This window comes from Chenopodium quinoa, unplaced genomic scaffold (assembly GCF_001683475.1).
Source record: "Chenopodium quinoa cultivar QQ74 unplaced genomic scaffold, ASM168347v1, whole genome shotgun sequence".
Taxonomy (NCBI): Eukaryota; Viridiplantae; Streptophyta; class Magnoliopsida; order Caryophyllales; family Amaranthaceae; genus Chenopodium; species Chenopodium quinoa.
Window position 1 is genome coordinate 5,420,210 of NW_018745286.1, and position 144,179 is coordinate 5,564,388.

Sequence of the window (144,179 nt, forward strand, 5' to 3'; positions counted from 1 at the left end):
ATAATCAATTAAAGCCATCATCTAAGATTGAATGAGATATGAAAATCAACTAAGGGGTTTCAGATAAATGGAACTCAAAAAGGTCCTTTCAACAAAGGCTTGCTTATCTGAGATTGTAGACAAGAATACTTTGATAATTTGGATTGCATTTGTAGTCCCAATTTAAACAATGAACCGAGACTTTTAACCTACATACACGTAACTTGATCAAATCCAAAAGTGATCACACTTAGTACATGACTATTAATAGTGATGACACACCCTACATATGCATAATACATGATTGTGAAATCCAAAAGTGATAACACAACCTATACACATAATACACGACTATCAAATCCTAAAGTGATAACACAACCTATACACATAATACACGACTATCAAATCCAATAATGATCACACAGCCTACATCCATAATTCTGAAACTGTCCAAATAGGTGGCGTACTATGTATACATTACAGTAAGCATGTCCACACAGGTACTAAACCCTTTTCTCATTGGGGACAACAATCAAAAACTCTAATGATGGGGAGGAAGGGCACATGAAATTGTCCTCGTCTATGAAGGGGTCTGAGCCTTGAACCTTGTTCATATCACCCGCTGCATTTTCTCGTCCTTTGCCACGCTTAGCACGCTTCCTTTTTCCCTAAGACACACATAACAAAGGAAATTAGAATGCATCTTAAAAAAAAATTAAGAAAATTGGGAAATAACTAACCGGGATTTTAGTTGGAACGGTTGTAACACGTTACTGCTTAGATTTAGGCACCTTGAATCTTTTCTTAGCCAAGCTCTTGTTCCTACTTTCCTTTGGCCGACCTCATGGCCTCTTCTGCGAGACGGGGACCTTTACGATGTTGGCACGGTCAGGTTCTTCTTTGTGGATAGGAAAGACTGATGGGAGGTGGACATTTGGTGGGTCATAATCTAACCCGAGATCAATCATTGTTCCATTATTTGCTCCAGAATATGGCGTGTTCCTAGGTGGTTGTTCGTGGTTGTTGGATCCAATTTCAAAAGGGGGTTATTTCATTACTTGTCAGTATTTGGCTTTCAAGGAACTTTTGTCTGCTTGCCTTTACATTAATTTCAGCAGTATTAAATTGTTCATTACAATGTCAACCGCGGCCTCATCAGCTTTTGTTGCTTCACCAAACACGCACTCATACTCTGACAACATATTATTAAACCTCTTAACTTGGACAGTATGGTCAGGGTCATGATACAGAACTACGACCCGCTCATGTTTCCTAGGGATGTCTTTCCTCCACTGGTCAAGTATGTATTTCTTTGGCAGATCAACAACATTTTTAAAATCAAACACACGTATCATGTGTTTACAAAGAATGCCAAAAGTCTCAAACTTGCAACAATCACACGTAACTTCTTTTGTGACAGAGTTGTAGTTGAGGGAATAGAACCTGCGCATGTCGGTTATTTTGTCGTGGCTCGAACCTTCGGGGACAATCCAAACCCAATCCTACATCACATACTCCCAATTGATGTCATCTACTTGGCGATGAAATCGGGGGACACAGTACAACATTCTGGAGCACTCTTGTTGGACCTCCTGAAATTTTGCATCGGTGTATGTTTTCTGGAATAACTTTTCTATTTTGAAATCACTTACTAGTTGCGTAATATATTGTCCCTCTAGCATCAGCATTGGTTTCATCTCTAACATGCTTCTCCATGGCTTTGCAATACTTTTGTGAAAACTCAAAAATCTTGGTTTTCCTAGTCAAAAAGCCATCGAAGAAACTATTTATGCTTTCCACCCTTTAGGTTGTCTTCATGCCTGCCCAAAAGTACTCTTTCATCCAAGCAGGCACCCAGATGTACCTCTCTTCATATAGCCCCTGCAACCATTCGTTATCCTGAAGCTCATACGCCTTAATCAAAGAGCACCAACGAGTCTCAAACTCTTCCGTAGAAAAACACTCGTATACCACGACCTTCAAAGGGTTTTTGAATTCTGATACCTATAAATAATTACAGCAATTTATTGATAGCAAAGAAAAAAAAAACTATAAACAAGATTAAGGTGTATCACAATAGGTTCCAATATATAACTTCTAATTTCAGAAGAAAAAAAAATATTCCAAAGTACAACTTCCAGTGTCAAAACTTCCAGGTTCAAAAGAACATCAAACAGTATGTATCTCACATACCAACCTAATAATATCTACCAATTCATCAAACAGGAGTAACATTTTCCAGATATTGATGGTTCAACAGGAGTACCTAATGTAATGAAAAGATCAACACATAAAATTTTCAAAGTAGGACTAATGATGGTTCAACAAATGACTAACATCTTTTGTGCCTATCAATACAGGTTCATCACAGATTATGGCCAGGTCAAGTAGCTAGAATTTCAAATAAGTTGACAAAGCAACCAAGATCTAATCTATAATAATACTTAAAAGTAACCTAACATAACAACATACAGTTGCAATTAATTGACAAATCAACCAAAAACAATTACAAGTAGTAATAAACAGATGTAATACTTTCATAATACCAAAGCAACATTTTTCAGTTATACTGTTTTCAAAGAACCAACAATTTAAATAATTTCAGAACACCAAAATTAAATGTGGCAAATCAACAATCAGTTTAAATTAAATCAAACATTCGTCCCCTGACTTCACATCATAAAAAAAAAAACTAAGCGAAGAAGATTGAAAATATTCCCTGACTTACAGTTCACACTTGCCAAGTTTTTCTGGCAACTTCTTCAGAATATGCCAGATACACAATCTGTGCCTGGAACTAAGCATAACTTCAGCCAATGCCTTGCGTATTACGGGTGCTTGATCTGTGAGGATTGCCTTGGGTGCTTTGTTGCGCATTGCCTACAACCATTGTTAAAAAACCCATGTATATGTCTCTGTAGTTTCATGAGAAACAAGAGCACAACCAAGGAAGATGGATTGGCCATGATGGTTGACACCGACAAAATTCGCAAAAGGAAGCTCGTACTCATTCGTCAAGTACGTAGCATTGAAGCAAACCACATCACCAAATTCATAGAAATGAACAATTATTATCAGTTCATTAAATTGTACAAATATGAACATATACTTACAACCAAACATATTAATGATTAACAAACCATTGGTTATTCCCACTACGTTTATTTATCCTCACATCATAGGTGAGGATTTTATTCCTCCTCCTCCTCTTCAAGATGATTTTTAATGTAGTTTGGGAGTGATGCATGACATTTTGTTCTTGGGACGTTAGGGTTTTCACTGTAGCTTTGGTCCAACGTCTAGTCTTGCGATTCTGGCACTTACGAGCACCAGTTAGAGTATTCCCTTATGGTCATGATTATGTGTTTTGTTGTGGGACTGTAGAAGATGTTGATGAACTTGATACTACAGGGTGGGTTCATCTCAGAGGAAGTTTATTTGTGCTTCAGCGCCTTAGAGGTCATCAAGTTCCTCTCAACCTTAATCTACACCTCGCTAAACTCTGGGTCAGAGTAGAAGGCCTTCCAATTCGCTATTCTACTCCGAAGATCGCTTCTACGGTTCTTTCGCATGTCGGAGATGTCACCGTGGTGGATAACGATTATGGTCAGTTTCCTATTCCATACCCTCATGTTAAAATTCTAGTTGACATATCATTGCCTTTGATTCCGGGTTGTTACTTTCCTACTATTAATAATCAAGTCACGTGGTTTGTTTTAAACACGAGGGTATATTTAGATTCTGCAAAAAGTGTGGTTTTGTCGGGCATGGCAGGAAAATTTGTGATACGCCGCAAGAATCTATCAATTCCATCTAGAAGACCGCTTTCGTCAGCTACACGAAGGCGGCGCTCGTGTGTTATCTGGTCCTACCGATACTAATTTATATTCGGATTCTCTTTGAGGCATTCGTCCTCCTCGTTCGGTTTGGACCACTGAATCGTACTTTGGGTTTCATGATGATGAAGACCCCTTAGAATTTATGGCGGACTCACACCCATCTGATTATGACAGTTTCGGTATGGGATTACCTCGTTCATCGTAGGATACGAGGTCTGGTTCTACTAATCGTGCTCTTCAAAACCATTCCGGGTTTATTTCCACCACCGAAACCGGGTGTTTTTCGTAGTAGCAAGCACGAAGTTAATCGCTCGAATTTAGGGACTAATCGCGCGATTGAGGAACAATTAGAGACACAAGATCAGGTTGCAATTAGCTCGCCTCATGTCCAATGTCCATCATGCATTAAGAAACGTTGAATTAATGATGGCTGGCAGTACATGGGGGGTTGGCATGATGATAATACAGGTGTTGATCCTTATCTTGCAAACCCACGTGATGGATGCTGGCGATATTCGGCCTCTTTTAATAGAACATATAATCACAACTCTCTTTTTGTTAGTTCAGGTTTGACTGAATCTCAAGGTCAAGAAGATTTGGGCTGCACTAATTTAGGGTGGGCCTTGAGCTCGAGGATCGTATCCACAGAAGTAAATTCACCAGCATCGTTTCATTTGAATCATTACGGATCTTCTCAACTTAATGGTGTGGGTCGGCCCACTTTTCAGCCTCATGCTCACTCGAATGCTCTTGTTTGTATTTCAACTACAAACCAACAGGTTCCGTCTGGCCCACCTGTACTCCCCACTTCTTTTTTTCCCCTTTGGACCCAACTGTACCTATCTATGAGGATCCATTGACCGAGTAACTGGCACAATGAAAGTGGTGTTGCAGATTCTCCTTTACCGCCCTTTCTTCCTTCTTCCCAGTTGGGTGCTCTGAACAATCGGGCTATATTGGCGATTCTTCCTCAGGCGCATTCAAATTCCCCTCAACCCTTGATGCTGAAACAGATTTGGAGTCTAGCGACCACTTTTCTGTTGAATCCGACTCGGTAGTGCCTATGGATTGCTCACCGCCACTTTCTTCGCCTACTTGGGCATTATCGTCATTTCGCCACCTAAGAATCAAACTTGTTCTCCTCTCAAAGGGTGGGCGATAAAATAAAAGCTTGTTCTGGTCTCAAATTTCGCAAAAGTGGGGGAAAACATGGGAATGGGTTAAGCAACATGGTCCGAGGAAGCGCTCTGGAGGTGCGATTGAGCCTTCTATTCCTCCTTTATTGGATGAACATCAGCAGCAAGCTAATGAATCTAGTTGTCTGCCTTGCTTTTTACCATATAAGAAACGTAAGGGTGATTCGGGTTCTCCTTCCATGGTTTCTTCTGAAGGATTGGTGACCTCCTGAATTGGATCACCAAAATCTGGATGAAGGCTATGGTTTGGAAATGTAGGGGCTTGGGACAAGTGGACTCCCCTAAAATTCCTCATATCTCGTCTTTAGTCCACTCTCATAGTTTAGATATAATTTGTCTTTTGGAAACTATGCTTTCTGTTGATAATGTTGTACAAAAACTAGCATCTTTGTCCTTTTTGGGTTGTAGTGGTGATTTGGATAAAAAATGTCCATGCTACGTGGCCCACTCAGAAAGGGACACATATCACCCCAAGACAGGTCCAATAAAGGCCACTCACCAACTAACACGTGGCATCCCCAATCAACTAAGGAAAAAGACGGCCTTCAGGGCCCAATTCCCAAGAAAGCTGCAAAGCGGCACAGCCCACCAAGTCTAGGTCAAAATGACCTAGATAGGGCACATTTTCCAGTGACCCTATAAATAGGGAGATTTACCTCATTTTGGGGACACGTTCATTTATTGCAAACACTGAATTCTCTTACATCGGAGAAAACACATGATCTCAGAATCCGAGAAGATCTCATTTTACCTTTTCCGCACCTTTTTACATTCTTCGACCAGTTCTAACTTGATCATCGGAGGCGGAGCTCCAACCACCCGGAGTCTTAGTTGTTTTGCAGGTACAGGCGCCCAAAATCCAGACTTCGTGAAGTAACTCTCCCGAGGGACACAGAAAATCCCGAAAATTTTGTCGCCGTCTGTGGGGAGAGTACCTCTACAATGGTTTCACAACAGTCTGTACCGCCTCCTAATTAGAAATGGCCTACGGCCGAAGTTGAGATCTATTCGAACCATGACAATGATGACGACTTTGAAGTCGAAAAGTATGTGGCCGCTGATAGGTCACTCAGAACCAGATGCACCCATCCCAAAGAAGGAAGGGAACGAGGCGATGATCAAGATGGTCCAAGTAAATCATCCGGACAGCCGTCTGGACAACACCAGGCGGCGGAAGGCACAACCCAATCACTCGAGACGCACCCTACAAATTCCTTTCCTTTAAAATACCTATTTTGCCCTTTTAAAATACGAAATAAGAAAATCTAAGACATAACCGCCACCGTGAAAATGGCTAAGGCTTAAATCAAAGACACACACAGCGGAAGACTATATTTAAAACCATTTAAAACAAGTCAACTTAAAAAGTCAAACCCAACGAAAGTAAAGTCAAACAAAATCAAACAAAGTCAACCTACAATTTGGAACCATTGTAGGCCCTTAAAACCAAACAATACTGAAAACCTTTACGTTAGTCTCATGAGCATAATAAAATAAATAATAGTTAAAGCAAATAAAACACATCATATTCCTATGAGAACTAGGCATGAATAGCTCTTCACTCAAGCCCATCATGAAAATGCTTCATCACCTGAAAAACTTCTCTCTACTTGTCCCCACTACTCGCCATTAAAAATGGGTCGTTGTAGGGCCAAGGTAAAGACAAGGACAAACAAACATACAACACACAATCAGCAATGCTGAGTACATAAGCGTAATAAAAACACACTAACATGCTTTCATCCTATCATCACACAACTCACCTTGTTGCACCTGTTTACATGCATACCACATACCAAACGACCAACCAGTAAATAAATGAATTGCTTATTTAATTTGATTACACATCGAACGGGTTTCCCACCAAAAATCCATGCCCCAAATAAATAGAGGTAAACTACACCTGAGCTAACTGGGTAGGCAAATGTCACATGAAATGACTGGACGTCTTGCGCATAAAATAAATAAAAAGGAAAATACAGCGTCTTGTACTCCCAGTAGAAGTCATGGTTAAATATTAAACCTCATAACTCCCCCCATATGTTCATACTCGAGGTATATACGTTCCAAGAGTTTTGGTGCGTAATCTCTTTCACTTTACGTTGTTAACATATTATTGTACTTGGTGATGAATCTCAAACCATAACACAACAAACATTATACTTCATTCAAGCAATTAAACATACCAATTTAATTCTTGAATAATTAGTGACCACATAAATTTAATTGTTGAACCCGTTTTATTCTACCTAGGTGTCAAAGACACCTTAAACGCATAGTGCGCCGCAAAACCTATCCCTCGGTGTTAGAAGCACCTTAAGTTCATAGGCACCACAATATAATTTATTCCCGTGTACTAAGACAATTGATAGCTCAATTCCCATGCTTAAAGCATCAATAAAAATTATATGAACCATAATAAAATTCCCTTTCCATATTCTAAACCAAATTAAACATTTAGTTTAATTAAACATGCTCTCAATCATGTCAATAATAGAAGTGTGGTTCATAATCAACATGCCAACATAATTAATTCCAATCACCAATCCATCATAAATAATTCATACATCACAAACCATTTACCAACATCAATCCAATCACAAATTCCAACCAACACCTATCATAATACTACTTGGAATTAATTAAACAAAGCCTAGCATGCTTCTACTTATTCAAATAATTACCAAGTACGCGAATACCTACGCTTGTTGAAGGTGAAGTTTAGAAATAGAACGATTCCTTATACCTTGAATATGATCTCTAAATCGCCACGACTAAATAAAAATCACTCACTTGGAAGTCTCCTACAAACCAAAATTACAAAGAGGCATTAATACCTACTCTACACAAATTTCCAGCAATATGTACACTCTTTAAATCACTAATAACCCTCTAAAAAAGGCTGAAATTTAATTAAATACCCTTAATTTTATTCTCAATTAATGGGTAATTAAAAATCCGTTCAAAAAACATAATTATAGCTTTTTTTTAAAATTTAAAGCTTTATTAAACCATCTAAAATTGCTGTAATTGTGTTTTAAAACACTTATTTCAATAATTCAAATCATCCATAAACAATTTCCATCAATATACATAAACTTAGAAACCTAGGGTTTATAATTTGGGGCTTTTTAATTCCAAACCAAATATGAAAATTTATATACAAAATACTTATCATCAAACATCATAAAATCGTCACAAAACCCAAAAACAATAACTAAATTAAGGGTAGATTTAATTAAATATCAAAAAGAATAATTTTTTTTTGTTCAAACACCGGCGAACAGCACCACCACGGTTTCCGGCGAGTGGTGGTGGTGGTGGCTGATAACTTGTTATTTTGTACAATTTTAGAGTGATTTTGAGAATTATAATTGTGAGAAATCAATGCTTTTTATGCATTTTTTGTGTATCATATGCTTCACGGGTTTGCTAGTGTTTTGGTGCATATTTAGGTACATATGGAAGAATGAAAGAAGCAAGGAAAAGTGTCCAAGAGTGAAATAAGAGCATTTGGAAGGATTTTTTCCTTAAGGTCAAGTTAAAATGACCATAACTTTTTTCTACTCAAGTTTTTGAAGTAATTCAAATTGGAGATTAAAATTCATCTCAAGAGCTTTCCAACGACTACTTACATGCCTTATTCCAATGAGTAATGAAGAAGTTATGACCTTCCGAAACGAAGCTGTTTCGCCAGAAAAAGTTGCACGTCCGTGCCGATTGATGCACGTCCGTGCAAGATCAGGCAGTAGCTACTGTTCTCATTTTAACAGGTGTGCACGTTCGTGCAACCTTTGGCACGTCAGTGCCGACCTGTAGACGGACCGATTCTTGGTTTCTCCGTCCTTTTACTTGGGGGTTATATAATATCCCTTCAGCTTCATTTGTAGGGGGGGATCTTCTTAGTTTAGTTTTAGCTTAGGTTAGGGTTTTTAGAGAGAGAAACTCTCATTTTCTAGAGAGAGAAAGTGAGAAAAGCTTGTTGAAAGCTTGGAATATGAAGAATTGAAGGAAGGAAACTTGAAGATTTGGATACTCCTTGCAATATCAATGAGAATTTCTTACTCTCTCTCTCCTATTTTGTTATTCTATTTACTTATTTTTGTACCTTTTCATCCTTAATTACTTGTTTATGTTAGATTAGTGTTTGATTTTATGTTCTTAGTTATTAATTCCTTTAGTTTTGCAATTTATTATGATTTGTGAGTAGTTCTTTTACTTGGGATGGTTGAAACCATTGATGAATTCACAAATACTTGGTTGTATGTGTTGATTTAGCTAATGTGGGATGTTCATTAGTTGAGCTTAAGTGGTTTCATTGTTAGTTCTTGTAAGTGGCCATTGCTAGAACTATTTATCTAAGCTTTCTCAACGAAGGATCGAGAGATGAACTTGAGTTGGCTCCCTTATGCTTAATTGACTTAAAATGCCATGAGAATAGGAATTTCTAGTCAAGGGAATGTTTATGTCATCGTGATTATGCTTTACCACTTGTTTTATGCTTTGTAACCACGAGAGTAGGTTATATTCATGACTCAAGTAATCCCTCTAGCTTGAGAGAGTAGTTGGGTGCCTTAGATGACTTCCCCTAATTTATCCCCAAATTGCTATGTCTTGTATGCTAAATTGTAGTTTGTGAATGACTTAATTGGTGGATACCTTCCCAAGATCCTTGTTATTATTGTTTGTAGTTTTTCTTCATAACTCATAACCCAAAAATACTTGACTTAGCTTATCACAAATCTATATTTGTTAGTGCTCCCCTTAGTCCTTGTGGGATCGACCCTTACTTTCCCTTTCTACCCATTAGAGAGACCAAATTAGGTTTTTATCTTTGGTAGGCTCAACGACGGCCTATAAGTGGCCGCCGGTCGATGGGCAGCAGTGTTGGTGGCAGGCATGTGTGGTGGTGTGTGTGGGTGGTGATTGAAACAAAAATAAAATAAAGGGGAAGGGGAAAAATTAAGAGAAAAAGAGAGAAAATAAGAGGAGAGAGAAAGAGAGTTACTTTTGGGTATTCTCCACCTTGGGCAAAGTTTTATTTGCCCATGTGATGGGTATTTATACTCTCTTTTCTAAAACCCTCCGGGACTTAAATTTCTTTTTTACCCTTAATGATCTATTTCCTAGTCAAACTAATATTTCGACTTTCTTTAAAAACTCATTGACTTTAACATTTCCTTTTATAAAAAAATATGCCCCTATATTTACAAATTATGAAATAAAATATTTTCAATATTTTTAAATAATTAAAATTAAATCTTCAATCAAAATAATTCTTTTTAAATTAATGAAACACCATAAATAATTCATTTTGAATTATTTAAATACTTTAAGAAATACTTATTTAAATTAACATACGTATAAAAATACGGGGTATTACAGTCTACCCCCCTTAAAAGAAGTTTCGTCCCGAGACTTGGTTAACAAAATTCAAACTTTTCCTCACTTTGTATAATATTGTTGTACTCTTTTGTCATACTTTTGCCATTGATGTATCTTTGAAATCAAAATTACTCAAAATAACCGTTTAAAATGTGCAAAAAACACAAAAATAACTAAAAATACAGGGAAAAAGCATGAAATTCTACTGCATTCTACCCCCCTTAAAGAAAACGAGTTACGTCCCCGTAACTCACCATACCTTAAACAACTCGGGATATTTATTTTTCATCTCATCCTCAGCTTCCCAAGTTGCTTCTTCATACTCTTGGTTAGACCATAGCACTTTAACAATCTTAACTTCCTTATTGCGTGTACTACGCACTTTACTGTCAAGGATCTTGACAGGTCTTTCCTCATAAGTTAAACTTTGATCTAACTTCTTGGTTTCAGGTTGTAGCACATGTGACTTATCAAGGATATACCTTCTTAACTAAGATACATGAAATACATCATGCACTTTACTTAGCTCCATAGGTAAGGCCAACCTATAAGCCACTTTGTCTATCCTTTGCAATACTTCATATGGACTAATATACTTTGGGCTAAGCTTTCCTTTCTTTCCAAATCTCATTACACCTTTCATTGGTGACACCTTTAACAATACTTTGTCACCGACCGCAAATTCCTCCTCCCTACGCTTTAAGTCCGCGTAGCATTTTTGGAGATCTTGCGCCGCTTGAATCTCCCTTACCTTCTTAACTGTATTCTCGATCATTTGAGGCCCTAAAATCATTGTTTCACTTATGTCGTTCCAACAAATTGGACTACGACACTTCCTTCCATATAATGCCTCAAATGGAGTCATGCCAATGCTTGCATGGTAGCTATTATTATAGGAAAATTCAATTAAGTCTCAGCTATCTTCCCATCCTCCTTGGAAATCTATAACACAAGCCCTCAACATGTCTTCTAAGGTTTGAATGGTTCTCTCAATTTGCCCATCTGCGGCAAGGTGAAATGTTGTACTCATTTTGAGTGTTGTACCAAAGTTTTCCTACACACTCTTCCAGAACCTTGAAAGAAACCTAGAATCTCTGTCAGACACAATATCTTTTGGAAATCCATGTAATCTCACCACATTTTTTATGTAAGCTTTTTCAAGTTGTTCCATCTCCCAGGTCTCCTTCATTTGTATAAACACTGCAGATTTTGTAAGTTTATCCACTACTACCCAAATGGTGTCATTTCCACTCTTTGACTTTGGGAGGCAAGTCACAAAGTCCATTGAAATACAATCCCATTTCCATCCAGGGCTGTCCAATGATTGCATAGTTCCTTATCTCTTCAAATATTATTGGAAACTCCTTAAGTGCACATAGGCACCGCACTATAATTTATTCTTGTGTACTAAGACACTTGATAGCTCAATTTCCATGCTTAAAGCATCAATAAAAATTATATGAACCATAATAAAATTCCCTTTTCATATTTCAAACCAAATTAAACATTTAGTTTAATTAAACATGCTCTCAATCATGTCAATAATAGAAGTGTGGTTCATAATCAACATGCCAACATAATTAATTCCAATCACCAATTCATTATAAATAATCCATACATCACAAACCATTTACTAACATTAATCCAATCACAAATTCCAACCAACACATATCGTGATACTACTTGTAATTAATTAAACAAAGCCTAGCATGCTTCTACATATTCAAATAATTACCAAGTACGCGAACGTACCTTAAATATGATCTCAAAGTCGCCACAACTAAATAAAATCACTCACTTGGAAGTCTCCTACAAACCAAAATTACAAATTAAAGAGGCATTAACACCTACTCCACACAAATTTCCAGCAATATATACACTCTTTAAATCACTCATAACCCTCTAAAACAAGCTGAACATTAATTTAAAACCCTTACTTTTATTCCCAATTAATGGGTAATTAAAAATCCTTTCAAGAAACATAATTATAGCTTATATATAAAAATTCCAGCTTTATTAAACCATCTAAAATTGTTGTAATTGTGTTTTAAACCACTTATTTCAATAATTCAAATCATCCATAAACAATTTCCATCAATATACATAAACTTAGAAACCTAGGGTTTATAATTTAGGGCTTTTTTAATTCAAAACCAAATCTGAAAATTTATATACAAAATACTTATCATCAAACATCATAAAATCATCACAAAACCTAAAAACAATAATTAGATTAAGGGTAGATTTAACTAAAAATAAAAAAGAATAATTTTTTTTTTCGAACACCGGTGCACAGCACCACCACGGCAGGCTTCTGCCGCGCCTGCCTGGTGGCTGCTGCTGCCGGCGAGTGGTGGTGGTGGCCGCCAGCCGGTGGGCAGCAGTGGTGGTGGTCTAGTGTGTGGTGGTGTGTGTGGGTGGTGATTGAAATAAAAATAAAATAAAGGGGAAGGGGAAAAATTAAGAGAGAGAGAGAGAGAGAGAGAGAGAGAGAGAGAGAGAGAGAGAGAGAGAGAGAGAATGTTACCTTTGGGTATTCTCCACCTTGGACAAATTTTAATTTTCCCATGTGATAATAATACTCTCTTTTCTAAAACCCTCCTGGACTTAAATTCTCTTTTTACTCTTAATGATCCCTTTCCTAGTCAAACTAGTATTTAGACTTTCTTTAAAAACTCATTGACTTTAAAATTTCCTTTTATAAATTGCCCCAATATTTCCAAATCATGAAATAAAATATTTTCAAGATTGTTAGATAATTAAAAATAATTTTTTAATTAAAATAATTCTTTTTAAATAAATGAAACACCATAAATAATTCATTTCGAATTATTTAAATACTTTAAGAAATACTTATTTAAATTATAATACGTATAAAAATATGGGGTATTACAGTACTTATAATTGTACCACCAACCCTGAAGACCACCTCATGGCCTACACCAATCTCATGTACTTGCAGGGGTTGGATGACGCCACCTGGTGCCAATGCTTCCCGGCTACATTGAAGGGCATCGCCCAACAATGATTGGGCAATTTTCCAGGCGACTGCGTCAATAGCTTCAAGACGCTTGTGTTCTTGTTTGCTTCTAACTTCTCTATAAATATCTCTGCCAAGAAAACAAGTCTTGACTTGGGTGCAGTGCAGCAGGGGGATTAAACAAGGCTTCGGTCATACGTCAGGCGGTTCAATCTGGTGAGAATCCAGATTCAAGTTATGTCTGACGATGTGGCTTATACAGACTTGTTTAAGGGTTTGAAGGAAGGATCGACTTTTAAGTTTGACCTCGTAAGAAAGAAGGTTGCCATCCTCCAGGAAGCGTTGATGGAGGCGAAAACTTGTATACAGGCAACCGAGCTCTACTCCATCAGCAAGCAGTCGGATTCCAAGAAGTATGACAAAAAAAAGAGTCGACAAGCTCTGCCGGCTAAGAAAGCTGAAGAGAGTAAGAAGAGAAAAGAGATTTGGGCGGTTGACGACTCTGATCAGCCGTCCCAGAAGAAAAAGAAAGAGTTTAAACCGTACGTCCCAAAGTACGAGTTTAACAAAGACTGCTACTCCTTCCTCATGGAGATAAAGGACCAGGTGACCATGAGAAGCCCGCTGCTATGAAAGGTTCCGCCAAAAATCAGAACAAAAACAAATACTGTCACTTCCATGGGGATATTGGCCACGACACCAACGACTGCTATAGTCTCAAGCGGCTATTGGACCGTCTGGCTGATAAGGGGGTGTTGAATCCTTACATCCTAAAGTCTAAGGTGACCCTGAAGATAAACCCCGGGTAATCGTCCAAAAAGGATGCCCAACCTGCTAATAGTTCGGACACTAACAAAGAGCCGATCTACACAATAGCAGGCGGCTTTGCAGGAGGGGGCCCAACCATCAGGGGCACCAAGGACCATGTTAGACGGCTAAATGTCAGTTGATTTGATGAGGGTCAGGCGTCTACTGATACCTTCCCTGAGGTCATCATCACTGAAAAGGACAGGGGCAAGGTCCGCTGACCACATGATGACCCCATTGTCATTGAGTGCAAAGTGGCCAACCAGAAGGTCGGCCGGATCCTCATTGACACCAGAAGCTTGTCTGACATCATTAGCTACAAGTGCTTGTCAAAGCTGAAGTACAAGCCCAGCAGCATGCACATAGTGTCTCACCCCTTGGTTGGTTTTGGGGGGTGGGGTTGTGCACCCAGTCGGACGGATTGATCTACCCATCCGGCTGGGGGAGAAAGGAGAGGGACGCCTTATGGTTGTCCGGTTCTTGGTCGTAGAGGAGATGACCGCCTATAATACTGATATTGGGTCGTCCAACTCTGAACGAATCTAAGGCTATCATTATTCCATCCCTCATGCTGCTGAAATTTAAGAAGGATGATGGGTCTGTTGGCTCCCTGAATGGGGACCAGAAGACGGCTAGAGAATGCTACCTCTGAGACATCAAGCCCATAGTGGCCGCAGCCGGCCGATGTGAGGAGCCAATAGACCTTGACGATGTCAAGGAAGTCGAGCCTGCTCTAGCAGCAGCCGGCAAGAAGAGAAAGGTCGACCAGTTGGTGGCCGTGAAAAAAGAGAAGCAATAACAATCACTGACCGGGGAACGGTCAGATGAACTCCGTCCCCAGGCGGCTGGTGAACATGTTGATATTGCTTTGGACGACAGCCGTTCGGAGCGTACTATTAAGGTTAGGGCGGCTGCTCTTGCCAAGCTGGGTGCAGACTTGCACAATTTGTTGAAGGAATTCAAAGACATCTTTGCCTTTAAAGTGGAAGAGATTTCAGGCATCAGCCCGGATCTAGCTGTCCACAAGCTCGTCGTGGATCCCTAAAAGAAGCCGGTTACCAAAATAAAATAAACCACGGTGAGGAATGAAGTCAGGCGGTGGCCGCTGAAGTGAAAAAGCTGTTAGATGCCAGGTTCATTCGGCAATGTCCCTTCCCAGATTGGGTTGCGAATGTTGTGCTTGTAAAGAAGCCGAATAGTACCTGGCGCATGTGTGTTGATTACACTGACTTGAACAAGGCATGTCCAAAGGATAGTTATCCACTTCCAAAGATCGACAGTCTGGTCGACTCTAAAGCCGGACATGCTTTGATGAGCTTTATGGACGCCTATTAAGGCTTTCATCAAATACCCTTGTGGAAAAAAGATCAAGAGAAGACGACATTCGTCACTGATCAGGGGTTATTCTATTATATTGTGAAGTCGTTTGGCTTGAAAAATGCGCCTGCTACTTTCCAAAGAATGATTAATACAGTCTTCATTAATCAAATCGGGAGGAATGTAGAGGCGTACATTGATGACATGATAGTCAAATCCAAGCAACAGGCGGATCATCTTGCTGACCTCCGAGAAACCTTCACCACACTCAGGCGGCACAAGGTCATGCTCAATCCCAAGAAGTGTGTCTTTGGTGTTGAGTCTGGGAAGTTCTCGGAATAGGCCAACCCAGAGAAGATGCAGGTGGTCATTGACATGAAGTCACCCCGCACTGTCAAAGAAGTTCAGAAGTTAACAGGTTGTCTAGCGGCATTGGGGAGATTCCTCAGCAGCCAATCAGGTGACAAGTGCCTCTATTTTTTCCAAGCTATCAGAAAGAAGACTATGTTTGAATGGGGGGATCATGTAGAGGCAACCTTTCAGAAATTGCAGGAACATTTACACTCTTTGTCGAGGCTTGTTAGCCTTATGCCAAAGGAGACGCTTTACATGTACTTAGCCGTCTCAGACCATGCTCTTAGTGTTGTTCTCCTTGCTAAGAGAGATGGCATCCAGCTCTCGATCTATTTCATTAGCCATGTTCTTCGAAATGCTGAACTACGTTACCCAATGGTTGAAAACTTTGGCCTTACTCTTTTCATGGCAACCAAGAAGTTGAAGCCTTACTTCTTGGCACATCCGGTTGTGGTCATCTGGTAGGATGCTCAAATGGGCTATTGAAATGTAAGGTCTTGAAATCTATTTCGAACCAAGGAAGGCAGTGAAGGGTCAAGCGTTTGCCGACTTCGTTGTTGAAATGACAAGGCCGGTTGAGCCGGAGAATCTTGACCAGGTTTGGAAAGTTTATGTAGACGGGAGCTCTACTATGAACGCCTATGGTGCAGGGGTTATATGTCAGTCCCCTAAAGGGGACAAGTATGAATATGCACTACGGTTCAAGTTTCAAGCCTCAACTAACGAGGCGAAATATGAAGCCCTGCTAGCCGGTATCCGCATGAGCAAGGCGGCAGGGGTAAGAAAAATTGACGCCTGCTCTAATTCACAATTGGTCATTAGCCAGTACCATGGTGACTATGAGGCCACTCATCCGGCCATGATAAAATATTTGCAGGCAGTCAAAACTGAAGCTAGGACACTTGATGAATTTCACTTAAGTCAGGTGCCCAGATTCAAGAACAACCAGGCGGATGCTCTGTCCAAATTGGCTTCATCCGCCTCATGTGATACGCCTCGGTCAGTCTTCTGGGAAGTAATGGAAAAGTGAAGTATTGAAGAAGACCCCATTGGAGTACTAGACCAAAGATCAACCTGGATGGACGACATCCGGGCCTATTTGCTAGATGGCACACTGTCGGATTCAAAACTAGAAATGGTCGCAATGAAAAACCGGGCGGCCAACTTTGAGATCAGAGACGGAGTACTTTTCAAGAAGGGCTTCTTGATGCCTCTATTGAAGTGTATCACCTCTGGAAAAAGGGCAAGAGATTTTGGAGGACTTACATTCGGGCTTTTGTGCCTTACATTAGGCGGCAGGTCTCTAGCAGAAAGGGCCAGGGCGGTAAGGCTACTTCTTGCCCACTCTTGAGGCAGACGCCATGGAAATGGTGAAGAAGTGTGACAAGTGTCAAAGATTTGACAGACTCATACACCGTCCGGCCACTGATATGACGGCTATTCATAGTCTAATACCATTCGCCAAATGGGGCATGGACATTCTGGGTCCGTATATGCCTACGCCAGGCAGACGACGGTATATTCTAGTTGCCGTTAACTACTTCACCAAATGGGTAGAAGCAGAGGCGGTCAAAGGCATTAAGACAAAGGATGTCATCTCCTTCATCTAGAAGAATATCATCACCTGGTTTGGGGTACCTATGTCTATGGTCTTTGACAATGGCCCTCAGTTTGAGACGCTTACCCTCAAGAATTGGTTGGGAGACCAAGGGGTCTCTCACTATTTTGCATCAGTCCGCCGTCCCCAATCAAACGGCCAGGTTAAAGCCTTCAATGAGCTTATCTCAAACGGCATAAAAAAGAAAATTGAAAGGGCTGGCGGTCTATGGGCAGAAGAGTTAACTCATGTCCTGGGCCATCAGAACAACAGAAAAAGGGGCAAGCGGTGAAATCCTATTCCTTATGGTATACGGTGCTGAAGCCATCTTACCCATTGAGCTTTATGAGCCAACTCTTCGAATCATGTTGTATGATGAAGAGGCAAACTGGGAGGACATCCGGCTAGCATTGGACTCACTCCCGAAGCGCAGAGGAAATGCTGCCTTGCGTCATGAGATTTACCGTCTCAGAATGACAAGAGCCTACAACAAAAGAGTACACAAGCGGCCCTTGAAAGTAGGGAACTTTGTGTTACGGAAAATGGAGACAACCGGTAGGGCCAATGAGCAAGAAAAGTTGACTCCCAATTGGGATGAAGGCCCCTACCGGATCTATGAAGAAGTAAGAGGCAGCACCTACCGTCTGGAAACTCCAGACGGCAGACAGCTAGCCAGAACTTCAAATGTAGATAACTTTAAAAAGTACTACTTCTAACACTTGAAAATTTTATGTAAATAAAAAGCCTATCAATGAAAAAGTTGCTTTTTATTCAATTCTGTTGCTTTAATTATGTACATCCCCTAATGGGAATACCGTCTGTGCAATGTGCAGACGGCCTTATTAAACCCAATCGTTTGCTCCAACATGAGTATGACATCCGGCGACGCCCATCTAGGTGAATTCGTCGCAGAGAGCATCTTCCATCCGGGTGGTACATTGCTCTATAAACTTATCATAAACGGCAAAGATTAATTATCCCAATGAGGCGCACTCATAACCGTTTCACACAAGCAATCTAAAGGAAACCTAGACGGAGTACTAAACCCGTGTGTCCGCAAACACCAGCCGGTAACCTACCGTTATTCTAACTTAGCTTTCATTAAGAATTATATACTTTAAGAAGTCCTCCCAATGGGGCAAAACGACGCTTGAGTATAAGAATGGATTGCAAATACCCCAAATGGTTAAAACGATCTCTTTAGTCCAGTAGACTGAGCAATCTCCGAAGACCGCCTAGGTTCCAGGCTCAAACCGCCAGAATTTTGGACGGCTGTAAACTTGGTTTGGGGCAATCACGGTTGTGATTGATTGACTTGGGAACTCATCATACTCCTAAAAGTATTAAAAGTCCCCAAGTCAATCAATCAAGTTTTTGAAACCAACCACACAGCCGCCCTGGGGCAAAAAAACCAGCTGGTTTGTTAGTTAACGCATGAAATTAAAAAGTTAGGCAAAATTCAAGCATACATATATAACAAATGAAAGAAAATCAAAAATCGCAAAAATTGAAGCAAATTTAACAAAACCGACTCAGTCGACAATTTCATAAAATAAAGCCTGACCAAAAGGCTAGGTGAGTGATTTTCAAACCGGATCCACATCCAGAAAATAAAGATGGTTGAAATTACATTCAAATACTCGGCTCACAGGCCGGAAATACAAACGGCTCTTGGCCGAGAGAGAAATCTAATCCTTCTAAGTCTGCTGCTGCGGGGGCACCGGCTGGTCTTGGCCGGAGGGGAGCTCGCCTTCAGTTTGACCTGGTTGAACTTGGTTAGAGTCAACCAGGGCCTTTTCATCCTGCTGCTCCTCAAGCTCCTCTTCCACTTCATCAGAGATGATTCCAGCCCACTCCTTGAACGGAGCCGGCGCCGCCAGGCCTAGGGTCTAGGCATCGTACACCTCAGTGGCATACTGATATCTCAAGTTAAAGAACTCCAGTCGGTGTTCAGATTAATGAGCTGCCATGCCATTTTCATGCATGCGCTCCTCGCAGTCTCTCCGTTCTCCGCAACCAGCCGGTCTTGCTCCTTTGCAAGCTCAGCCTTGTGGTCTGTCTGCATCTACGCCATCTCAACTTGGAGCCGACTGACGTCTTCCCTAAGCTTGGTATTCTCTTGGTCAGCCCCCTCCAATGCCTTGAGGTCTGACTTGGCATTATTGAGTTCAAGCTCAAGATCAAACGCCTTGTTATCAGTCGTCTCAACAGCAGCCGTGAGCTCCTTAATTAGTTCCTCTTATTTCATCTCTCGGGCTTTAGACTTTATATCATTCAAATTGTTTCTATATTGAGATGAGTTTATGGTATGGGTCGCCCTGGCACAAGCGTCTCTTACCTCCTCTTGCTTCTTTCTAAACGGGACTTTGAGCCCGTCCACCCTCAACATCGCCTACAAAACACAGCTGGAGGGGTAGATAATATACTGTTAAAATCAGGCATTTGAAAGAAAGCTAAGTTACCTCAGCTAGCAAGGCGAGGATGCAGTCAAAGTTGACCTGCTACAGCCCGGGAACTCGATCTTTTTCTGACTGGGTGAGGGTCCTCAGCATCCGTTTGGAGTACTGCTGGAGGTTTGTGCACCTTTGAGAGAGATATACACCAGAAGAAGGATGTGGTGAGAAAGCAGCAAAAGCGGCACCTATATTGTGCTGGCTGCCAGACGAATCTCCCATTTGGGTAGCTTGAGATTTGACTCGCATATGCCCAAGCGGCCATGGGAGTTTGAAACAGTCGTTCATACCTTGGTTTTTAGACTGAGGGGTCTCTCCACCCATAGGCGCTACAGAATCGATTGTAGCACCGAGTGGCTTGCCAATCTTCGACGTCCTGGGAACGTCCGACTCGTTGTCAACCAGCTCAGTGCTAAGACTGAGCGCTTTCAGACCTTCCGTACCTTTGCCTCCAGTTGTTGGTCTGTTTTGTACAGGCGGCAGGAATTACCTTCCTCACTTTGTAAGGGGTTTTTGCCAAGTTCATCAGCATTCCGCTTGAGCATTTTGGAGATGGATCGTGGAACGTGTTTGCTCCCCTCCTGAAATTGGAACAAATGGGTTACAACCGGGTAACAACTGTCTGATGTCTATAAAAGTTCACACAAGGGATGCAGGTGGAGGCATTCTAGGCCGCCAGTTGGGCCCTCTTCTTCTCAAGCTGATCTTTCCGTATCTGGACCGCAGACTAGGTAGGCGTCTTTTTAGCATCCACCATTTCTAGACCTTTTTCTGCAAAAAGAAACAGGTTGATTAGACAAAGCAGAAATCACAATAATAGAAACGGCAACAGAACGCCGGCTAAATGATTAACGTACGTCTCTAAAACATGGTACTAAGACCACAGGTGGAGAGGAACGCCTCATCCTTGAGCCAGTTCGGATGGGGTACCCAATTCTTGGGCACTATTATTTCCGAGTCATCGTCTAGGGGTGTAGTTGTGGTTTTGAAAAACTCCAGCTCCCTTGTTTTAGCCCAAGCCTTCTCAGGAACGTGTGGAAGGGCACACTTCTTCCCTAAGAGAGCCGACTTCTTGTTGTACCGGCGGAGGAAGCGGTTGTGTCGCAAAGATGGGGAAAAGACTAAATAAAACTTGCTCTTCCAGTTGGTCCACTTGGACGGCTTGTCTAGAGTCATCATGTATTCCGGGAGTGTGGTCAGAGTATACCATGCCCCCCAGCCGCCTGGGGCCTGGCTCATGTAATGCATATGAGCGAACGCCTCAAAGCTGGGCATAAGATTTTGCATCTCGCAGGCGGCGATATAGCTCAGAATGTTCACCAATGAGTTGGGTGTGAGTCGCCATCTCCTAACTCATAACCCCTCAAGATGGCCCTAATTCCTTTGTGGAGGGGGAAGCAGAGGTCGACTTTGAAAGCCGCCTCATAGCAGCCAAAATAGTTGTCGTCATGGTCAATATCGTCCTCCCAGACAACTGTCGCCTTTACAGGCGGCACAATTATTTCCCAACCTTCCCCATTGGGCACTTGTCCCTAAAAGCTTCGAAGCTAGCTTCCAGGGTAATTCTATCCCTGGCGGACATGCGTGTCTCCGTTGGGTTGGTCATAGACGGCCCCTTTGATGACTCACCCTCCTGGAAGTCGGCATCCGCTTGTAAGGAGCTTGATGCCTCAGAATCAGATCGTTGGACGACCTCTTCTCAGTCTTCCTGTTCAGATTCGTTTTGCGCACTAGGGGCAGAGACAGATCCCTAATCGTCTGTCTCATTTAAAATTCCATCACTAGGAGTAATGGGGGCACCCGGAGGAGTCTGCCTTTTGCTCATCCAGCCTATCATATTCCTCAGATGGCTTAACCTCATCAGCCGGCACTTCCAAAGTGTGCCTTCTATGTCTCGCCTTTGTAGCCATCTATTTGACCATCGCAGAGACGGTCGGATTTGGGGATGAGCAAGACAGATCCAAACACCCAGAGATGGCACCCCCAGTCCTAGACTCAGCCGTACCAGAAGACCAGCTGGTTATTGACCTAGGTTGTGCCGTGTGTGCTGATGGTGAATCCATTTATTGAAAGCTATATAGATATACAAACGGTAAAAGCTTAAAAGAGTTGAGAAGGGGAGAGACGGTTACCTTAATGTAGCTTGCTAAAATGAGTCTCAAGTGTTGACCGGCTGTGTCGACGAAAATAGCAGACGGAAGTTTTTGTGGAAGTTACGGTAGGTGGCAACCAGAGTCTCTCTCTCTAGAATTATCTCTTTCTCTCTCTAGACTTTTTCAAATGTCAAAGATGAGGGAGGAAGGGGGGGGGGGGGGGTAAATGCTTATTTATAGAGGAGTAAAACGGGGGCATCCCGTAATTTCCTTAGAAGGTGAACAGTTAAAAACTATTCACCACTTCCAGAGTGACACATGTCACAGGCGCCACGCTACGTCACCCTGTGAGGGGCAAATGATTTGGGTAAAAATATCTATGCTACGTGGCCCACTCAGAAAGGGACACGTGTCACCCCAAGATAGGTCCAATAAGGGCCACTCACCAGCTAACACGTGGCACCCCAAATCAGCAAAGGAAAAAGGCGGCCTTCAGAGCTCAATTCCCGAGAAAGCCGCAAAGCGGCACAGCCCATTAAATCTAGGTCAAAATGACCTAGATAGGGGCACATTTTCCAATGACCCTATAAATAGGGAGATTTACCCTAGGGGACACGTTCATTTATTGCAAACACTAAATTCTCTCACATTGGAGAAAACACCTGATCTCGGAATCCGAGAAGATCACACTTTACCTTTTTCGCACCTTTTTACATTCTTCAACCGGTTCTAACTTGATCGTTGTAGGCGGAGCTTCTACCACCCGGAGTCTCCGTTGTTTTGCAGGTACAAGTGCCCAGAATCCAGACTTAGTGACGTAACTCTCCCGAGGGACACAGAAAACCCTGAAACAAGTGGCATAGATGATGTAGGTCTTAGTGGTGGTATGTTTATATGTTGGTTTTCTCTGTTGGGGTTAGTTCCTGTATATAGGTCTCATAATGTTTTTCTCTGTAAATTGGTGTAAGGAGATGAAATAAAACATGTAATGTTTGTGTATGGTTCGCCTTATATTTCTTTATCGTGCCGAGGCATGGAACTTGATAAGCAATTTTCTTAAGGATATTCCAAACGTAATACTTATTGTGATTTTAATCAAGTCAAATACCTCTCAGATAGGAAGTAATTTTTCAATCCCGGGACAGATGGATTTTATTAGGTGGCGTACAGGGTTTGATTTAGTGGATATTCCGTTTTCTGGTCCTAAATACACTTGGACGAATAATAGGACTGATCTTGATCCTATTTTTGAAAGCTGGACAGAGCTTACGCCTCCTCTTCTTGGTTTATCAACTACCCTAACACCAAAGTTCTACATGAACCAATATTGTTTTTAGACCTTGCTGATATTATCCTTTCGGATATATTGAATTCAAGACCCGTGAAACGGCCTTATAGGGTTGAGAACTGGTGTTAGTCTGCTTCAGAGATTCGAGATCTAATACACTCTGCTTTCTCCTTATTTTTCCCGGGTTCGCCAATGTTTTCTTTGTCTCGAAAGCTGGTAGTGACTAGAGCACGACTGCTTACCTGGTGTATTTCTCATAAGAAGGCTTAGGGGATAAATTGGAAATCCTTGGTTTTTGAAGTCCATCAAGCTTCTCTTTCTTTGTCTTCTCGCATGGATCGTTGTTTTTTTTATCACTACTAAGGATGAGAAAGTTGCATAAGCACAAGCTGCCTTTCTTTTCTGGCGACAATGTGAAATGGTTAAATGGGATTCTTTGGGTGATTTCGACTCTCACCTCCTTTTTTCCTTAGTTCAGGCATGATCGCGGAAGAATAAAATATATGGTCTGCGAGATTCAAATGGTGTTTGGCATTGTGACTTTGACCGTATTGCGTCTTTATCTTTGGATTTTTATAAGGATCTCTATTCGGTCTCAGCCTACTTTTCCTCACAAAGCTCTGAATGGTGGGACAACCTACAATTGTCATCTCTCTCTTTGGAACATCAATAGTCGCTCATGGCTCCTTTTAGTGATTCAGATATTCAGACAACAATTTTTGTCATTAATGACAATAAATCTCGTGGTCCTAATGGATTTTCTTCTGCTTTTTTCAAGACTCACTAGTCTACTATTGGCCCGTCGGTGGTTTTGGTTGTTCAGCATTTCTTTGCTCATGGTTACATGTTAAAAGAATGGAATCATACTTTTCTTGCCTTACTTCCAAAAGTGGATAATCCCGAACTAATTTCTCAATTTCGGGCAATCGATCTTTGCAACGTGATTTATAAATGTAATGCAAATTATCTCGCTCACTGGTTAGCTTCGCTTAGTTTTGCCGAGTTTGGTGGCTGATATTCAGAATGCGTTTGTTCCAGGTTGTCTTTTATCGGATAACGTACTAATTGCCCATGAAGTTATTTCTTTTATGAATAACTCCAAGGCGAAAAAGAGATTTTATGCAGCCATCAAATTAGACATGAACAAGGCATATGATAGGGTTCTTTAGGATTTTTTGTTTCGGATATTACAGGTTTACGGGTTTCCACCATATTGGATACACATCATTCGTCAGTGTGTTTTGACAGTCTCTTATCAGGTGCTGGTCAACGGAAATCCTTCATCGGCTTTTCAACCTCAGTGTGGTCTCTGCCAGGGAGATCCTCTCTGTTCTTATTTATTTGTTCTTTGTATAGAGGCCCTCTCAGCCATGCTTTGAAAAGCCGAAAGGGAGTCTCTCATTACATTTGCCTCGGCGGCTGAACAGCTTCAACTCTGCCCTTCTTACTCGTTAGTGCTGGTGCATTCACCATCATCCTCACCTTTTAGTCTAAAAGCTTCATACTACTAAGTACCCTTCCCTTTGCTCTTTTCAAACTCGAATGATTCCTCGTTCCTCTTGGGGTTGCCGCAGTCTTCTGACGAGTCTGTCTGCTCTAGCGGGGGTATTGCTTAAAAGGTTGGTTCCGACTCTCATGTTCGGATTCTTGAGGACCAGTGGGTTCCTGAGGAGCCTGTTGTTTTTCGCAATGATTCTGGTGTGTCGGATTATCCGACACATGTTTCTTCTATCATTAATCCGCGTTCTTACGCGTGGGACTCGACTTCTATTCATCTGCTTTTTTTTTACATTTCTACGGCGCTCCGTATTTTGGCTTTGGAGCGGCCTCATCGGCCGATGGACGATTTTGTCTACTAGAAATTTTCTAGAGATGAATCTTTTTCCACCAAATCGGCTTACGCAATGTTTCTTAGCCAATCGGACATTTCCAGTGTCATAGGTGTAGTCCCTGCTTCTTAATGGAAGCACTTCTGGGGTTTGCCTCCTCTGCCAAAGTTGCAGTGTTTTTGTTGGAAATTAATCAATAATGCTTTACCTCTTTCTGGGACTTTGCAGCTTAGGGGAATTCTGGTGGATCCAACCTGTGTCTTTTTCCATTAAGATCGGGAAACGTCGGACCATTTATTTCGGGATTGTCCAGTCACTTCTCATCTTTGGGCTTCTACTCCGACAACTTTTTTTCCTTCCCTTCTACATAACAAACCTTTTGTTGATTGGTTAGTCGATACGATTTTCTAAGTATAGGTCTTCTAGAAATTGGGCTGGCTTGGTTTCTTTTGTTTCCTTCTGTGGGCTGTCTGGCTTTCGCGTAATAAAAAAAAAATTCAAGCAGGCCATGTTTTCTATGGGTCCTTCTCGTGGAAATCGCATAGCCTCCAGGTCTTGTTGCTTAAAGGGTTTCCCTTCGTCTTCCTTTGATGTTTGCATTCTCTTTGATGGAGCTTGATCTGCTCAGGACTGTAGTGCAGGGGAAGGTTGGATTTTTAGAGAGGTTTTTTCATATTCTGTGTTAGGATGTTGCTCAAAGGCTTGTCACTCCTCTTCTGCTCTCCAGTCAGAATTACAAGCTTGTTTATGAGCATTACGAGCTACTGATCGTTGAGGCATTCAGCGATTTCTTATCTACACTGATTGTTCGACTTTACTTTCTCTACTTCAAGATGAGCGTGACAGGTATATTTCATGTTTGTGGCTGATTCAAGACATTCGGACAATTCTTTTGCCGTTTTTAGTTTGTGAGCTTCATAAGGTTCCTCGTCAATGGGTTGCTCCGGCTCACTGGCTAGCGGTTGAGGCTCGTCGGCGGCGTTTGCTCTTTTGGTCTCTTTAGTCTTTTTTTTGTTGTTGTGTGTTTTCTTTTTAAGGGCTTCTTGTCAAAAAAAAAAAAAAATACATACTCCCTCCGTTTTTAAATACTTGCTCCATTTCTCCATGCGCGTAGTTTTAGGAGAAATTAGAGAAAGTAAGGAAATATGGAAGTAGTGGGGTAGATGGAATATAAAAAGCAAAAGTAGTTGAGAGAATTGGAGGAGAGAAAACATGAAATTAATAAAATATAATTTATGTTGGATCCACTAGTTGAGAGAAATGAATTAAATATTATAAAAGCTTTCCAAGTAAGGAAATGGAGCAAGTATTTAAAAATAGTATTTAAAAATGGCCGGAAATAGAAAGTGACCCAAGTGTTTAAAAACGGAGGGAGTATTAATGAACACACTATCCAAATGAACATATATAATTTTGTAAACACTTATGTATTGTCAGACTCGTTGTTTTTTGTCTCCGTAATACCTTCTTCATTCTAGAAAAATACTTCCTCCGTTTTTTATTAGATGCATCACTTTCGATAAATAGAAGTTTCAATTTAACATGCATCACTTTCTTTTTTAGTTAATAAGTTATCTTTATCTCTCTCCTATCACATATTCACATGGGCCCTCTTTATTTTTAATTTCTATCTCTCTCTACTCCAAAAATTGTTTAGGAGTCAAAAGTGATCGATGCATCGAAATAAAAACGGAGGAAGTATCACAAATGATAGCAGAGATTTTAATTATTTTTTAGCAACCATAAGTATAATCAGAGTAGCATGATTACATTTCAGAACATATAATTGCAAAAAAAAAGAAAAAAAAAGAACAAAAAAAAAACTAGAAAAAACTAGGGTTTATACATAAAATTGTTCCAAAATAAACAAACTACTTACAGTTTTGTAGATTGTTGTTGCAATTGAAGAATTTTTTTTTTTTTTTTGCTAATGTAAGACATTTGGAGTATTTGTAGTAATTTTCTACTAATTTAGTGTGACAATTTTGAGATTGATGGTTTTAATGAGAGAGAAAATGCAGAGAAATTGATGAAGATCGAGGAAGGTTGAAGAGAGAGAAATATATTCGAAATGACAACTTTTGTTTTTCTTTTCTTTTTTTTTAAATGTATTTATATGTGTGATTGGGGCGGTTAATTTGGAGTATTGCGGTTAATGGTGTAAATGGGTACTTACTGTAGTTAGTGGTGGGATGAGGTTAAACACATCGTTTTGAAAGGGGTGTAGGACTAGTGCTATTCAATTTCGAATATCGGGTCGGAGGAATTGCGATCCGTCTTCGATCCGAATTTTTCGGATTGAATAATCGGGTTTTCGGATTGGGTCCCCGGATTTTCGAGTCGAGTAGTTGAAATTTTCGTAAAAATTCTGATCCGTATCCTAACTAAGAACTCGAAGTTTTTTTCGAATATCAATCCGAAATATTCGAAACCTTAAAATCAGATTGGATACCCAAAATTTTGGGTCAGGTCATCGGAATTTTGAATCGGATATTTTTTAACACCCGTAATGTAGGTAGTTCTACTTACTCCGTAGGGTATAGGCGTTAAGAATTAAGGTTTAGCATAACTCAAATCTAAATCAAATCCAACTTAACTCGATTAGACCCAACTAAACTTAACACAATCACCCGAATTGACACCTCAATTCAAAGCGGTGAATGCTAATCCCTTGTTTTAAGCTTAACTAGCAATCCAACTTTTATGCATCTATATAAAGTTGAAGCTAAAGAAAACCCTTCTTCTCTCTTTCATTTCTCATCTCGACTATTCATTCTCTTCTGCCGTTCTCTCTCTCTTTCTCTCTCCTCCCACAACACTCTCAAACACAGTATAACAATGGCGTCAGTAGATCCCGAGCATAGAGACGAAGAGCACGCTCCCGCCGAAGAAGAAGACACCGGTGCCCAAATTGCCCCCATCGTTAAGCTTGAAGAGGTCGCCATCACCACTGGTGAAGAAGACGAAGACGCCCTCCTCGATCTGTAATATTTGCTCTCTCTTTTTCTCACTTCTTTATCATTTTTATTGATTTATTGTTTGAATTTTGCCACAATCATAGGTTTATTTTGCCCTGATTTAGGGTTTTGTGTTGTTTTTAATTGGGTGCGCTTGAATTGTTGTTTTCAATTCTTAATTTCTGTGCATTTATTGATCTAATCTTTGAATTTTGCCACTAATTTAGGGATATTTTCGGCTTTCTAGGGTTTTTTGGTGTTTTATTATTTCTAATTGTTTGTGTTTTGGAATTGTTATTAGAAAAGCGAAGCTTTACAGATTTGATAAAGAAGGAAATCAATGGAAAGAGAGGGGTACTGGTACAGTTAAGTTTCTAAAGCATAAGGTTTCTGGGAAAGTTCGATTGGTTATGCGGCAATCCAAGACTCTTAAGATCTGTGCTAATCATCTGAGTATGTTACTTTATTTTTATCATTTGTTAATTGTTCTGGGTTTTTGTTTTTCTTGTATAATTATTGTGTGAAGTTGCTTGAATTTATGAGTTTTTTCTATGAATGATCAATTTTTATTTGTAGTTATTGCGGGTATGACGGTTCAGGAGCATGCCGGGAATGAGAAATCTTGTGTGTGGGTTGCTAGTGATTATGCTGATGGAGAGTTGAAGGAGGAGATGTTCTGTATCCGATTCGCATCGATTGAGAGTGAGTAAATTTGGTTTAATTGTTTTTTACTCCGTATTTACATGCCTGTTTACTACTCTGTGCCAATGGTCCAATATTATTCTTGTGATTCTTCATCTGTATTAATTGATACTGTGAGTGTTCTTGATTGGGAGTATTTCCGGGTATTAGTTGATTAGTGAATTTGTTATTTGTTGTTATATCTCTTATCATGTCTAATGTCTTGCATCTATTGAGAGAAGCTGCTTTTTCTTGCTGTTTTGTGGGTATCTTGAATTTTTTTCTTTGTATATGTTTATGGCATTTATTGCAAGTTGGATATTATGAGGGTAATCTGAACTCTGAGCTTGTATTTCTCAAAAAAAAACCTTTGAACTTATATCCTAAAGTATAGGAATATAGAATGATGAATCAGGGGCTTTATTCATTTGACCAAGCTCAAGGATTTTGAGTTTTCTATTGTCTAGTTCTTATGTTAAAATTACATAATCATTGTTTGCCTGTTTGGGTAATTTAATGAACCTATATAAAAAAAAATAGCATAAATTGTGAGTACTTGTGTTTTGGGTTTAACTTAGTGAGTTACAAATTAGAAATAACTTAGTGAGATACAAATTAATTGGACTCCATAACAGAAGAATTGATGCTTGTTTTATTATCTTGTTGGTGAAATTCCTTTTTGCTGTTGGATCACATATCTAACTGATGGAAAGTGTTTATCAGTTGGAATTTTTTTAGAGATATCTTGATCATGATGTATTTACATTGGTTGGCAACGAATAGGCTACAGTGCTACACTTTAACATGCTTAAATATTAGCTGTAAAGTTGATTTGTGCTCGCAACATTATTATGTGATACTTTATCTATTTTGTTTTAGTTGCAACCTTTGCTTTGTGAGGGACTTAACTTAACTACCTTTGATTGCACTAAATCTCTGATTTATAATTAAAAGTTATCAATTGAAATTTGTTAGATTTGTCTCAATGTGTCTTCAAATCATCAACTTTTTACAGTTTTTATTAATACGTAATTAGAGATATCAAAGGTCCTTTTGCATTGATGTCCATAAATTATCAAACATTGCGATTAATCTAGAAACAGATATAGTATGAATTCGTCATATCTTATCTCTATTATCTTTCATATGTTTTAGCCTCATTGGTTCTGATTTGTTGTTGATAGGCTGCATCATTTTTAGATTTTCTTAAGCCCATGTATATGGTTCTTCATCGATCAATATTTATCAGCAGTATATATTTTTTTTTGAAGGATATCAGCAGTATATAGAGAACAAGTGAAAGTGCTTCTTTTCTGGGTTTCCTACTATTTTGTACTTGTATATAGAATAATTATGACCTCTATAGCATACTTTGGACATATACATCCTTCTCTTGGATGTGGTGTTTTTCATTGTATAGTAATGTTTTGAGGGGCCAACTTTGTCTAACCCTAACATAGTTAAGCAGAAAGTTTTCATTTGTTTTATTTCATATTGGTGATTACTGTTTCTTGGCTGCTTGTTCTAGCTTGAGCTTTTGGATATATACATATTTGTGGACTGTGTAATTTGATTTTATTTTGAGCAACAATCACAGTTTGCCAAGTCTAAATTTGTTTTCCTTTCCATTTCTCTATATTTCTTGTGATGATTATGTTATTGGGTAAAAATTTGGGTTGTTTTATAGTTGTCATAGACTATGCATTTGATTATCATTAATTATATTGTATTCTGTGCAATTTTTCTTGTTTTGGCTGGTTATAAGATGAAATACTGATTGTTTTAAAGTAGTCCGGACTTTGTATATTTAGGATTTTCCTTGTACATAATTATTAATCATGTTACTGTTTTATGATCAGATAACAAATCCTTCATGGAGATGTTCCAAGAGGTTGCTGAATCACAAAAGAAGCAGGAAGAGAACACAGACGCTTCTGAGACTGCTCAAGCTCTTGAGAAGCTGAGTGTTGGAGAAGAGAAAAGCAATGACAAAGCCTCAGAGGAAGAAGCTGCTCCTGCCAAGGAAGAGGCTGCTCCTGCCAAAGAAGAAGCTTCTCCAGCTAAAGAAGCAGCTGCACCAGCAGAGGTGACAGAAACCGAGGCTAAGAAGGATGATGTGGAGAAGAAGGGTGAGGATTCCAGCGCTTGATTTTAGTGTATACCAATTTTCATCGGTACCACCACATCAATCATTGCATAGTATTTCAAGCTCCTTGGCTGTGCTTTATTGGGCGCAAATATTTTGGTAGTAATTATTTTGGTCAGCATCTATTCTTGGGACCAAATGGGTCGTCTTTCAGTAGAGTCTGTTGGTGTTTGGTCTTTGTCTATTTGGGTGTCGAGGAATCTTTATTGATTTTAATCTGGGTATTTTATGTTGAGGCGCTTAGAAAGTGTTTTTTTTTCTTATTTACTTAAATTTGTACTAGGTGTGTTGGCGTGTTTTTGGCTGTCCGTGTATGAAAATGCTCTACAAAAAAAGTTTTTTGTTCAAGGTCTCACAATCTGCTTATGCAAGGTTTAGCTTATATCTATATCTACGTCTTTATATTGATATACTTCAAATGAAACCCTCCACAGCAATAAACATGTATTGTATAAAAGTGTGAAACATTAATCTAAATATTGTACTGCAAGTCCTCTATATATTATCCTGAACTGGGGTTTAAATTTTTTTGTGTTATGGCTGATAATCTCCGCCGTTTAATCTCAAAGTACAGTCGAGGCCAACTGGTAATTTTTTTTTTTTAAAAAAAAAAAAAAAAAAAAAAAAAAGGGGTTAAGTGTATGTGTTGCTTATTTGAGGAATTGAGGGCAAGCTGAATACCTGCGGTCAACCTAGCTCTGGTCATTTTAATGAATACACACAAAAACGGGGGTCTAAGTGTATCTATGCTGCTTATTTGATAAATTGAGGGCAATTTGAATACTTCTGGTCCACCCAGCTTAGTGGTCATTAGTATGGATTACACAGATTCATGGATACTTGTCACGATTTTTTTTTTTCCTTTTTTTTTTTTTTGACGAGCTTGTCATGATTTTCGAACTTATACTATTTTATCATTATCATTAAAACATAGCAAAATAGATCTCTATTTGTATATCTCAAAATTTTGTAATTGTTGGTGATTCTTTTTTTTTTGGTTGAAAATGTCAGGGAAAAAAAAAAATAAAGCGATTTTTTTTCTAGATTAGTTGATAGGGACATACGGCATCTTCCCATTCGCCCACATGACGTGTCTTGTTGGCATATATCTTTTTTTTTGCAAGCAAGCAAATGATATGGTATTGTATTTATGCAAGCAAGCAAAATGACTCATTTTATAGAATGAAAATGCTTTAACAACCCGAAAATAAGTCGTTTTGGTTTATAGACAACTAAAAAAAATTATGTTTTCTAACCCTCTGTAGGGGCCTTTTCAGACCATATCCTTATGCTTTGGGCATTTTCTCCTTTGCCTATGGGGAAATCTTGGTTTGCCCACTATTGTGAGTTTTGTGACCCATTTTCTTAATTTTCCCACCAAATTGACATTTGGGCATTTTTTTGCCCATGATTGTTAATTTGCCATTGATCTTATAAGGTGATTTCCTAACTGTTAAGTGATGTGGTTGATTAGACAATTGTGCTACCATTTAAGTCTTTTTCGATTCTCTTAGTTTGAATGAGATGCCTAGTGTAAGGCTTTATTGCTAAATTTTTGCACTTTAAACTATACTATTTGAGTTCCTAAACTATCCTTAATTGCTATGAAAACCTAAAAAGTCTAAAGAGAAGCAAAAAAAAAAAAAAAAAAAAAAAAAAGGTTGTATCAAGGCAAAAAGAGGACAATAACATTGTTTAATAAGTAAATTAGAAAAGTAAATTGGCATAAAAATAAAGAAGTTTAGTGTAATGAAGGTAAAATAAATGGTTAGGTGATGTTATGGTGCTTTGAATGGAGATGAGGGCGGATTTGTAATGCTATTGATTGGTGAAATTGTAATGATAGAGAAGATAATAATTCACGGGGGAAGATGAGCCATCTGTAGAGGTGGCTGCTATTGTGGTTTCGATCATTGTAGAGTTGATCATGGGCTAGGGCAGACCGAACTTAAACTAAAAAATGTGGTCCATTCAGGTTGAAGCTTCAGGCCATAATGAGCCCAAGTTTGGGCCGAAAAAGTTTGTGCCCAAACCTGCTATTTTGGGCCATAAATAGTGGGCATTTTTGGTTATTTTCAGGTTAGCTGAAATGCTAATTTAAAAAGTAATTCTTAGGCTCACCAAATCCTAAAAAAATTTGAAATAATCGGGCTGCGCTAGCTCAAGCTTGAACTCAACCATTTTTTGGGTTAAGCCATGGTGGCCAACAGTCCAAGATAACTTTGATCACCTATTAGTCATTTCAACTTTTCATTGTGGGGTCTTTCAATGTTTTGGAGACTACTTGAGCCGAGGTGTTTCTTATTGTATTCTACATGAGCCCCATTAGATTTGATCCTTAAACCACAAAGATTTGAGTGAGGTAGGGAGCGATGTCACTACTCCATTACCTCAACCTCATGTATTTTAACAGCTAATTCAAATTACGATGGACTCTAAATCAATTATATCAAAGGTATTGCAATATGGAGCATTGTCAGTTACTGTTGAGAGCTTATTTTGCAAATTAAGAGAAAGAGAATGATAGTTCTTTTTTATTTAATAATTATTATAACTTGTCAATTTTCTTAGGAAAAATTGTCATCAATATTATGACTGTTGCTTGGTTTTCCAATAATAAACTAAAATAAAATGACTTTTTTATTACTCCCCAAAACAACCTTTGACACTTGATTAGGGGATTTTTCCCTGCCAATCATCACCTGACAAGTGGACCATTCAGGCTCTGCCAAGTGTCCGCCACATGGACCAATTGGAGCTTGCCACGTGTCAAGTGTTGATCAGTCCACCTTGGACCTCTTATGCTACGACACGTGGCCTCCCCCATGCCAAATGGGAAAACCGGCCACCTAGGCCCAAAGTCTTGTGGAAGCCCAATCAGCCCTAGGTTGACCTAAACCTAGTACTGGCACGCATCCCAAGGCATATAAATACCTTCATTAATCCTCATTAAAGGGGGTGAAGAACATTAATTACACTCACCTAAACACTTAGATCACTCCTCGCCTAGAGGAACCAGATCTCCCAATCTTTACTTTTCCGCACTATTCACTCCTCATACACGTTCTAACTTGATCGTCGGAGGCGGAACTCCCCCCACAAGGAGTTTCCGTTGTTTTGCAGGTACAGGCGCAAGGATACCAGTTCCGGAATTGTAACTCTCCCGTAGGACATCAAAAAACCCCGAAACATTTTGGCGCCGTCTGTGGGGAGAGTACTTTCGAGATGGAATCACAGTCTGTACCGAATCAAAGCGATAAGCGTCCCATGGACGACCCCCTGGTTCAGACGGACCAGGATACTGAAGATGAGGTTGAGGTTGAGACTCACACGGCCCCCGACGGGACCTTAAGAGCCCGACGAACTCGTTCCGCCGAAAGGAAAGAGCGCCAGAATTGCCTGGCTGGTTCTTGTAAACCAGTCGGTCAGCCGTTTGATCATCAATAGGCGGCCGATGGATCTTCCCCCCATCACTAGAGGTGAACTCATGACCTTAATGAATAGCTTCAAAGGGGAGATCCAGGCTCTCATCAACAAGAAGACGCCTGCTCCATCCAAGGAGCAGTCGGCTAGAAGACCCTCTCAGTCTGGGAGGAAGAAGCCTGTACAGGGTCGGGAGGCGAATCCTCACCCTAAATCTAGGAAGTGGGAGCCGCCTGTGATTGACTTAACAAAGTATCTTTTTCCCTCTCCAGGAAAAAGGAAGTCTATTTGTCATGTTCAAGCGGATGGGTCAAAGAAAATGTTCTCAGATGCTCGATTGTTGCTAGAGTAGAAGAAGAATGACCGACTGTCAGAGTCGGCCTCTACTTCCGATTTTCAAGACAGTCTTCATAATACCTCCATGAGGTATTCCCAATCAAATTATGAGAGTCAGATAGGCGGCACCTCCCGTCGGTCCGGATCCCATAAAGACCAATCGGCTCCGCATGTGCCACACCAGTCATACGTGCCGCAACAACAATACTTCTTGCAGCCTCCTCTGTTTGGAGGGCAGGCGGCAAGAAACGTCCAACCTTTGGACTGGCAACGACGGTTGCTAAGACTTGGAGAAGAGTCGTCCGCCTTCTCCAAGGAAATTATAGAGGTCGTCCAGCCGGCCAAAGTGAAGAATGTCTTAGTAGGCGCCTATGATGGCACTACTAACCCAGAGGACCATCTGATGGCGTTCACCAACCTTATGTACCTACAAGGGTTGGATGATCCCACATGGTGCAAGTGCTTCCCAGCTACTTTGAAGGGCATTGCACAACAGTGGTTCGGCAACCTGCCAACTGGTTGTGTGAATAATTTCAAGACCCTCGCCTATTTGTTCACCTCCAACTTCGCCATAAATATTCCTGCAAAGAAGACGACCTTTGATCTAGGGACTATACAGCAGGGAGAAAATGAGGGACTTCGTTCCTACATCAGGCGGTTTAACCTGATGAGAATCCGGATAGAAGGGTTGCCGGATGAGGTAGCCTACACTGAATTCTTCAAAGGTCTAAAGGATGGGTCTACCTTCAAGTTTGACCTGGTCAGAAAGAGAGTCGCTACTCTCCAAGAAGCATTAATTGAGGCGGAAGCCTACATACAGGCGACAGACCTGTGTAATACTGGGAAGCAATCAGATGGAAGAAGGTTCGATAAAAAAGAGAGCCGACCAAAGTAGTCGGCCAATAAATATGAGAAGAATAGAAAAGAAGTCTGGGCGGCTGATTCTTATGATCAGCCGTCCCAGAAAAGGAAAAAAGAGTTTAAACCATACTCCTCGAAGTATGAGTTCAATAAGGATAGCCAAGCTATCCTCAAAGAAATCCAAGGCCGGATGACCATTGAGAAGCCGGCCCCCATGAAAGGTTTTGCGAGTAATCGGAACCAAAAGAAATTCTGTGATTTCCATGAAGACATTGGTCATGATACCAATGAGTGTATTAGCCTCATGCGCTACCTGGACCACCTGGCTGAAAAAGGTGATCTTGAATCCTATGACAGGAAGTCCAAGGGGAAGGCTCCCCCCAAGCAAAAGGAATCGGCCAAGAAGAATCATCGACAGGCCGACAGTTCAGATACTGACGACCCCATCGTCTACACTATAGCAGGCGGCTTCTCAGGAGGCGGGCCCACTATCAGGGGAAACAAAGACAACATCAGCCGGTTAGATGTTAATTCCGTTCACCAAGGACGGATCGCCAATAGTTCATTCCCAGAAATTGTCATCACAGAAGAGGATCTGGGAGGTGTTAGGGGGTCGCATGATGACCCCATTGTCATTGAATGTAAGGTGGCCAAACAAAGAGTTGGCCGGATCCTCATAGATATCGGCAGTTCCTCTGATCTCATCAGCAACAAGTGCTTGGCAAAGCTCAAGTACAAAGCGGACTGCATACACCCGGTATCTCACCCTTTAGTAGGGTTTGGAGGAAGTGTTGTACACCCAGTGGGACGAGTGGATTTACCCATCCGACAGGGTGAGAAAGGGGAGGGCCGTCACATGGTGGTTCGGTTCTTAGTGGTTGAAGAACTGTCGGCCTACAACATGATCTTGGGACGACCCACCCTGAACAACTCTAAAGCTGTCATTATTCCCTCTCTTATGCTGCTCAAATTTGAAAGGGATGATGGAACAGTCGGCTGCCTAAGGGGAGATCAGAAGATGGCACGAGAGTGCTATCTCTCTGATATTAAACCCACTGTAGCAGCTGCTGGCCCAAGTGGAGAGAACAATGACCTTGCACAAGAGGATGCGCCTGCCCACGCAGCAGGCGCCAAGAAAAGAAAGGCCACCCAACTGGGGGCCGAGAAAAAAGAAAAAAGATAGCAATCATTGGCAGAGGACCGGTCAGACGAATTCCGCCCTCAGCCGGCTGGTGAGCATATGGATGTCGTCCTGAACGACTCACGTCCTGACCGAACAGTCAAAGTTGGGACGACTGCTCTTGCGGTACTAGGTGAAGATTTTCACCAACTCTTGAAGGAATTCAAGGATATCTTTTCATTTAAGGTACATGAGATGACAGGCATCAGTCCAGACTTGGAAGTGCATACGCTGGCCGTGGATCCGAAAAAGAAGCCGGTCCGGCAAAAGAAACGGAACCATGGAGAAGAAAGAAGTCAGGCGGCTGCCGCTGAGGTTAAAAAGTTACTTGATGCAGGGTTCATTCGGCAATGTTATTTCCCAGACTGGGTTACGAACGTTGTGTTAGTAAAGAAGTCGAATGGTACCTGGCGAATGTGTGTAGACTACACTGATTTGAACAAGGCGTGCCCTAAGGATAGCTATCCATTACCTAAGATCGACAGCCTGGTCGACTCAACAGCCGACCACGCTTTAATGAGCTTCATGGACGCCTACTCTGGCTTCCATCAAATTCCTTTGTGGAAGAAAGATCAGGAGAAGACGGCCTTCGTCACTGATCAAGGGTTGTATTGCTACACGGTCATGCCGTTTAGTTTGAAGAACACCCCGCCCACCTTCCAAATAATGATAAACACGGTCTTCTTCGACTAAATTGGAAGGAATGTCGAGGCATACATAGATGATATGATTGTAAAGTCCAAACTTCAGACGGATCACCTGGCCGACCTCCAAGAAACATTCACCACACTTAGGCGGCACCATGTCATGCTCAATCCTAAGAAATGTGTGTTTGGAGTTGAGTCTGGGAAGTTCCTCGGATTTCTCATCAATCAGAGAGGTATAGAGGCGAACCCCCGAGAAAGTGCAGGCTGTTATAGATATGCAGTCGCCTCGCACTGTCCGAAAGGTTCAGAAGTTAACAAGTTTTTTGGCGGCCCTGGGAAGATTTCTCAGCCGGTCAGGCGACAAGTGCCTTTACTTTTTTCAAGCGATAAAGAAGAAAGCTATGTTTGAATGGGGGCCGGATGCTGAGGCGACCTTCCAAAAACTGAAAGTCCATCTGTACTCCTTACCAAGGCTAGTCAGTCCGTTGCCCAAAGAAGTGCTCTACATGTATCTCGTAGTGTCTGACCATGCTTTAGGTGCCGTCCTCCTTGCTGAAAAAGACGGCTGCCAGCTCCCGGTCTACTTTGTCAGTCATGTGTTGAAGAATTCCGAGTTGAGGTACCCCTTAGTGGAAAAATTCGGTCTTGCTCTCTTCATGGAAGTTAGAAAATTGAAGCCTTATTTCTTGGCACATTCAGTCGTCGTATACACAGATCAGCCAATCAAGCGGCCACTCACAACCATGGAGTCGTCAGGCCGAATGATCCAATGGGCGATAGAGATTCAGAGCCTTGAAATCACATTTGAGCCAAGAAAAGCGGTAAAGGGGCAAGCATTTGCTGATTTTATTGTAGAGATGACTCAGCCCTATGATTTTCAAATTCCAGACCAAGTCTGGAAGGTTTACGTCGACGGGAGCTCCACTTCGAATGGGTGTGGGGCAGGTGTCATATGTTAGTCGCCAGAAGGCGACAGGTACGAGTATGCTCTACGTTTTAATTTCCAAGCCTCGAACAACGAGATACGTTGGGGATCCGACTAGGTAAATGGCCGACTGATCGCCTAACCTGGAATCAAGACAACCAGTCGTCCAGGGGCATAGGCAGTCGGTACCTAGTACCTGTTCGCAATCTTTGGCCTACGATAAGTTAAAAATTTTAAAACATTTTAAGCGGATAGTAGGATCCTCTACACTTAGCAAAAACAAAGCATGAACAATATTCAGTGAGCAAAGACGACCGAAATATGGTCGCCAAATTCATATAAACAGCCGGCCATAAAGACCAGCAAAATATTCAATAACCCCGACCCCTTAGCCGGGTAAAGGGATACAAGAGCAAACGACACGCAGGCCGGAGAAAAGTTTGGAAAAATGAAAGCTTGAAACATTGGGAGGAGCTTGGGTTTCAACTGCCGCCTGATCGAGCTTAGCGTCGGGTGCTTGATTCTTCAAAGCCCCCTCTTTTGACGACTCGCCTTAAAGGGCAGGAGCTTTATGCGCATCCACCTCAATTGGTTGTAGGGCCACCACCTCCTCTTCCTCTTCAGAGCTGGAGTCGGCCGCCTCATCCTCCTCATTCGCCTGCTCCATAATTCTTCGGTTGTACTCTTCAGTACAAGCGGTGAACTTCTTACCCCAAGCGGTATAGTGAGCTTTTGGGAAGAGGGCTGTCCAAGTCATTTTCATGATCTGAGCCGAGTCGTCCATCATGGCTTGGACTAATTCCATCTTTTCTTTCTCGGCCTTGGCCGAAAGCTCGTCAGTAAGGCTCTTCTCCTGCTTTTGCAGGCAGTCTTTGACAGTCGCCAAAGATTTTTCCATGACCTCAAATTGGGTCATCTTCTGCCTAAGCGGCTTCAGCTCATCTCGGAGACCTTTGACCGTCGCCTCCAGCTCATTATTTTTCTTTTTGGCCGCCTCCAACTCGGTGCGGATAGAGGAAGTGGCCTGCGCCTGATAATAAAGAATATCAGTTGTCAAAATTTCATTTTGGGCAATTTGAAACATTGCCTTATCAACGTTAGAGGTGGCCATAGCTTTAGCAGCCTTTACCTCTTTGTTCTTGGTGCTGATCGGCCTTCGGAGGCCGTGTACTCGCAGCATGGTCTGGAAAAAGGAAAAACAGGCGTCAGATTTGAGAATAACAGGCGGCACGCAAAGTCAACGCTTTAAAAATATTTTAAGTCTACCTCGGAAAGGAGACCCATGATGCCGTCTAGGTCAAGGGTGCCGACTCCCTTAACTACATCCCTCTCCTCTTGAGGGACGACCTTAATCATAGACTTGGCCATTTGGACCAAGTCTGGTTCTTGAGGGCCGCCTGCATCCAAAAAAGAGAAACATCAAAAACATGAAGAAAGCGATGAAGAAATAAGTCTAGCAGAGCAGTTCATACTTCTTGGCGGCCGACTGTCCCTAAGGACTTGTGATGGTTTCCCCACACTTTGTGGGGTGATCGGCTGCTTGTCAACCGACTGCTTCTTGGCAAAGCCAGGAGAGCTCCCAATCGCCAGTTTGCGAGCCTTCGTATCCGCCTGCGAAAAATATGAAATGGTCAATACTAACAATAGAAAGATCAGAAACTCACTATGGGCGTCTCCTTGGCAGGAGAATCAGAATAGGTCCGCTTCTGATGCATGATGGAGGCCCGCAGCAAGGCGGCCGCCTTCTTAGATGCAGAAATCTGGTTCATAGCTTCAGCTACAAATAAGAACCACAAAGAGTTAGAAAAAATTCGAAAACAAAGCAAAAGATGTATACATGCTCAAGTGGCCGGCTACCTCTGGAGGTCTGACTGCTAAGGCCGCAGGCGGCCAGAAAGTACTCGTCATAGAGCCATTGAAACTCTGGGACGTAGTTTAGGGGCACTTGCTCTCGTACCCTAGTAGTAGAGTTTGCCCTAATCACTACTTTGAAAAGCCCTCGGTCCAGGATCTCTTCCCTGGCCTTGAGGGGAACAAGCGGCATGCTGCGACCGCCTGCTAGAAGAGGCGGATCTTTGTTCCACCTATTGTAGCGCTTGTTCAGCAGCTTGTCAGGGCTGACATTGATGAGGAAGGTGTTTCTCCGATCCTTCCATTTATTTTCTTTGCCCTTCGTCATCAGATAGCCTTTGTGGCTAGTTATTTGGTACTAGCCGGTACCGCTTTCTTTGGGAGTCCGGCTAAGATAGTTTGTTTATATGGGTGAACGCCTCAAAATTCGGCTCCACCCTATGCATTTCACATCCGACTACATAACCAAGGATGTTGAACCAGGAATTCGGGGCTAACTGCCATAGCCCCACCTCGTATCCATCGAGGATTTGTTGAATGACCGGATGCAAGAGAAATCGCAGACCAGCCTTAATGGCCGCCTCATAGCAGCCAAAACAAGCGTCCCCGTAGCTATTTCTCGCGTTCCAGACGACTGTGTCCTCAGCATCCGGCACAAATACTTGAAAATCAAGACCCATCACATGGTCCGATAGAAAGGAGTCTATTCGTTCCTTCATGGCCTTGATTCGGCCCTTTGGAACATGACAATAGTAAGGAGTATTCAACTCCCTATGAGAGGCGGATGGTTCCGACCAGCCGTCCCCCTTTTCAGCCGCATGAGAAAGTCTCGCCTCATGCAAACGAGAATGCCTTTCCTCTGAGTTTATAGAGAGGCGGCTTGAAGAGCTAGAGTCAGACTCACTATTAGAAGAGTCCGACTCCTCCCCTCTCCCTAAGGGAGCCGACCCCTCTTCTTCTTCAGGGGTCGTCTGCTGACTGGCCAGGTCAACAGTGAAGTGGGAAGGGGCTACTTTAGCTCCCTCCTCAGAGCTCTCGGCGGAAGGGCCACCTTAGGTCCCTGCGGTATTAGGCGGCTGGTCCGACAACTCACTAATTTGAACCCAGAAAGAGGAGCCATCAGAGTTTTCAATCCTCTTGGTCTTTTTTATTCTTGCCATACTGTCCTACATAGATACAAAGACAATTGGATTCCGGGGCTTGCGCAAAATTTGAAGTACCGCAGGGCAGTCGGAACCCGTAGTCTTATACTCAGCCGTCCCCGGTGACCGACTGATTACCAACCTAGGTCGTGCCGGATGCTTTTGAGGTCTCATTTTCAAAAAATAAATAAAAAGTGCAAAAGCAAAAAGAATAAAGGAACAGACGGTTACCTGAAACTTAAGTTCTGAAGGAGAGCTTGATCGAACAGACGCTTAACAAAAGCAGTTGGCCTGTTAGAAATAATCGGCAGGTCAAAAGTTGCAAAGTGTTAGAGCTCAAGTTCAGGGGTCCGAGAGTTCTCTTGAAAAGTTCGCAAATGTGAACAAAGGACTTGGTCAACATGCCCTTATATAGGGCAAAAGGAGAATGCGAAGGGTCGCCTCCAAATTCAAAAAACGAGCGGGAAAAATGCTCGGCCCGACATAGGGCGACACCTGTAGCAGGCCGTCGCATGTTACAGGCCGACACCTGTCACAGGTGACATGTGAACAGTCACGTGCCACCTGTGAGGGGCAAATGATTAGGAGATTTTTCCCTACCAATCATCACCTGACAAGTGGACCATTTAGGCTCTGCCAAGTGTCTGCCACATGGACCAATTGGAGCCTACCACGTGTCAATTGTTGATCAGTCCACCTTGGACCTCTTATGCTACGACACGTGGCCTCCCCCATGCCAAATGGGAAAACCGGCCACCTAGGCCCAAAGTCTTGTGGAAGCCCAATCAGCCCTAGGTTGACCAAAACCTAGGATTGACACGCATCCCAAGGCATATAAATACCTTCATTAATCCTCATTAAGGGGGGTGAAGAACATTAATTACACTCACCTAAACACTTAGACCACTCCTCACCTAGAAGAACCAGATCTCCCAATCTTTACTTTTCCGCACTATTCACTCCTCATACACATTCTAACTTGATCGTCGAAGGCAAAACTCCCCCCACAAGGAGTTTCCATTGTTTTGCAGGTACAGGCGCAAGGATACCAGTCCCGGAATTGTAACTCTCCCGCAGGACATCAAAAAACCCTGAAACAACACTGATCTTCCATAAATAGGATAAATGACCGGCTACCTATTTCATAGGTAAAGGAAGGACATTTGTTGCATTGTGATTGGTTAAAATTTTTATTATTATTTTTACATTTATTCTTTTTTAAAAACTGATTTTAAAAAACCTTAATTAACAAAAAATAAAATAAAATTCCCTCCCTAGGGATGGCAATGGGTCGGATTCGGATCGGATTATGCAAAATTTGACTCCGACCCTACAAGATGTCAGATATTTAATCTGCCTCCGACTCCGACTCCGACATCCGACTCTGATCCGACTTAAATTTCTAACCTCCGACTCCGACCCATGCGACTCCAACTCCGACTTTAAATATAATTTTGACCCAGTTATCAATAGCAAACCATATATTATCAACTTCAAAGACCTACAAATTCATGAATTGAATAATAAAATATATATAAGTTCATAGAAAAGTCGGAGTCGGATCGGATAAGTCGGATCTAAGTAGACTCCGACTCCGACCCTCCTCCGACTTGGAGTCGGATTTTTTCAACGAAATTGGATTCGGATTATTATTTCTCGGATTCGGTTCGGATTTTTTTTCTTCAGATCGGATTGGACTAGGGGCGGATTCGGACTAGATTGCCATCCCTACTCCCCCACCCTTCCCCACCTCTGTCATCTCGTGAACCCCCTCTCCTTCCCCTGTCAGCCACCTCAACGCCACCAACCCCCTTGCCCTTCTTCTTCTCACAACGCCACCCAACCCCCTTTGCCCCTCCCTCTCTCCCGCAACACCACCTAGCCCCTCCCCCCTTTCCTGTAGTGCCACCTAGCTCCTTCCCTCTTCCCGGATCTCCACCTGCTCCCTACTTAAACTCCTATCGTTCTGAAACATCGACCGTTTGAGGCTCGTGGAGGGGAAGGGTGGAGGTTCTCGGCGACGGTAGGGCTAGGGCGAGGGTTTTTGGTGACAGTAGGGGTGTTGGTGTGGGGGGTTTTTGGCGATAGTGGAGGTATTTCAGGGGTTTCGGCGACGGTGAGGGTGTTGGTTGGGGTTTTTGGCGATAGTGGGAGTTAGGGCGAGGGTTTCCAGCGACGGTGAGGGTGTTTTATGGGGGTTTCGTCATTGGTGGGGGTGAGGGTAGGGGCCGCTCCGGTTGTGGTGGTGATAGTTTACGGGTGGGGGGCTATTGGGTGTTTTTATTTTTTTGTTTAAATTAAAATCAATTTAATTAATTAGAAAATTGTTAAAAGAAAAATTCTACCAATCACTATGTGACACGTTTCACACTCAACTTGTTACACCGGTAAGCAACCAGTTACATCCTATTTATGGAAGATGCATATCAAAGGTCGTTTTATTGGGGAATAATCAAAACGTCGTTTTTATTTTTGAAAGACCGGGCAAAACTGATTATATTCTGACAAATTTTCCTTGTTTTCTTAAGCTGGCTAAGTTGTTAAATTATGTAGTTTTGCACACTTCTTATAAGGAGTCTAATCAACTAGCTCATGACATTTCTCACCTTAATTCTTTAGGATACTCTTCACTGATGTGAGTGAGGAATGACCTCTTGACAGTATATAATGAAGATATGGTATCTGTCGATTTTTTTTAAGATCCAAATATTTATTAAAATTCGACCAAAGTTATGGCAGTATATTATTGGGCACCCACTTTAGTTAGTGCCGCTCGCATGTTCCCTACATTTTACTTATAGACTTATAGTCGAGGTATCATATATTTCAAATTTATATCGTATTATTTTCATTTAATTTTGATATTTAATACTGTCTTCGTCTTTAAGCCAAAAGTTCATTCTATCTTGATGGCGATTGTCTCACAAATTTGTTAGAAAGAAGGATGTAACTTTTTTTTTTACTTACATAGGCGCAATCAGCATAAATTAAACAACATTAATTTTTTCATGAAATGCCCTTGAGTTTTCAGTCATGGAATACCCTCAATGCTTTTAAAACTCACCAAATACCCCTCATTTTTGCATAAATTCACTATGTAACACCCTAGAAATTCCTTTCCTTTAAAATACCTGTTTTGCCTTTTTTTAAAACACGAAACAAGAAAATTTAAGATATTACCACTACCGTGAAAACGGCTAAGGCAAATATCAAAGACACACAGCGGAAGACTTTCTTTGAAACCATTCAAAACAAGTCAACTTAAAAGTCAAACCAAACGAAAGTAAAGTCAAACAAAGTCAGCCTACAACTTGGAACCATTGTAGGCCCTTAAAACCAAACAATACTAAAAACCTTTACGTTAGTCTCATGAGCATAATAAAATAAATAATATTCAAAGCAAATAAAACACATCATATACTTATAGAAACTAAGCATGATTCGCTCTTCACTCATGCCCATCATGAAAATGCTTCATCACTTGAAAAACTTCTCTCTACTTGTCCCCACTACTCGCCATTAGAAATGGGTCGTCGTAGGGCCAAGGTAAAGACAAGGCCAAACAAACATACAACACATAATTAGCAATGTTGAATACATAGGCATAATAAAACACACTATCATGCTTTCATCCTATCATCACACAACTTACCTTCACTAGTAGAAAAACTTAAATGAGCACCGCCAAATGCGCACCAGTTTTTAAAAACCAGTGTGAAAAAAAATAGGCGGGATTGAGGGAAAGAGTTTTCGCCACCGGTTCTAACCAAACCGGTGCGAAAAATGAGTTAATCGCACTGGTTCGGTTCGAACCGGTGCGAAAGCTATTGTTAAATAAAATAAAAAACCCGGTCATACTCTTTTTTTCTCTTTCATCCTCGATTTTTCCTCCTCTCTCATCTGCCTCTCTCTCTCCTCCATTGAAGCGTACTCGAAATTCTCCGTCAATTTTTCCTTCTTTCTATTTCCCCTCTTCGTTCTTTCTGTTTCCCCTCTTCCTTTTTATCTCTCTCTTCTCTCAAACAAACCCTAATCTACTGAAGAAATCGGCCTTAAACGACCTGCTGCCCTCCTTCGAAAACCGGCGTCAATTCGAACCAAGGACAACCATCATCGCCGCCGCCGTCTATTTCTTAATTCTACAATATTGGAGGTTAGGGTTTCTGGGTACGTCTATTTTGAATCAATTTGATGTGCGTGCGTCTTCAACAACAACAAATTCAAATCAATTTCGAACCAAAAATCAGAAATTCGAGGTTAGGGTTTTTGGGTTATTTAGCTTTGCGTTATATTTAGGTCTTTTGGTCCAATTATTCATGTTAAATGCTTTGAAATTTTGGATTTAATTGATGTAACAATGTTCGAAATGCCGTTGCGCGATGTTGGTTGCTCGTAGCAGAATTCGTGGTGTCAAGATCTCTGGTGATGAGTCCCGTGTTGCACCTGATGTGGGGGGGTTAATCCTCCACAAGGTGCTAGTGTTGAGGTCCAGCATGTGGTTGGAGGTGCTGCCCTGCCTATGGTTGGTCTTGAGGCTCAAGGTGGAGAATTTGCAGACGTATATTGAGGAGGCCCTGTTGAGGACTCAGAAGATGAGTTGGGAGTTGTTCTTTCCCCAACTAAATGAAAGCTTCAGTAACGATCTCTAGCCCTACCTTTTTTTTCATTTAATCTATGGGTTTTGTTTGAGTCCCTGTTTATTGTTGAAAGTGTTGATTTCAATCCCCCTGGCCTTGTGTGATTTGAGTCCCCTTGTTGTGAAAATGAGTCCCTTTTTTTTATGGGTTTTCATGTGTGGTTTTGATTTCCATGTGATGAAGGGATTCATTTGATCCATTGTTGTTAAGTGTGTTTAGCTCCAACATATTATTGTCAAAGATGTGTTGTTGAGGAAATCACTTGAACATTATGTGTTGATAAAAAATAAACCTTCAAAAAGAATGGTTTGAGTGATATGTTTAGCTTGGGTAATGGAACAAATTAATGACACAATAACATGAGTCTCATTGCTTGATCGGAAGCATGAATTTCATTACTTTAGTTCCATTACAAAAAGTGATTCCTTTCATTGTAGCAATACATTTTATCTTTAAACATGACTGCCCTAGACTACTTTCTCTTCCTAATAAGCAAAATACACATACCAACATTTATTAAAAAAACATAACTTACATCGTATTATGCTCAAACGTTTGTGGTTATGTGTGGCAGTCCATGTGTTGCTCTTCAATTGTTCTTCCTGGTCAATCTAATCTGCATCTACCTCAATTTGTGTGTCTTCCTCTTATTGCTGGTCCACATGCCTGAATATTGTGTTGAGGTAGTCCACTACCTGATTAACAATATCCTTGCTGACCTCTAGTAGTTGTAGAAACATTCCTCTATTTTTTTGTCACTTGTGAGCAGCTTTTGATGCAACTTCAGAATATATTTTTGAGTTTCCCATGCTGATTTAGGTGAGTATATTTGTAAAAACACTTGTATAGATTTTTGGAGCTCGTGTTTCTTTGCATCATATAGATTGTCTTCAGTGATTTCACGAGCACCTATTTGCTAATGAATTTTGTGTGATTGTGCCTCTTAAACCTCTTTGCACAATTCTTTATCCAAACCTGACAGAATTTTCTGGTCATACTCAGATTTTTGCATCATATGGACTATCTGTAGTGATTTCACGAGCACCTAGTTGCACTTGTTTGATTATTACGAACCTGGAGCTTCATTTAAGGAGTCGCATTCATTCACTGATGGAGACACACCTACAATTGTGGGCATAGGTATTGCAGTGTTGATCAGCTACGTTACTTGAATGAAGGCTTAGATATAACTCCTGACATTGAACATAATTTCCGGTATATATCCAAAATTTACAGTAACATTGTAGTAGTATTATCTGTTTTGTATGTTAATTGTTTACCATCTCAGACAACAAATGCTTATTCTTGTAGGAATCCATGTGTTGCTACTGATATATTCTGTATACATTTCACTTCGTTCTTTAGGGGGTGATTAATTTACGCTATTTGTCATCAATGTTGTCTGAGCTAGCCCAGCAAGTAACTTATGTTTAATGATTAGTTGTATCCATGAAATTCCTTTAACACATACTGCTAAAAATTCAGATTGTGTCAAAGAAAAGCACATATACTTCTTCAAGACTCATGATTCTGGTGCATTTTAAGCTGAACAGCATGTATTGTATATATGTTTGCAGATGTAGGCCGCATTGGGATCGGTATCTGTCATGACATACGCTTCCCAGAGCTTGCTATGTTGTACAGAGCAAAACGTTCTTATATTATATCCGTTTTGAATGTGGCACTACTGAGCTTGAAATATACATAATCCCGAAATGAGCTACTATGTATGCAATGCCAGGTGCTGACTTGATTATTTATCCTGGTGCATTCAACATGAGCACTGGAAAAATGCTCTGGGAACTAGAAACAAAAGCCAGGCAAGTACTTAGCTAACAGATCAAATTTCCGCCTTAGAAAATGTGTTTGATATTTGACCTTGAAAAAGCTTTTCTATATGGCATTTAATTTAGGGCAAGGAGACTAATTTATACTAAAATCTAGCCATTTGTGTTGGAAGATGTTTGCACTTTATACTTGTCTAAATGTCTAATGATTGAAATATTTAGACATGTCAATCTATCTCCTAAATATGTGATTTTGGGTTCTTTGACATGTACACCTTTTCAGGGCTATTGATAATCAGGTAGCACTACTATCTCTTCAACCCCCGCCTAGTCTTGTGTAATCAATATAAAAGGACGATAATGAGAATTAATGTTTTGAATTTATCTTGTAGGTGTTTGTTGCTGTTTGTTCACCATGCCGAGATTCAGCTAGATCTTACAAAATTTGGGGTCATTCCATGATTTGTTATGCCTACGTTTCATTGCATATGCAGTTGTTGTGAGTTTTTTATTTTATTTTTTTGGACGAAAATTGTAATATTACAGCTTTTTTTAATGAAAATATGTAACTTTATATTTATGTTAGTGTTTCTATATCAATTTAAGTGAAAAATAAATAAATTAATTTTTTTGGGGCATTTTTGGCATCGATTTTGAATCAGAACCAGTGCTAAATGTTTTTATTTTTATTTTTTTTGGGCCATTTTTCGCACCGGTTCACAGCAAGAACCGGTGCTAAAAGTTATTTTTTTAATTTTTTTTGGGCAATTTTTCGCACTGGTTCTTGTTGTGAACTGATGCGAAATCTAAGTTTTCGCACCTGTTTTGAACCGGTGCGAAATCTTTTGGTTTTTGGCATCCCTCAAATGAGGATCGATTCAAAACCAGTGCGAAATGGGGGTTTTGAACCGGTGCCCATTTGTATTTTTCGCCTAGTGCTTGTTACTTCTGTAAACAAGCATACAAGACATTTAGCACTTAATTAGACAAATACCAATGTCCATTTAATTTGATTACGCATCGAATGGGTTTTTCCCTAACCTACCCCAATAAAGGGGTACTAACACGGGAGCTAATCGTGCCAGTATAAAAGAACCACTCGTAAGTGGCGGAATTCCTGCGCATAATAAAAAGGAATATACAGCGTCCTATACTCCCAGTAGAAGTTATGGTCAAATATAAAGTCGCATAACTCCCCCCATATGTTTTACTCAAGGAATATACGTTCCAAGAGTTTTGATGCGTAATCTCTTTCACTTTAATTACTTTATATTTTATTATACTTGGTGATGACTCTCAAACCATAACACAATCAAACATTATAATTTATTCAAGCAAACAAACATACCAAATTAATTCTTGAATATTTAGTGACCACATAAATTTAATGTTGAATCCTTTTTAAACTACCTCGGTGTTAAACAACACCTTAAACGCATAATGCGCCACAAGTTCTATCCCTCGGTGTTTAGATCACCTTAAGTGCACTTAGGCACCAAAATATAATTTAATCCTCGTGTACATAGACACTTAAATAGCTCCTTCCTCATGCTTATAGCATCAATAAAAATTATATGAACCATAATAAAATTTCCTTTTCATATTTTAAACCAAATTAAACATTTAGTTTAATTAAACATGCCTTCCATTATGATAATAATAAGAGTGTGGTTCATATCCAACATGCCAACATATTTAATTCCAATCACCAATTCATCATAAATAATTCATACCTCACAAATCATTTACCAACATCAATCCAATCAACAAATTCCAACCAACACCTATCATGATACTACTTGGAATTAATTTATCAAAGCTTAGCATGCTTCTACATATTCAAATAATTACCAAGTACGCGAATGTACCTTGAATCTGATCTCAAAATCATCACGACTAAATAAAATCACTCACTTGGAAAACTCCTACAAACCAAAAATACAAAGAGGCATTAATACCTATTCAACACAAATTTCCAGCAATATATACACTCCTTAAATCACTTATAAATTCTTTAAAACAAGCTGAAATTTAATTTAAAACCCTTACTTTTATTCCCAATTAATGGGTAATTCAAAATCCTTTCAAAAAACCATAATTATAGCTTATATATAAAAATTTCAGCTTTATTAAATCACCCATAAACAATTTTCATCAATATACATAAACTTAGAAACCTAGGGTTTATAATTTGGGGGTTTTTAAATTTAAATTCAAATCTGAAAATTTATATACATGATACTTAAAATAAAACATCATAAAAATCATCATAAAACCCAAAAACAATAATTAGATTAAGGGTGGATTGAATTAAAAATCAAAAGAAGATTTTTTTTTAAAGGGGCGCACGACCACCAAGGCCGGGCTGCTGCCGGCGAGTGTTGGTGGTGGTGGCAGTCAGCCGGTGGTGGCCTGCCGGTGGTGGTGTGTGTGGGTGGTGATGAAACAAAATAAAAATAAAGGGGAAGGGGAAAATAAGAGAGAGAAAGAGAGTGTTACCTTGGGTATTCTCCACCTTGGACAAAGTTTAATTTGTCCATGTGATGGGTATTTATACTCCCTTTCTAAAACCCTCCTAGAATTAAATTCCCCTTATTACCCTTAATGATCCCTTTCTTATTCAAACTAACATTTTGACTTTCCTTAAATACCATTAACTTTAAAAATTACCTTTTTATAAAATAATATGTCCTAATAACTCCAAATCATGAAATAAAATATTTTCAAGATTGTTAAATAATTAAAAATAAACTTTTAATTAAAATAATACTTTTTAAATTAATGAAACACCGTAAATAATTCATTTCGAATTATTTAAATACTTTAAGAAATACTTATTTAAGTTAAAATACGTATAAAAATACGGGATAATACATACTAAATGTCCATAATGACTAAAAGAGTTCGCTATGTTAGACATTAATTCTAACCAACTCATTAAACCATAATTTAACCATAGTTAACTCACTAAGCATCTTATTTGAGTGGGTAAGGAGGGTTTTTATGGGTCGGGAAGGTTTTTTGTACCCACCAAAAAACCTAGCCACACACTCGAAAATCCAAGCACCAACCCGAAAACAATTCTTAATGGGTTAACTATGCATATGGTTTTGTTAGTTTAATTAAGGTTTAACGATTAGTTTGACATTAACGACTAACGGAGCTAGCAACCATTTGTTAATTTTATGCACAACTAAAGAATCTTTGATGTATTTCAAAATTATTTAGTGTAGTTCATGAATAAATTGAAAATTCATGGGCTGATGGGCATTTCATGGAAAAAATTAAAACAAGATATACTATTACAATAATCACACATTAAGCCAAACTAAATCACTAAAAGCATTAAGGAGCCGTTTGGTTGGGGGTAATTAACAAAGGGAAAGGGAATCAACTGTCATGATTCCCTTTGTTGATGTTTGATAGGCAAATTCAATCATTCCCTTTACCCCTCCCATTACCCCATTTCCCTCTATTTTCATTCCCCAACCCCCCCCCCCCCAAGGGAATCACCCTAACCCCTAAACTCCTCTTCACCCAACTACCTTGACCAACCTTTTAACTACCTTGACCACCCTCGAAACACCAACTGCCCACCGACACCACCGCCCAACCACCACTAGAACCATCGCCTAGCCACCAACAAATCGTCGACACACTGACGCCACCATCCAGCCACCACTGAAACTACCCAAAACCACCCAGCCACCACCGAAACTACCCAAAACCACCTAGCCACCACCGAAACTACCTAAAACCACCCAGCCACCACCGCACCACACTCCCCACCACCGAAACAACTAGCCACCCTACTGAAACCCCTCGCCCACCATCGAAACCCCTCGCCTCACCCTCGCCCACCACCCAAAACCCTCGTCCATCACCGAATTGGATGGTGGAGTTAGGCAGGGAATATGGCTGATGCGCATGGGAGTTGTGAGAGTGGGTTGTATTGGTTGATTTGTGATGGGTGGGGGCTGATCTGATTTTGTGGGGTTTCACGGTTGTTGCTTAATCGGCGTAGGGAGGGGGCCGATCTGATTTCATGGGGTTTCGCGGCAGTTTGTGTAGGGGCATCGCGGCGATTGCGGTAAGGGGAAGGGAAAAGGCTTGATCAGCAGTAGGTTAGGGTACTGGTAGGTGGTCGCCGGCATTCAGGGGTGGTGGTAGGTGAATGGTAGATTTAAGGGGTAGTGGTGGTTGACTGGTTGTAGAAGAAGGAGAGTAGTGGTGGTTGCAAATGTGATTCCCTTTGGTTATGTAAAACAAACAACAATACAAAGATGAGGGATTAGCTTTCCTTTCTCCTCCTTTCCCTTTGTTGATTCCATTCCGCTTACCTTGTGAGAACCAAACGGCCCCTAAATGTATTAGAAATTTCTTTCGTCAGCCCTTCATTGTTGGAATAGATTTGTTGAAAACACTAAAGAAGTGTTTGCATAATTTCTTTATTGGAGATTAAGACAAAGTTATCACAATAAAATTTGAGATGCATGTTCCCTTGTAAATCCACAATAGATAGTGGAAATACCCTCTCAACTCCAAGACACCAATAAAAGAGTGGAATCGGGAATATATATGAGTTAATTTGGACCATACTTTTGCATAGACAAAATGAATGTTTTTATTTCTCAAAGAAGTATTGCTCATCAACTTCTATAACATCTTCTTCCCTTGTTTTTGTTGCTTTCTTTGGTAAGTTTCTAGAGGAAGACATAAATGTACATTGGAATCTCATCAAAATAACCTTTATTTTACCGTATGAGCCAAAAAATAGATGTGGTAATAAGACACATATGTCAAAAGTTGCTTTAAATGCATCTTTTCAATTGCGATAATGCCTAAATTAAAAGTTACTAAACGAACAACTGTTTTCCAGATAATTAAGTAACCATTATCCATTTTGTGATCCTTCACTCTTAAATTTGAAAAACAAGATCCTTCGTTATCATTTTTGCTAGACTCCGTGGAAAACAGTTCATTTAGAAGAGATGTAAGTATCATCTAACTTCAGTTATGAGTCTTATGACTGATGACCAAGTCAGGCAAACTTTAGTCGGGTTATTATTACCTTATCTACGAATGTCCCTATCCATCTCGATAAGAAATAATCAAAGTAAAAAATTATTAAAAAGTGTTAGATAATATAAACTCCTCAGATTGGAGTGTATTCCATTGATTCATATATATAGGGTTACAACGATGAGACCTAATCACGTTAGGAAATCTCAAAAGATACTTACAGAATATTCACCAAAACTATATCCTTCTATACAGAATAATATTTGGAATATTTATCATATTCTATCACACCCCCGCAGTCATAGCGGGAGGAGGACGAACGGGGCTGAGACTGGATCTGAACTCCAAAAATAGTTGTTGAGGGAGGCCTTTCGTGAAGATGTCTGCAACTGATAACGAGATGGAACGTGCAAGACCCGTACATGCCCCAATGCCACCTTTTCTCGAACGAAATGAATGTCCATTTCGATGTTCTTGGTGCGTTTGTGCTGTACGGGATTATGAGATAAATAAATTGCACTAACATTAAACAACAGTGGCCTGCCGGATAGGACAATGTAACTCCAAAAGAAGATTACGAAGCCAACATGCCTCGGCAACAACGTTAGCGACGCCTCGATATTCTGCCTCTGCACTGGATTTAGAAAGAGTAGGTTGACGCTTAGACGACTAGGAAATGAGATTGTCCCCTAGAAAGCAACAATAACCTAAGGTCGAGTGACAGGTGTTTGGACACCTGCCCCAATCTGCATCAGTATAAGTAATCAAGTGCATGGATGAAGAAGGATATAAATGTAACCCGTGATCAATGGAGCCTTGAATGTAACGCAAAATGCCTTTCAATGCATCATAATGAGCTTGTCTGAGATCATGCATGAATAAACACACCTGCTGAACTGCATAAGCTATATCAGGGCGAGTGAAAGTGAGGTATTGTAATGCACCTGCAAGACTACGATAGAGTGTTGGATCATAAAACTTAGGGCCTGTCTCTGCACTAAGCTTGGATTGAGTATCCATTGGAGTCGCCGCAGGTTTACAACTAGCCATGCCTGCGCGCTCTATAATTTCCTGTGCATACTTCTGCTGAGACAAAAACATATATGAGGGAGTACGAGTAACAGCAATGCCCAGAAACTAATTGAGAGGACCTAAGTCAGTCATTGGAAATCCAGTACGTAAGTGAGAAATGATGCGGTCACGCAACAAATTTGAAGAAGTAACCAACACAATATCATCAACATATAATAACAAATATGCCATGTCTTTCCCATGTCGGAAAATAAATAAAGAATTGTCACTCTTAGCAATGACAAACCTCATCTGCAAGAGATAGTTAGCAAACCGCTGATACCAAGCCCTAGGAGCTTGTTTTAAACCATATAGAGCCTTGCGGAGCCTGCAAACATGGCCTGGAAACCTCTTGTCAACAAACCCGGGGGGGTTGATGCATGTACACACACTCATTCAGATCACCATGTAAAAAGGCATTTTTCACATCAAGTTGGCAAATAGACCACTGACGAGCCATAGCCAAACTAAAAAATGTGCGTATAGTGGCCAGTTTAACAACCGGACTGAAGGTTTCATCACAATCAACACCTTCTACCTGAGACCTGCCATCACAAACTAATCGAGCTTTGTGTCTTTCAAGATCACCATTAACATCCAATTTATGACGAAACAACCACATACAGTTAACAATGCTCACCCCCGTAGGCCTAGGAACCAAATCCCATGTCCCCATTTCAATTAAAGCACTATAGTCATCACGCATCGCAGCATTCCAATTTGGGTCGGAAAGGGCTTCTTTGTGATTTTTGGGAAGCGGGGAACGGATGATGACGGATAGACTGAACTTTGGGTTTGGTTTAACTATTACGTGCTTAGACAAAGTTTGCATTTGAGGTGATAATGGCGGTGGTCTAGTCGGAATAATTGGCGTGAGGCCGCGAAGTGAGGGTGGTGTGTATGTGGATGAGGTGCCTGGAGAAAGGATTGGGTTGGTTGGCATAATGGGGCTGTTGGGCTGATTTGAGAGATGTGGACTAGGTGGCGAGGTGGGTTGGTGAGTGTGTTGTTGGGCCGTAGGTGATGGGTTTGTGGGATGAGCCTGTTGGGCCGTAGTTTGGGCTGCTGTAATTCCAGCACCAACTCTGCCTTGGGTTGGCAGTGAGGGCCGCAACCCACATGTGGCTGGTTGAGCTACGCCACAGCCCCCTTGTGGAGTGGGTTGGTTGGTTGGGCGAGGAGTGGGTTGCATAAGGATGTGATGTTGCAAGATTGGTGATGGGTCATCCGAAGCTAGAAAATCATAATCAGTCGATTGAAACTTAGTGATATGATTAAATGGAAGAGTATGTTCATCAAAAGTGACATGGCGAGAGATTATGATTTTGTTAGTGGTGATATCCAGACACCTATAGCCTCTATGGTCGGAAGGATAACCAAGAAAACACACGGGGTGGAGCGAGGTGCAATCTTATGAGGCATTGTGGCTGATAAGTGCGGGAAACAAAGACACCCAAAAACATGAAGATGACTATAGAACGAGATAACCCGAAATAAAGCTTGAGCTGGAGTGATTTGATTGAGAGTTTTGGTAGGAAGAATATTTAGGAGATAAGTGGCGGTTTCTAAGGCATGGTGCCAAAAAGACGGTGGAAGAGAAGCATGGAACAATAGAGTATGCTTAACATTATTAAGAGTGCGAATCATGCGTTCGGCTTTTCCATTTTGAGAAGATGTGTGAGGACAAGAGAAGCGAAAAACCAATCCATTTTTGACACAGAATAATTTGAACGGGTCATTGTCAAATTCACGACCATGATCACTTTGAAAAGATTTAATAGGACGTTCAAATTGAGTTAGAATATATTGTCGAAAATTAAGAAAGGTTTGAAAAGCTTGAGACTTATACACAAGGGGAATAGTCCACACGTAATGAGTATAATCATCCAATAGAACTAGATAATATTTTTGACCTTTATCACTACGAATAGGAGAAGTCCACAAATCGGCATGAATAATGTCAAAAGCAGAAACAGTAGTGCTATTGGAATTATGAAAAGGCAAGCGAGTATGTTTTCCTAATTGACAACCTACGCAAACGGTGGAGACGTGCTCCTTATTACAATCATCAAGTTTTTACTTCTAAGAAAATTAAAAGTGGGTGCCCCGGGATGTCCTAAGCGGTTGTGCCACAGAGATGGAGACAAGGGTGTGAGAGAAGTGGCTAGACAAGTTGTCGGTGCTGTGGTCACAGGATAAAGGTCCCCGGTACTATTGCATCTGGTTATTAGATTCCCTGTTCGTAGATCCTTCACTGAAAAGCCATTAGGATCAAACTCAATTGACACGGAATTATCAGAAGTAAACTTTCTAACAGAAATTAAATTTTTGATTTGAGGAGCTAAATAAACATCATGCAAGAAAAGAGAATTATTTGCAATAGTGGAATGACCATAACCCGTAATTGGAATGCGTTGACCGTTACCCACTTGAATGTAATTAGATGTGCTTAAATTAAAAAGGGGTAAGAGTGTACCAACATTATTTTTCATGTGGGAAGTTGCTCCGGAATCCATGTTTCAAGACAAATCATAATTAGGGAAACTCATTGTTGCAAACGCATTACCAAGCTCGGTTGGATTCATTGTCGAACCATACTCCGATCCATGAGAAGAGTAAGCTGCTTGGGACTATTGTGAGGGCCCAAAGAAATAGGCCTGCTGTGGCCTTTGTTGTTGAGGCGAGTAGGGGGGTCGTGGGCCAGCCCACTGTTGAGGATGAGGGAATGGCGCCTGAGCCCATTGTGGGGAGGCTTGCTGGGCTTGATATGTTGGGCCATTCCACCGTGGAGCTTGTTGAGGTGCAACCCATTGTGGAGCTTGTTATTGAGATTGCTGTTGCTGCTGTGGCGAACCTCGGCCTCGACCTCGGCCGCGACCACGACCTCGGCCACTGGAGCCGCCACCCTGACCAGCTGGTGCCGCCTGTTGCTGTTGAGGGGCCGTCGAACTTGTAGCGTTGCCATATTGAGCCACAAATGATGATGCTTGTGATGATGAGTCATTGGCTCGCCTGGACTCCTCAAGTAGCAAGCGTGATCTCGTTGTTTCAAATGAAGGCAACGGGGTAGTTTGTTGTATCATTGCAGCAACAGTATTAAAGTCTATATTCACTAGCCCCGAAACTAGTCGAATTACGAGTTTTTGCTCCGACACGGGTTGATCAACATTAGCAAGTTGATCCTTCAAGTTCTTTAATTCTCGACAATAAGAAGAGATGTTAGAGAATTTTGACAGGTGCAATTGATTAAATTGGTTTTCCAGATAAACCGCCCTAGTAGTTTTATTATCTTGAAAAATTTCCTGAAGTTTATTCCAAACTTGTTGTGTCGTATCCCCGTTGCACAAAATTGTTTCTAGCAAATCAGTAGTAATAGTACCATAAATCCAATTTTTGACAACAATATCAAGCCTTTTCCACATAGCGTCGGATAGGTCTGCAAAAACGTGGTGCTTCTGGGTTGATATGATCAAGAACATCAAAGGCATGAGCATGACACTCAAATAATTCAACCCAATTAGAATATTGAACTTTTTCACGATCAAGAATTAGAGGAATAACATTCTTAATGCTATTAACACCAAGAGCCGGATGAAACACCAATGATTCACCTTCCTTGACCATGGTGATTGGCGGCAAAAGTGTTGGGGACGGCTAGGGCAAATAAAAAAAAAATCGGTAAAGGAAAAAAAATGCAAAAGCTAGGATTGGATCTTAAACCTAAGCTATGATACTATGTTAGATAATATAAACTCCTCAGATTGGAGAGTATTCCATTGATTCATACATATAGGGTTACAACGATGAGATCTAATCACGTTAAGAAATCTCAAAAGATATTTTCAAAATATTCACCAAAACTATATCCTTCTATACATAATAATAATATTATTTAGAATATTTATCATATTCTATAAAAAAGGAAGGAAATGACAAAGAAAGAAAGAACAAACAATGAATACGATGCCCAAGTCCACAGGGGACACATCATTTGCAACCCTTGGTTTTGTACTCCCTTCCTTTCATACACTCCACATTCCCTCCTTTCTTTCTATCATCTCTCTTCTCTCATCCCACCATCCTTTTTATTGTCCTTGTATAATTATACTACTATATTAATCAACTATTTTTTCTATTAAAAAAACTGTCTTTTTTAATTATTTGATTAATTACAGCCTCATATCTGTCAATTAAAGCTGATGAATGTTTATGGTTGAAAAATTAGAGGGAATGAATGCTGTAATTGATCATGATGATGATTCTGAAGATTCCTCTGATTATGTTGAGCGTGATCCCACTGGAAGATATGGAAGAGTATGTCCCCCTAATCTGATCAATTTTTTCATTATTTTTTATTAATTAATGCCATTTTGATTAATTAATTAATTGATCTTTTCTGGATTTTTTTTCCTGCAGTATAATGATATTCTGGGCAAAGGGTCTTCGAAGATAGTGTAAGCAATCACCTTTTTTTTTTTTTTTTTTTTTTTTTTTCTGGGTTTGTTTTATTTTAATCTTAATTATTCAAAAAACAATTTTTTTTTTCAAGAATTTGAGCTTGATTTGCATATGTTCTAATCTGGGTCTTTTTCAATTGTCAAGAATTGATGCTTAATTTGCCAATTTTTGTAAAAAAATCTCAATTTTGGAATTTGGGTAATTTTAATTGTCCAGATATTGAGCTTAATTTGCATTTTATTTTATTGGGCATATCTCATTTGTTAAGAATTGAGCTTAATCAGCAAAAAAAATCATTCTGGAAATTGGGTATTTTTTTTTTGCCATTACTTGAGCTTATCTATAATTTTAATTAATTGGGCAAGTTTTTTTGACTTTGTATTTAATTTGCAAAACAATTAAAATAAATCCAATTCAAGATATTTAATAATTATTCTCTGCATTTTCCTTAAAATAATGTTTCCTTTTGCGTTGATTTATTGCAGGTACAGAGCGTTTGATGAATTTAATGGAATTGAAGTGGCATGGAATCAAGTTAAGCTTACAGATTTTCTGCAAAGACCTGAAGATCTTGAAAGGCTTTACAGTGAAATCCATTTACTCAAAACCTTAAAACATAAAAATATTATGAAGTTTTATACTTCTTGGGTTGACATTACCAGCAGGAACATCAACTTTGTCACTGAAATGTTCACCTCTGGTACTCTCAGACAGTAAGTTTCATACTTTTACGGATTCGATTTTATTTAGTCAATTATATCAAATCATATCATATTCCAATGCTTATCTACTACTCTTTTCATTTGGATGGATGTCGTCATGACTTCAAATTACACTATCAGCGTGACTATTAATTTCACTCTTTCGAGTTTTTGTTTCATATGTGCTGTTTTTACCTATGTGGTAAATTTTTAATTATTGTTGTTTATTTGGTGGTTATGTTTGATGATAGGTATAGGATGAAGCATAAAAAGGTTAACATTAGAGCAGTAAAACATTGGTGTAGGCAGATCCTAGAAGGGTTATTGTATCTTCATAGTCATAACCCTCCGGTGATACATAGAGATCTCAAATGCGATAACATTTTCATTAATGGGAATCAGGGTGAAGTCAAGATTGGAGATCTTGGCCTAGCTGCCATACTCAGGAAATCTCATGCGGCCCGTTGTGTTGGTAAGTTTGAGCTGTACTCTTAATTATTGAAATGGTCTTGGGTGGTAATTATATTTTTTATATATGGTATATAGTATTGTCAAAGCAATGATTGCCCTTTTGTCTAATAATAGTTTCATTATTTCTCAAATAATAGCGACTCCTATTATTCATACATTTGTTTATCACATACTACCTTATTCAAATAGTGTTGATTATTGTTCTTGCTATTGGGTGATTCCGGAGTCTCAATTAATAATTCACATGATATTTGATGGATGGCAATTACTTGTCTCTATACTAATGCTACCAAATTATGCAAATGCTACATCTATGATTTCAGGTACGCCAGAATTCATGGCCCCAGAGGTTTATGCCGAGGAATACAATGAATTAGTTGACATCTACTCCTTTGGGATGTGTGTACTCGAAATGGTTACCTTTGATTATCCTTATAGTGAATGCACACACCCTGCTCAAATCTACAAGAAAGTAGTTTCTGTAAGAACCCAGGAATGCCCTCTTATGCTTACTTTCAGACTAGTTTGTATCTTAAATCAACTTAATTAATTAGTGAAATTTTTTGTAATAGGGTAAAAAGCCAGATGCTCTTTACAAAGTGAAGAATCCAGAAGTGCGGCTCTTTGTTGATAAATGTTTAGCAACTGTTTCGACTAGATTATCTGCAAAGGAGCTACTAGAAGACCCATTTTTGCGAAGTGATGATGACGGATATGATTTTAGGCCAATTGATTTTGACAAAGTAAGTCAAGTTGTTCAATTACCTCACCTAAATGACAGGAATAGTAGTAGTGGCTGTGACTATGCTGGCTATGAACCTGACCACGAACATGAGTACCAAACACTAGAGTTGGCAGCCAACGAAATTGAGCTTTTTACTTTTCTCGAAGATGATGATCTGAAAGATATGGACATCAGCATCAAGGGGAAGAAAAGAGCAAATGGTGATATTTTCTTAAGACTCAGAATCACTGATAAAGAAGGTATAAGTTTTGACTTTTATTCTCTGTTTTTGTCAAATAGCTACTTTAGGAAGCTTATATGATTACTTATTTTCTTACAGGGCGAGTGCGAAATATCTACTTCCCTTTCGACGTTGAGACGGATACTGCTATGAGTGTTACGACGGAAATGGTTTCTGAACTGAGTATAAAGGAAGATGACATGAAGAGAATAGCAGATATGATAGATTGCGAGATTGCTTCCTTAGTCCCGGACTGGAAGAAGAGTTCATATGTAGAAGAAGCTGCTGTGTGTGAAAGCTTAAACGAGGCCGCTGTGTGTGAAAGCATAAACGAGTCCGTCAAGTGTGAAAGCGTAAACGAGGACAACGATCGTGTGACTGAGCACTTTTCTTTAGCAGATTATCTTTCCTTTGGCAGCCCCAGACCCCGCAATCTCCAACTCCTTCGTTGTGCTAGTCATGGATCAACATCTATGCGTGGACGTTTTGAGGAGATAACTTATCCATCCGAAGCTGATGGAACAGATTCTGGTGTGAAACTGAAATCAGATACAGTGGCTCATCATCATCGACGACCCAGCTTAAACTTCCATTTTGGTGAAACCTTTGAATCACAAGATCAAGCAAGTTTAGAGAATGATAAGAGGGCCACAATTACTTATATTCAAACTCAAACGCCTTATAACTCCCCTACAAGCTCCATTTTAGATGAGAGGGAGTATGAGTACGAGGCAATGAAGGAGCTTAGATGGCTGAAAACCAAGTATGAGATACAGCTGAGAGAACTGAGTGATGAAAATTCAGGTGCAGATATGAAGACACGTTACTTAGCTGCAGAAAAGGACTACAATTTGAAAAGGAGCATGAAGATATCCTTTCATCCATTGGAAAGAGGATTAGATGTGAAAGATCTGAAAAAAGCATTGGAACAGCATTTTACGCCTCAATTTCCTTCAAGCTATGGTAAGAGGAAGATCCCCAATTTGCGCACTCGAATGCTTCAGAGTGAGTGTTGCAGCCCAGATAATATGGGGACTGCTAACAGCTATTACACGGGAGCAGCCATGCTTCCACATTCTCTTCAAAGAACAACTTCACTTCCCGTTGATGCTTTAGACTTTTAAACCACCCATTATAAGTTCCCTCTTTTTCCTTGTGATTTTACTGTTAGTCTTGTACAATATTGCCTTCAGTAAACTTTACAAAGTACATGCATTTTTTCCTCCCATGGATGGAGAGATTCAATGATATATTCGAATTGTGAATATGTGATAATCTGATATGGACCTTCTCTTTGGAACTCTGTAACTTTTAAATGTTTGGATAGATGAACAAAAAAAGTGTAATGTTGTCAATTACAGTAATATAACCTATTCTTTTATACTTCGTAGTAAGCAAGCTTATTACAAGAAAATTCTGTCTGTTGTTATTCAAGTACCTTCACATTTAGTACCACATCTGTATAGTTTGAGGATTTTTATTCCAACCCTACATTTCCCATATCTGTGATCTACTCTGTATGTTAGAATAACTGAAATACTCCGTAGTAAATAGCCTCAATGGCCTTATAGAGTTATAGGTCTCGAACATTGAATTTGTCTTTGCAAGCTTGAAGTTAATCCATATCTTCCATAAAATGGTGCTGATTTCATAACTACACGGAAACACAAGTGTTGGTAATTATTGAGGAACAAAGGGTTTGCTTTGTTTATATCCTAACTATTACTAGAGGTATGGCATAAACAAAGGGCTTAGCCCGGTCTGTTATCATCCCTAATTATGAGTTATTATATTCATAAAGAGATGAGTCTCTTTTGATTAGTTTAGTTCCATTTTCATTAGATATTTCTCTGGTTGAGATTAACATATCTAGGATTTCATTATATAAGTGAAGTGCAATAGTCATTGAAAAACTAGTATCCTTGATCTTTGGTTATATGTGAGGGTGATAGTCCAACCAACTCCAATCTTAGTTATTAGCCCAACATATGGCCCCTTGGTCATTACTGGAATGGAAAAGAAGCAATGCCAGACAATTTGGTCACTGTTTTTGATGTGATTTGATCAACTTAAAATTACATGGTGCTAGGAAAAATTAACCTGATTTGATATCGAACACACTAAATTCCGAATTGTATTTAAAGCTTAATAATTCAAAACTAATTCGATTTGAAATTATGCTACTAAAATAGACCATTATCTAATAATTAATCCAACTTGAACCAAAACGATTTGATAAAATTAAAAATTAATGTGATTATTTAAACGATTCGTTTTATGTTAATATAACGTCTGTTAGCTACGGCATACGTGACTGGAAGGATTTGATCAGTGAGATATTTGCACAGCCGCCATTTCATAGTAGCCATTGCATAGTAACATGTAAGAAAAAGAGTTGATGAACTTGATTGGTTGTACTTTAAAACATCACAGCTGTGTACTTGGACTCGTTAAAAAGGTGCACACGAACAACTGGCGGTGAATTGACAGCTTCAACTTCCTATGTCAATTTACTACTGCGTTGAATGTCAAGCACTGATCACTAAATAATTCAAAACTTATTATGATGTTTATCCGTACTAACTAATACTGTGAAAGTGTGAAGTGATATACTCCATACGACCATAGTTGAAGTATTTATTCAGACGTGATTGATTTTTTTTTTTTTTTGGTGGCACGGAATATGGCCACTATGCTATACAAGGGATCAAGTAATGTTTAATCTAGTGGTAAAGTTTGCAACTCACAATTTCAAGGTAGTGGGATCACAACTCACTAAGGGCGTTTTAGGGTTTTCTTACCCTTCTCTACCCACTCTTAAAGGAACTTTGTTTGCTAACTAAGGCCGGATTGATTTGTGAGAGGTTCTATCCCAGTATTTTCCTTACCTTAAAAAAAAACTATAATACTTTATAGTTGCAATACAAACTTTATCACGGTATTTAAGAAAAGTGAACCTCACATGAGATAATACACTTAAAATGGGGTTACAAGTGGGTCATGGGCTTTAAATAAATGTAGTATTACAATTTTCACCATAAAAACCTTTTTTTTTATAGTGTGTTGTAACTATTGTGACATTTCCATTTTAAGAAGTGTTACAATTACAAAGAAACGGAGGAAGTATATTACTATATGACTAAACAAATTAATAAACAATTTTGTATGTACTCCATTGGTTCCATAAAGATATAACGGTTCTTTCATAACCACATAGATCAAAGAGCATTATTATGCAAATTAAATGACCGTTTTAATTGTTTAATGTTATATCAAATCTAAAACAACTTTAAATTCTTTTTTAAGTGGATCATTTAATATTAAAGATATCTAGAAAATTCTTAAAAAAATGAAAAATGTGATCATAATTAAAGAACATTACATAAAAAGTGATCCGTATAATGAAACATAAAAATTATATAAATAACAAAAATGTCATTTGAGTAATAAATCATTCGACCAAGACTATTAACAGCCTTAATTAATTTGAGTTGGATCGAGTCAGGTCGAGTATTACCCACTTCATTCATAAGGCAAAATATAAATTTGTTAAAGAAATGACAAAGAAAGATATGACAAAGAGTGAAAGAAAGAGCATTGAATGCGTTGCCCAACTCCTTTAGAGACACGTCATTTTGCAGCCCTTGTATTGTTTACTACCCACTGCCTTATTCCTTCATACACTCCACATTCCCTCCTTTAATCCCCTTTTTCTCTCTCCTCTTTTCCCTTTTTTTTTTCTTTATATATTTTCCTATCAAAATTATAAGTATTTATTATTTATAATTAATTAATAAAAATTCTGCCCCATTTACAATGAATCAGAGGTCTTCTGTAGAATCAGTTGAAGAGGGAGTATCACATCAGGTTTGTTTCCTTTTCTTTTCTTGCCAATCTACATTGTACAATTTTCTTTTTTTGGAAAATTTTTATAGCCTTTTTTGATTGTTTTCTTTGGTTTTTGCGTTTTTGCCTTTTGGGTCATTTTACAATGTAGTGTAGTTTATTTGCTCCCTTTGTCCGGAATTAATAGTCGTAACAGCGTTATTAGTTGTAATTTATAAGCGGCATATCTTGAACTAGTTACGTGATTACGTGACAATTAAATTTGAAAGGGTGAATATTAATTTGTGTTTGGTAACTATGATGAGAGAATTTGGATTTCTTTGTTGTTGGATCAATTGTAAATGGGTATTTAATCATATGAAGTTTTTATATAGGTATATAAATTTTTCCAAATTAAGTTAATTTCTGTTTTAAGTACGTGGGTATAATGTGAAATTTTGGATTCATGGTTAGGGAATGAACTAAAATGCTACTGTTCATACAGTGGAATAAATTATAGAAAATGTTTTGTTTTTGGTCAAAATATGGTGAAAATTAAGAATTTTAATGTAGTTTGAGACTCGCAAATTAGATTATGGACACATGTACACGATGATTGTACCAACTTTTCCATGCTAGAAAATGATTTATTTCATAATGATTTTTTTTTTATTTATTTTTTTATTAAAGTTGGAAAGAACATATGAATGGGTCCAATTCTCTGTATGCACAAAATGCTGATGGTGGCATTGTTATTTCTTAATACTCTGTAGAACTTGTTGATGAAATGGTAATGATGTGAAAAATTAGCAATTTTATTGTTTGGTGTTGTTAATTGAATTGTTAGTGTCATACTTCGTATTTCATCGTATACTTTCATTGGATTTCTTTGTATTATGGCACTAAATTAGCATGATTGTTGCCTTAACTTTCCTGATGGTGTTTTGATTCAGAACTTAAAGCGTGCTTCGTGTTCAGCTGTGCTTACTTTGGCATATCAGAGTCTTGGAGTAGTTTATGGTGATCTTAGTACCTCACCTTTGTATGTTTACAAAACCACATTCTCCGAGAAATTAAGCCTTCGTGAAGATGATGAAGACATTTATGGGGTGCTTTCCTTCATATTTTGGACATTTACGCTGGTTGCCCTTTTCAAATATATTTTTGTGGTTATGTCAGCAAATGATAATGGCGAAGGTGAGCATTCATCAGATCACCATTGCCAATGGTCATTGTCTTCAGATATCATTTATGATCCTATATCTCTTTTTTCATATATTTCGTGTAATTTTTTACTTGTACCCAGGCGGCACTTTCGCATTGTACTCATTGCTATGTCGGCATGCAAACCTTGGTATTCAACCAAACGATGAGAAGTTATCTGCATATGCCATTGAGGGTTCAGTGCACACAGCTAGGAGTTTCAAGCTACCAATTGAAAAGCATGAACGATTTCATAAAGCTTTGCTGATCTTTGTTCTTCTGGGAACATGTATGGCTATCGGGGATGGTGTACTCACACCTGCAATCTCAGGTAACAGTCACTTTATTTTTGCTGAAACCTGTGTTACTGTGTAGCCTAACCTGGTATTGGCATCTTATCATGCTCTTTGGTTAAGTTTCTTATGTTATATTCTTGCAAAATTTCACTAAAAAAATTGCCGAGTGATTATGTATGCGAAACAAAAAACTTTTCTCATTTTTGTTGGACAACCATATTCATTAGAGGCAACCACTAATCTTCTAATCTGACATTTCTTTTGAACCCTATGCATAGCCCTTACAATAGTATGCCCTGTTTTTCCTTTCTGTAATAATTTTACTTTATGTAATCTCGTTTACTAGTCAATTAGTCATCTAAGAATATCATATATTCTTTCAGTTCTTTCGGCAGTGTCAGGAGTTCATCTGAAATTCACGGGACTTCATGAAAGTAAGTTCAACTTCATCCAAAAATAGGGGGGGGGGGGGGGGGAAGAAGCACTACTAAAATGTGTTTTAGAAAGAATTCAACACCATTGTGATTTAACAATGGTTTCATTCTAACAAAATTCTTGTTTTTTGCAGATTATGTTGTTATGATTTCATGCATCATTTTGATAGTCCTGTTTTCTCTCCAACACCATGGAACACACAGAGTTTCTTTCATGTTTGCACCCATTGTCACAGCATGGCTTCTTTGTATCAGCAGCATCGGGGTTTATAATATAGTAAGGTGGAATCCAAGTGTTGTTAATGCGCTATCTCCAGTTTATATGTTTAAGCTACTTAGAAACACAGGCATGGCAGGATGGATGTCCCTAGGCGGAGTTGTTCTCTCTATTACAGGTATTTTCACTCATGGTTTTGTTTCTGCTTATATAAGAACTACTGAAAACATGATATTCTGGTAGTTTTATCACAGGTGTGGAGACTATGTTTGCTGATTTGGGTCACTTTTCAGCTTGTTCAATTAAGGTATCTCTTGCATTCTCCACTTCTTTTCCTCCATATCTTGGGCATGCTTATTAATACCTTGGTAATTCACTTTTTCTAGATAGCTTTTACTTTTTTGGTGTACCCTTGTTTGGTTTTGGCTTATATGGGTGAGGCTGCCTTCCTCTCTCGTCATCATGAAGATATCCAGAGGAGCTTCTACAAAGCCATTCCAGGTAAATATAAAAATGCTTCTCTTTATACCTCACATTATTGAATTTTGTTATCTAATCTTTGCCATTTCTTTCCTCCTTGTTTTGCCAAGAACCCGTTTTCTGGCCGGTTTTCATAGTGGCCACATTTGCGGCAGTAGTAGGAAGCCAGGCTGTAATTACAGCAACGTTCTCTATCATAAGCCAGTGTTGTGCTTTAAACTGTTTTCCTCGAGTCAAAATCGTTCATACTTCAAGTGAAATTTATGGGCAGATCTACATTCCAGAAGTGAATTGGATGCTAATGTGCCTATGTCTGGCTGTAACAATTGGGTTGAGAGATACAAATATGATAGGTCATGCTTATGGTATGAGTCGGATTCTTCCTAAACTATGATAGAGCTTCTATGAAAATTGGCATTTGCTTGATTATGACTGAATACTAGTGTCTGATGTGCTGAAATACAGGTCTAGCAGTCACCACAGTGATGTTCGTGACTACATGCTTGATGGCATTGGTTATAGTTGTAGTGTGGAGAAAGAGGATAGTGATTGCAGTATCATTTTTACTGTGTTTTGGATCCATAGAACTCCTTTATTTCTCAGCTTGTCTTTTCAAGGTTCCCGAGAGTGGTTGGATTCCTCTAGCTTTATCTTCAATCCTGATGGTGGTAATGTATGTTTGGAACTATGGTACGTCAAAGAAACACCAATTCGACATGGAGAACAAGGTTTCTGTAGACCGGATAGTTGCTTTAGGCCCTAGTTTGGGCATGGTACGGGTACCAGGAATTGGTTTTCTGTACACTAACCTTGGCACGGGAGTACCAGCTGTCTTTGGACATTTTGTGACAAATCTACCAGCGTTTCACCAAATCCTGGTTATCGTGTGTGTAAAGTCCGTGCATGCACCCTATGTTACGGAAGATGAGAGATTTATTGTTGGAAGAATTGGCCCAAAAGAATATGGCATGTTCCGTTGTGTTGTTCAGTATGGTTACAAGGATTTACTGCAGGAGAACTATGATTTTGAAAATAGAGTGGTTTCCGAGCTCATTAGGTTCGTAGAAACAGAAGAACATGACCCTGGAAAAGGTATTATGCAAGAAGCTGATACATCTACACTTTTGATAGAATACCAAAATCATGAAGCTGGTGCACTGGATTCGAAGTTAATGGATCTCAATCTTGGTAACTTGGACAATTTTATCCATAGAGATGAGTCGATCAAAATCTTGAGAGCAAGGGAATCAGGTGTTGCGTACATTTTCAGTCATTCTTATGCAAAAGCAAAGAAATCATCTTCGATCTTCAAGAAATTTGCTATCAATATCTTGTATGCTTTTCTAAGCAAGAACTGCAGGGGACCAGATGTTGCTCTAAACGTTCCTCATACTTCTCTGCTTGAAGTTGGCATGGTATACTATGTGTAGAGCAGTATAAATGACAGGTTGACAAGTAAACTGTAAATATATGATAGCTGCTTGAAGGACTACCCTATCAAAATTACCATATACTACTACCTCTTTGGCATGCTATTCGAGACAATGATTAGAAAAAATAAACGGGAAAATTAAGTTTTATCAACAATAAGAGGAAAGATTTCAATTACTTTGGTTTAAACTATTATTAGATTAATTTGTCCGTTAATCTTCTCTAATAAGTCCATGAGATAGCATGACAAAGAGGTTGCAAGTATTTACAAAGTAAATATTTTTTCTCTATTTATCTATACATGTATAAATTGTTTAGAAATGGGTACAAGATGAGCATGGACATTGGACGATACAATAGCATTTAAATCCTCCCCTTCTTTGTGAGTTGGAGTTGGACATTTTTCCTCTAAGGGATTGAAGGGGTAAGATGATAAAGGTATGCTAAAAATAATATATAAAACAAAGTGAGTAGAACAAAAAAGAACGGCCTAAAATAAAAAATGAATAAAACAAAAAAAATAGAGGAACTAAAAGGTGGTAAATAACAAAACTTTAAAAAATTTATAAGGTAGTGAATACCCAACTTCCAACTAAGTCAAGCTAACAAAAGGTGGTAAATATTAAATATAACAAACCAGTAATATACTAATATAGTCATCATCTCTTATCTCACTTCATCTATTGTAGATATTATATTCGTATAAGCTATTTTTTTTTCATTCCTTAATCTAAAAGGTTTTTATGTTTCAAATATCATGATGTCAAGTTTTCTTAACTAGACAAAATAAATACTCCCTTCAGTTCCCTTTTATTTTTGACGTTTGGAATTATGCGTGGTTATTAAGAAATTATATAAAGTTGAGGTATATTAGCATAAAATCAATGATAATTTTAGTTTAAAAACAAAAGAATATTGTACATGTAGGGTAAAAAAAGTAGGAAGAAAGTAGAAGAGAGAGGAAAGACGAAGTATTAATGAGTATCGGAAAACCATTAAAATAAGACAAAAAGTACAATTGCACATGAAAAAGTAGGGACATTTGACCATTTATATTGTGAAACAATGGCAAATTTGTTCAAAACTTATAACTAAAATAGGAAAGAAACTAAATGTAAAGAATAAAAAGGAACATCCTAAATGAAAACGTCAAAAACAAATGGAAGCGAAGGGTGTATAAAAATATAACAATATAAGCACATGTATATTAGTAATATATACAAGTCCAAAACTATCAACATCTTTTATCCAAAAATAAACCGACCCAAATTCCAACTTGTATAAAGACAATAATTTAATCGACTCAAAATTGAAATAAATCCAACTTAATCTAAATCAATGATAATAACCCGTTGTCTCAAAAAAAAAAAAAAATTGATAGTAACCCGAATTGACACCTCGTGTCCAAAATTTTCAACTACGACCAGCCCCAGTGCCCCACCCGTTAGAGGTTTGATTAGAAAAACAAGAAGAGAAGGCGTTTTGTTCAAATTTCAAAATCCCCCAAAAAAGCAAAGAAACCCGACGTCATTTTGCACTACTATACATACTACTGCATCTTCTCACACTCCATCCACTGTTTAGAGAGAGAAACAGAAAACACAAACATGGAAAACTCAGCAAAAGGGAAGGAAGTTCGAGGAATTCCTACTTATGGCGGAACTTACATTTTGTACAATATCTTCGGTAGCCTTTTCGAGGTCGCTTCTAAGTATGCTCCTCCTATTCAACCCGTCGGTCGCGGTGCTTATGGCATTGTTTGGTACTTTCTCTCTCCTCTTTCATTTTCATTTTTGGTGTTTATTTCAGGAATTTGATTTGTTTTTCTGGGATTTGTGTTTTTTATGAGGGTTTGATTGTTAGAATTTGATTGCAAATTTGAAATGATTTGAGTTTCTTGTTGTTTCTTATGATGCTGGATTAATTTGAGTAATTAGGGTTTTATGTTATTGTTGTTTGTTTTGTTTTCGTGTTTTTGATGAGGTTTTGCTAGCTGATTGTATCGATTTGTTGTTGTACTTGCACCCACCAAAAAGTTTTGTTAGGTTGGTAAAGGTCTAATGATTGATGCATTTTGTTTTGCGTGATTATATTGAATAGAAAGTTCTGGGATTTTATTTTCTCGTACGATAATAGAATAATCCGAGTTCATCGATTTTACTGATGATGAATTGATTTGATTCGGTGTTTTCGAAATTTTAAGAGCTGCAGAATTTGATTTTCTGAGATACTGTCCTTTTCTGTGATATGAGTGCTACACTATTCTGCATGATTAGTAATACTAAACAATGATGACGGCAAGAATTGTTACATACGTCGTAGTATTGTTTTTGGGTAGGTTTAAATGTGTTCGGCCTTATCCTATTTAATGAGGTTAGAAGAGAGGTTCATGTATTTTTCTGAGAAGAACCTTTTTTATTGTTATTGATTTAATTTTGTAATGTATAATAGATGATCCTTATATTCGCTGTTAATTTTTGTGAGCAGATCCATTTCAGGAAAATGTTTTACTAAGAATGAATTTCTAAGAGGATTCATATGAAACCATCTTTTGTTTCTCAGACATAGAAATAAGGGTACATTTAGATTTGGCATTAAGTTTAATCTTTAAGAATTCTTGGGAATAATTTGGTGTTTGTAAAGTCACGTGAAGGGATGAATAGACAGGATGTGATCATGAGTTTTTTTATTCACTAACGGTAGAGTTAGATTAATAAATAAAACTTTGAATCCTACACCACCGGCTGGACATGTGCACACATATCTGTTTTATTTGTTTAAGGTATAAATTGATCTATATACAGTTAGCTGGTGTCCACCTGAAGGTTCTGTATTTTGTGGCTTTGGAAAGACAGGTGACTGACAGGGAAATCAAGAACAAGAATATGACATTATAATAGCAGGCTTAGTAGCTTCCTTCTCTATATAGTTTAGTCAAGAGAATATTCTTATGTAATTGGAAGGGGGAAAAATATTATATTTGAAGCAAGTCTTGTTGTTTATGTGACTGGTTTCGAATACCGTTCGCTTTGAAGTTCTTTGAGGCTTGAGCTGTTGAGCATGCGTAGAAGTATAGGAATGGTTTACTGATTGTGGTGCTAAATTAGAAGTACTCTGTCATCAACTGATGATATGGTTTCTCTTCTCATATTTCATAAAGAAGCTTATTTTCTGATCTCCTTGCTGTCAATTGGTTGCTAAGTTTTGAGAGATTTAGAAGTAAAAACTGATATAAAAAACCATGTACCTTTCAGAAAATTATCACATATATCTCTACTCCTTAGGTCAATTCTCAAAAGCATCCACAGATTCTTCCCAAGGAAGACCTTGTTAAATTGGACAAAAATATCAAATGACGTTAATGACAATAACTATTATGATATTCCACCTTCCTTTCTGTATGCTATTTTTATCAATTTCTATTCATCTATTACCACCTAATCCTAACATTACTAACTTCATTCTATCCTGTCACCGCCACCTCCACCTCCACAACCATCTTGCTGCCTCTTAACCGTTCTTGTCACCGCCACCTCCACAACCATCTTGCTGCTTCTTAACCGTTTTAATCACCTTCAAATCACCTATCAACACCATCACTATCTGATCACTTCATTAATAAGATGACCCTAGTGTTCTATTTATTTATATACCATCTCCCTTTTCTAGCTGCCACCCTTGACCTTTCCTCCCTCACTGTCCAAACCCAATTTTTATTTTCTCTTTCTTTTCCTCCCTTGTCCATACCAATGAAAGAGATCTCCAACCCAACTCTTCTCTCCCTTGCACCCGTCTCTATCCCATGTCTTTTTGGCTCATCTACACCCTAAACACCATTGCCCCCTCTCTAAAACCCACTAGTTTTAGACCTTTGCCTCCCTTGTTCGTTCCACATTTTCCTCTAAGTTAGCCACAACACCTATCTGTTCTCATCCTAAGTTTCCCCTGTTCTTTTTACCCAAATTCCTTACCCCTATGCCCATCATTAGTAGTTCATTATGTTGTCGTAGGGTTGTTTTTTTTTTTTTTTTTTTTTTTGGGGGGGGGGTGTGGGGGGATCATAGAATTAAGTCTGTATATTTTGGTTGAGAAATTGAATTTGGTCAAATTGTAGGGTTGTGGGTGGTGGACCTGGTGGGCATTATACCATAAAGGTGCCAAAGAGAGAGGGGGTTCATTGTGCCGGTAAGTTTGGTGATGGTGAAGGTGTTGAGGGCGGGGGGTGGGTGGGTGGGGAGGATAGGGATTGAGTGAAGAGGATTATGGTGGTAATAGTGATGAAGAGAAGAAAGAGATGCAAAATGATGTTTTTTGAAATCGAAGATATGGATTTTATGCAATTTTGTTTTTATAGGGGATTTGGTTAGGTAATGGAGATGAAGTTGTTATGTCTTAATATTCATGAAAATGTGGTGTGTAGTTGGGAAAAAACTCCCCCCGATCTTTTCATGAGTTTCTTTGTCTTCTAGTTTGTAGTGATACCTGATACAAGGTTACTTATACAGCATTGTTATGGGCCAATGTGGCTAGAACATTTAAGAATTACTCAGTTGGGGAGATTTAAATAAAATTGGGTTAATCTGTAATTCTTTTTTATTTTTTTATTTTCTATTAATCAGTTTAGAGGACCCCTTGTCTTTGTTAATTGTACTCCTCTTTTCAGCTGCAAATATAATTCTTATTTTTTTTATATGTAAAAAGGTTTAACTCCCTTAATTACGGGGTAAACGTCAAAGTTTTTTTCTATACCTGATCAGAAGAAAGCTAGGAGGGAATAGACAAACTGTAGGGATGTCTCCTTTTAATGGAATTGATCAAATGGCAAATTACCTGGGTACCCCTTTGTGTATTACAGTCTTTTCATAATAAATAGAGTTGACACTTTCTTGTATAATTTTATTGGTATGTGCCTCATGGTTTCTTTCTTTTCCTTGTATTTTGTAGTTGATTTTTCGTACTTTGTTTCATTTGAGGATTAGTGTTAATGATGATATTCTATTTCCTTGTCCTAGTATGAAAAATTTGGAAAAAGTAAGCATTTATTGTATGTTGTGGTTCTGCATGATGCTTGTAGATTTCTTTGGCAACAATATTTACTGTTTGGCTTCATTTCCTTTCTTGATGGCAGCTGTGCACGAAATTCAGAGACAAATGAAGATGTCGCTATTAAGAAAATTGCAGATGCATTTAACAATAGAATAGACGCTAAAAGGACTCTGCGGGAAATCAAACTGCTATGTCACATGGACCATGATAATGTAATTCCAGTAATTGCTTATAAGTTTTTGGGGTAGCATGTTTTACCTTTCTTTTGCTATTTCAGATTGATTCTTTTTCAGCAAACTGTCTCGTTTTGTAGTCCCTTTCCCTTCTTTTCCAGTCTTGTAGTTATGGTCAATATGGTGTCCATATTATGAACTCCTCAATGTTCTTTGAGAAAGTTTTATTACTAAATCTATACTGTCTGAACGTATATTGATATGCTTATATGCTGCTAATGCAGGTTATCAAGATAAAGGATATTATACGACCACCTGTAAGAGAAAAGTTTGATGATGTCTATATTGTTTATGAATTACTGGATACTGATCTTCATCAAATTATCCGCTCCAACCAGGAACTCACAGAAGATCATTGCCAGGTGATCCTTGACTCATAAAATGTATTAATAATTCATTGCTATTTGCAGCAAAGCTGGCCTGGAGAAACTCACAATTGTGTTTCAGATATTATTCATTTTGAAATGGATGATGAGTTAATTCACTCCCTGTATGATCTTTATGGTTCAAGAGGGAGATAAATGAAGTTCTCAGTTGATATTCTTGACCATATTTGGTTATGCCTATGTTTATGAGTTAGATGAAAAACATGGTACCTGCCTACCCGGTATTGGCTGCATGACTTAGAAGATGGTGCTGCATATTGTTTTCATCTGATGCAATTACATGTATTCAATTCTAACAGTTATGTAGCTTAGTCCAATTTCTATTTATTGGATTTGGTAAGTTTGCAGAAATTACACATTTTATATTCATGTTAGTTTTGTTGAAATTACACATTTTTTAAACTTCTAAGAGCCCAACCCAAATGGCCCAAGGGGTTGATATCTCCCCTATGTCCGGTTGTTGATATTATACAAACTATCTAACTTAATTCCTACTGCTTTTGCACACATTGGAGATACTTTTGCTAGAATGCCAAAGACAAATATATGGTGTTAACTTTAATGAAAATTAGGTCGAAGCTACTGTGGAAAGAATCCCATTGTTGTGAGTTTTAGGAATCGGTGATGTTCTTCAGAGATTTTGTTGGGATTTATGAGAGGGAGAAAAAAGTTCTTGATTTGTGTGTCTGTGGGCGCAGTTCTGGTGATAAAGGGGACTAGTGTTTTTATGTTAAAAGCTCAAAGTGGATAATCTTGGGGCTATATGGATTGTTGAGAAGATGGTTAAGTCCATTAGTGAATACAGTAATTATAACCAGGAGTTTGTAACAGCCCATTTGTTGGCAAAGCGAGTCTTTGATAAGGGGTTACATTGCTCTTAAATTGTCAGATCATATGCAGTTTATGAGAAATGGTAGTTTAGGTGCCATGTGATAATGCGATTAGTGAGTTGTGGAAATTTATAAGGGGCCTTTGTAAGGGATTCTTATTGGTGGATGGACATTTTGTTATATTTTAAGATAAACCTTGTCTTCCAAATAAATGATAATAGTAAGAGAAAGAAAGAGATTATATTTTTTGTTTGTTAGATAGAGGCTGCAAATCTAATTACTTGAAACAATAATAGTCAAATAGTATTAGGAGGCATAAAAATGTGGACATGTGTTGATAATTTGCTCATTCTATTTCAATATAACATTGGTTGGGATATTCTAAGTGTAATGTGAAATTCTGTGAACTTAACTTCTTCATATTAAGTCCATGTACTTGAGTAAAGTGAAAATATTCTCCCTCTATTCTTTAACTTTTTGGACATTGATTTTGGTGGTCAATCTTCACTAGCTTTGACCTTATTTTTTTGCTAATTTGTAATAAAATATATCATCATAGGTGATCTTTGATATGTTTCATTGTGTTTTCTTTATTTTTTTTAATTAGTACATGATTAAAGATAGTGCTGGTAAAAGGTGTACACATTGGTGACCATAAAAAAGCTCATGTTGCAATAAATACAAAAATTAAGAAAACAGCCTTTTATGGTACAATCAAAATTTAATGATACATGATTAAAGATATTGGTGATCGTAGTAATATTTATGTTACAATCGAAATTTATATTTCTGACTTGAGAAACGACCACATTTTGGGCTTAGTTATCTGTTTCTAACCATTCTCTCTGACGGATACTTGTATACTTGCCACCTTTTGTTTTTCTTTCACAAATTTGCTGCCAGTATTTGATCAGGTGTAATGTTTGTTACACTCTCATGTCAGGTAGTTAAAGTATTGATGTATCAGATGTTCCAATGTGTCTAAAAATATTAGTATGTTTGCCTTGGCAGTACTTCTTATATCAAATATTACGTGGGCTAAAATATATACACTCAGCAAATGTTCTGCACCGTGATCTGAAACCAAGCAATTTGCTTCTAAATGCTAATTGTGATCTCAAAATATGTGACTTTGGGCTCGCAAGAACTACTGCAGAGACAGATTTTATGACAGAATATGTTGTGACTAGATGGTATCGAGCTCCCGAGTTGTTGCTTAATTGTTCAGAGTATACTGCAGCGATTGATATGTGGTCAGTTGGTTGCATCATGATGGAGATCATTAAGAAGGAACCTCTTTTTCCTGGAAAAGACTACTTGCAGCAGTTACAGCTCATAAATGAGGTTATTCTTTCTAGTCCCTGTTTGTTATGTTTAAATGTGGCATATTTTAAATAAAGGAAGCATGTTCGTAGAAATACTCAAGGTTGGTGTATGCCTTTAGTTTAAGTAGAAGACGTGTTAAAGGCATGAAGCGTAATAGTATCAATTTTATGGGGTGTGTGTGTAGTCATTGTTGGTTAGTATGCTTTCTCAGAAATAGTTGTGGGAGGATAAACTTATTTCTGGAATGAACATCAACTGCTTATGTATGGAAATTTGGAGAAGTTTTGAAGACTAATGTCTCATTGAGTGTATTAATATTTCAGTTTGATTTCTGATTATTTCTTCGCCACATTTCCATGGGGTATGTACTTGTGTGTGTGTCTCTCTCTCTGTGTGTGTACGCATCTTTGGAGATTATGCTTTTTCAAATGTAGATTTGTCAAGGTCAGTATATATCTGGAATAATCTTTAACTACTTGCAGCTTGCATGGATATTTGAATAGTCTTGCAGATTGAATGTCTCATGAAGTGAGTCAATATTCCAATATATTATATCTGATTTATCTCTTTGCAACTTACTATGTCAGCTGCTAGGCTCTCCTGAAGATTCTGACCTTGGATTTTTGAGAAGTGAAAATGCTAAAAAGTACATTAAACAGCTGCCACATGTTCCAAAACAGCCGTTTTCACATAAATTTCCAAGTGTGTCTCCTTTGGTGCTTGATCTTGCTGAAAAGATGCTTGTATTTGATCCCAGCAAACGAATTACAGGTATGCTGTTATCATCTCAATGCTTGCTAATTTTTCCAACAAGTCCATTGATGGTTTGTCCTCTGTATGCTAATGGATTTTCAAATATGTGAACTTACAGTTGACGAAGCATTGAATCATCCATATTTATCGAGCCTTCATGAAATCAATGAGGAGCCTACCTGCCCAAAACCTTTTCAATTTGATTTTGAGCAATCAACATTGGATGAAGAAGATATAAAGGAGCTTGTATGGCGGGAGACCCTAAAGTTCAATCCTGATAAGATGATTGAGTAAGACTCCTGGTTTTTATACTTGTCTGTGACAAATTTAATCATCTAACTCAGATGTCTTGTGGAAGATGTTTGGCTGGTTCAGCTGTGAGTGGATATATGTACTGTATTGGATCTACGCTTTGAGGTGACTTGTTAAGGGTTTGAGGAAATGAGCTTGCGCTTTTATTTATTTTCTTTCTCTCCTTCTCTTTGGAAGGTTGTCATAGAGGCAAGTAATATAGTAATAAACATTAGGAATGTATCCTATCTCAAGGATTTGACAGTAAGGGAGTTGGAGTGGTTCTAATTCCTTTAGCGGTTTTTGTAGCCTTAGATCACAATCTCGAAAAGTGAACCATAACCGAGGTGAACTTATCGAACCAATAATAGGGATTAGAGAAGCGAATGGCAATTCGTCAAAAAGTGTTCCCAGCTCTTATACGATGTTATATGGTGTGCTTGAAGTTGGTACTAACGTGTATTATTCACCTGGAGTGTATAGAAGAAAGAAAGTGATATTGTTTGTATTCTTTTGTTGCAATTCAACATTATAGATGAAGCACAAATGGAAATTGATAGTCTGATACTTTGTTCAAAAAATCTGTATGTGAGTAGTTAGGTCCTTTTTTTTTTTTTTTTTTTTTTTTTTTTTAATTAAAAAAAAAAACCAAGTAGTTAGGTCTTGTTCAGTTGAACTTATCTTTACTTGTTTCAGAGAAAATAAGTTCAGATTATTGCATATCAGAAATAATAAGATCAAATCATCGATTTATGTGTGGTTTTGTCGCTAATTATCTATAATTTGTTTTGAAAAAAAAATCATAAAAATTACATATTAAAATATACATTATAATGAATCTAACAAGATCTTACTTGATACATTTTTTCTTTATATATTATTGTACACATAAGGACAAAATTTAGTTAATTTAGACAATTAGATCATGAACATCAGATCAGATCAAACCAGATAAACAGAAATAAGGTGAACCAAACAAGCCCTTAGATATGCAGATTTATTTATTTATTTAATTATTTTTAAAGGTAAGATATAGGGAAAGAATTTAGTTAAAAAATAAGACTGTGCTCTAATCTATCTTATAGTTAAAAAATAAGAAAACTTGCTATCCATGAATGGATAGATATCTTGGTGGGTCGGAGTAGAGTAACCTAGAGAGGCAACGTAATTTGCTGCTCTTTTTCTTTCACGAAAGATGTGCTAGGAATTGAAGGCCGAAAAGGAATTCAAGATAGTCTTGAACTCTTGATGTCTTCCATTAGGAGCTGAAACTTTCATGGGCAGTTGAACTGACCTTGCAAAATGTTAATAACAGTCAAATTATCTCCTTGTATAAAAATATGGGGAATATTGTGATCTTTTGCCATGAGAAGACCATTATGGAGGACGGTTGCCTTAGCAAGGAAAGCCGAGCATGAACCCAAGCTATAAGTACGGCTAGCAATATGATTATTGAGGGAGTCCTTAGTAACAACACTAAATTTAAATACACTTCCTCTATAACTACATTGAAAAAGATGGATATAACCTTAAGGGCTACATGTAAAAAGCTAAAAGGTAAATGAAAGAATAATAAAACATTAATTATACTGATCCAAGTGTGTTTTTGTCTTGAGTTTTGTAAATTTATATGAAGTACGAGTTCAGTTTAGGAAATCATTTAATGCATATATGTTGTTAAACTTTTTTTTTTGTCAATTTACGTTTGTCGATACATAAACATAGTATAGAAAACAACTTTATCTAATTACAGAATACTCCCTCTGTTCTTTTTGGTGCTTCATTGAGACTTGATATATATGCTTATGTAAAATTTTGACCAATAATATCTTAAAATATTAATTATTACAAACTATAATAATTGTTTATTAATAATCTATTCATTAAAATGATTTTAACGGATACTCACAAGACTATTTTTTTCTTTCTCTTATGTATACTTCACAAACATTAGTCAAAATAGGTTTAGTGAATACTTTAAGAAATCCAATGGGGCACCTGTTATAAAGAAGGGAGTAAAATCTAAGACTGTCAACAGAGGATGTTTGGTAAGTGGGAATGTGAGTTTGGGAATGAGATTGAGAATTCATGGTTGGGAATTCAATAAAGTATTGACAATTCCTAACTTGAGTTGTGAATGGAGTTAATTGGGAATAAATATCAAATTTACAATAACACCCTTACTAATGTTATATCCTTATGTTGTCACTACTGGTAAAGTGATAATTTCCTCTTTATTCTCAATTTCCTCTTTACTAATGTTATATCCTTATGGAAATTGACCTATTTTATTCTCATTCTCATTCTCACCTATAATTCCTCTTCTTACAAAATATATAAGGCAATATGTAAAAATATACTACAGCAAAAGAGATGGTTGCTCTTACAGCAAAAGTGTCATTCAAAACCAAGGTAAGAATTGAAAGAATAAGTCAAAGAAGAAGGTTGAACACGAAGACGAGATAACTCACCAACTTCTAAAGCTTCGGAAGTCAAACCTTCTTACAATAGTTGTAAAAAGATTAACTGTGACAGTGCCAATTGTTGCTTCAAAGGAAAACCATAAAGTTCGGAGTGCAAGAAGTTCGATCATGTCGGAAAATACTGTAGGTTCAAGAAAAGTAATGTTGCTAATTTTGGAGAACAAGATCAAGAAGAAAATTTATTTTGAAGAAGATTGTTATTCAGATTTTGCTAGTGACAAAGAACATCAACACAGATGGTTAGTGGCATGGGCATCGATAACAAACAAAAATTTGAAGACACAAATACATTTGGTGACATGAGCACCGATAACAAGCACAAGTTTGGAGAAATAAATATTTGAGAAGATGACTGATGACATGTGTATTAGTGAGATAGTTGGTAACATGGCTACCAGAAGGACAAGAAGATAAAAAATGATGAAATGAGTTAAGGTTTATGTTACAACTACAAGCAAGGTCGTTAGTGACTAGGGCATTAACAAATATATCAAAAAGGATAAAAATTGAAGCAAGCATTTTGGGACAAGATTTTTCTCTAGATTAAGTGAGAGTGTTTAAATATAGTTATCTAGAAAAATCTGGAATTATATTGTAGACACTAGGCAAAAAATGTAAATGAGCACCGGTTCAAAACCCCCCTTTAGCACCGGTTTTGAACCGGTCCAGATTTGAGGGATGCTAAAAACCAGATACATTCGCACCGGTGCCAATTCTAACTTTTCGCACCGGTTAACTGTTGCCAATTCTAAGCTTTTGCACCAGTTAACCGGTGCTAAAAGTGAATTGCCGCGCTTTTTTTTTTTTTTTTTTTGGTTTTAAAAGCAATTGGCACCGATTAACCGGTGCCATAAACTGTATTTTTTTTGTTTTTTGGCAATAATAATAAAAAAAACCTGTACATCCTGCATTAATTCTACCAATATTATAATATATTATCATAACTGTTTCGGGGTTTTCTGATGTCCTGCGGGAGAGTTACAATTCCGAGACTGGAACCGGACGCCTGTACCTGCAAAACAAACGGATGCTCCGGATGATTGGAGATCCGCCTCCGACGGTCAAGTTAGTACTTGATTAAGGAGTAATTAATGCGGAAATTAAAGTGATTGGGTCTCTCTAGGTGAGAGTGTTTAATGTGTGTAATCTGCTTTTTTAGCGTGTAATCTCCCTTAATGAGGATTAAGGGAGGTATTTATAACCTCGGGAAACGTGTCAATCTAGGTTTAGGTTAACCTTGGACTGATTAGGCTTCCCTCGGAAGTTGGGCCTAGGTGACCGGTTATCCCAGGTGTCATGGGAAGGACACGTGTCGTGTCGTAATTGGTCCATAGTGGACGGATCATTGCTTGACACATGGCAGGCTCCTATTGGCCCATGTGACGGACACATGGCGGAACCTGATTGGTCCACTTGTCAGATGGTGATTGGTGGGGAAAAATCCCCTAATCATTTTCCCCTCACAGGTGGCACGTGACTGGTCACGTGTTACCTGTGACAGGTCTCGCCCTGTAACAGGCGACGGCCTGCTACAGGTGTTACTCGGCGAGAGGCCGAGAGATTCTCCCGCCAAAATTTTGAATTCTGGAAGTGACCCTTTGCCTTCTCACTTTGCATATATAAAGGAGTGTTGACTTCGGTCATTTTCACACTTGAAAACTTTGTGAGAGAACATTCGGACCCCTGAACTTGCTCTGACATTTTGGACCCTTTCTGCCTACCGCCTGCTCTGACAAGCCGACTGCAAAGGATTTTCAGAACTTCATCAATCGTCACTCGTTCAGGTAACCGTCGGTTCTCTTACTCTTAATTTTCTCTTTACTTTATTCTTTTTTGAAATGGCACCACAGAAGCACACGCCACGACCTAGGTTAGTGATCAGCCGGTCACCGGGGACGGCTGAATCTAGGACTAGGAGTGCCGCCTGCCCTTTTCTGGACCCATCTTTGCCCTTCATACAAAGTCCGATTGTATCTGTGTCTATGCAGAGCATGATGGCCAGAACAAAAAAGACTGCCAGGATCTCAAACTCAGACGGCTCCTCCCACAGGGTGCCGATTAGTGAAACATCTGACCAGGCGCCAGATGTGGAAGTGAAACAAAGCGGCTTGAAAGCCGGCAGTTCTGAGGGAGGAGTCAAAGTGACCCCTTCCCATTTTACAGTTGACAATTCTACATTCTCTCCTGCTCCTTTTAAAGGAGAGGAGGCGGGCCCCTCCGGGAGAGGGGAAGAGTCGTCCTCTTCGGACTCGTCAGAGGACGATTCCGAGTCTAGCTTTTCTGGCCATGCTTCCCTAGACACAGAAGAGAAAAACAGTCGCCTACAAGAGGCGAGGCTTTCTCACGCAGTTGAGAAGGGGGACAATTGGGCGGAGCCATCCGCCTCTCACCGAGAGCAAAATACCCCCTACTACTGCACGGTACCTCGGGGCCGGATCACGGCCATGCAAGAGAAAGTGGAGAGCTTTATCGCAAACCACACAATGGCCCCCGGCTTTTTAGTGTTCGTGCCGGATCCAGAAGACACAGTCGTATGGCCGGCTGGTACCAGTTATGATGGCGCCTGCTTTGGCTGCTACGAGGCGGCCATCAAGGCTGGGCTGCGCTTCCCACTACATCCAGCTGTTCAGCGGATCTTGGATGGGTATGAGTTGGGGTTATGGCAGTTAGCCCCGAACTCCTGGGTCAACGTACTCGGCTATGTGGCCGGGTGCGAAACTGCACGGGGTGGAGCCGAGCTTCGAGGCTTTCGCCCACATGAACTACCTCAGCCGGACCCCTAAGGCAGGCGGTACCGGCTGGTATCAATTGACGAGCCACAGGGGCTACCTCATGACGAGAGGTAAAGCAAACAAATGGAAGGACTGGCGGAGCACCTTCCTCATCATTGAGAGTTCAGACACAGAGCTGAACAAGCGCTTCAACAGGTGGAACAGCAATCCGCCCCTTCTTGCAGGCGGCCGCAGCATGCCGCCTGTTCCCCCCAAGGCTAAGAAAGAGATCCTAGATAAAGGACTCTTCAAAGTAGAGTCGAAGGTGAATATACTTCAGGGGTACGAGAGCAAGTACCCCTGCACTGCGTCCCGAGCTTCAAATGGCTCTACGACGAGTACTTTTTGCCCGCCTGTGGCCTCAGCAGTCGGTGCTCAAGAGGTAGCCGGCCTGTCGAATACTCTGTTGTTCCATGCATTTCTTGTTATGACTTTTATTAACTTTGCTATTTGTTTTTGCAGCGGACGCCATGAGCAAAATTACCGCCTCCAAGACTGCGGCGGCCATGTTGCGGGCCTCCATCATGCAACAGTCTTCAACCGACTCCCCCAACAAGGGGGCACCCTTGGTGGGCTTCGAACCTTTCACCCTCTTTTTGGAGTTGTGTTTATGCATATACTGACTTTTCTTCTTTTTTAGACGAGCGCTCCAAGAGCTTCTTCTTCCCAACAGCCGGACCCCAAGGCCCGGAGGACGACTGTTGCGAGCTCTCCTGGTTCTGCCAGGAAACATGTGGCGGCTGAGAAACAGCCGGCCACTTCTTCTAAAACTCCAGCTGGGCCACCTAGAAGTATGAAATTGTTCTTGTAAATTTTAGACTTGCTCCCTTCTTTACTAGGTCTAATCCGTTTGTTTATGCTTGATGCAGCCGGCCCTCAGGAGCCTGACTTGGTCGAGGTGGTCAAGTCTATGATCAAGTCCGTTCCTCCAGCTGAAAGGGAGGCGGTCAGGGGTGTTGGCACCCTTGACCTAGACGGGATTACAGGGGTCCTTGCTGAGGTATACTTAGCATATTTTTGAGTATTTGAATTCCAGGACGCCTGTTTTCTTTTTGTTTGGAAACTGACGCCTGTTCCCCCTTTTACTTAGGCCCTGCTCCGAGTGAACGGCCTTCGCAAGCCGCTTGACCGGAAGAACAAAGAGGTAAAGGCTGCAAAAGCTATGGCCGCCTCTGACTGTGATAAGGCAATGTTTCAAATTGCCCAAAATGAAGTTCTGACCATTGATATTCTTTATTATCAGGCGCAGGCTACCGCCGCTATCCGGGCTCAGTTAGAGGCGGCCCAGAAGAGGAATATCGAGCTGGAGGCGACCATCAACAACCTCAAGGCCGAGCTGAGACCTCTTCGCCAAAAGATGTCCTCATACGAAACCTTGGAGAAATCCTTGGCGAGCGTAAAGGTACGCCTGGTGACCCAGGAGAAGAGTCTTACTCAGGAGCTCTCGGAAAAGGCCGAGCAAGAAAAGAAAGAGCTGGTCCGGGAGATGATGGAAGACTCTACTCAAATCCAGCGCATGACTTGGGGCCGCCTCTTCCCCAATGTCGACTTTTCCTCATGGGAAAAAACGTACCGCCAGTGTTCTGATAGATATAATCAAGAGATCCCGGCGGCTGCTGAGGAAGAGGCGTTGGAGGAGGAGGAGGAGCCGGTAGTGGCGCTTGTGCCGCTTGGGGGTAATGCATCAAAGAAGGATGCAGCTGAAGCCGAGTCCAGCAAGAAGAGTGCTGACCAGGCGGCAGCTGCTAATATTGAAGATTTGCCCCCTTCTTAAGCTTTATGTCTTCTTTCCATGGCCTGCGTGCCGTTTGTTTGTATTTACCCGGCCAGGGGGCCGGGGCTCTGAATATTTTGCCGGTCTTTAATGACCGGCTTCCTTTTAATGAATATTTTTGTTTTGCTTCAAACTTGTTCAAGTATTGAATATTCTGATATCCAATTGTACACTATACCGACTGTTTTACATGGCCGATAGTTGCAGACAGGTACAGATAGTTAGTCACGCCGCCTATGCCCCTGGACGACTAGTCGTCTGTTTCCAGGCTAGACGATCAGTCGGCCATTTATCCAATCGGTATTCGAACCATTTTAAAGACTGGATCCCCTTTAGGCAGGCGGTTCCGTCATATAAAATTAACCAACTAGGAAAGTGGTTTCCTACTTGTCATGTTTTTAGGCGGTGGGTACTGGTTGTTCCCCTTTATTTGCCAATGTTTGTTGGCTTTTAACTCATAGGTTGTTAACCTAGCAGGAGTAGTGGTTGAGAGCCCCTGTTTGCTAAAAACAGGCGGACGACTCATACCTTTTAGGCTCCATACTAAGTTTGAAAGAGTGACTATGAGTTAACTTTGGAGTTACTCAGTCGCCGTCACTCCTGCTTGAGTAGTAAAGGTACCAGGCGGCGGAGGCCGGCTGAACCTTTTGATTCGCCAATGTTTGTTGGCTATTAACTCAAGAGGTACCCCCTGCATTTATCCCAAGTAATACAGGCGGTCATCTGACTCAGATGTCAACTGCTACCACTGGTTTGGTTAGTGATAGAGTTATCCTTGTCTCAAAAACGGCTACGTGGTTGCCCTTGGGGACAGTCGTATAGGTGTCGTGTAATTAGTTTATAGAGCAATGTTCCACCCAAAAGGGAGCTGCTCTCTGCGACGAATTTCATCCGGAGGGATGCCGCCGGACGCCTGCTATGATGTTGGGACAGGTCGTATTAGTTTTGAAGATTTGATCAGCTGGCTTGGCGCCTGGTTGATCATTCGGCCTGTGGCCTTGGTTAGTTCTTGGTGAACGTAGGTGCTAAGTAAAAGGAGGGTAGCCGCCTGTTTAGGCACAGGGTCGGCCAGGCCCTGATCATTTTTAGTTAAGTATAAGGGGGGTGGCTGTGTGTTTGGAACCAGTCGTCCCTCTTTTATGGAGAGTAGTCGACTATATGTCTAGACGGCAAGCCCCTATGGTGATAGAGTAAAATATTCAATGGAGAGTAGCCGACTGTAAAGGTACAGGCGGCATGCCCCTCTGAAGATAGAGTAAAATACTCAATGGAGAGTAGCCGACTGTAAAGGTACAGACGGCATGCCCCTCTGAAGATAGAGTAAAATACTCAATGGAGAGTAGCCGACTGTAAAGGTATAGGCGGCATGCCCCTCTGAAGATAGAGTAAAATACTCAATGGAGAGTAGCCGACTGTAAAGGTACAGACGACATGCCCCTCTGAAGATAGAGTAAAATACTCAATGGAGAGTAGCCGACTGTAAAGGTACAGGCGACATGCCCCTTTGAAGATAGAGTAAAATACTCAATGGAGAGTAGCCGACTGTAAAGGTACAGACGGCATGCCCCTCTGAAGATAGAGTAAAATACTCAATGGAGAGTAGCCGACTGTAAATGTATAGGCGGCCTGCCCCTCTTAAGTAAGAATAAAAATTAAACATGGAGAGTAGCCGACTGTTTGTCAGTAGTCATGCCCCTCTTAAGTAAAAATGAAAACTGAGTATGGAGAGTAGCCGACTGTTTGTTAGTAGGCGTGCCCCTCTTAGTACAAAATTGAATATTAAGTATGCAAACTTTTATTAAGTAGCCCTTGACTATTTACATCATTCAAAAGAAATATTTCTTAAGAATATCTACATTCCAAGTTCGAGGCAACGGTTGTCCGTCTGGTGTTCCCAGACGGTAGGTACCGTCCCTGACCTCTTCACATATTCGGTAGGGTCCTTCCCAGTTGGGAGATAGTTTGCCAGACTCATTAGCCCTACCAACTGCTTCCATTTTTCTAAGTACAAAGTCCCCCACTTTGAGTGGACGCTTGTGTACTTTTTTGTTGTATGATCTAGTCATTCTCAGGCGGTAAATTTCATGGCGCAAGACAGCATTGCCCCTCCTTTCAGGAAGTGAGTCTAATGCCAGGCGCATGGCTTGCCAGTTTTCCTCTTCGTCATATAGCATTACTCGAAGAGTCCGCTCGTAGTGTTCTATTGGAAGAACAGCTTCCGCACCATAAGTTAGGAGGAATGGAGTTTCTCCAGTCGCCCCTTTTTCAGTCTACCTAATGGCCCAGAGAACATGTGGTAATTCATCCGCCCATAGGCCGCCTGCTCGTTCAATCTTTTTCTTGAGACCGTCTGAGATGATTTTATTAAAGGCTTCTACCTGGCCGTTTGCTTGTGGACGGCCGACAGATGCAAAGTAGTGTGAAATTCCTTGGTCACCCAACCAGCTTTTGAGAACACACGTCTCAAATTGGGGACCATTATCAAAAACCATAGACATGGGAACCCCGAACCGAGTGATGACATTTTTCCAAATGAATGAAATTACATCCTTCGTCTTGATTCCCTTTACAGCCTCCGCCTCTACCCATTTAGTGAAGTAGTCGACGGCAACAAGTATATACCTCCTTCCGCCAGTAGCAGGCGTATATGGACCCAGAATATCCATGCCCCACTTAGCAAACGGTAGTGGGCTATGAATGGTAGTGAGGTCAGTAGCCGGACGGTGAATTAGTTTGCCAAACCTTTGGCACTTGTCACATTTTTTCACCATCACCATCGCATCTGCTTCTAAAGTAGGCCAAAAGTAGCCCTGCCGCCTTGCCCGTTGAGCAAGCGTCCTACCGCCTATATGGGAAGCACAGTAACCAGAGTGAAGATCGTCTAGTATCTCTCGTCCCTTTTCTGGAGTAACACACTTTAAGAAGGGTTGAAGGTACCCCCTTTTGTGAAGTTCTCCCTTTATTATTTCAAAACTGGTTGCTCGTTTTTTCAGTGCTGCCGCCTGTTGATGATCATCCGGCAGGGTACCGTTTGTCAGCTATGCCCTGATTGGATCTGTTTCGGGGTTTTCTGGTGTCCTGCGGGAGAGTTACAATTTCGAGACTGGAACCGGACGCCTGTACCTGCAAAACAACGGAGACTCCTGGTGGTGGGAGCTCCACCTCCAACGGTCAAGTTAGTACTTGATGAAGGAGTAATTAATGCGGAAATTAAAGTGATTGGGTCTCTCTAGGTAAGAGTGTTTAATGTAGGTAATCTGCTTTGTTAGCGTGATCAGCCTGTTATCTCTGTAATCTCCCTTAATGAGGATTAAGGGAGGTATTTATAACCTTGGGAAACGTGCCAACCCTAGGTTTAGGTTAACCTAGGGCTGACTGGGCTTCCCTCGGAAGTTGGGCCTGGGTGGCCGGTTTCTCCATTAGGCATGGAGTATGCCACGTGTCATAACATAATAGGTCCAAGGTGGACGAATAAGCGTGTGCCACGTGGCAAGCCCTGACAGTTCCAACTGGGGGACACTTGGCAGGACTTGATTTGCCCACGTGGCGCATTATGATTGGTGGGAGAAAAATCCCCTAATCAGGATCCATCCAGGTTGAGCTTCTGTCTAGGATTCCAATAGGGTCTTCCTCGATGCTTCTCTTCTCCATTACTTCCCAAAAAACAGTTCGAGGAATATCACAGGAGGCGGATGATGCTAATTTTGACAGTGCATCCGCCTGGTTGTTTTCTGATCTCGGCACTTGGGTCAGATGGAAATCCTCAAGGGAGCCGACTGCTTGTCGGACCGCCTGTAAATACTTGATCATGGCCGGATGGGTTGATTCGTATTCGCCATTGTACTGACTCACTATCAATTGTGAATCGGAACAGGCGTCTATTTTTCTTTCCCCTGCCGCCTTGCACATGCGGATTCCGGCTAGTAAAGCTTCATATTCTGCCTCATTGTTTGAGGCCTGAAAACTGAAGCGTAGAGCATACTCGTACCTGTCGCCCTCTGGCGACTGACATATGACGCCTGCTCCACAACCATTTGAAGTAGAGCTTCCGTCCACATATACCTTCCAGACTTGGTCTGTAACTTGAGAGTTTGGAGGACGAGTCATCTCAACAATAAAGTCAGCAAAGGCTTGCCCCTTCACTGCTTTTCTAGGCTCGAAAGTAACTTCGAGGCTCTGAATTTCTATGGCCCATTTGATCATTCGGCCTGACGACTCCATGATGGTTAGTGGCCGCTTGATAGGTTGGTCTGTATACACGACGACTGCATGTGCCAAAAAGTAGGGCTTCAATTTTTTAACAGCCATGAAGAGTGCAAGACCAAATTTCTCCACTAAGGGATACCTCAACTCGGCATTTTTCAGTACATGACTGACAAAGTAGACCAGGAGCTGACAGCCGTCTCTTTCAGCAAGGAGAACAGCGCTTAACACATGATCAGAGACGGCCAGGTACATGTAGAGTACTTCTTTGGGCAAAGGACTGACCAGCCTCGGCAAGGAATGCAAGTGAACTTTCAATTTCTGGAAGGCCGCCTCAGCATCCGGCCCCCATTCAAACCTTGCCTTTTTCTTAATTGCCTGGAAAAAGTATAGGCATTTGTCGCCTGATCGGCTTAGAAATCTTCCCAAGGCCGCCAGACAACCTGTTAACTTCTGAACCGCCAGATGTCCTTGTATTCTTTCAATAGTTTGTGAAAGTCGTCACCCAGGACTCTCAGAGCAGTCGTCCCAACTTTGACTGTTCGCTCAGGACGCGAGTCGTCTAAGATCAAGTCCGTATGCTCACCAGCCGGCTGAGGGCGAAATTCATCCGACCGCTCCTCTGCCAATGATTGCTATTTTCTGTCTTTTCGTGCGGCCCATGTCTGGGATGTCTTTCTCTTCTTGCCGCCTGCTTCTTGAACAGGCGCACTCTCCTTGACATTGTCAAGGTCTATTTTTCCACCTCTCGACCCAGTGGCCATAACAGTGGGCTTGACATCCGAGAGATAGCACTCTCGGGCCATCCTCTGATCTCCCCTTAGGGACCCGACTGTTCCATTATCCCTCTCAAACTTGAGCAACATAAGAGATGGGATTATAACAGCCTTGGAATTATTCAGGGTTGGTCGTCCCAGAATCATGTTGTAGGCCGAGAGTTCTTTTACTACCAGGAACCGGACTACCATGTGTCGTCCTTCCCCTTTTTCGCCCAGGCGGATGGGTAAATCCACTCGTCCCACTGGGTGGACGACTCCTCCTCCAAACCCTACTAAAGGGTGGGATGCCGGATGTATGCAATCAGTCTGATATTTTAGTTTCAACAGACATTTGCTACTGATGAGATCTGAGGAGATTCCGGTATCTATGAGGATTCGGCCAACTCTCTGGTTGGCCACTTTACATTCAATAACGATAGGGTCGTCATGCGGCCCTCTTACCCCTCCTAGATCTTCTTCAGTGATGACAATCTCAGGAAATGAATATTTGGAGGGCCTTTCTTGGTGAACGGAATTTACATCTAACCGTCTGATATTGTCTTTGTTGCCCCTAATAGTGGGGCCGCCTCTTGAGAAGCCGCCTGCAATGGTGTAGACGACTGCATCATCTGTATCGGAGCTGTCGGCCTGTTGATTCTTTTTGGGCGACTGCTTTTTTGAGGAAGTGTTCCCCGTAGATTTCTTGACATAAGTGTCAAGATCACCTTGCTCAGCCAGGCGGTCCAGATACCGCATGAGACTGATGCAGTCATTGGTGTGATGACCAACATCTTCATGATAATCACAGAATTTTTCTTGGTTCCGATTGTTTGCAGAACCCTTCATGGGGACCGGCTTCTCAATTGAGATCCGTCCCTTGATTTCCTTTAGGATAAATTGGCTATCCTTGTTAAACACATACTTTGGGGAGTATGGTTTGAATTCTTTTTTCTTTTTCTGGGCCGGCTGTTTAGAGGAATCAGCCGCCCAGACCTCTTTTCTCTTCTCGTCTTTGTTTGACGACTGTTTCTGTCGTCCTTCTCTTTTGTCGGACCTTTTCCCGTCTGACTGTTTTACCGTACTACAAAGATCAGTCGCCTGTATATAGGCTTCCGCTTCAATCAAGGCCTCTTGAAGAGTCGCCACCCTCTATCGGACCAAATCAAATTTGAAGGTCGACCCGTCTTTGAGACCTCTGAAAAAGTCAGTATAGGCTACTTCATCCGGTAACCCTTGAATCTGTATTCTCATCAGGTTAAACCGCCTGATGTAAGAACGAAGCCCCTCCTTCTCGCCCTGCTGAATTGTTCCTAAATCAAGGGTCGTCTTCTTCGCAGGGATGTTCATGGCGAAGTTGGAGGTGAATAAGTAAGCAAGCGTCTTGAAGTTATTTATACAACCAGTCGGAAGGTTGCCGAACCATTGTTGTGCGATTCCTTTGAGAGTCACTGGAAAACACTTGCACCAAGTGGGATCATCCAACCCATGAAGGTACATCAGGTTGGTGAATGCCATCAGATGGTCTTCTGGGTTAGTAGTGCCGTCATAGGCGCCTACTAATACATTTTTCACTTTGGCCGGCTGAGCGGCTTCAGTAATTTCCTTGGAGAAGGCCGACGGCTGTTCACCAAGTCTAAGCAACCGTAGCTGCCAGTCCATAGGTTGGACATTTTTTGCTGCATGTCCACCAAACGGAGGTGGCTGTAAAAAATACTGTTGTTACGGTACAAACGGTAAGTTTGGTAACGCCTGGTCGCTATGAAAGCCGGACTGACGGGAGGTGCCGCCTGACTGACCCTCATGATACGACTGAGTATGCCTCATCGAGGTATTTCGCAGACTGTCTTGGAAGTTTGAAGTAGAGGCCGACTCTGACAATCGGCTACTCTTCTTCTGCTCTAGCAGTAGCCGAGCGTATGTGTATGTTTTCCTCGACCCGTCCGCCTGAATATGACGAACAGGTTTCCTATTTCCTGGAGTAGGAAAACGGTATTTTGTGAAATCAAGGGCAGGTGGCTCCCACTTCCTAGATTTAGGATGAGGGGTCGCCTCTCACCCTTGAACTGGTTTCCTCTTCAGTGAAGTGGAGGGTTTCTTAGCCGACTGCTCCTTGTCCAGAGCAGGCGGCTTCTTGTTGATCAACTCTTGAATTTCTCCCTTGAAGTCCCTCATGAAGGTCATGAGTTCGTTCCTTGTGATGGGAGCAGACCCATCAGTCGGCTGCTGCCGAACAGGCGGTGCGCCTGCTGGCTCACTTCCAGTTTGAAGATGTTCCCGTTCCCTCCTTTCGGTATGACGGGTACGTCGGGCCCTTAGGGTCCCGTCTGAAGCTGTGTGAGCTTCAACTTCAAATTCACTCTCAGTATCGTGGTCCGACTGAACTAGAGGGTCGTCCAAGGGACGTCTCTCTTCAGGAGTCGGTACAAACGTGGATGCCATCTCAGAAGTACTCTCCCCACAGACGGCGCCAAATGTTTCGGGGTTTTCTGATGTCCTGCGGGAGAGTTACAATTCCGAGACTGGAACCGGACGCCTGTACCTGCAAAACAAACGGATGCTCCGGATGATTGGAGATCCGCCTCCGACGGTCAAGTTAGTACTTGATTAAGGAGTAATTAATGCGGAAATTAAAGTGATTGGGTCTCTCTAGGTGAGAGTGTTTAATGTGTGTAATTTGCTTTTTTAGCGTGTAATCTCCCTTAATGAGGATTAAGGGAGGTATTTATAACCTCGGGAAACGTGTCAATCTAGGTTTAGGTTAACCTTGGGCTGATTGGGTTTCCCTCGGAAGTTGGGCCTAGGTGACCGGTTATCCCAGGTGTCATGGGAAGGACACGTGTCGTGTCGTAATTGGTCCATAGTGGACAGATCATTGCTTGACACGTGGCAGGCTCCTATTGGCCCATGTGACGGACACATGGCGGAACCTGATTGGTCCACTTGTCAGATGGTGATTGGTGGGGAAAAATCCCCTAATCAATAACAATAATAATTATAATTATTAACATTATTATTATTATAATATTAAAAATAATAATAATTTATAAATTGAAATAATAACAACAATACATAGATATTAATAATCCCAAATGCAATACAATGAAGTGTCATATATACAATTCCTAAAAAAAAAAGTGTCATATTTATAAACAATACTAATTAATAATGTAATTAAAAATTTGACAAAATCTAAATTCAAATAGATGTGACATTTACAAATTAAAGGTGATGAAAGATGCCAACATGTCTCGAACTTTATTAAGTTCCTTACTTGTCAACAGACCATCCCTTTGTACCTTGTAAAACTTGGAATAAACAAAAATTATGTTAGAATTAATTACTTAGTTTATGCATGTAAAAATACATTTTTAATAAATTAAATACAAAACTTGATTTAATATAAGTGGCTCAAATATATAGAATGTTTTTATTATTTCTAAGTATAAACAAGCAAGTAATAGCCATCATACATTTACAAGTTCACTTCGGCAAAAATTTATTACTTAGGCCTATATGACTACTACTTTGCCTATTTTCTACATTTCTTATCAAGTAAGCTCATTCTTTCTCCTAACATGTCAATATTACTTAGTTATAGTCAGCTAAGGCTTGAAATCACATGAAAAGAGCAATTTAAGTGTTTTAGAACGCATTTTCGTCCAAAATAGCCTAAATAAGGCCTATATGAATACTACTTTGCCTATTTTCTACATTTCTTATCAAATGAACTCATTCTTTCTCATAACATGTCAATATTACATAGTTATAGGCGGCTAAGGCTAGAAATCACATGAAAAGAGCAATTTAAGGGTTTTAAGACGCAATTTCATCCAAAATGGCCAAAATAAGGCATATATGATTACTACTTTGCCTATTTTCTACATTTGTTATCAAATGAACTCATTCTTTCTCATAACATGTCAATATTACTTAGCTATAGGCGGCTAAGGCTTGAAATCACATGAAAAGAGAAATTTAAGGGTTTTAGGACGCATTTTCATCCAAAATGGCCTAAATAAAGCCTAGATGACTACTACTTTGCCTATTTTTCTACATTTCTTATCAAATGAACTCATTCTTTATCATAACATGTCCATATTACTTTTTATAGGCGGCTAAGGCTTGAAATCACATGAAAAGAGCAATTTAAGGGTTTTAGAACGCATTTTCATCCAAAATGGCCCAAATAACGCCTATATGACTACTACTTTGCCTATTTTTCACAAATCTTATAAAATGAACTCATTCTTTCTCATAACATGTCAATATTACTTAGTTATAAGCAGCTAAGGCTTGAAATCACATGAAAAGAGCAATTTAAGGGTTTTAGGATGCATTTTCATCCAAAATGGCCTAAATAAAGCCTAGATGACTACTACTTTGCCTATTTTTCTACATTTCTTATCAAATGAACTCATTCTTTATCATAACATATCCATATTACTTTTTTATAGGCGGCTAAGGCTTGAAATCACATGAAAAGAGCAATTTAAGGGTTTTAGAACGCATTTTCATCCAAAATGGCCCAAATAAGGCCTATATGACTACTACTTTGCCTATTTTCTACATTTCTTATCAAATGAACTCATTCTTTCTCATAAAATGTCAATATTACTTAGTTATAGGCGGATAAAGCTTAAAATCACATGAAAAAAGTAATTTGAAGATTTTAGTACGCATTTTCATCCAAAATGGCCCAAACAAGGCCTATATGACTACTAATTTGCCTATTTTCGACATTTCTTATCCAATGAACTCATTCTTTCTAATAAATGTCAATATTACTTTTTTATAGGCGGCTAAGGCTTGAATCACATGAAAAGAACAACTTAAGGATTTTAGGATGCAATTTCATCCAAAATGGCCTAAATAAGGTCTATATGACTACTACTTTGCCTATTTTCTAAATTTCTTATAAATTGAACTCATTTTTTCTTATAACATGTCAACATTAATTAGTTATAGGCGGCTAAGGCTTGAAACCACAGGAAAAGAGCAATTTAAAGGTTTTTGGACGCAGTTTCATCCAAAATGGCCCAAATAAAGCCCATATGACTAATACATTTGCCTATTTTCTACATTTCTTATCAAATGAACTTCTTCTTTCCCATAACATGTCAATGTTATTTTGTTATAGGCGGCTAAGGCTTGAAATCACATGAAAAGAGCAATTTAAGGGTTTTAGGACACATTTTCATCCAAAATTGCCCAAATAAGGCCTATATGATACTACTTTGCCTATTTTCTACATTTCTTATCAAATGAACTCATTAATTCTAAAAAAATTTTAATATTACTTAGTTATAGGCGGCTAAAGCTTGAAATCACTTGAAAAGAGTAATTTAAGGGTTTTAGGACGCAATTTCATCCAAAATGGCTAAATAAGTCCTATATGACTACTACTTTGCATATTTTCGACATTTCTTATCGAATGAACTCATTCTTTCTAATAAATGTCAATATTACTTAGTTATAGGCGGATAAGGCTTGAAATCATATGAAAAGAGCAATTTAAGGGTTTTAGGACGCAATTTCATCCAAAATGGCCCAACTAAGGCCTATATGACTACTACTTTACCTATTGTCTACATTTCTTATCAAATGAATTCATTATTTCTTATAACATGCAATATTACTTAGTTATACGTGGTTAAGGCTTAAAATCAAACTAAACTTGAAATTTAAGGGTTTTAGGACGCAATTTCATCCAAAATGACCCAAATAAGTCCTATATGACTACTACTTTGTCTATTTTCTACATTTCTTATCAAATGAAATCATTTTTTGTCATAACATGTCAATATTACTTAGTTATAGGTGGCTAAGGCTTGAAATCACATGAAAAGAGCAATTAAAGGGTTTTAGGACGCAATTTCATCCAAAATGGCCCAACTAAGGCCTATATGACTACTACTTTACCTATTTTCTACATTTCTTATCAAATGAACTCATTATTTATAATAAATGTCAATATTACTTAGTTATAGGCGGCTAAGGCTTGAAATCAAACTAAACGAGCAATTTAAGGGTTTTAGGACGCAATTTCATCCAAAATGGCCCAAATAAGGCCTGTATGACTACTACTTTGCCTATTTTCTACATTTCTTATCAAATGAACTCATTTTTTCTCATAACATGTCAATATTACTTATTTATGTGTCTAAGGCTTAATATCACAGGAATAGAGCATTTTACTAGGTTTTAGGACGCAATTTCATCCAATATGTCCCAAATAAGGCCTATATGAGTACTACTTTGCCTATTTTTCCCATATTTTTTTTCAAATAAACTCATTCTTTCTCATAGCATGTCAATATTTCTTAGTTATGGGCAGTTAAGGCTTGAAATCACATGAAAAGAGAAATTCAAGGGTTTTAGGACGCATTTTCATCAAATATGGCCCAAAAAAAGGCCTATATGACTACTTCATTGCCTATTTTCTACATTTCTTATCAAATTAACGCATTCTTTCTCATAACATATCAATATTACTTAGATATTGGCGGCTAAGGCTTGAAACATGATAAGAGCAATTTAAGGGTTTTAGGACGCATTTTCATCCAAAATGACCCAAATAAGGCCTATATGACTACTACTTTGCCTATTTTCTACATTTCTTATCAAATGAACTCATTATTTCTCATAACATGTCAATCTTTCTTAGTTATAGGCGGCTATGGCTTGAAATCACATGAATAGAGCAATTTAAGGGTTTTAGGACGCATTTTCATCCAAAATGACCCAAATAAGGCTTATATTACTACTACTTTGCCTATTTTCTACATTTCTTATCAAATGAACTCATTATTTCTCATACCATGTCAATATTTCTTAGTTATAGGCGGCTAAGGCTTGAAATCACATGAATAGAGCACTTTACTAGGTTTTAGGACACATTTTCATTAAAAATGGCCCAAATAAGGCCTATATGACTACTACTTTGCCTATTTTCTACATTTCTTGTCAAATCACATGAAAAGAGCAAATTACTAAGTTAATGGCATACCTCATCAAGCTGTAGTGTGTCTGTACAACGACTCACTATGTCAAACATGAATCTTCTTACGTATAGCTCACAATCAACTCCGCAATCTTGTTGTGCGCACTAGCATAGGAACAAAGTACATGAATCAAACATGCATAGCAAATTAGCAACATATTACGCATTGTATATTACGAAAATCACAATATCATGTGGCATTACCATCGGTGATTTCCATGTAGGACCTTGAGGAGCTCAACAATTTAGCTTCTTCATAACACTATAGAAAAGTAGGTTCTAATTTGATTAGTATCACTAATAAATGAGTTAGGTAATGATAATCAACACTAGGTAGCTATATTCACTTTTGTAGTATGGCCTTGACAAGCAACTTTTTTGGTTGTGGCAATCGAGCTGAATCAAATAAGAAGATTGTTATTAGAAACACAAATCACCAGCAGGGTCCAATGCAAACTACATAAATTCACGATAGACAAACAAATCAATAATTAGGAGTCAACATATAATCAGGGGAAACAAATGAATTTGACATGGTTAGACGTACTCCTCATAACATGGGGCAAATACAATCATTAGGACATGCATGAATCTTCTTATACTCCAAACCAAATGGACACATGAGCTTCTTTGCATAATAGTGAGACTTAGGAATTTCATTCCCGTCAGGCAACATCTCACTTAACGCGGTCAACAAAGAAGTAAAACTACTGTCCGTCCACCCATGCTTCGACTTAATGTTAAAAAGTGTTAGCACAACTAATAGTTTGGAGTATTTTATGCACCCAAGATACAAAGGCTTTTTAGAATCCTCCGATAATGACTCAAACACGTCACCTTCAACACCACGCATCATCTCATCCACCCCTTCATCCTCGACCTCATCCACTTGATCATCCTCAAATCCATCCTCATCACCATTATCAATAATATATTCATCATTCCTGTATTCCTCGTCCACACGAATCTCATTGCTTCTATCATGCACATCATTCCCATCAACATCCCCACTGTACTCTCCTTCTTCACTTTGCCAAATCCACACATGGTATTTAAGCCTAAACCCACAACAAATTACATGATCTCTAATGATTTCAACTCTATTGACCACCTTCACATTATTACAATCAACACAAGGACAATAGAGGCAATCGACACCCATTCTGCACTGATAAGATGAAGCCCTCTCGCAAAACTCTTGAACCCCATGAAAGAATTCCAATGTATCATGTCTACCATACATCCAACCACGATCCTTCTCTATTTAGTAAATTGTCTCTAAACATAGCAACATATTATGAATAATGTATAATTGCTGCATATATTATGAAAATCAAATTCAAACACACACCATGCATATACCATTCATATAGTAAAAAAATGCATGCTTCCAAAGGGTCTTTATCACTCCAACCTAACACATCCTTGAACGTCTAATCTCACTAGTGAATGTATGTCGATTTTCCAATTTTAAGGAAAATCTGTCAGCATTTCCTCCCAGTTCTCCAAGTACACGATGTAGATAATTACTTACCCACATATGTACCCAAAGAACATGGTGAGGAAATGGTAAGCCAAGATGTTCCTTAAGATCGAAAAAAAGACATACATTCACCATCTAAGTGAGAGTAAACGTTCAAGAACAGTCCCAACCGAGGACTATTCAAGAATTTCTCCTAATGAGAAAGCCTTGAACGGGTATCTAGGCATATGATGATGCAAGCATTTTATATATTGTTGTATTTATTTGTCATTAAACAATACACAAGTTGTAATAGCATGAAAAAACTTTTATTAAATGGATAAAGAGAAAGAAATATAGCTTAGTAAAGTTTATAATTCATACCAATATAGCAAGTACAATGGATGTACTCTTTCTAACTTCCCACTTGAGCTAAATATGTAGTCTTCAAGCTAAACTTGTGCTTCACATATGAATCTATAAAAAAAACAAAAAGAAAAAACAAAAGTTAGTAATTAATTAATACCTACATACATTGCTAAAGTATAACGCATCATTAATCAAACTAACAATTGCTAATCACTAATTTATTTAAAATTTAGAGTAATTAATGTAATTTCACTAATTTATTTAAAATTTAGAGTAATTAATGTAATTTCACTAATTTATTTAAAATTTAGAGTAATTAATGTAATTTCACTAATATATTCACTAATTTATAACACAATTGCTAATCACTAATTCAACCACATTATATTTTACATACCAAAATTCAACTAACTAACGAAGTTACTAATCCCTAATTTATTCAAAATTTCCCATTAAACCACCTAAAATTCACAAAAAGAAACATATAATATAGACAATTTAGGCAAAAGGAAGGCAGTTAGGCAGCAAGGCAGTTAGGCAGCAATTCAGCAAATGCAATTAGACAAAAACTGAAAGACAACATTCACAATTAGTCAATTAGACAATTTCGACAACATTCACAATTAGACAATTTCGACAACATTCACTAATCACAATTCGACAATTTCGATAGCCATGAAATACAACATTCACAATCACAAGAATTCACAGCAAGCTAGCAATAGGCATTAAAGGAAACTGGAAAGGCAAGCTCACCAGACACCAGGTCGACTGTTCGAGGCCGTGCCGCCGTGACAAGAAGTCCGTTGTGAATGTACAAATTATCCCCTTCTAATCGAATTCTGCAATAAATTGATGATAACCCATGACAAGAAGTCAAGACCAATGTACAGATTACACTAATTACAGAACATGAGAACAATGTAGTACATATTAGCCACCTCAAGAACAACCTCCATTGATAAACACTCTAAAACAATAGACATTCTGCATTTCAAGTTTTCAACACTTCAACAATCAACAATCAGTTGTGGTGGAAGGGGTTTTGTTGCAGGTGATGGCAGTGGTTGAGGGGGAGCCGTGCGCGCAGGTGAGAAAGCTTACAAGAACCCTAAAATTACTATACTGAAAATCAAATCAACGACAAACCCTAGATTACGAAATTAGAATTCGATAATTTAAAAAGCACAAAAGAAAAATCTTACCTCGAAGCTGCTACAATGGAGGTGAGAAAGCTCAGAATTCGCTTCAATGGAGAATTAAGAGCACACGCTTCAATGGAGGAGAGATATAAAGAGAAAAGGAGGTGCAGCGTAAAGTGAAAAGCTCCAAAGGAAGAAAAATGAAAACTTCGGAGGTGGTGAAAATTACAGAGGGAAAACATAAATGAAAAAAGCAGGGGGAAAGAACGAAGAAGAAGAGAAGCCATCCGATTTTTTTTTTATTCGCACCAATTTGAACCGGTGCTAATAACAACATTTTGCACTGGTTTGGTTTGAACCGGTGCGATTACTCTTTCCCTCTTTTTTTTTTTTAATTTTTTAATTCGCACCGGTTTGAACCGGTGCTAATAACATCATTTCGCACCGATTTGGTTTGAACCGGTGCGAATTCCTCCCGCCTATTTTTTTTTGGCACCGGTTTTTAATAACTGGTGCGCATTTTGCGGTGCTCATTTCTGTTTTTCTACTAGTGAGAACATAGTATGATATATAGGAAAATCTAGAAAAATCTAGGATATATCTAATGTATTAGGAAGAAAATATCCTAGCTAGAACAATCTAGACTATGATGACACTTGTATAATCTAGAGTATCCTATTGTTGTAAGAGCAAAATTATTGGGAGGATACTTAGGGCATCTATCCTAATAAGAGGTTTGTCATTGGGTTTGTGGGAACAATTTAGAGGTATGTTGACAAACCTCTTATTGTGGGAAGAGCAAAATGAGCAACAAGTTTGTTTATACAAATCGATTCATTTTGCTCCAAATGACCCACCTTTATCTTTTTATTTTATTTTTTTTGTTTTTTAAATAAATCTTGTTTTGGTCCACTTTATTTTTTTTAACATTGAAGAGACAATTAATCTTTGTAATTGCATGCATGGATACAAATAGGTCATTGTGTTCTTAACTTATGACAAATCCAATATTTCATGCATGTCTCAACTTATGACAACTCCAATACTCCATGCATGCTAAGAGCACTCTCAACAAAGAAAAAAAAACACTTTTCACTCTCTCTCTCTACCTTCCCTCTCCTCCACGTCAGATTTTTAAAGAAAGAATTTTTTTTATCCCACCATCAACAAGTTCAAAAATTCTCTAACCACTCTCTCTCTTACTTTTTACCATACCCTACCATATTCTCTCTCTTACATATCAATTTTCATTTTATTAATTACTATCCATAATTTTCCTACCCATATACTTTTCGATGATTAATTGTAATTTATTAAAATTATGTCTTTAATTAATTTTGAGCTAATTAAATAATAGTGATTAATTTAACGTAGTTATGAATTGGTGAACGAATTACTAGAAGAATTCAATTACGAATAATTTGCTAAATACGTATGTAATAATTAAAGACACAAGTAATAAATTAGAAATGAATTACATTTTAAAAAAAAAAGTGAAATAAGATTACGGTACATGAAGATTAAAGCATCATTTAAAAATAATGAAAGTAAAACAACAGTAAATAAATTTCTTTTCCAATCACATAGGGATGTCGGTAGATTTTCAGGATTATTGTCACCAAACTTTTGCCAAATTTGCTCTATCAAGTCATCTTTCAAGGATTGGTGAGTTCGTCTTTTACGCATACCATCGTCCCTTCTCTCCATTGGTGTCTTCGGAACATTTTCTTCTTCGTCACTGATCAATTGACTTTTGCTTCCTTGATAGACTTGTGGAGATTGGTTGTAATTTTGGTGAGTAGGTGAGTCGTTTCTTTTGGAGGTGGTTGTTATGGAAGAATATTAGGAATATTAGGGAAATTTATTCCATACTTTTGAAAAAACTGAGAAAATTGTGGATGATTCATAAGTGATGAAGGATCAAAGTCGTTGACATTTTATTAACGATTGGGATTATTATGATCCATTTTTTACTTAAAAAAAATTGAACAAAATAACAAAAATATATAGGTGATAATATTTTGTTAAACACTTGAATAATACGGTTAAGGAATTTAAAGAGTGAAAAATGATATTTGCATCTGTGTCAAAATATGGAAAAATGGGTGTCTACTTATAGAGATTTTTTTTTTTTTTTTTTTGGCAAAATAAACTAGAGTGTATCCATGCTAACGCACGAAATATACGTATATGTAAAGTATGTAAATTATTAAAAAGAAAAAAAGTTTAGTGAAATTATAGATTTTTTTTTTGAAAAAAAATTGGAAGTGGAAGTTATTCCCGCCCAAAAAAAAAAAAAAAAAAAAAAAAAAACAGAAAATTTAAGGATTGTAGTTTCAATTGATGTGGTGAGAATAGTGGAAGTTAGAGAGGAAGTTATTATTTGTTCAAAAAAAAAAAAGAGAAAGTTATTAAGAAAAAAAAAACAATTCATAGAATTGCTCCATTCAAGGATTAGTGTTGTGTTGAGAAGTTGGAAAACGACTCTTAAATTATATAAAAGATTACTGTATACAAAATAGCCGTTTTACACTAAAACGGTAACATTTTTACTGTTAGAATAAAACTTGTCCTAAAAAAGACACGTCTAAGCCTTTCACTGGCTAACATTTAATTTGCTTCACCATTTGCAATTGTATTGTTGATGAAATTTTGTATGGTTACTTTTAGGTTGTGCCCACAATTAATTAATGAAAAAAAATAACAAATAAAAAAATAAAAATTGTGAACCAATCCCACCCTTTGTCAGCAAATTCTCAAGATTAAATTTATTAGTGGTGTAATAATTTGGACAAAAAAAAAAATCTAGAAAAGAAAAACTTCACTGCTGTAAGTGCTCTAAGTATTTTCATTTACAATAAAGTTATATTCATCCACAGAAATAAGCATTGTATTTTCATTTCGTAACGTTTATAAATTCAAGTATTGTCAAATTTTTTGTTTAGAAACAGAAATATGACTAATTATTATTTTGAAATTTTGATTTTTAACACCTTAAAAAAGCACGAAAATGGTTAGCACTACAAAAAAAACTTTTATTTTAACACCATCGAAAGTTTAAAAATTTAGATTTTACCACCAATTAACGGTTGCCATCCAAAATTCCGTTAAGTGGGGTCCATTGTGCCACGTGTCGATATATAATTAGTTTAGAAAAAAAAAAAGAAAATTAAAAAAAAACCAAAAACCCTAAAACTAACCCAGTCACCCCAACCCTACCGCCGGCAACGCGGTGCCACCACAGCCTCACCATTACCCTCCGTTCCCAGCCCAAAGCCACCGGAAAACCCCGTCCTTCCCTTTCCCCTCCCCAAAACCGACAATTACACCCCCAACGACCACATTCTAAGGCCGTTCGATTTTCAAACAACCAAAAAAACGGCCCTAAAATGGCCACTTATGGTCGAAATCGACCATTTCGGCCCTAAATCGGCTGATTTCGACCACTTGCGGCTGTTTTCGCTGGTCTTTGGGGAAGGCTGTCAATCTGAGGAAGGGGGAAAGGGAGGGAGGGGATTTACCTGTGTTTGGGGCTGGGAACGGGGTTCTCAAGGTGAGTGAGTTGCAGCGGCGCGCTGCCGGAGGTGGGGCTGACGGTGGAGGTGGGGTGGCTGGGATAGTTTTAGGGTTTTTGTTTTTTTTAAATTTTTTTTTATTATTTTGGACCAATAATATGCTGACACGTAGGCATTGTGGCCCCACTAACGATTTTCATCCCTAAATCAGTTAAGTGGTGGTAAAAGCCAATTTTATAAAATTTTTGTGGTGTTAAAATAAAAGGGTTTTTTTTTTAATTTTACGTTTTTATAGTGTTAAAAACCATTTTCGTGTATTTTTGTGGTGTTAAAATCTAAAATTTCCTTATTATTTTTATAAAAAAAATATATATTCATGTTAAATATGGAAGAGAAATAAAAGAGATAGGAGAGAAATTGGGGAGAGAAATAAATCAGTCTATATTATTCCATAGAGTGGGGATATATATACATACAATATAACTAGAGTTTGCTTAGATAACAATAAACCCTAGATCTAGAATATTCCGGAATGATACAAGGAGGATAATGGATATCCACAAATATTTCATAACACTCCCCCTTGGATGTCCATTATCGAAGAGTGTGCCTCGTTAAAACCTTATTAGGAAAAACCCTGTGGGATAAAAACCTAATGAAGGAAAAAGAGTACAACATTCTTCGTAATACGCTCGAGATGCCGCCTCATTAAAAACCTTACTAGGAAAACCCAATGTGGGACAAAACCATGGTCAAGGGAAAAAGAGTGCAACACGTATTTTCTCTCCCTGATGAATGCATAACTTGTTTTAGTGAGTTTCTGGCCACTTATTATTACTTAGCTTGTTCACATGCAAGTTCAAAACTAGCATATAATCTCTTTAAATTTCTTCAAAACAAACTATTAAATCACAATCTAAATATAGCTCGATCTCAACGTTATGTCTTGCCATTCAATTCATTATATATATCTAACATGAGAGAGCGTCAGCACACAATTTCTTTCATACAAGTGAAACTTTCAAGATTTCATGACGGGTAATTATTAAACCCGGATTGCCTAATTTAATCATCACACCCAGTCACTTGTCTAAATTTGAACTCTGGTCAGTTTTCCAACACTAGTGATCACTTTATTAAAATTACTTTATGTATGACCATGAATATGATGTGATATTAGAACACCAACATGTGTTTCTTTATGTAATTGGCAAGACAATCAACTAATACTTGATCCGAAATTTTATACTCTGCTTGAGCTTTGACTATAATCTTGATACATGTTAAGCTTGTTGGACATTTTATACTCTTCTGCAGTATTTTATATAATCATGGTACATATTAATTTTACTAAAAGTGATTTCTTTTAGAAATGTAATGGGATTTATCACTTTCTCAAATTTGTCATTGTCCATAGTTGTTCCTTTCCTTTTCGACGATACTAAATTATCTTTAGAACCTATTGATCTATCACGCTTCAGGCGTGCTATAGGTTCATTAGCAATTGATGTTGTCCTTCTGGGACATTAATTTTGATTGTAGCATTTACAACTAGTATATATGATCAATGACATTTATTTTTATCCATTTGCAGGATGGTATCGTTTCAAAATATTTAATTAACATGTGGCCACTTTTATTAAATAAATAGTTGATATTTAAGTTAATGTATGTACCAAACTGACCATCAATATATTTTATTATTTATGTGCAAGGATTACATAAAATAATGGAATAAATACAATCTCCCCCTAATCCTTGCATATGGGGAATGAAATGAATCCAACATTAAATCTCATCCAACTTTTAAGGCATAAATTCTTTTACCAATGCATGTATCAAGCATAGTAAAGTTATTTTTATAAACTCTTATTCGTAAATATATTTTACAAGTAAGCTTCCCACAATGTCATCTATCTCTTGTTCATGCTAGCATATTGTACATGCTGCTAATGGAGGATCATGAAGGGATCAAGATTACAACAATTATTATACAAACGAAACTAGAAAGTGTAAGGCCAGGTAGTGCACAAACCATAACTAAGCAAATTACACAAATTTACTCATTGACCCAAGTTTAGGAAATAGATTAAGAGATAGAACATAAAATCTCAATCACAATCAAGACAAGTGGTAAAGTCCATAATCAAACACAATATATATGGACATAACAAACAAAAATTAGCAAAATTATTGAAACTACATCATGGCAAGTCACCTAGCAATTAACCACAAATAAACAACTTTAATCTCAATACATTCACCAAGATGAGTTAAACTACCCTATTAGTCAGTTTCAAATTCTAAGTCAACCCCAAAATTACAAGACAAAACAACATAATAATAAATTTTGCATAAAAGGGGACATACACACGCAACATATTATGTTAAGTTATTTAACAATAACAAAATAATTGAAAAGGAACTTCCCTGATATCGATCACAAGTCCGATCGCCCTTTATCATATATAAGATTATGAGGCAGAATGTATGGTGGATCTCCTTGAATTACCGAACAATTAATGGTCATGATGATTATGGTTTTGAATACATTTTCAGCTTCGATCAAACTAACGTATGCCACACAAATTCTCGACGTAAATATCGACTTAATTAGTTTAACCCAATTTGATTGTTACTCATACTACACACGATTCAATATAAAGCTATGGTGCTGATAACGTGTTATAAAATAAGGAGAAACATGATAGAGATTGTGAGAGAATCAATCAGTCTATATTATTCCATAGAGTGGGGATATATATACATACAATATAATTAGGGTTTGCAGATAACAATAAACCCTAGATTTAGAATATTTTGGAATGATACAAGGAGGATAATGGATATCCACAAATATTTCATAACAATTCATAATTTTACACTATATATAGAAGAATTTGGTCCAAAATTATCATAATACACTAGCATTTCTCCACTATCTTTACAAAGTTACAATAATCTCTTATTTTGGTGTTAAAATAATTTGTTATCTTTTTTTTTTAATTGTATTTAATTACAATGAAGGATAATTATGGAGGTTTCAAAAATTTATTAAACTCGTCGAATACTCCTAATGATCCCCAAAATCCCCCTAACCCACATAAATATCCACCTAATCCACTTCTAAATGACTCCCAAACTACATAACCTACGTCTCAAAACCCACCAATTTTCCCTCCTTATCTGTATCCAAATTATCAACATTATCCCGTGTATCCATATCCATCATATTACCATCTGGGTATGGCTCTATACGAAATGCCTAGATTTGAAGGTCCGCGTGGTAGTCCTGTTGGTAGTTCAAATGAGCAACGAAGAGAAACTAGCAAAGGATCTCAACCCACAACTCCAGCATATGAGACGGGGTCTTCAGAAGTTCCCGTATACTCCACTGAACATGGATTGAAGAACATTGCTCTAAATGATGATCAAGATGATGATGATGTAGAAAGGCGCCAACCATGGACTCTAGAGGAGAAAAACTGTGTTGCGAGGTATTGGAGTACTATCTCACAATGTAATATTACTGAAAATGTATAATTTGATAATCATTTCTGGAGGAAGGTCACTACATACTACAATCAGTGGAGTAAGTCTCCTATAAAATGAAACATTAGCACGGTAAAGTCATTTTACTTTAGAGTTAATCCTTTAATTAATGAGTTCAACCAATATTACAACCAAATTGGTGGTCAGTATCCTAGTGGGTGGTTGGAGGATCAGATGCGATCAGCTGCACACGAGTCATTTTCCACCGATTAAAAAACCTACCAAAAATATGGAAAAACAACTACAAGACATTTCAAGTTGGTTCACATGTGGAAAATTCTCAAAGATTGTCCAAAGTGGAAAGAACAAAACCAACCCGAAGGAATAAATTCTAATTCTTCTAAAAGATCATATCATCATTTGATGTGGATACAATATAACACCCTAGAAATTCCTTTTCTTTAAAATACCTGTTTTGCTCTTTATAATTAGGAAATAGGAAATTCTAGGACATTACTGCCACTGTGAAAAGCGGCTAAGGCAACTATCAAAGACACACAGCGGAAGACTCGCTTTAAATTCATTCAAAACAAGTCAACTTAAAAAGTCAAACCAAATGAAAGTAAAGTCAACCAAAGTCAAACAAAGTCAACCTACAACTTAGAACCATTGTAGGCCCTTAATAAAACTGAGATAAAACATTTGAAAACCTTTGCGTTAGTCTCACAAGCAAAATATATAATAATTAAAGCAATAAACCACATCATATTCTTATGGAAACTAAATATTATTCACTCTTAACTCATGCCCATTATGATTATGCTCTCACACCTGAAATACTTCTCTTTACTTTGTCCCTACTACTCGTCATTAGAAATGAGTCGTCGTAGGGCCAAGATAAAGACAAGGCCAAACAAACATACAACACATAATCAACAATGTTGAGTACATAAGCATAAACAGTACACACTAATATGATTTCACCCTATCATCACACAACTTACCTTGTTGCACCTGTTTACAAGCATACAACATACAACCTAACCAACTACCAAATCACTAGATTATTTATTTAGCTTGATCATGCATCGAACAGGTTTCGTCCTAACCTGCCCCAATAAAGGGGTACTAACATGGGAGCTAACGGTGCCAGTATAAAAGAACCACTCGTAAGTGGCGGAATTCCTGCGCATAATAAAAAGGAATATACAGCGTCCTGTACTCCCAGTAGAAGTTATGGTCAAATATAAAGTCGCATAATTCCCCCCATATGTTCATACTCGATGTATATACGTTCCAAGAGTTTTGGTGCGTAATCTCTTTCACTTTACGTTTTTTTACAAATTTCAGACTTGGTGATAACTCTCAAATCATCATACAATCAACCATAATAATTTATCCAAGCAATCAAACATACCAATTTAATTCTTGAATAAATAGTGACAACATAAAGTTTAATGTTGAACCCTTTTTATAAGCTACCTCGGTGTTTAAAACACCTTAAACGCATAATGCGCCACAAATCATATCCCTCGGTATTTAAAATACCTTAAGTGTATTTAGGCACCAAAATATAATTTAATCCTCGTGTACATAGACACTTAAATAGCTCTTTTTGTTGGGTTTCGTGATGTCCAACACCACGCGGAAGGAAACCCGCCCAAAATCCGCACACAAATTAAAGTAACTAAGCATAATTAAAACCATAATCACATGATTAACAAGAAGAGAGAGAATGAATCATTACCCTTGAAGCGTGCTTCGCTCTCACTTAGATCTCGGACTTGAAAGCGTAGATTCCCGCAAATGCGCGAACCTTCGACGGATAACACCCTCGCTCCCCGAACCGAGCCGACCTCTACCACGAAGCTTAGTCACGGCTAGGCCAAAATTAACATATAGTATTAGAACAAAGGTTTTCTCTTCTGAGAGATCCCTTAAAGTTCACAGCTCAAGTATTCCTTCCCAATACCAAATGATTGGTATTTATAGGGAAAAGAGCCCTTGAAATCTTATCTCCCACCAATGTGGGAGAGTTGGAAAAAAATGCAAAATGGAATTAAATTTAATTCTAAATTAAATTAAATAGCCAAATGATCACCAAATGACAAGTGGCACGAGGAGAGCACGTGGTTAGGTGAGGACCACATGGGGGGACCATCTACCCCTTGCTCCCCAAGCAAACTCTCAACAAACCAGGCCAATAAGCACATGCTAGCTGGCGGCCTGCCTTGGCAGCCAAGGCAGCCTCGCTGGCGCCTAGCGCCATGGATGGGCCTGTCAGCTAGCCTGCATGCACGCACGCACAGCCAACAGGCCACGCACGCAATGCGGGCTGCTGCTGCTTCTGCGTTGCTTGTAATAGGCTGCGCCCATGCGCGAGGCTCAGCGAGCATTTGCTTGCTACTAGCCTGCGATGGTGCGGGGCTGGCTGCTAGCTTGCCTAGCAAGTGCGACCAGTCATGATGGCCTAGCGATGCACGCAAGGCATGCTGACCTAGCATGCTTGGCCATGCTAGCACGCTGAGCTTGTGGATAAGCATTGTCTTGCGGCAATATCCTTGGCTAGCAATGCCTTATCGTTTGGTTGATTTTTCCGTCTCGTCGAATCCTGAATTCGACTCCACTTATGACGCTCGGCTTCGACGCTCTAAGCTCAGAATCTATCCGACGTCTTTGTTCGTAAACACTCTATTGACTCATTTAATCCTTCGGATTAATTCGTCGTTTTGGTTCAGTTACACGATTGGGTGTGACCCGAAGGGTTCAATAAAGATTAAGCTGTAATATTAATTAGGGAAATTCTCAATGGTAGCCCTGAACTTTTGGCAATTCTCAATGGTAGCCAATATTTTAAAAAGTTCTCAATGGTAGCCCTGAACGTTTTAAAAAGTTGCTATTTACTTTGAAATCGTTAACTTTCCGTTAACTTTGAACTATGGTTAAATATTTTGACGTTGGTCAGCATTTAAGACATTAACCCACCCACCCAACTGCATTTAAACCATTGTGCATTCATCTTCTTCTCAAAACTTCTTCTCTTCACTAACCTCGACACCCCCTCCCCCACCAGCTCTGCTCCTCGACCACCCTTCTCGCCGGCGGCCAGCCTTTCGCTCCAATTCCTCCTCCTTTTCCACCTGCCTCCCAAATATTAAGCCATGATTCGCTCCCAAGGCCTAATTGTAATCAATCGAAATCAATCTAATTGATCGATCCCCAACAGCCCGCGATGAAACCGAATTAAATTTGGGTCTTTTGAGGGGCCGAATGGTGGTTGCTTGATGTCGCTGCTGTTGCGGTTAACTGCGGTGACTGGTTGTAATTGGTGGTGGCCGAAATTTATTTGTGGAAGAGATGAGGGAATGCGAGGGCAAATGGCTCTTGGGTGGAGTTGATTGATGGTGGTTTCGGACTGAATCGAAAGCAGGGCTGCGGGACTGCTGTGCGCTACTGGTGGTTGGTGCGGCTGTGCGGAGTGTGTGGGTGAGCTGGGCAGTGGTGCAAAGGTGCCACAGCGTGGAGTGTATGGTAGATCAGTGTGGAGTGTGCAGCTGACTGGTGGTGTTGTTGGGTGTGGTTGGAGGTGCGAGAAATAGGAGACCGCAGGTGGTTGATTGTGTAGCAGGAGAGATGCGGGCTACTGTAAAACAGGGGAAGAGAAAAATTTGGGGCTGATATTTTGAGGATAGGAGGCTGGACGACGTCGGTATAGGGAATGGGTGACGCCGGTGATTGGGAGCCGGTAGTAGATGGGTAGGGGCAAGGGGCTGATATTTTTTCCGACAAGATTTATATCCTAACTTAACCATAGTTCAAAGTTAACGAAAAGTTAACGGTTTCAAAGTAAATAGGCTACAGAAGCAACTTTTTAAAACGTTCAGGGCTACCATTGAGAATTTTTTAAAAAACTGGCTACCATTGAGAATTGCCAAAAGTTCAGAGCTACCAATGAGAATTTCCCTATTAATTATGCATTAATATTGCTGATCGGAAGCGGCCAATGAGAATTTCCCTATTACTTGACCTCACCGAATAATTAGCTTTCTAATTAATTACAAACCCTCTATCGGAATAATACACTTGTTCGAAGGACACCATTCCTTTTAATCTCCCACTTGTCCTTCCGGACAAGTGTGCTAATTGTGTATAGCCTATTTCCTATGTCACTTAATGTCTCTTCATGAACTATAAGGTAAGATTCTTCGTCATCTTTATTACGTCCAGAAGTGTTTCTCGATTTCCGAGTTCGACTGTCAATAAGCAGATGATTTCTCAAATCCATCTGAGCACGGCCATGCATTTTCACAGTCTCGCTCTTCGAGAGGCTTTGTTAACAACAAAGACATGTTCCCTATTGTTAATAGGGGGACATTCCATGTCTTGCATTGTTAGCTTCCCTTACTAAGAGGCCCTAGCTGCCCAACTGTTATCTTTATAATCCCCTTTTACGGCAGACGTTTGACAACATCAAAGCGGACTAGTACTCAAACAAGAGAACTAACAACACTCATGGTCGAGGAAAGAGGTTCCAATAGCCATAATGAGCGATATACTTATGGCGATTGTCAAATCTCTTAAAGTATTCTCATAGGTCGATCCGGTATAGTTCCAAACTAATACCTGTGCAAATGATTTATGACAATTTATCCTTGTAGCACAAGAAACGGTGCTATAAATCATACTACACACTAATCTTACGCGGTCATTAGTCGTCCAACTTTTAAATGACCTCGATTAGGGATGTTTTTGATATGATATTTAACGTTCACTTAATAGGTGTTTCTTTATCCAAGACATGGTCTTGATACCCTATTTTGAATATCGTCAAATCGAATGGACTCATTATTTAATTCTAAACCACAATTAAATAGTTTGTGGAATTTATTAGTAAAAATTTTATTCCACTATGAAACTTTTCAACGTTTCATCTTATGATAAATGGTTTTCCCCAAATGTTTTTAGAGTAGTACTCTTGACAAAACATTTATAGAAATCATACCCATATGTAATATGCTTGATTTCTTTTATACAATAGTGAATGTTGTGGTTCACTTATTGCATAGGTTTAGTTATGATTACTTTGCAAAACTTAGCAGCTTCATTATCAAAAACTCTCATAATAAGATGATAAGATTTGAGAGTGTCATGGATTATATGCGATTTAGGATTTATTGTCTAAGTGATGACTCCCACTCATTTTCTTGATTTGAGATCTTGAACTTGACAACCTACAATCATCAAAGTTCAACAACGAACTATCCATTAAACAACTTCCTTATTATTTTTAAGGCAACAATGTTCTCAACTTATACTTTAGTAGATTTCCTAATGATGCTTAGCTTGGATTTTACTCCAACTGGCTCACAATGATTTGGATACCCTTATCATTTGTGATTATGGAAATTTATCTTAAATTTCCTCATAATATACATGGGCATAAGTTCATGTTGCCATTCTCAAGCCATGACGCGTGTTAACCTCGTGCTTCTAAATGGCTTCCTTGTTAAGGATCTGCTCCTTGCCAAGGTTGTGCTCGCTACATCAATATTTAAATTATATTTGTTTCCATGCATCAAGAACTAATCCTTTTACTTAACCAAGTAATTTGGATGTTCTTGATCATAATCAAACGATCCATTGCTTAGATTCAAGTCGATTGGTATTTTATACTTGTCATGCTCTAAGCATGTAGGTCATGTGACGATTCCATATCGTAGCATACATGATGGATTTAATTGTTGAAATATTCCAATTTCATCCTATTCATGTGGATTTTAGCTCATCTAGGTTCACCGAGTCTTGCTGATCTGTTTGCTATATGATACAGTTGAACACTAAAACAAAATAAAGCAAAGGTAACATTGAAAAATTGTGCCTAATATAGGAAAAGTGTTGCTTTGTAGCTAAGGCAACACATATGAGGTGTAGTTTATGCCCGCGTTGTCTATTCATAAGTCAACACATTTTTATTCTAAGGCAAAAATATTAAAAGCCCAAGGTAAAATGATACCTTAGACAACAGTTTTACAAAGGCAACAAGTAAAAATTGTTGCAACCTTAAGAAACAATTCAAATATGTCATCTTATGTCATAATGCGCAACAACCTTTTCGTTTGTTGTGTTTAATTGTAATAATATAAAAGCGTTTCCTAATGCTTTGAAGCCAACGTCTTAAAAAGTGTTACCTATAAATGAACGAACTAAAATGAATTGACTATTTTTTTCTAATTGTAATTAATTATATATTGCTATAATAAGTTGAAGGAGTGAAAAGATATCATTGTATCTTTATGAATTATTATAGTAGAAAATGTTGAATACGAAACATTAAATAAGCATTTAACTAGATGATACATAACTAGTAAAATTAGTAAAAATAATCAAAAACTATATAACATGTTTTCAACACCAAATCCTTCTTAATAACTTGATGTTTAAGAGTATATTGTCGGCTATTAATTAGTCCAGCTATTGAAAAGAAGGAAAAAAAACATTCTAAACAAGGAAATACAATGGAGAAGCTAAGCAAATTCAAATTGATCAGTGTTGTCACAATAAGCTTCTTCTTTTTCCCCCTCCATATGTACTATTCACTCCCTATGAAACAAAAAACCAAGAATGTCAAAAATTATATAAGTATTGATATGTCACACAATAAAATGAAAAAATCCACTCAAATACTCAATACAGATAGAAAATTCATTCATGAACCAACTTCAATTCAAAAATAGAAGCAGCATTGATCAAATATATGTTAGGAGCAAGTACTCACTAATTCCCCCATCGTTGCTAAAATGATCTAATCATATTCCCCCTTCATTGAAGACACTCTGAACTAAAAAAAAAATATTTAAGTACTCACTCTTTGCTGCCCTAGTTTCACAAAACGTCAATTAATTACCACCTCCGTTTCACATATAATTAATTATTACCACCTCCGTTGCAACGATTAAACATTTCTACTCACACTTTATGTCAAATCGTTGCATATAATAAGAAATGGAGGTAGTAATTTATTAACTATTGTTCTATTTTAGATTCATTTCAACCGAACTCTCTAATCTTGTTGTCATTAAATCCACACTCTTTTTCACAATGACATCAATTGAAACAATGCAGTTGCTATCTTCTAAGAATATGTCACCATATCTATTTAACCACACCTTTATGTAAGATTATCAACTTTCTAAACCATGTATAGTCAAAGGTTAATGTTCTCCACACATATTCCTTTTCAAAAATCCATTTCCCAAATAAGGGATGAAAAAATGACAATTTTATATGAGTAAAACAGATATAACCAACCAAATCACTGAGTAAAGATATAAGAAATATAATATACGTGAAGTAGAATATGAGATCTATTAATAATCAGCTCACTTGTAGCTCAATAAATTCTCACAACTTAGTAGAGAATTTCCAGTAAAACTATTTATAAGCCAGATGTGAAGGACAAATGAACACATTTAAGTTAAGAATTGAACAACTCACAAGTCAGTGACAACAAATTCAAAGGGCACATTGCATCCACTCAATTTTTGGAATGACAGCATAAGCTTCACCCAATTACACTGAACCTAGACCAGCCTAGGAGAGAAAAAGAAAAATTAAGAGATCACTACATCTATCTAAAATATAAGAGGAATGCAAAGTTCTGTAAAAATAAAAGCATAAGAAATCAAAATGTATTCAAATTATACTTAAACCCTTTGTTATTGGGCAATAAATTGATTGATTGCACCATATGTTATTGCTTTGTCAGCATAATGTGTTATTATGATGACATCCTCTTTTTTAAGATTAAGGCTACCCCTTATGAAATTAAATAACAATTAATTTGGAATCACAATAGTGTAAAGAAATTCATATATATATGCTATGCTCGCATAATTCCCTTATGTTGCACGTATTATCTTGAAAATTTAATGACAATAGAATATTGTAGGTTATTTGAACGGAAAGCAGAAGTAATCATGAGTGCATGATTACTACTAGTAGACAATAGAAGCATGTGAATTTGAATGGACTACTACTAGTAGACAATAGATGAACTACACTAAATGTACAGAGTAGTGGTTCTTGCTCATAAGAGTTTATCTTCTATGGAGAGTGAAACCACAAATGGTTCAAGGATAGATTGTGATCCAGTAACAACTAGCAAGTAGTTTTTTAGGGAAATTACATGTAATGGGAAAATAATAGGCTAAAAAGGAAGAAAATAGTAGTGAGCAGAAAGAAAAATAAAAATAAGCCTTACAATCAAGTTGGTTATATGCTAAAGACATGCCTAAAAACCCAATAAAAAAGTTATCAAAGTTCTTTTCATGTTTGATTAAGTCAATATTTGCCTAAAGATATATGCCTAATTACAAGCAGCCTTACAATCAAGTTGCATCATGAGTGCACAAGTCCTCAAACTCATCTCTTAAATCAAGTCACATATTGCTTTAATTTGCCATCTCATTCAAGTTAGCCTAATTTAGACTCGGCCTCACAATTATTATACATCCCAATCAAATTTCATGTCTCAAACTCAGCAGCAATGTCATTATTTTAAAATTTATTATCTTTCTAATGTACTTTTTTTTTCATCCGATACTTACATTTTGTTTTTAGTAATAGTTAGCTAACCAAAATGCTACTTTTAAAATCAATAATTATGGAGTTATTAAAAATACATAGGTGAAGGATGATGGTGGGTATAGCTAAAAACATCCCACAGGCCACATATACGCAGAAGTACAGTTAAGCAAAAAATTAAACTCAAAAAAAAAATAAAAAAAAAGGAGAAAAAAAATAATAAAATACAATGTCATATCCCATTCAACATATTTCTACAATTTTCTTTTTTATTTAGCATCAAAAACACTTTCATCAACATATTTTTCAATGATTTTGACATACCCAAAATGTTCAAATGTTTATCCAGCATAGTTGCTGCTACTAAGTGAGTATACATTATTTTATCAACAAATTTCATGGATCTAAACACAATTTTGAGCAATTGCATGCTCAATTTTATTTAATAGAAGTAGTTAGGTTTGTGACAGCTGTTTCGGGGTTTTCTGATGTCCTGCGGGAAAGTTACAATTCCAGGACTGGTATCCTTGCGCCTGTACCTGCAAAACAACGGAGACTCCTTGTGGTGGGAGTTCCGCCTCCGACGGTCAAGTTAGTACTTGTTTGAGGAGTAATAAGTGAGGAAAAGGAAAGGTGGGAGATCTGTTCCCTCAAGGTGAGGAGTGATCAATGTGTTTTGGCTTCTCTAGGTGAGGGTAATTAATTGCTGAATCCCCCTTAATGAGGATTAATTAATGTATTTATAGTCTTGGGAAGCGTGCCCAACTCTAGGTTTAGGTCAACCTAGAGCTGATTGGGCTTTTCCCGAAAAGTGGGCCTAGGTGGCCATTTTCCTAGGTGGCAAACAGTAGGCCACTTGGCGTGGCATAATTGGTCCAGGGAAGACAAATGGTTGTGTGCCACTTGACAGGTCCTGAGAGGTCCAAATGGAGGACACTTGGCAGGACCTGATTGGTCCACGTGACGTACACTGATTGGACGGGGAAAACCCCCTAATCATTTGCAACTCACAGGTGGCACGTGACTGGTCACATGTCACCTGTGACAGGTGTCGGCCTGTAACAGGCGACGACTTCCTATAGGTGTTGTCCTGCGATTGGCCGAACGTTTTTCCCGCTTATTTTTTGAATTTGGAAGTGACCCTTCGTATTCTCATTTTACCCTATATAAGGGTATGTTGACCAAGTCTTTTGTTCACATTTGCGAACTTTGCAAGAGAACTCTCGGACCCCTGAACTTGAGCTCTGATGTTCTGGACGACTGACTTCACCAACCGCTTGCTTTTATTAGACGCCTGCTCAATCAAGCGCCCTTTCAGAACTTAAGTTTCAGGTATCCGTCTGTTCCTTTATCCTTTTTCACTTTTTTCTTTCTTTTTGAAAATGAGGCCTCAAAAGCATCCGGCACGACCTAGGTTAGCAATCAGCCGGTCACCGGGGACGGCTGAGTCTAGGACTAGGGATGCCGACTGCCCTGCGGTAAACTTTGCACAAGTCCCGGAATCCAACTGTCTTTGTATCTATGCAGGACAGTATGGAAAGAACCAAAAGAACAAAGAGGATTGAAAACTCCGATGGCTCTTCCTTTCGGGTTCAAGTTAGCGAGCTTTCGGACCAGATGCCTGACACCGCCGGGACCCGAGGTGGCTCTGCGGCCGAGAGCTCTGAGGAAGGGGCCAAGGTGGCCCCTTCCCATTTTACAGTTGACTTATCTGGTCAACAGTCGGCCCCTTCTCAGGGAGAGGGGAGTCGGACTCTTCTGATAGTGAGTTTGAAGCCAACTCTTCAAGCCGCCTCTCCCTTAGCTCAGAAGAAAGGCATTCTCACCTTCATGAGGCGAGACTTTCTAATTCAGTCGAAAAAGGGGTCGACTGGTCAGAACCATCTTCCTCCCATAGGGAGTTGAACACTAGTTATTATTGTCACGTCCCAAAGGGCCGATTCAAGGCCATGAAAGAACGAATAGAGACTTTTTTTGTCAGACCATGTAATGGGTCCGGATTTTCAATTATTCGTGCCGAATGCTGAAGATGCAGTCGTCTGGCCTGAGGAGTCTAGTTATGGGGACGCCTATTTTGGCTGCTACGAGGCGGCCATTAAGGCCGGCCTTCGATTTCCCTTGCTTCGGCCGTTCAACAAATCCTCGATGGATACGAGGTGGGGCTATGGCAGTTATCCCCTAATTCCTGGTTTAACATCCTTGGCTATGTAGCCGGATGTGAAATGCATAGGGTGGAGCCGAATTTTGAGGCGTTCGCCCATATGAATTATTTAAGCCGAACCCCCAAGGCAAGCGGTACCGGCTGGTATCAGATAACGAGCCACAAAGGCTATCTGATGACTAGGGGGAAGGAGAACAAGTAGAAGGATTAGAGAAACACTTTCCTCCTAGTCTCCAGCCCTGATAAACTCCTGAACAAGCGATATAATAGGTTGAACAGGGATCCGCTTCTTCTTGCAGGCGGACATAGTATGCCGCCTGTTCCTCGCCGCGCCAAGGAGGAGATCCTTGACCAAGGACTCTTCAAAGTAGAGATAAGGGCAAACTCTACTACTGGGGTACGGGAGCAGGTGCCTTTAAACTGTGTTCGTTCCCAGATTTCAGTGGCTATACGATGACTACTTTTTGGCCGCCTGTGGCCTTAACAGTCGGACCTCCAGAGGTAGCCGGCCTCTTGTGCCTCTACATGTATTACTTGATTTATTTTTGCATTTTTCTCATTCTTTGTGGTGTTTTCTTTCAGCCGAAGCTATGGACCAAATTTCTGCTTCCAAGAAGGCAGCTGCTTTGCTGCGAGCCTCGATCATGAGCCAGAGGTGGACTTCTGTTGACGCTCCTGCCAAGGAGATGCCCATAGTGAGTTTCTGATCCTTCGAGTTTCTCTTTGGACTCCTCTTTTTGCCAGTATTAATCTTCCATGATTTTGCAGGTGGGCTCGTCCAAACCCTCTTCCTCCCAGCAGCCGGCCGCGAAAGCGCGCAAACTTGCCACTGGGAGTACGCCTGGCTCCTCCAGGAAACAGGCGGATGAGAAGCATCCGCAAACCCCCAAGAGTGGGGGAAAAGAAGTACAAGTCCCAAGGGACAGTCGGCCTCCAAGAGGTACAATCCGACTCTACTAGACTTGTCTTAACCTTTTCTTCAATATTCTCTTCATGTTATGACGTTTTCTTATCTGAATGCAGGCGGCCCTCAAGAACCGGACTTGGTTCAAATGACCAAGTCTATGGTTAAGGCCATCCCTCTAGAGGAGAGGGATGCGGTTAAGGGAGTCGGCATCCTTGACCTAGACGGTATCATAGGTCTCCTCTCCGAGGTATACTTAGCATTTTTTGTAAAATGTTGATTGGCTTTGCCTGCCGCCTGTTTTTGCAAATCTGACGCCTGGTTCTCCTTTTCTAGACCATGCTCCGTGTACACGACCTTCGCAAGCCGATCAGCGCCAAGAACAAAGAGGTAAAGGCTGCTAAAGTTATGGCCGCCACTGACATTGATAAGGCAATGCTTCAAATTTCCCAAAATGAAATATTGACAACTGATATTCTTTATTATCAGGCGCTTGCCACTTCAACAATCAGAATTGAGTTGGAGGCGGCCAAAAAACGAAACCAGGAGCTGGAGAAGATGGTCAAGACTCTTCGAGACGAGCTTCGACCACTCAAAAACTTTGCCCATAAGGCTGAAGGTCTGCAGAAGTCTTTGGACGCAGTCAAGGGGCGCCTGGAGGAGGAGGCGGCCATCACCAAAGATCTTAATCCGAAGGCCGAGACCGAGAAGCTGGCTCTAGCCCAGGCCATGATGGAGGACTCGACCAATATCATGAAGATGACCTGGTCGTCCCTCTTCCCAAAAGCTAGCTATGCTGCATGGGATAAGAAATTCAACGCTTGTACTGAAGAGTACAACAGAAGAATCATGTAGCAGGCGGCTGATGAGGACGAGAGGAAAGAGGAAGGGGCCAACTCTAGCTCCGAGGAGGAAGAAGAGGTGGTGGTCGTACAACCAATAGAGGAGGATACGCCTAAAGCTCCTGCCTCTGAAGACGAGTCAACAAAAGAGGATGCTTTGAAGAATCAAGCGCCCGTCGTTGAGCTCGATCAGCCGGCAGTTGAGACCCAAGCCCCTCCTAATGTTTAAAGCTTTATTTTTTTTCAACTCTCTAACGGCCTGCGTGCCGTTTGCTTCTTTGTATCTTTACCTGGCCAAGGGGCCTGGGTTTATGAATATTTCGCCTGTCTTTATGGCCGGCTTTTTATATATGAAACTGGCGACCACTGTTTGGTCGTCTTGTCTATGATCACTGAATTTTGTTTTATTTTTGCCAAGTATAGAGGCTCATCCGCTTGCATGCCATACCGACTGTTCCAGCTGGTATGTTGTTTAGAATTTAGAATTTTGCTTAGAATTTTGTAAGCAAAGTTTATCAAGTACCGACTGCCTATGCCCCTGGACGACTTGTTGTCTTGGCTCCAGATTGACGACCAGTTGGCCATGTATCCAGTCGGTTTCCCAACGTATTTTAGGAAACACGTTAGATCTGTTTAACTTTTTTTCAAGTTAGAAGGAACAGGTCGCTCGTAATCGGGCCGCCTGTTTGTTTAAGTAGGAATAGAGTCTGTGGTTTCCTTTAGCCAGGTGGACTCGTTATAGCTTTTGGGATCCACACTAAGTATGTGGGAATGACTATGAGTAATCTTTGAGATTACCCAGTCGTCACCTCTCTTGCTTGAGTAGTAGAGGTACCAGGCGGCGGAGGCTGGCTGATCCCCTTGATTCACCAATTTTTGTTGGCTATTAACTCAAGAGGCACCCCGTGTACTTATCCCAAGTGATACAGGCGGTTATCCGACTCGGATGTCAACTGCTAACACTTGGTTAGTGTTAGAGTTATCCTTGTCTCGAAACGGCTACGTGGTTTGTCCTTGGGGACAATCGTTTAGGTGCCGTGTACTTAGTTTATAGAGCATTATTCCACCCAAAAGGGAGCTGCTCTCTGCGACGAATCTCATCCGGAGGGACGGACGCCTACTATGATGTTGGGACAGGTCGTATTAGTTTAAAAGAGAGAATCAGTTGGCTAAGCGCCTGAGCTGATCATCCGGCCATAGGCCTTGTTATTAGTTCATGGTGAACAAGTATAGGAGAGTAGCCGACCGTTGAGTTACAGGCGGCATGCCCCTCTGAAACAGTACAACGTAAAGAAAATGGAGAGTAGCCGACTGCCAATGGAACAGGCGGCATGCCTCTCTGTTTATTTATAGTATAAATGAAGCAGATTTGCAAGTTTTATTAGCTACTCTCGGCAATTACATCATTCAAAAATAATACTTCTTTAAATTATCTACATTCCAGGTTCGAGGTAAGGGTTGGCCGTCTGGTGTTTCCAGGCGGTAGGTGCCATCCCGAACCTCTTCATAGATTCGGTAGGGTCTTTCCCAGTTGGGAGTTAATTTGCCTAACTCATTAGCCCTACCGACTGCTTCCATCTTTCGTAGTACAAAGTCCCCCACTTTGAGTGGACGCCTGTGTACCCTTTTGTTATATGCCCTTGTCATTCTCAGGCGGTAGATTTCATGGCGCAGGGCTGTATTACCCCTTTGCTCTGGGAGTGAATCCAATGCTAGGCGCATGGCTTCCAAATTTGCTTCTTCGTCATACAGCATTATACGAAAAGTCGGCTCATAGTGTTCAATTAGAATAACAGCTTCTGCCCCATAAGTTAGGAGGAATGGAGTCTCTCCAGTCGCCCCTTTTTTAGTCGTCCTAATGGCCCAGAGAACATGTGGTAGTTCGTCTGCCCATGATTTTATTGAAAGCTTCTACTTGGTCGTTTGCTTGTGGTCGGCCGACTGATGCAAAGCAGTGTGTGATGCCTTGGTCTCCCAGCCAATTTTTGAGAACAGGCGTCTCAAATTGGGGACCATTATCAAAAACCATAGACATGGGCACCCCAAACCGAGTGATGACATTTTTCCAGATGAACGAGATCACATCTTCGTCTTGATACCCTTAACTGCTTCTGCCTCCACCCATTTGGTGAAGTAATCAACTGCAACCAGTATGTATCGCCTGCCGCCTATATCAGGCGTATAGGGATCTAGGATATCCATGCCCCACTTGGCGAAGGGTATGGGATTATGGATGGCCGTGAGGTCTGTGGCCGGACGATTGATTAGCTTGCCAAATCTTTGGCACTTGTCACATTTTTTTAACCATTTCCATGGCATCAGTTTCCAATGTAGGCCAGAAGTAACCTTGCCGCCTGGTTCTTTGAGCAAGCGACCTGCCGCCTACGTGAGAAGCGCAGTACCCTGAATGTAGATCTTCTAAGACCTCTCGTCCTTTTTCTGGGTGACACATTTCAGGAGGGGCTTGAGATACCCTTTTTTGAAAAGTTCCCCTTTACACATTTCGAAGTTGGACGCCCGTTTTTTCAGCAGGGCGCCTGGGATTGATCACTCGGCAAGGTGTCGTCTGTTAAATATGCCCTGATTGGGTCCATCCAGGTTGAACTTCTATCCAGAATTCCAATAGGCTCTTCTTCAATGCTTCTCTTTTCCATAACCTCCCAAAAGAGAGTCCTTGGAGTATCACAGGAGGCTGAAGACGCCAGTTTTGAGAGAGCATCCGCCTGGTTGTTCTCGGACCTGGGTACTTGATTAGATGAAACTCTTCAAGTGACCCAACCGCCTGACGTACCGCTTACAAATATTTAATCATGCCCAGATGGGTTGCTTCGAATTCACCGTTGTACTGGCTTACTATCAAATGTGAGTCAGAGCAGGCGTCTATTTTTCTTGCCCCAGCCGCCTTGCACATGCGGATACCGCCCAATAAAGCTTCATATTCCGCCTCGTTGTTTGAGGCTTGGAAATTAAAACGTAGAGCATACTCGTACCTGTCGCCTTCTGGCGACTGACATATGACGCTTGTGTAGGGTATCGTAATGACCCACACTACGCGGAAAGAAACCCGCCAAGACCCGCCCCCATAATAAATGCAATTAACAAGCAAAACATAATTTAACACAAGAAAGGATAAAAGATTATACCTTTGACGCGTGCTTCGCTCAACAATGAGCTCTTACTTGAACCCCGAAAATACGAGGTCTCCAACGGGATCGTACACTCGAACCAAACCCAAGCGTCCTAAGTCTCGAAGGTTAGTTGAGACCCGGACAAATAAAACTATGAGTTTTACGAATCAAGGTTTACTCAAATCAAGAGTTGCCTTTTAATTCCACTCAAGGTTGTTCTTTCCCAAATACCCAAACTTTGGTATTTATAGGGAAATGAACCCTTGAACTTCATTTCCCAACCAATGTGGGAGAATGAATAATTTTGACAATTAATTTAATTCTAAATTAAATTAATAATCAAATCAATCACAATTCAACAAGTGTCAAGGGGAGAGATAGAGTTAAGTGAGGACCAAGACAGGTGGGGGGACCATTGCCTTGCTCCCCAAGGCTTTGCCCAAGCCTTGGTCCCCACCCTCACAAAATCGGTCATAGGGACTGCTGGGCTGGCAGCCAGCTAGTACGCCAGCTAGCAGTGCTAGCTAGCCTAGCCAACTAGCACCAGCCCAGCCAGCAGCCTCGCATCCCAGCCAGCATATGCGTGCTGGCGTTGGGCGATGCTTGTGCTGCTGGCGCATGCCAGTGCTAGGCGCTGCTAGCTGCTGGCCCTTGCCTCTCTCGCCATCGCACACGCACTGCCCCTTTCGCACTTCTCAGCATGCGTGCTGCTAGCGAGCCACGCATGCTCGGCATCGCCTCGCCAGCCACACGCACAAGCATGCGAAGCTTGGCACTGTGATGCTGCGATGGCCCCTAGGCATAAGCACACGCACACGCACACAAGGCCTAGCATGGTGCTGCTGTGCGAGGCTACTGCTGCGATGGTGCCTAAACACACACACACACAAGGGTGTTGTGCTCGGTGCGTGGCCTGCGATGGTGCTAGGCACACTATGGCCTGCGATGGTGCGAGGCATGCACACACACGCACATACGCCAGTGCCCAGTACTGCGATGGTTGTGCTTGGTGCGTATGGCCTGCCATGCGCGCATAGGCATGATGCTAGGGCTGCGATGGCGCCTAGGCACTCTTGCCTCGCCTAGCACACCATGGTGCGCCTGGGCTTGCGATGAGCTAGCCTAGCCTAGCTACGGCTATGCTCGTACTTGTTGCTTATGATTTTGCGACGCTCGGTCTCGACGCCCTAGGCTCGATATCCGACGTCTGTACTTGTAAAACTCTGTCGACTCATTAAATCCTTCGGATTAATTCGCCGTCTCAAATCGGTTGTTCGATTGGGTTCGAACCGAAGGGTTCAGTTAAGATTAAGCTGTAATATTAATTATACTTTAATATTACTGATCGGAAGTAGCCTCCACCTAGTCATTTCGATCACTTGACCATACTGAAGAATTAGCTCTGTAATAATTTTGAACCCTCTATCAGAATAATACACTTGTTGGAAGGACACCATTCCTTTCAGCCTGCACCACAACCATTTGCAGTGGAGCTCCCATCCACATAAACCTTCCACAGTTGGTCTGGAATTTGAGAATCAGAGGGCCGAGTCATCTCTACTATAAAGTCAGGAAATGCTTGTCCTTTCACGGTTTTCCTTAGCTCGAACGTAATTTCAAGGCTCTGAATTTCTATTGCCCATTTGATCATTCGGCCTGACGACTCCATGGTTGTGAGTGGCCGCTTGATTGGCTGATCTGTGCATACCACTACCGAATGTGCTAGGAAGTAAGGATTCAATTTTCTAACTGCCATGAAGAGGGCAAGGCCAAATTTTTCCACTAGGGGGTATCTTAACTCGGCATTCTTCAACACGTGACTGACAAAATAGACTGGGAGCTGGCAGCCGTCCCTCTCAGCAAGGAGGACGGCACTTAGAGCATGGTCAGACACTGCTAGATACATATAGAGCACTTCTTTGGACAAAGGGTTGACCAACCTTGGTAAAGAGTGCAAATGTTCTTTCAGCTTCTGGAAGGCCGCCTCATCATCCGGCCCCCACTCAAACATAGTTTTCTTTTTAATTGCCTGAAAGAAATAGAGGCATTTATCGCCTGCCCGGCTGAGAAATCTTCCCAAGGCCGCCAGACAACCTGTTAATTTCTAGACCTCTCGCACAGTGCGAGGCAACTGCATGTCTATGACCGCCTGCACCTTCTCGGGGTTAGCCACTATACCCCTTTGATTGATAAGAAATCCGAGAAACTTCCCAGACTCAACTCCAAAAACACACTTCTTGGGATTGAGCATGACTAGGTGCCGCCTGAGTGTGGCGAATGTTTCTCGGAGGTCCGCCAGATGGTCCGTCTTAAGTTTAGACTTTACAATCATATCAACTATGTACGCCTCGACGTTCCTCCCAATTTGATCAAATAACACAGTGTTTATCATTCTCTGGAAGGTGGCCGAGGCGTTCTTTAGACCAAATGGCATGACCGTGTAACAATATAGGCACTGGTCTATGACAAGGGCCGTCTTCTCTTGGTCTTTCTTCCATAGAGGAATCTGGTGGAAACCAGAGTAGGCGTCCATGAAACTCATTAAGGCGTGGCCGGCTGTAGAGTCGACTAGTCTGTCGATCTTGGGCAATGGATAACTATCTTTGGGGCACGCCTTATTTAAGTCTGTGTAGTCCACACACATGCGCCAGGTACCATTCGGCTTTTTCACGAGTACAACGTTTGCAACCCAGTTAGGGAAATAACACTGCCGAATGAACCCTGCATCAAGTAGTTTTTTAACCTCGGCGGCAGCCACCTGGCTTCTTTCTTCACCATGGTTCCATTTCTTTTTCCTGACCGGCTTCTTTTTCGGATCCACAGCTAACTTATGCACTGCCAAGTCTGGACTTATACCCTGGCATCTCGTGTACTTCAAATGCAAAAATATCCTTGAATTCCTTCAAGAGTTGGTGAAAATCATCACCAAGTGCCTTAAGAGCAGTCGTCCCAACTTTAACTGTTCGCTCAGGGCGTGAGTCGTCTAGGACGACATCCACATGTTCACCAGCCGGCTGAGGGCGGAACTCGTTTGACCGCTCCTCGGCCAATGATTTCTATCGTTTTTCCTTTCTTTCGGCCTCCAGCGGGGCAGCCTTTCTTTTCTTGCCGCCTGCCACTTGGGCAGGCGCATCCTCCTTGATTTGTTCAAGGTCCTTTGTCTCTCCACTTGGGCCAGCAGTCGCCACAGTGGGTTTAATATCCGAGAGGTAACACTCTCATGCCATTTTCTGGTCTCCCCTTAGGGAGCCGACTGTTCCATCATCCTTCTCGAACTTGAGCAGCATGAGAGATGGAATGATGATAGTTTTGGAATTGTTCAAGGTGGGTCGCCCTAAGATCATGTTATAGGCCGAGAGCTCTTCAACAACTAAGAACCGAACCACCATGTGACGGCCCTCCCCTTTCTCACCCAGACGGATGGGTAGATCCACCCGTCCCACTGGGTGTACGATGGTTCCACCAAACCCCACTAAAGGGTGAGATACCGGATGTATGCAGTCAGGTTTGTACTTGAGCTTTGCCAAGCACTTGTTTCTGATTAGATCAGAGGAACTGCCGGTGTCTATGAGGATCCGGCCAACTCTCTGGTTGGCCACTTTACATTCAATAACAATGGGGTCGTCATGCGGCCCCCTAACGCCTCCCAAATCTTCCTCTGTGATGACAATTTCTGGGAATGAACTCTTGGAGGTACGTCCTTGGTTAACGGAATTAACATCTAACCTCCTAATGTTGTCTTTGTTGCCCCTGATAATGGGGCCGCCTCCTGCGAAGCCGCCTGCTATAGTATAGGCGACGGCGTCGTCAGTGTCAGAACTGTCAGCCGACCAGGGCTTCTTCTTGGCCGCCTATTTCTGTTTGGGAGGAGCATTCCCATTAGACATCTGGACATAGGAGTCAAGATCACCTTTTTCTGCCAGGCGGTGCAGAAAATGCTTGAGGCTTATACACTCATGGTTTCATGACCAATGTCTTCATGAAAATGGCAGAATTTGCTTTGGTTCCGATTGCTAACCGAACCTTTCATGGCGGCCGGTTTCTCAATTGAAATCCGGCCCTTGATTTCATTTAGGATAGCATGGCTATCCTTGTTGAACTCATACTTGGGAGAGTATGGTTTAAATTCTTTCTTTTTTTTCTAGGACGGCTGTTCAGAGGAGTCGGCCGCCCATATTTCTTTTCTCTTTTTCTCTTCTTTATTGGACGACTGCTTTTATCGGTTTTCTCTTTTGTCGGGACTCTTGTTGTCCGACTGCTTCCCAGTATTACAGAGGTCGGTTGCCTAAATATAGGCATCCGCCTCCATCATGGCCTCTTGGAGGGTGGTCACCCTCTTTCTGACAAGGTCAAATTTGAAGGTCGACCCGTCCTTAAGTCCTCTGAAAAAATCAGTATAGGCTACTTCATTCGGCAGCCCTTGTATCTGAATCCTCATCAGGTTAAACCGCCTGATGTAGGAACGGAGTCCCTCCTTCTCTCCCTACTGTATTGTCCCCAAGTCAAGGGTCGTCTTCTTAGCAGAATGTTCATCGCAAAATTGGAGATGAACTAGTAGGCCAGGGTCTTGAACTTGTTTACGCAACCAGTCGGCAGGTGCCAAACCATTGTTGAGCAATGCCCTTTAATGTGGCTGGGAAGCACTTACACCATGTGGGACCATCCAACCCTTGAAGGTACATAAGGTTGGTGAATGCCATTAGATGATCCTTTGGGTTTGTAGTACCATCATAGGCTCCTACCAACACATTCTTCACTTTGGCCGGCTAGGCGGCCTCAATTATTTCCTTGGAGAAGGCGGACGGCTATTCTCCAAGTCTAAGCAATCTAAGTTGCCAGTCCAAAGGATGGACGTTTCTTGCCGCATGTCCTCCAAACAGAGTAGGCTGCATGAAATATTGAGGTTGCCGCACGTATGGCTGGGGTGGCACATGCGGTGCCGCCTGGTTCTTCTGGAGCCGGACCGGTGGGAGGAACCGCCTGTCTGGCTCTCATAATTTGAGTTCGAATACCTCAAGGAGGTATTGTGTAAACTGTCTTGAAAATCAGACGTTGAGGCCGACTCTGACAGTCGATCACTCTTCTTCTGCTCTAACAACGTTCAAGCATTAGAGTATGTTCGCTTTGACCCGTCCGGTTGAATATAACGGATGGGCTTTCTCTTTCCTGGTGAGGGAAAGTGATACTTCATTAGGTCGATCACTGGCGGCTGCCTTGCCCCAGGCTTTGGGTAAGGTGTCGCCTCACGATCTTTTACAAGCTTCTTCCTCCCAGACTGGGAGGGTCTTCTAGCCGACTGCTCCTTGGATGGAGCAGGCGTCTTCTTATTGATGAGATCCTGGATCTCCCCTTTGAAATTATTCATGAAAGTCATGAGCTCAATTCTAGTGATGGGGGCAGATCCCTCGGCCGCCTGTTGATGATCAAGCGACTGGCCGGCAGGTTTACTAGATCCAGCAAGGTAATCCTGTCGTTCCTTCTTTTCGGAGGAACAAGTTCGTCGAGCTCTTAAGGTCCCGTCTGGGGCCGTGTGAGTCTCGACCTCGACCTCATTGTCAGTATCTTGGTCACTATAGACCTGAGGGTCGTCCATAGGATGCTTCTCGCTTTAATTCGGTACAGACTGTGATGCCATCTCGAAATTACTTTCCCCACAGACGGCGCCAAAATGTTTCGGGGTTTTCTGATTTCCTGCGGGAGAGTTACAATTCCGGGACTGGTATATTTGCGCCTGTACCTGCAAAACAACGGAGACTCCTTATGGTGGGAGCTCCGCCTCCGACGGTCAAGTTAGTACTTATTTGAGGATTAATAAGTGCGGAAAAGTAAAGGTGGGAGATCTGGTCCCTCAAGGTGAGGAGTGATCAATGTGTTTTGGCTTCTCTAGGTGAGGGTAATTAATTGCTGAATCCCCTTTAATGAGGATTAATTAATGTATTTATAGTCTTAGGAAGCGTGCCTAACTCTAGGTTTAGGTCAACCTAGAGCTGATTGGGCATTTCCCGGAAAGTGGGCCTAGGTGGCCATTTTCCTAGGTGGCAAACAGCAGGCCACTTGGCGTGGCATAATTGGTCCAGGGTGGACAAATGGTTGTGTGCCACGTGACAGGCCCTGAGAGGTCCAAATGGAGGACACTTGACAGGACCTGATTGGTCCACGTGACGTACACTGATTGGGCGGGGAAAACCCCCTAATCAACAGCAATACATTATACATACGAGCCAAGGGAAACTAAATTTCAGCCTATAATTCAGGTATAATCAATGAAATTTAAAGGTGTTTAACTATAATCAAAAATCCAAAACAAACTACAGCAATACTTCATATATAGCAGTAATCAATCAATCTAATATCAAAATTAGCCAATTATAAAGAATAACAAATTCAATTAAGAGGTAAAAAGGGCCAATGGTGACTTACGAGTGGAGTTCGGAGAGCAACGACAACTTTGACGTCATCAAACCGATTGAGGAACCAGTAGTGTAGCCGAGTAGAAAAGAAGAAAATCAATAATAAGTGAAAAAAAAAGGTAACTGATTCTTAGTTGGAAAGTAATGGAGCCAAAAAAAAATTGGGAAATTATCATTGGTGGCCATTAAATTTTGCTAATTATCTTTTGTGGCCAAAAACTTTTTTAATTATCTAAATTAGCCACATAATATTGTAACTTAGTTAATTATAGCAGTAATAACCATTATTAGCCATTTTTAAGAATAATAAGTAACTATGGTTAAGTTAAGTAATACAATTACTATTACACCCTTACTTCTTACTTTCCCTCCAATCTGTAACCATCCTTTTCCCTCCAAAATAATTTTCCCTTATTTATATAACCCTAAATAAGAGAAACCATTCATCTTCTCTGCCATTCTTATACTCCTCTCATGGCTTCAGGCGATGCAACTGCTCTCCCATTATGGTTTAGCTAGTATGACAAATTAGAAGAGTAACAATATGTAATATAGCATTTTAAGTTGTACTTTTCTATATATCAATGTAGGCTAAATAATCAAGAACTTATTACTGTATATTATATATAAAGTTCAAATAAGCCAAATTGTTTCAATGTTACAAAAAAAAACACCATAATTGAAATTAACTGTTTCCAAAAAAAAATTCTAAATGAAAATGCCACCATAAAAAGTAGTACATAAGTTGCCCAAATGTAAATATATCACACAAAAAAGGACAACATAGTCAAAATATCATGCTCAGATCACATCTTTGATTTAAATTTATGTTGCTTTGGACTTCCTCTTCTTAGGTTGAGATGAACTTGGTTGACCTGTGTTGGGTTGAGAACCTAGCTGACTCTGACTTGGTTGAGATTGAGTGAGTTGTAATTGGCTTAGTTGAGAGTGTGTCTGACTTGGTCCAGCTGCAGTCTTCAAATAGGTTTGGTTCCTTTTGTACTGCACAACATTGGCACCAATAGCCTTCTATTTTCTAGTTAGACCACCCTGGCATGTCTGAGAATTATGCCCATAGCACTGACAATTGCTACACGCGACAGTCTTTGACCTTTTTCCCTTCACTTGCTCATCTTGATCTCTTCTCTTATTCCTTGCTGGCCTTCCCACTCCTCTCCTCATACCTGGAGGATTAATTTCTGGTCTATCTAGTAACCCCATTTCAGGCCACTGATCTAAGTCGGGAATTAACTTTATGTTATTTTCATATGTTAACTTGTACCTATTCACAGAGTACCACTCAGAGACAAAATTGTGTGGATCTAATTTGGAATGTAGAGTTTCCCTCATAGCATGTTTGCATGGAATGCCACATAATTGCCAAGCATGCACACACATGTCCATTGATTCAGATTAACTGGCAGAACTGACTTGCCATCAAGAATTCCATACTCTCCTTCACCAGATAATAAGCATTGACATGTCCTAGACTCTTGTGCAACCACATGTAGCCTCTTGATAATATTAGGGCACAAGTCATTTCTTTCCCAATTTTGACAAATCTCTTCTTGTTGCCATTCTCACCATAATCACCCTTCTTATCCCTGCATTTAGGGTCATGCATATATAAGTAGTGTTATAAACAAACAATATCAATCACTTAAGCTTGTTACTTAACTTACCCTCCAATAATGTGAGGATTGGTCTACACCTAGCCACACCTAGGGTTGCATTAAAACTCTCAACAAAGTTGCTCTTGTTGACATCTAACTTGATTGCTGGATTAAAAGCATGTTTGGACCATGTGCTTTGTTCTCCCACCTTATGCATTGTTAAGTAATTAAGTAAATACACTATAAATTCATGTCCATGATTCAAATCACTATGAACACTAAATTGTACCTTAGATAACCAAATGAGAGAATCAGAATTTGCCTTTTGTAATGCCTCCATGGCCTTCCTAAAATGTAAATGGGTTGTATGCACCACATGCTTTCTAGAAAAGAGAGAACATAAGTGGGCCTGGGAACTTAGACTTCCAGTTCTTGACAAGATGCTTACAACAATACCTTCTACCAGATTTAGGCCATAGTTCTGTAAGAGCAATGTCCATACCCTGCACATTTTGCAAATTCAACATATGTTAGGCTATATGCATGACATAATCAATTTAAGTGTACATAAATGACAATATTTTACCTTTTGACTATCTGATATGATACACCACTCGTCACCTCTACCACTATCTTTCACAAAGTTCTTCAAATGCCATATAAAAAACTTCCATGATTCAGTGTCTTCACTAGGTACAATGGCCCAAGCTATGGGGAATAGTTCTTTATTCCCATCTAAAGCTATTGCAGATAATAAAACACCCCCATAATTCCCTTTAAGATATGCCCCATCTAACCCTATTAGACTTCTACAACCACTCATCAACCCATCTACATATGCTTTAAAGGAAATAAAAATGCTTGAAAATGCCAGAGGCCTCTCAAGATGATCTTTTGCAAACAATGCACATATTGCTGTAAAGTTAGGGTTTGTCACTTTGATAGCTTCTACATACTTAGGCAAATAGCTATAGGATACATCATGTCCCCCATGGATCTCAACCAGAGCCTTGGTTCTCATTCTATAGAGAGTGCTTTGGTACATTTGAATACCATATCTAGACCATAGCAACTGGTTTAGTGACTTGGCAAAAATATCATTGTTGGCCCTAATGTCTTCCATATGCACTTTCATTGCCCACTTAACATTCACTATTGGATTCTTTGTTTCCAGACCTTGACATGTATGCTCATCATCTTGAATTGACTTGATTGCCCAAGTCCTACCATCAGGGAGTATAGAAGCATGCAACCTCCAATTGCAGTGCATCTGAACAAATGATTGTGTATCTTTGGTTCGTTGCTCTGTCAACTATCACTGAGAATCCACATTAAATGCAAAAGTCCCTGACTACATCCTTCAAGTGCTCTTTGTCTGTGAACAGCTGCCAAGGCATCAATACTATCTTATCAAAATCCTCATCCATGTAAATCTCACCATTTTTATACAACCTGTTAAAGTAGTTGTCTTTCCCATCATCCTCATCATCATCAAAATTAGGGCCATCATATGGGTCAAATGAATCATGAACCATTGCACCATACTCGTCTTCAGAATCATTTTCTTCATCTAAACTCTTATCATTATCATCATTATCAGATTCTTCATTTTCTGTTGCACTATAATCCTCTAAATCGCTATAGTCTTCATCATCATTCACATCTTCATGACTGCTCAAACTAATATTCATTTTCCTCAACCTTCTCCTCCTTATAGCTTCATCTCCCCCCCCCCCCCCCGAACTTGTCTCACTTCCAGTTTTCTCTATTATCATGCCCTTTCGATCTCCTAGCAGTTGTGTTAGGTACCTCTTTTTTGTGTGTGACCTAGTTACATGTGAGGACTTGGATGATACTAACTCCCTAGATGAGTTCAATTCATTTGATCCTGAACCCCTCCCAGTACTAGTGTTCAAGTCTACAACATTAGGTGTAAGGATAGCAACCTCAATAGGAGTTGGATTTATCCAGGGTGTAGGTTCAATGTCTATAATAATATCAGTCACTTTCCCTCTTCCCCTATCTCTCCCTCCCCCCCCCCCCTTCCCCTAGAGCTCCCTCTCCCACTATGATCATCAAAAGTCACTTCCTCAATTACATCCTCATTCACATTCACAATATTAATTAAGAAATCTTCATGCCCCTCAAGCCTACAGTTTCATCTTAGACATCTTCATGCCCTCTCATGCTTGAAGTTCCCCTCCCCCTAATCCTAACCCATCCTCTCCCTCTTCTATTTTCATCAGATGGTTTGATTAGTGAAATTACTAGGTCTGGCCACTTATCATCTTCCCCTGAATTCAACAATAATGCACCTATACATTCTGCATTTACAAGTTGTGGTCCTTTCAACAATGTTCTAGCAGTCACTACTATTGGTATTGGTTGTGAAACCTCACCAACCCATATGTAAATAAGCTTTTTTTCAGGTAAATTTGTGAACATATTCATCAGATCAGAATCATTATTCAAGTCCCAAGGTTTCATCTTAAAGACATATTTAAAGGTAGGGTTCAAAGGTGTTGGTTTCCCATTCTTTCTAACTGATTCCCAATATTCAATAACTAAATCAATGAGATTGACCTTATCAATATCATGTACTACCACATCAGTATCCATATCCCTGTAATGAAACCTTAGTACTATTTGGTCATTCATTCTGCAGCAGATACAACAAAACAGATTATTTGTATCAATTATGAAAATAATGACCCCCAATTCTACATATAATCCACAAAAACACCCTACATTCAATTCTAACATAGCACATAAAAATACGAAGGAAAAAAAACCCAATTTAATTGCAAAAAAATACAGCATGCTATTCACGAAAAACCCAATTCAATGCAAAAAAATATGACGAAAAAAAAAAACCCGATTAAACATTGTACAAAAACTCAATTTTACATATAATCCACGAAAAAGTACGACATGCTATCACATAACAGAGCACTTAAAATTCAAGAACATGAAATCAAATAACTCAATAAAGATAGGATCTTTAAACTTAGAGTACATACCTGAATCTTTACGCAATAAAGATAGGATCTTTATTTGCCAATTCAACCACAACCCAAACGCCGTAATTCGAATTCAATCGCAACCTAGAAAAATATATACTCCAATGGTGAAAAAAAAACACCCCAATTCTACTCCACCTTTGTCGCAAATTTCGGAAGTAAAATCTTAATTGAACCCAAGTTCTAAGGTTAACGTTGAAGGATGGAAAGGTAGAAGATAGTGTTTGAATTTGGAATTATGGTGAAAATGGATGGTTTATTAATATGAGTAAAAGCAAGTGATGTTGGAGAGAGAGAGGAGTTATACGTATTGATGGCAAGTTTTTTTTTTTTTTTTTTTTAAAAAAAAAAATTCGAAAATTAACCTTAAGTTAACCATAGTTACTTATTATTCTGAAAAATGGCTAATAATGGTCATTAATGCTATAATTAACTAAGTTACAGTATTAGGTGGCTAATTCAGATAATTAAAAAAGTTTTTGGCCACCAAAGATAATTAGCAAAACTTGATGGCCACCAATGAGAATTTCCTAAAAAAATTCACTAATTTCACACATTTTGGAGAATAATCAAGGATTGCGATCATGGGTCTTTTGCTTTTTTTATTTGTTTTTTTTTTTTTTTGGAAATACAAGTAATTGTTTAAATTTTACTCCCTCCGTTTTTAAATACTTGCTCCACTTTTCGTTTTCGGCCATTTTTAAAGAGAAATTCCAAGTTTCTCAACATGAGAAACAAACTATGTTTCTCAAATGGCAAAGACGTAAATAAAAATACTTTTTTTTTTACTGTTCATCGGCAAAAAGTAGCGGTTTTGCCATAAACCGCTACTTGAGCTAGCGGTTTTACCTGTAATTTTACAAATTTAACCTCTTGAGAAACAAATTTTGTTTCTCATGTTGAGTAATTGGGGCGGCCTCGTTTTAAAATACTTGCTCCATTTTCTATATTTGGAAAGCTTTAAAAACGGAGGGAATATATATATATATATATATATATATATATATATATATATATATATATATATATATATATATATATATATTGTGTCCTATACATACGAAACATTTTGTATAGTAGTCCTATATATTAGTTGAGAATGAAAGAATATTATACTTTGTAGACTTGCAAATCCTACCAATATACTCCCTTCGTTTTTTTTAATGGTTAAAGTTGGAATTTCGTGGAGTTTTAGGGGTTTAATAAAATAAGGTGCTAGGGTGTGTTCTATTTACCTAATTTTTACTTATCTGAATTTATTTTATCTTATCTAAACTAATTTGAACTTATTAAAACTTATTTTAGTTGTAATTTGTATTTGGATAACCCTTATTAGAACTTATTTTTCTTGAAGAACTTATCTGAACTTAACTGAACTTATCTGAGCTTATTATACTTGAAATAAGTGAAAATAAGGTGAACAAAACAAATTCTTAGGGGGTAGATAAGGTAATAAAAATTGTAAGAATGTATAGTAGCTAGTATCATTATTTTATTGAAATGTAAAGTGGTGTGAGAGGAAGTGAGGACCATTCGAGAAGTGCGCTGCGAAATGATAAAGTAATTGAGAGAGTATGGACCATTAGTGGGATAAAGATATATTATTAAATTGTAAAGGATTTCCAAAAGAAAAGTGTAGCTTCTTAAAAAGAAGGACGAAAATAGCAAGTGTAGCTTTAAAAAAAACGGAGGGAGTATATTGCTTCCTCCATTTTATTTTACTTGCAACATAGCTTTTAGGTACACAGTTTTAAGAGACAATTAGTGAAGGTAATTTTAAAATAATTTTAACACTAGGATTAGAAAAGGATTAGTTATCATGCGAAAAAAACTATTTTGATTATTTTAGTCGTTTACCTTATATAATCTCGACCTCAAAATGTGTGCCACAAGACTGTGTTGTAAGTATTTAAAAACAGAGGAAGTACAATATTAGTCGGGCATAAAGGAGTATTATCCTTCATATGAATTGTAATTTGTAAAGCATATTGAATTAATAGCCTATGAATTTTGTGTACTTTACCTAGTTAATTTTGATCTAGTGGGAAAGATTGTACCTTCCAACGTTGAGATTGGGGGTTCAATCCCCACTAGAGACATTTTAAACATAAAGATCCCCACCCTTCCCCCTCACTTTTCATAATGTCTAACCTGTAAATATTGGACCAAAATAACTGTGAGGGTTAAGATTTGATCAAGATCCTTCTCCTTACCATAAAAAAATAGCGTACTTTTGTTTAACCATATTGCCCTTTTGTTTAGGTAAGTTCAGATAAAATAAGGTCTAATAAATTTAGATAAGTTCAGATAAGATAAGACAAGTTTAGATAAGTGAAAATCAGTTAACTAGAACACACTCGTAGTATATATGTGATTCAAATATGATATTTGTGAACTTATTCCCTAAACTTATCTTAGAATCTGAAGTAATTAGCCTTGAAATAATACCATGTTATTTATTTCAAAATAAATAAGTTCATATAAGGCTTAGTAAGTACTCTCAAGTGGCACTCAAGTTCAATTTATAGCTTAAACTAAATCAAGTTTAGTAAATTTAGAAGTATGTCCCCTCAAAAGAAAATGTTTGTTGTAAATAAATTTAAATAAGTTCATATTAATCTTAGAACTGGCAAACTGACAATCAATTGAATAGAATCCAATTTAGTCCATCTATTTATTATTTTTTTTTCCAATGATTTTTCATATATATTAATGTAATATTGGTATTAAAATATCTCACGTTACGCAGTATTATGTTTTAAAGTATCCTTAAGGTATTAGTTTTATGGGCATTGGAAATTTCTATATCTGTTTCACATTAATTACAAAAAAAAACTAAAAATAAAATAAAATAAAAATAAAAAAATAAAATAAAATTTGTCTCTTAAATAATACTCTTTGTTTGCTTGTTGCAATTGATGTGAACCAAAGATTTTAAAAAAGACAGTTAATTCCCGTCAAAAAAATAACAATTAAGGGTGTATTTTATTCACCATATTTTCACTTATCTGAACTTATTAAAACTTATTTTAGTTGTAATTTGTACTTGGATAATCCTTATTATTAAGTTATTATTTTTTTGAACTTAATTTATCTAAACTTATTAGACACTTAAAATAAATGAAAATAAGGTGAAAAAAACTTTTTCTTTTCTTTTTTTTTTTTTTTTTTTTTTGGGAAAAACAGACTTTGATCTTAATGGGCTTAGGTTTGTAAACTAGTTTTATCCATCTAAAAATTGACTATATAACATTTTAAAAAAAAAGTAAATTAGCTGAATAAAAATCACAATTTCATACTACGGAGTACTATTTAAGTATTTATCAGATAACCGCCTACTATAGTGCTATTTACTAACTCAATATTTTTTTTTCAAACTTCATTACCATTTAACATACCTCCAATAATCATAGTCAACTTGTGATATTATCATAATGAGTGTTCTTAGACTTATCACGCAGGTATTAAGTTTTTCACCCAAAAGATATAAATTCATTAAAAAAAAAAAATTCACCAAAATAAACAATATAAATTCACGAAAAAAAATACGGCTCAAAAACTTTCAACAACTATTTTTTTTCTTTTTTAATAAACTATCATGCGAATAAAATAAATTTTATGATTTCAAATTTTAAAATAGTAGGAAATTTTTTACAATTCAAAAAATCAATCTTGTATAGAAAATAATATTGATATTGATTTATAATAATATGTCATCCTAATCTTTCTCAGAAAAATAATTGTTAATATGCTATTTTAATTTATTTAAAAAAAAAATCATGTTTACGTTTAAATATAATCATTATCAAAAGATGACTACAAATTCTTTTATGTTGCTATCCACATGGTATCCATTTCACATATAAACAATTAATTAAGTAATAAGGGTTACAATGATGATCAAGGTTACCTTAACACATAAGGGGTAACCACAATATGAAAAGGGTTAAAAAAACTACAAGTAATAAACAATTTGTCTTATTCTTTTAATAGTCAAAATTAAAGAAGAGATGCTACTTGAATAGACAAATAGGATTAATGTTTTTGATTAATGGATGTGAATCATATAATAAATTTGGGTTACTCTTATAAGCAAATTAAGGTTATTACCCACATCAATAATTGAGGTTACACATACTAACGAATAATGATTGTTGTTATAGAAAATGTAGCTCCATCATGTGACTCGCCACACAAAAAATTAGTTAAAGATAACAATGCCCTACTAAAAATAAGGAAATTTGTTTCTAAAAAGAATATGAAAGGTTTAATTTAGGATTTTTTTTTAAAAAAATAAAATAAAATTATGTAATGCAATATACATGGAATTTACGGTACTTGTAAAGTTTGTAATCTCTAACTCGACACATTGGCAGATACATATATAATTAAGTGCGATCCCTTGAACATGAAAAAAAAATATCATATAAAGTTAATTTTTTTTTCCTATACAAATTACTTGTATATTTATAAAATGTATTTTAACCCCGTTAAATATTTTTTCTAGACTTACCACTGACTCGACATGACATCACGATCGAAACCGGCATAACATGAACATGAAATTGCTGAGAGAAAGCACTAATTAATACGACACGAAAACAACTTAAATATTAAATTGGTTAATATATGAAATAATTATTTTATATACTTTTATAGTTTTTAATTGATTTGTGAACATCTAGAAATTAACACTACGCGGCCCATTTGGGTAGCTTAACTAAGCTTTATTAATTAGTTTCTAATTAAAAAAAAAGAAGAAATTAACACGACACGACACGGCACGACACGACATACATAGCATTAGATATCTTGTAGTGTATGTATAATGCTTTGTTTCCAAATAAGTAGTGAATAAATTATTACCTGTCGTCAAATAAATAAAGAATTATAGCCTGTGAAAACTTGAAAGACAAAATATGTGGTTAAGTATTAAGAAGCCAAACTACCTTGCATAACTTAAGGAGTTGAGAATGCACTAATATTGTACCTCCTAAAACCATTTTTTACTATTTTCTTCGTTTCATTTTAGTCACATCACTTTCCTAAAACGAAAGTTTCAAATTAGTCACATCATTTACCCTTTTAGTAACTTCATTTCAGTATTGTTGTTTTTATTTTAATTTTTAGTATGTTAGACTTAGGGAGGTATATAAAACATTGGAATAATTTCATTGTGAGAGTTGAGACTTTGTTTAAAAATCTCATATCAAATTATTTTGCTGTAATATTTTTTAGCAACATTTACAATAATAGTTGCCTTATGCAAGGTAATGGAAACACATGAAAATATCATTGTCTAACATACCTTACATGTTATTGTTACAACAACATTTCTAAAAATGCTGCATAGGCAACAATTTTATTGTTGTTTTTTTTTGGGCACATTTGAAAATAATTGTAATAAAAAAGGCAACATTTTGTGATATTGTAGTCTTATATACTCTAAAGAACACTTTTTAAACCGTTGCATTGTAATGTAGTACAAATTGTCAAAGATCAAGGTAACAAAAAAGTATTGTTGCCTATTACTATAAAAGATAACAATTGTCATAGTGTGGCAATGCTACGTGTTGCCTATTCTCATGTTTTCTGTAGTGAGAGAAAGAACAAGCTCATGCCAAGATCCAAAGGCCCCTTTGAAGTTGTGGAGAGGGTTGGATCTAATGCTTACAAGCTCAAACTTCCGGGAGACTTTGGAGTTCATGCTACCTTTAATGTTGGTGATCTTGCTCCTTTTCTTTTTGAGGAAGATGTTGGTGATAATGATCCGGAATTGAGGGCAATTCCTTTTAAAGAGGAGGGGTTTGATGCGGGTGCATGGAACTTGGTGAAGAACGTTGAAGACGTGCCACATGTTGTGACATGTAGTCGTGCTAAACTCTTTGGTGGTCACCTCTCGGGGTTGACTATCATCAAACTTGAGTAAGTTTTGTTTTCTTAGAATAAAGTTCCAAGGATTCCATGTGTTAGCCAAGAAAGAAACTTATCAACGTATGATGCAACTACTTCATTCGGCCATATCTCCTTCGTTACAAGGAATTTTCAGGTGATTCAAGTTGGAGGTGAAAGTAGAGTCCAAGAGCTTTCCAACAACAGGTTACATGCCCAATTTGAGCAAGAAAACATGAAATTATGAACGTTTGAAATTGAGCTGTGTAGGCAGTCGCGAGAAGCGCCCGCTCCCCTAAGAGGAGCGCTCGCTCCTAAGGGCGTCACTTTAAGTTTCAGTAGTGAGGAGCGGCCGGTCCTACCCTTTAGAGCGGCCACTCCCGAGGCCTTGTTTCGAGCGGACAACTTCTTTTCTTTTGTGCTTCTTTTTGCTATCTTTTAATTTTGGCCTTTCATTTGTAATCCAAGGAGTGTAATTTAAGAACTTAGGGTTTATTTGTAAAGCCCTTAGATAGTAAGCTTTCTTTTGGGATCAACTTTTGCTTAAATTTGAAATCAACTAGACTTTCTCTCTCTACCCATAATCTTTGTGGTTACGCCTTAATCCTAGCTTTACTTTGTGTTGGTTTTGATTAAGAACCCCTATTTCATAGATTTTGGTGATTGTTGAGATAGGTTTATCTTGTTTAATTGATTTGAAATTGTGGTTAGTTGATTTTTCCCCTCTCTTTCTTGGTTATTTCATATCAAAGGTAGTATTAAAAATCGTTCCTAAATAGGTCAGTCCGCCAAATATACAACCACCTCAAGTTTATAAATTATAGTTTTAACCACTAAACAATTCAATAATTGATATTATTTTCTTGTTGTAAAATATGAATACTCCATAACTAAATATTTATGAAATATATCACCCCGAGACATCGTTTGTGCCTAAAATTTACTTCATTCGTTTCCCTAATGTTACAACAATTACCATTTTAAAGAGTTTCACATGCTCTATATGCTATCTCTCTGTTTTTCTCAATCTCTCATCACATGGTCCCTTCTTTATTCCTCTCTACCTCTCTTCTCATCTTAAATTCCGTGGATTTTCCCCTTCCTGCAATCCTACAACGAAAAAGTAATCTTTTATTATTAATTAGGCTATTAAAACCAAAAATTAGTTATTCAAAATTGATGACTAATGTCCATGATCTAACTACTACCAGTCTCATTTAATTCCAAAAAGGCCAAGAACCCCAAACAAGAAAACACCCATCAAAATTGACAATCATCAAATAATGGCTGCTACACTTGCATCAACATTTGTCAACATCTTCTCATCATTGAATATCCCATCAAATTTACCCACATTTATTCAACCTTTTTCTACTACTCCCTCTCTAAATTTCTCCAGCAAACTCCCTAAATTTGACTCAAAAACACCCAATTCAACCCAACTACGAGAGAAGCAGGCGACGGCTGTTGCGACGGCTGCAATCATGTTCCCGGAAAATCCATTGCTGAGTGATGTTTGTGGCTTTCTTGTATCAGCTGTTATTGCTCGTACTACGCTTGGACTTTGGGAGTTGACTGCTAAATTCGACGTTTTCGACTCGGTAATCTTTCCACATTTGCTGTTTGTTTTCTTCAGATTTTGTTTCTGTTAGTGAAATTTGAACAAGAACAAAATTTGTTGGGAAAATTGTTAGTTATTGTATAAACATATGCTTATTTAAGTAATTTAGATATTTTTTTTTATATATAGCAAAAAGCTTATGGAATTTGTACATGATTTACTTGTTTTGTTAGGAAAGTTTAATGCTTTTGAAGTGATGTGTACTAAGGTGTATAATGAGAGTGCCTTTATCATTAATTTTGGCTGGTTAACTGAGTGATTATGACGGTTGGAGCTGAAATTTATGGTTCATTATGAATCATGATTAAATCATTAATTATGATATTGGTGCATGTGGGAAAAATAGAGGAAAAAGGATAGTTAATTAGCTTTTTGTGATTTAATGTGGGAAAATTACAGGAAAAAGGACATGTTTGAGTTTGAGTAAGGTGATATTCTTTCTCTGCTCTTGCTAAATATGGCAGTTTGTGTTTCGAGTTTTGATTAGGGATGCAGAAGCCAGAATGTTATCTAAGGAAAAGGATTTGAGCTTTGTATTTTGATGTAGGAAGGGACAAAGTAGTGGATTTTAACTTATATGATTTCCTTTTGAGGAGAGTCTTAAGGGTTTACTAATGACCCTTATCGACGTTTTTTGAACTATTCTCGGGTCTAAAGATTACTCTGTCCAACTCTGTGGTAGTGTGTAATCTATTACGTAAGGAGGGTTCTTTGTTTTTTGCAAGGTGTGTTTTTGAAGATCTGTCCTTTACTTGCCTTTGTCTACCTATTGGATATGAGCCACAGATGAGGTTTCTGGGACTATACTGGTGCTTGACCGCCTTTCTTTTATGTTCACATGAAGAATAAGCTAAAAGACCTTTAGCATACATTATCTCTGTTGACTAGTAAAAGTAGAACACATGTTAATTGTTAAGATGGAACATACTCCAAAAACATTTTTAATAGATGGAACATACTCCAAAAACATTTTTAATATGTCCAGCAAATTACTTGAGATTCCTGAATATGAAATCACCAAATTGAAATAGAAGGCTTTAAGCCTCTGACTACCAGAATTAGCATTTAAATCTGCCTGGTGTCTAGCTGGTATGTCAACGAGGTAGAGGGGCTTATGAGGGACATCTTGTGCTCTAAGGTAGATGGGAGTTTTTCCATAGGTCTATGGAAGAGGAAGGTTTGGGTTTTGGCAATTTGGTGGGCTTTTCATTTTATGGAAGAAGTATAATGTAGGTGATTTGGAGCATTATGGAGGAACTCGTAATACGAAGCAGCCTTTTAGTATCTCTTGCTTCTGCACTTCTGCAGGTTCATTACCTCTCATCATGCTCTATTTCTCTTCCTTGTGGGTAGTGATTCTTACTCTTCTTAGAACCTTTATTTTAGGAAGGGTTCTAATGACTGGATGTTAAGGAAGCTGATTAACCTCTCGAGCATCCTGCAATCAAAATCTTTCACATGTTTGCAAAATCTTCTAAGTCACAATTTTTTGCTCTTTCTACCTTTAAGTGGAAAGATCAGATTCCAAAGAGGGCTTTGGTATAGCTTTCTAGCTTGGAGAAATTCATTTCCTTAGAATCTAAAGGTTTGAGGCTCAAGAAGTCATAATCCCCCTGTGCTTAAATTGTGTTAACAGGGAGACTAGGAATTAGTAATTACATGTTTATCCATTGTGAGGCGGTGACTCTTTTTTGGCTTAAGCTTTTAGACTGATCGTTCTTTTATTTTATGTAAGAGGCTTGGGAGGCGAAAGGGGCACAAAGCTATGTTGCAAGTTGTGTTTTTGCTGATATGTGGGAGCTTTGGTTGAAAAGTAATCAAGGATATCTCTTGAGTGAGTGTCTTCTTCGACTTTCTTACGAAATTCTATGGTGCTTCTGGGTTCTCTTTGGGAAAATGGTCATCGGGCTTTCCTTGGCACATCTGTGTCTGATGTAACATATGATTGGACATTGGAGTTCTTTTCCTCTGATAACTTAGATTTTGGTGTACTTTTGGTTCCCTTTACTTGTAATGCCTCATTTTCTGGATGAAACTATTATCTTTTCTTATCTAAAATTATAGCGTTTACTTTTGTGGTTCTACCCTTTTGTTTTTGATCGACAAAGTAATAGAAAGTCAATGGGAAAAGTCTTCTGCTAGCTTACAGCTGTAATGTGTATCTTTCTTTTCCCTTTTCCATTTTATCACCCCTGCATGCAAATTGCAAAACTCAAGTAGTGCTGGATAATGCTCTAGTGTAATTCTGTTTATTACCTGCTAATCTACTTTCGTGGTCATGAGCATTATTGATGTTAGCGTTACAAAGCACTTATCCTATCCTTTTTGTATAAAACAGCTAATTTGAGATAAACGACAAAAGTTTGTAGCCTTTTTTTTTTTTTTTTTTACTTATGACAACTATATAAATTTATCTTTCTTCTCTATTGCAGTATTGCTTATCTATGTTCTCTTATTAGAAACTGAACAGGAAGCTTGTGCATATCAGCATTGGGCTAGTTTTCATGCTTTGCTGGCCACTATTCAGGTAGTTTTGTGGTGTTTTAATACTTCCTCCGTTCCAATAATATTGCAACAAGGATGAACTTACGCATCCCAAAGCACATTTCATATGTTAAATATCTAAAATTATATAAAAGTAAAAATTATAAAAAGTTGATATTGTGAAAGTATTTTAACATGATCCCACATGACTATATTATACTTAATGTATGAATCATATTTATGTCGTCAAACAAGAGTAATGAATAGTGCAAAAGTCAAGTTGTTGCAATATTATATGAACAGAGGAAGTAGCTATTACTATCTTCGAGCAGCATGTGATGAGTAGTTGTTCATTTAATGCTACAGCTCTGGGTATTGTGGTGCATTTTTTGCTTGTCTTGTTCCTGGAGTCAATATAATTCGCGTGCTTCTTATTGGACTTGGGATCTACAAGGATGAAGCCACTGTCAAGTCAATGAGCAGATTTGGAGACTACAGGTGAAAACATTTAAGATTTTTTCATGTGTCTAGGCTAAATTTTGGTTGACTTAACATTATATTAAGCTATACCCCCTTTGCCTATTATGAATGTAATACCAGAAATAATGCTCTCTACCTCTAATCAAATAGATTCTTCTCCGTTGTCCTACCTCAACTTCATGCATCTAAGGGGGTTAATTCAATTTGCTTAATTATCTGTTTTTATATTAGAAAGGTTCTTCACCTTTATTTGGTGATGTGCTGCCTTGTCGATTAGTTATTTTTGTTTTGAATGGCAGTTTGTGTTTCCCCTAATGAACTTATACTAGTTCAGAATTTTCATTTTTTTTTTTCACATGCTGTTGGGTTCTGATTTCTACTCCCATTCTCCCAAAACACTACTTAGATGGACTAGTTGCAGTCAAACTTGGTCATTCGCTATTGGTTTCTGTCAGTCTTTCCTCGGCTTCTTATTTTTTTTGTTGGCTTTTTCGTGCATCAGGGAGCTTCTCAAGGGACCTCTTTACTATGCATCCACCATCACTTTTGCTTGTTTCTTTTTTTGGAGGACTTCCCCAATCGGGATTGCAGCAATTTGTAACCTATGTGCTGGAGATGGTAAGTCACAGTTTTTTTTTTCTTAAGTTGATTAACTATGCAATTCATTCTTAGGAAGACTTTTGGAAAGCTCTAACTTTATAATGAAGGAGAGTGTTGAAGGCAAGGATGACAAGGAGAATTAGAAGAGAGAGCAGCTATTGAGATGTATGGATAACTGCAGATTGATCAAGCAGCAGAGGCATAATTATTTGTAGATTTTGGAAAATACAACACGATGGCTTGATGTCTGCTTCTTATTATTCTTAGCTTCATTGCTACCTTAAAATAGATGGAATAAAGATAACTAAGTGACACTATATATAAAATGGATTCATTATATTTT

The 144,179-nt window shown here is 39.0% G+C and overlaps 9 protein-coding genes and 1 long non-coding RNA gene across 10 annotated transcripts in view; 6 read left to right on the top strand and 4 right to left on the bottom strand.

Annotated features, from left to right (window-relative positions):
* Nucleotides 1–10,649: 10,649 nt before the first annotated feature.
* On the bottom strand, nucleotides 10,650–11,729 carry LOC110712091. Its single transcript, XM_021890510.1, has 3 exons — nucleotides 11,473–11,729; nucleotides 10,977–11,283; nucleotides 10,650–10,889 (listed from the first exon to the last, which is right to left on the bottom strand). The coding sequence occupies exons 1-3, from the start codon at nucleotides 11,727–11,729 to the stop codon at nucleotides 10,650–10,652; spliced, it is 804 nt and encodes a 267-aa protein (XP_021746202.1).
* A 16,121-nt stretch (nucleotides 11,730–27,850) lies between these two features.
* On the top strand, nucleotides 27,851–31,311 carry LOC110711827 (ran-binding protein 1 homolog b-like). Its single transcript, XM_021890257.1, has 4 exons — nucleotides 27,851–28,101; nucleotides 28,376–28,527; nucleotides 28,651–28,776; nucleotides 30,615–31,311. Exons 1-4 carry the CDS (start codon nucleotides 27,956–27,958, stop codon nucleotides 30,902–30,904), a joined length of 714 nt encoding a protein of 237 aa, XP_021745949.1. The 5' UTR covers nucleotides 27,851–27,955; the 3' UTR covers nucleotides 30,905–31,311.
* Nucleotides 31,312–45,501: 14,190 nt separating this feature from the next.
* On the top strand, nucleotides 45,502–47,723 carry LOC110712035. Its single transcript, XR_002509492.1, has 3 exons — nucleotides 45,502–45,522; nucleotides 45,666–45,901; nucleotides 47,481–47,723. It is a non-coding gene; the product is annotated as an uncharacterized LOC110712035 (long non-coding RNA).
* Nucleotides 47,724–56,605: 8,882 nt separating this feature from the next.
* On the bottom strand, nucleotides 56,606–57,205 carry LOC110712092. The gene has a single exon (XM_021890511.1). It carries the CDS (start codon nucleotides 57,203–57,205, stop codon nucleotides 56,606–56,608), a length of 600 nt encoding a protein of 199 aa, XP_021746203.1.
* Nucleotides 57,206–57,728: 523 nt separating this feature from the next.
* On the top strand, nucleotides 57,729–61,761 carry LOC110711825 (probable serine/threonine-protein kinase WNK9). Its single transcript, XM_021890255.1, has 7 exons — nucleotides 57,729–58,097; nucleotides 58,200–58,237; nucleotides 58,727–58,954; nucleotides 59,194–59,414; nucleotides 59,737–59,894; nucleotides 59,986–60,397; nucleotides 60,478–61,761. Exons 1-7 carry the CDS (start codon nucleotides 57,987–57,989, stop codon nucleotides 61,500–61,502), a joined length of 2,193 nt encoding a protein of 730 aa, XP_021745947.1. The 5' UTR covers nucleotides 57,729–57,986; the 3' UTR covers nucleotides 61,503–61,761.
* Nucleotides 61,762–64,194: 2,433 nt separating this feature from the next.
* On the top strand, nucleotides 64,195–68,621 carry LOC110711938 (potassium transporter 1-like). The gene is made up of 9 exons (XM_021890375.1): nucleotides 64,195–64,245; nucleotides 65,157–65,400; nucleotides 65,510–65,737; nucleotides 66,086–66,136; nucleotides 66,271–66,531; nucleotides 66,608–66,660; nucleotides 66,740–66,854; nucleotides 66,944–67,198; nucleotides 67,299–68,621. The coding sequence occupies exons 1-9, from the start codon at nucleotides 64,195–64,197 to the stop codon at nucleotides 68,261–68,263; spliced, it is 2,223 nt and encodes a 740-aa protein (XP_021746067.1). The 3' UTR covers nucleotides 68,264–68,621.
* Nucleotides 68,622–69,307: 686 nt separating this feature from the next.
* LOC110711875 (mitogen-activated protein kinase 13-like) lies at nucleotides 69,308–77,694 on the top strand. The gene is made up of 6 exons (XM_021890319.1): nucleotides 69,308–70,026; nucleotides 73,393–73,522; nucleotides 73,768–73,905; nucleotides 75,771–76,103; nucleotides 76,673–76,856; nucleotides 76,957–77,694. Exons 1-6 carry the CDS (start codon nucleotides 69,872–69,874, stop codon nucleotides 77,130–77,132), a joined length of 1,116 nt encoding a protein of 371 aa, XP_021746011.1. The 5' UTR covers nucleotides 69,308–69,871; the 3' UTR covers nucleotides 77,133–77,694.
* A 51,006-nt stretch (nucleotides 77,695–128,700) lies between these two features.
* LOC110711953 lies at nucleotides 128,701–131,023 on the bottom strand. The gene is made up of 5 exons (XM_021890390.1): nucleotides 130,326–131,023; nucleotides 130,196–130,242; nucleotides 130,029–130,122; nucleotides 129,809–129,947; nucleotides 128,701–129,730 (listed from the first exon to the last, which is right to left on the bottom strand). The coding sequence occupies exons 1-5, from the start codon at nucleotides 131,007–131,009 to the stop codon at nucleotides 129,663–129,665; spliced, it is 1,032 nt and encodes a 343-aa protein (XP_021746082.1). The 5' UTR covers nucleotides 131,010–131,023; the 3' UTR covers nucleotides 128,701–129,662.
* Nucleotides 129,156–129,530, bottom strand: LOC110712093. The gene has a single exon (XM_021890512.1). It carries the CDS (start codon nucleotides 129,528–129,530, stop codon nucleotides 129,156–129,158), a length of 375 nt encoding a protein of 124 aa, XP_021746204.1.
* An 8,791-nt stretch (nucleotides 131,024–139,814) lies between the features above and the next one.
* LOC110711948 (farnesol kinase, chloroplastic-like) overlaps nucleotides 139,815–144,179 on the top strand; it is a 6,140-nt gene continuing 1,775 nt past the window's right edge. Inside the window, exons 1-4 of the mRNA XM_021890386.1 lie at nucleotides 139,815–140,252; nucleotides 142,732–142,799; nucleotides 143,123–143,254; nucleotides 143,739–143,854. Of these exons, the coding sequence (XP_021746078.1) occupies nucleotides 139,935–140,252; nucleotides 142,732–142,799; nucleotides 143,123–143,254; nucleotides 143,739–143,854 (634 nt within the window). The 5' untranslated portion in view covers nucleotides 139,815–139,934. The remainder of the gene's footprint in view (nucleotides 140,253–142,731; nucleotides 142,800–143,122; nucleotides 143,255–143,738; nucleotides 143,855–144,179) is intronic.

What these genes read in the sequence shown, in the direction of transcription:
- LOC110711825 (XM_021890255.1), top strand. Translation starts at nt 57,987, where the DNA reads ATGTTTATGGTTGAAAAATTAGAGGGAATGAATGCTGTAATTGATCAT. An exon ending in AAAGGGTCTTCGAAGATAGT is followed by an intron (nt 58,238 to 58,726) that starts GTAAGCAATCAC and finishes GATTTATTGCAG; the next exon opens with GTACAGAGCGTTTGATGAAT. An exon ending in TCATGCGGCCCGTTGTGTTG is followed by an intron (nt 59,415 to 59,736) that starts GTAAGTTTGAGC and finishes CTATGATTTCAG; the next exon opens with GTACGCCAGAATTCATGGCC.
- LOC110711875 (XM_021890319.1), top strand. Translation starts at nt 69,872, where the DNA reads ATGGAAAACTCAGCAAAAGGGAAGGAAGTTCGAGGAATTCCTACTTAT. An exon ending in GGTGCTTATGGCATTGTTTG is followed by an intron (nt 70,027 to 73,392) that starts GTACTTTCTCTC and finishes TCTTGATGGCAG; the next exon opens with CTGTGCACGAAATTCAGAGA. An exon ending in TCCCAGCAAACGAATTACAG is followed by an intron (nt 76,857 to 76,956) that starts GTATGCTGTTAT and finishes GTGAACTTACAG; the next exon opens with TTGACGAAGCATTGAATCAT.
- LOC110711938 (XM_021890375.1), top strand. Translation starts at nt 64,195, where the DNA reads ATGAATCAGAGGTCTTCTGTAGAATCAGTTGAAGAGGGAGTATCACAT. An exon ending in ATTCACGGGACTTCATGAAA is followed by an intron (nt 66,137 to 66,270) that starts GTAAGTTCAACT and finishes TGTTTTTTGCAG; the next exon opens with ATTATGTTGTTATGATTTCA. An exon ending in CTTCTACAAAGCCATTCCAG is followed by an intron (nt 66,855 to 66,943) that starts GTAAATATAAAA and finishes TGTTTTGCCAAG; the next exon opens with AACCCGTTTTCTGGCCGGTT.
- LOC110712093 (XM_021890512.1), bottom strand. Translation starts at nt 129,530, where the DNA reads ATGGACATGTGTGTGCATGCTTGGCAATTATGTGGCATTCCATGCAAA.
- LOC110711827 (XM_021890257.1), top strand. Translation starts at nt 27,956, where the DNA reads ATGGCGTCAGTAGATCCCGAGCATAGAGACGAAGAGCACGCTCCCGCC. An exon ending in GATCTGTGCTAATCATCTGA is followed by an intron (nt 28,528 to 28,650) that starts GTATGTTACTTT and finishes TTTTATTTGTAG; the next exon opens with TTATTGCGGGTATGACGGTT. An exon ending in CCGATTCGCATCGATTGAGA is followed by an intron (nt 28,777 to 30,614) that starts GTGAGTAAATTT and finishes TTTTATGATCAG; the next exon opens with ATAACAAATCCTTCATGGAG.
- LOC110711953 (XM_021890390.1), bottom strand. Translation starts at nt 131,009, where the DNA reads ATGCACTGCAATTGGAGGTTGCATGCTTCTATACTCCCTGATGGTAGG. An exon ending in CTCTCATTTGGTTATCTAAG is followed by an intron (nt 129,948 to 130,028) that starts GTACAATTTAGT and finishes ACAATGCATAAG; the next exon opens with GTGGGAGAACAAAGCACATG. An exon ending in AATCCTCACATTATTGGAGG is followed by an intron (nt 129,731 to 129,808) that starts GTAAGTTAAGTA and finishes CCCTAAATGCAG; the next exon opens with GGATAAGAAGGGTGATTATG.
- LOC110712091 (XM_021890510.1), bottom strand. Translation starts at nt 11,729, where the DNA reads ATGCAATCATTGGACAGCCCTGGATGGAAATGGGATTGTATTTCAATG. An exon ending in GATTCTAGGTTTCTTTCAAG is followed by an intron (nt 11,284 to 11,472) that starts GTTCTGGAAGAG and finishes CTATAATAATAG; the next exon opens with CTACCATGCAAGCATTGGCA. An exon ending in AGTATATTAGTCCATATGAA is followed by an intron (nt 10,890 to 10,976) that starts GTATTGCAAAGG and finishes CATGTATCTTAG; the next exon opens with TTAAGAAGGTATATCCTTGA.
- LOC110712092 (XM_021890511.1), bottom strand. Translation starts at nt 57,205, where the DNA reads ATGTGGAAAAGGCTTGATATTGTTGTCAAAAATTGGATTTATGGTACT.